At 43.0% G+C, this 125,591-nt stretch overlaps 12 protein-coding genes and 1 pseudogene across 12 annotated transcripts in view; 12 read left to right on the forward strand and 1 right to left on the reverse strand.

Annotated features, from left to right (window-relative positions):
• Positions 1 to 4,052, reverse strand: part of LOC107380601 (extracellular calcium-sensing receptor-like) — a 4,736-nt gene extending 684 nt beyond the window's left edge. Inside the window, exons 1-10 of the mRNA XM_070543253.1 lie at positions 3,915 to 4,052; positions 3,609 to 3,778; positions 3,229 to 3,523; positions 3,067 to 3,153; positions 2,691 to 2,960; positions 2,390 to 2,590; positions 2,013 to 2,285; positions 1,543 to 1,770; positions 1,329 to 1,452; positions 1 to 335 (exon numbers count right to left, since the gene is read on the reverse strand). The exon at positions 1 to 335 is cut by the window's left edge and continues 684 nt beyond it. Of these exons, the coding sequence (XP_070399354.1) occupies positions 1 to 335; positions 1,329 to 1,452; positions 1,543 to 1,770; positions 2,013 to 2,285; positions 2,390 to 2,590; positions 2,691 to 2,960; positions 3,067 to 3,153; positions 3,229 to 3,523; positions 3,609 to 3,778; positions 3,915 to 4,052 (2,121 nt within the window). The remainder of the gene's footprint in view (positions 336 to 1,328; positions 1,453 to 1,542; positions 1,771 to 2,012; positions 2,286 to 2,389; positions 2,591 to 2,690; positions 2,961 to 3,066; positions 3,154 to 3,228; positions 3,524 to 3,608; positions 3,779 to 3,914) is intronic.
• Positions 4,053 to 5,908: 1,856 nt separating this feature from the next.
• LOC107380600 (extracellular calcium-sensing receptor-like) lies at positions 5,909 to 9,453 on the forward strand. The gene is made up of 8 exons (XM_054742519.2): positions 5,909 to 6,054; positions 6,478 to 6,772; positions 6,856 to 7,145; positions 7,280 to 7,575; positions 7,728 to 7,933; positions 8,051 to 8,272; positions 8,368 to 8,491; positions 8,555 to 9,453. The coding sequence occupies exons 1-8, from the start codon at positions 5,948 to 5,950 to the stop codon at positions 9,451 to 9,453; spliced, it is 2,439 nt and encodes an 812-aa protein (XP_054598494.1). The 5' UTR covers positions 5,909 to 5,947.
• Positions 9,454 to 13,649: 4,196 nt separating this feature from the next.
• Positions 13,650 to 17,436, forward strand: LOC107380599 (extracellular calcium-sensing receptor-like). Its single transcript, XM_054742232.2, has 8 exons — positions 13,650 to 13,864; positions 14,214 to 14,508; positions 14,595 to 14,884; positions 15,085 to 15,386; positions 15,658 to 15,860; positions 15,920 to 16,141; positions 16,250 to 16,373; positions 16,441 to 17,436. The coding sequence occupies exons 1-8, from the start codon at positions 13,761 to 13,763 to the stop codon at positions 17,343 to 17,345; spliced, it is 2,445 nt and encodes an 814-aa protein (XP_054598207.2). The 5' UTR covers positions 13,650 to 13,760; the 3' UTR covers positions 17,346 to 17,436.
• Positions 17,437 to 30,216: 12,780 nt separating this feature from the next.
• LOC107380074 (extracellular calcium-sensing receptor-like) lies at positions 30,217 to 34,032 on the forward strand. Its single transcript, XM_070543254.1, has 8 exons — positions 30,217 to 30,470; positions 30,750 to 31,044; positions 31,174 to 31,476; positions 31,555 to 31,897; positions 32,150 to 32,355; positions 32,433 to 32,654; positions 32,756 to 32,879; positions 32,952 to 34,032. Exons 1-8 carry the CDS (start codon positions 30,217 to 30,219, stop codon positions 33,848 to 33,850), a joined length of 2,646 nt encoding a protein of 881 aa, XP_070399355.1. The 3' UTR covers positions 33,851 to 34,032.
• A 4,909-nt stretch (positions 34,033 to 38,941) lies between these two features.
• LOC107380598 (extracellular calcium-sensing receptor-like) lies at positions 38,942 to 42,636 on the forward strand. Its single transcript, XM_015951899.3, has 8 exons — positions 38,942 to 39,063; positions 39,470 to 39,764; positions 39,858 to 40,147; positions 40,282 to 40,577; positions 40,884 to 41,089; positions 41,193 to 41,414; positions 41,539 to 41,662; positions 41,738 to 42,636. Exons 1-8 carry the CDS (start codon positions 38,957 to 38,959, stop codon positions 42,634 to 42,636), a joined length of 2,439 nt encoding a protein of 812 aa, XP_015807385.2. The 5' UTR covers positions 38,942 to 38,956.
• Positions 42,637 to 44,397: 1,761 nt separating this feature from the next.
• On the forward strand, positions 44,398 to 48,260 carry LOC107380597 (extracellular calcium-sensing receptor-like). Its single transcript, XM_070543829.1, has 8 exons — positions 44,398 to 44,495; positions 44,856 to 45,150; positions 45,236 to 45,525; positions 45,801 to 46,087; positions 46,574 to 46,779; positions 46,858 to 47,079; positions 47,160 to 47,283; positions 47,362 to 48,260. The coding sequence occupies exons 1-8, from the start codon at positions 44,482 to 44,484 to the stop codon at positions 48,258 to 48,260; spliced, it is 2,337 nt and encodes a 778-aa protein (XP_070399930.1). The 5' UTR covers positions 44,398 to 44,481.
• Positions 48,261 to 52,253: 3,993 nt separating this feature from the next.
• Positions 52,254 to 58,868, forward strand: LOC129163798 (vomeronasal type-2 receptor 1-like). The gene is made up of 11 exons (XM_070543255.1): positions 52,254 to 52,390; positions 52,434 to 52,563; positions 52,640 to 52,960; positions 54,616 to 54,749; positions 55,228 to 55,522; positions 56,173 to 56,462; positions 56,558 to 56,853; positions 57,146 to 57,339; positions 57,466 to 57,687; positions 57,763 to 57,886; positions 57,964 to 58,868. The coding sequence occupies exons 1-11, from the start codon at positions 52,254 to 52,256 to the stop codon at positions 58,866 to 58,868; spliced, it is 3,048 nt and encodes a 1,015-aa protein (XP_070399356.1).
• Positions 58,869 to 61,749: 2,881 nt separating this feature from the next.
• LOC107380596 (extracellular calcium-sensing receptor-like) lies at positions 61,750 to 65,744 on the forward strand. The gene is made up of 8 exons (XM_054742231.1): positions 61,750 to 61,814; positions 62,037 to 62,331; positions 62,404 to 62,693; positions 63,370 to 63,662; positions 63,998 to 64,191; positions 64,306 to 64,527; positions 64,646 to 64,769; positions 64,846 to 65,744. Exons 1-8 carry the CDS (start codon positions 61,765 to 61,767, stop codon positions 65,742 to 65,744), a joined length of 2,367 nt encoding a protein of 788 aa, XP_054598206.1. The 5' UTR covers positions 61,750 to 61,764.
• Positions 65,745 to 74,884: 9,140 nt separating this feature from the next.
• LOC107380072 (extracellular calcium-sensing receptor-like) lies at positions 74,885 to 78,250 on the forward strand. The gene is made up of 7 exons (XM_015951101.3): positions 74,885 to 75,145; positions 75,269 to 75,558; positions 75,754 to 76,049; positions 76,401 to 76,606; positions 76,735 to 76,956; positions 77,054 to 77,177; positions 77,263 to 78,250. The coding sequence occupies exons 1-7, from the start codon at positions 74,885 to 74,887 to the stop codon at positions 78,159 to 78,161; spliced, it is 2,298 nt and encodes a 765-aa protein (XP_015806587.3). The 3' UTR covers positions 78,162 to 78,250.
• Positions 78,251 to 84,216: 5,966 nt separating this feature from the next.
• LOC107380595 (extracellular calcium-sensing receptor-like) lies at positions 84,217 to 90,352 on the forward strand. Its single transcript, XM_015951895.3, has 7 exons — positions 84,217 to 84,477; positions 84,557 to 84,846; positions 86,649 to 86,944; positions 87,084 to 87,289; positions 87,387 to 87,608; positions 87,696 to 87,819; positions 87,905 to 90,352. The coding sequence occupies exons 1-7, from the start codon at positions 84,217 to 84,219 to the stop codon at positions 88,801 to 88,803; spliced, it is 2,298 nt and encodes a 765-aa protein (XP_015807381.3). The 3' UTR covers positions 88,804 to 90,352.
• A 4,162-nt stretch (positions 90,353 to 94,514) lies between these two features.
• LOC107380071 (extracellular calcium-sensing receptor-like) lies at positions 94,515 to 98,313 on the forward strand. Its single transcript, XM_070543830.1, has 8 exons — positions 94,515 to 94,657; positions 94,903 to 95,197; positions 95,295 to 95,584; positions 95,667 to 95,962; positions 96,577 to 96,782; positions 96,899 to 97,120; positions 97,220 to 97,343; positions 97,415 to 98,313. The coding sequence occupies exons 2-8, from the start codon at positions 94,937 to 94,939 to the stop codon at positions 98,311 to 98,313; spliced, it is 2,298 nt and encodes a 765-aa protein (XP_070399931.1). The 5' UTR covers positions 94,515 to 94,657; positions 94,903 to 94,936.
• A 344-nt stretch (positions 98,314 to 98,657) lies between these two features.
• On the forward strand, positions 98,658 to 104,606 carry LOC129163938 (uncharacterized; annotated as a pseudogene).
• An 11,950-nt stretch (positions 104,607 to 116,556) lies between these two features.
• LOC107380594 (extracellular calcium-sensing receptor-like) lies at positions 116,557 to 120,134 on the forward strand. The gene is made up of 8 exons (XM_054743292.2): positions 116,557 to 116,852; positions 117,098 to 117,392; positions 117,489 to 117,778; positions 117,861 to 118,149; positions 118,401 to 118,613; positions 118,719 to 118,940; positions 119,041 to 119,164; positions 119,236 to 120,134. The coding sequence occupies exons 1-8, from the start codon at positions 116,557 to 116,559 to the stop codon at positions 120,132 to 120,134; spliced, it is 2,628 nt and encodes an 875-aa protein (XP_054599267.1).
• The last annotated feature ends 5,457 nt before the right edge of the window (positions 120,135 to 125,591 follow it).

Consider the following 125,591-nt stretch of genomic DNA (forward strand, 5'->3'; position numbering starts at 1 on the left):
AACAAAGCTGATCCCAAAGGCTACATGTCTCAGCTGGCATGTCCACAGTCTGGGTTGTCCAATGAACAGCAGCGAACACAGGAAACATAACTTCAGTGAAAATAAGAGGAGGAAACTCAGTTCTGAATTGTTGGCTTTCACCATGGGTGTTTGACGATGACAGGTGAAGATCGCTAAAACAACGGCGCAGCTAATTGTGCCGAGCACTGACGCTGTTGTCAAGCAAACACCCAGAGGCTCTTGATAGGAGAGGAACTCTGTTTTCTTGGGAACACACAGGTCACGCAGGGGACTAGACCAGAAGTCTTCTGGACAGCTGATGCACTCAGCAGAGCCTAAGAAATCAAAAGAAAACATATTTTAATTTATTTGGCTTTTTAAAATGTACTTTATCCTGTTGGTGTTCTTTGTCAGTTCTACCTAACAGTAAGGTGAAAAGGGTCCATAGAATATAGTTGTGTTTCCACTGGAACTTCAGTTTTTTTTTACCGTAACTTCCTGACATGCGCATGCTTCAACTTGAACGGGCCAGCTGTTTCCTGCGCCATTTTCAGGAACTTTCTGCTACCTGATCAGGGGTAGGTACTCGGGATGACCCGGTGGAGTTGCTGAGTCGAACGTTAGTTTAACTCGCGCTGATAGGTTGTACCTCAGTAGGAAATGACCTCCGCAGACGCTGTTCAACATAACCGACAGTAGTAAAATTAGAAGAGTTGCTGGTGAAGCAGAATAGATGCAAAAGAAGGTAAGCACCAACCGCGCTGTTTTAAATTAGCCTTACTAATCTCCCAACACCGGAAAACACGGCAGGATTTCCCCACAACAACGTAATTTGCAGGGCTTTGTGGTTTCACAAAGTGCCGTAAAAAAACAGAGCTTCCTCTGGTCATTGAACGCCACATTTTACATCACGCAGCTGCTCTCATCCTCTGAATACATTAAACATTGCTGGACTTTGAATAAAACTTTTAAAGTTATTGTGGACGCTTTTTGGCGCAGATCAGTGACATCTCTCACTGCTGGTGCAGTCGCGGTAGGCTGGCGTCTGTTCAAAGTCCTGAAAGGGCGGAGAGTACCGGGACATTGTGACTCCTGCTCAATTTCCCCCTCCTAGAATTTACCCTGAAGTTCCTGCAATGGAAACACGGCTCATGTCGTTCGCAGGTGTAGCTATTCCAATGATCTTTTAATTTGCATTTTTAAGAGTCATCAGGCTACGCGATGCAAATAAACCAAGACCACTTTATTTCATTCTATAATTAGTGTTTTTGTATCACTCCTCCAACAATATCTTGTACGTAAACCTGACAGCGAATCATGGCACAAACCTGTTGCATTGCTGAACTTTCCCTCAGAACATGGAATACAATCAAAGCAGCAGACAGGCTGTCCCTTCTGTCTAGCCATCCGAGTCCCTGGAGGACAATTCGTGCTGCACACCGACTCAGGAGGCTGTGGATGAAGCAATAATGTATACATTCTTATGATCAGTCCTTCATTTCACACAGAATACAACGTCCGACAGAGACGAATAAATGCAACCTGATTGTCGTTAAAGTTCCAGAATATTTTGTCCTCATCAAGTTTTAGTTCTTCATCATTGAAGGTTGACTTTTTAACAATTCCCACTTTTTGAACTTTGACACCTCCATCAGGAAGCCACTGCCAGTTCAGAATATCATATGTTGGTAATGCGTCACCGTTTTGGTCAAATGACACTTGATCACCAAATGGAACTGAGAAGTTGACTTTTTCTAAATAATGCATAAGCTGCAAATAAAAAGCATCAAATTCAACATTTAATATTTTGTATAATTTCGATTTTATTCGTTCTATGCTCAGCCTTTCATTCCCTTTTCTACTTTTTTCTTTTGGTTCCTTTCTTTTGCTGCTGTGACATAATGTTTTCCCTCAGTGGGACAATAAAGATATTTTATCTTCTCTTCTATTTTATTCCATTCTGTAAAATCTCAGGATGTAAACATGTAAATTGTTCTAAACAGATGCCACACCTGCCAAGGCTCCATCGTTTGCAGAAAAGCACAGCTGTTGTCGGTGAAAGGTCCCCGCCCTGGCTCACACTTCAACATATCATCGAGGGCATACGCCAGAGCATACACAGCCTTGTAAATATTGTACTCAGGCCGGAGGTTAGAAACATCCAAAAACTCCGTCTCCACACTCTGTAGGTCTTCTTCACCAGTGCAAAAGGCCCCCCCAGCTTCCACCCAACTTGTTGTAGGAGAGAATCTGCACTGAAATGTATGTTCCCAAAACTGCCTAATCTGAAAAAAAAGACAAAAACTAAAAAATACAGAATCTGTCTGAACAAAAACCACAATATTTTCAAAAGTGAAAACAGTTTGAAAGTCAATGTATCTAAATTTACCATGCTGTTTTCATTGTGATAGTTATCACCAGGACGCGTTTTTTGGAGAAAATGTTGAAGTCCCGGTATTTCTCCTCGACTAATTGCAATGCCAAGCGTGCCACCCAAATATGGCATGAGACGAGGCGTTTGGAGAACCACTGCAGTGGTCCAGGCTTCACTTGCCAACCACTGAAGGCCTGTCGCATTCTGTTTTAACACCTAAATATTACATTTGATCAAAAACAGACATGTTTAGTTAGAATATTGCTCTGAAAAAAGAATAAACATAACTTTACCCCCCGGATATCCTGGTAGATACCTCCTCCATCAGCTGAATCATGTGAATCTGGTGCGCAAATACAATTATTACACGAGCTACAGATTTTTTAATCACTTCCACAATTCTTCTGAGTTCAGTTGGGTTTTCGCCCCAGGGCAAAACCTCCAAGTACGCAAGACAACCTAATCCAGACTGAGTCAGCTCAGACTGAAACGACTGGGCGACGTGAAGCCCATAGTCATCATCACTGACCAACAATCCAACCCACGTCCAGTCAAAGTGTTTCAAGATCTGAATCATGGCATGCACCTATGTGGAGACAGAGATACGTGGTCATCCATCACTGCAATGCCTCTTGGGCTGGAGTGACTTCATGCTGATTTTCTGACTTTTTTATTTATTTTTTTAATCTCACCTGAAAAGCATCGTTTGGGATTGTTCTAAAGAACGATGGAAACCTGCGGCGATCGCTTAGGCAGGAACATGTGGCAAAGTAACTCACCTGTAAAAAACAACAACAAGCTTTTAGAGTATTGTTTTGTTTTTCGTCATCTTAAACTGGGAGAATAAAACTCACGATGGGTAATCTGAATAAACCCAATACATCAGAGGTGGCTATAGAAAATGTGGAGAAGGAATCACCAACAATCCCCAGGACTGGAGGACTCCCGAAGCATCCTGTCTGTGGCACAAACTGTTCCTCTTGACCACTGGCTAGTGATATAGCAGCGCTGAACCCAATTACTAATGTAGCACAGTTATCATATAAACTGTATCCCAGAGTCACATCAGGAAGCAGATTTGGGTTCTCATTGATCTCTTCAATAGCAAACGCCATGGTCAAGGCGTGCCTAAACCCTGGAGGGTCAAAGCTTGAACATAAAAAAGGTACAAATAACACAAAAAGGAGCCAACATGTACATTTATTCAGACGTGTCATCATACAAGACCACTCACCCTTGACAGACGTGCTTATTTGGTTCTGAGGTAAACGTCAGCTCGGGGAAAACAGAGGTGTAGTGGACTTCAAACAGTCCTCCTAGAATCACATCACCGGACCTGTGTAACCCGTTAAGATGAAACGGTCTGATCAGTTTGCACGGTGAGAAAACAGAAGAGAAGGAAAACTCGGCGAGACAATAAACAAAAATCCAGATGTAAAAAGAAACCAGCGTCTGGTGAGATGCCTCCATAACTAAACGTCCTCCTTCCACAATTACACTAAATGCTCATCAGTGGTCATTTTAAATATGTTGCTCTCGCCTTTAATGGGCTTCGTCGCAGCTGGGGGAGGGAATAGTCGTGTGGGTAAGTGGCATACGATGGCTTAGAAACGGAGATAAGTGGTTTATGATAATTTTGTAGCAGCAGTAGCTCAGGTGGTAGAGTGGGTTGCCTCATGATCGGAGGGTCATGGGTTCGATTCCAGCTCCCGCCAGGGGTATCCTGCTGCTGTGTCCTTGGGCAAGACACTTCACCCAACTCGCCTGTGTTAGTGGTGGTCAGAGGGGCCGACGGCGCCAAATGGCAGCCTCGCCTCTGTCAGACCTCCCCAGGGCGGCTGTGGCTACAAGTAGCTTACCATCACTAGCAGTGTGTGAACGTGAGAGTGTGTGAAAGCGTCTTTGCGTGTCTAGAAAAGCGCTATATAAGTTCTATCAATTATTATTATTATTATTATTATTATTATTATTATTATTGTATATCTGCATATGCATAACAATAATCACAGTTGTTCTTGAACAAATATGAAATGTCTGATTGAGCTGGTTAGTTTCAACGCTTAGTCACTTAACTCTTCTGTTTTAAGGGAGCACATTTATTCAACTGGTGTTTGCTCCTTTTATGTAAATATTATTCTATTAAAAATGAATTTTGTTAAAGGTTGTCGGAGATTTACTAAAGAAAGTGGAGGCCGTCAGCCTTAACACCAAAGTCTGTTTTATTGGGTGTTTCGATGTTAATCATCGTGATGAGGAGGAGGAATTCGAATCTTCGTGAACCTCTAGCAGCATAACTAATGGCACACGACATCCTTCACTGTCACAGCTTGACCTCGGGTAGAGGTCAGGAGTTGCTTTATTCAGTTCACTTCAGAACATCTCTGAAGGCTACATTTCCTAAGGACGACTTCTCTGGTTCCAGAACATAAGCAAACGTCTGGAAGTGTAACCTGGAAGTTGAATGATTACCAGGACAAGGGTTCCCTGAGCCCATGTAAAAAAATAAATAAAAGGACATTGTTCTTGTTGTTATATTTTTCCAGTTGTTGACTTTTGTTCATTAACTTAGTTTCTACACTGCTGCTGCTTGCTCAAATATTCATTGTTCTAATTTATAAAGTCGTTTTTGATCCATAAAAATGTCACAATTGCATGGAAGCAAGTCATCCAGACTTTCAGCCTCACTTTCTGAGAGGACATGCTTGAAATGTAATATTATCTCCAATCCACTTCATGTCATTTTAACACCCCTTAATCCGAACGCATGCCCTTCTAATTTCCTTCTAATCAGGTTCCAAGCCTTTGTAAAGCCTGTTTTTAGCACTGAACTCCAGACTCTGGTCACCTGATATCAGATTCTCTCTCCGCTGTGGACTCATCTACAAGTAACACTCTGTGCTCAGCTTGCTCTTGTTGCAACGTAACGCAAGGAAACAAAATCATGTCAGTTCAGCAAAAACCCGGGTATCCAATTTTGAACAATCAATTTAAAAGTCTATGGTCCCAGGTAATAGTTCAGCTGATATAAAGTCATATCTGTAACGTCCTCCAGTTTCTGGATTACCCTACACTGTCCACTAGATGGCGGTATTACAATAGGGTTGAACATTTATGTCTGTGAGTTCTCATTTGTAATTTGAAACTGGAATTTTTGAAAATTGTTACGTTTACTTCATGTGGTGACCAGGAAAAGTTAAACCAGTGTGGTGATGTTACAGGTAACAGAAGAAAAGAGACAGAATCATGTCATGGAAATTGGTGATACGGCATAACACAAATATGACAAAATCTCCGTCAGTATGTTTCACACACTGAGGTTGTTTGGAAAGCTATATAAACCTATGAACACACAACAAGAACAGACTTGAGGGGATGGACATCTCAGTTCTTCTTGTCGGCCTGAGACTGGCTCTTGGCTTGTTTGATGGTAACCCAGGCGTTGCTGTGGGTGGGTCTGTGTGTGGTCTTCAAAAACGGGCCGGGCTTACAGAAGCAGCGACTGACGTGGTCACAACTGGGTCTTTGCCTTTGAAATGCAACCTTGAGGGTACCATTCGTCTACCTGCTTTTTCAATGGATGGAGACTTTATTATTGGGGGTGCATTTTCCATCAATTACAAAGAGAACACCAAGATTTACAATTACACCTCTATGCCTCAGCCTCCCAGCTGCACGAGGAGGTTAGTGTGGAGCAGAAGTGAAAACACAAAGGAAATAATATAATGACTAAATTAAAGTATTTATATGTATAATCAAAAGGTAAAAGTGGATTCCAAGGTATTTTTCTGCTTTAAAAAAGATAAATGTGGATTTTTACATGAGAAATGTCAGGATAATACAGGTTAAATTAATTTATTTCTTCACTGCAAGTTTAAGTGATTATTATGAACATATAGATGATTACATTAGGTCAGCATTTATTCAATGGAAAACATGTTTAAGAGAAGTTTGGCAACATGTTTGTACATGAGATGTGGAACGGTTTTTACCCTACACCTATTGATTTGCAGCTCTTTTTGCTTACAAATTAATATTTTAGTACAAATGAGGGTGACAATATGTTATGAATCCTTCATACATTGTAAATATATGTGTGTGTACAGCATTAACAGTCGTGAACTGCAATTCTCGCGCGCAATGGTTTTTGCCATCGAGGAGATAAACAGCAACACAGAGCTGCTGCCAGGCATCAAACTCGGATATCAGATCTTTGACACGTGCGCCTCTGTGCCGGTGGCTGTGCATGTGATGTTCCAACTAGCAAACGGCCGGGACCCGGTGTTTTACAAAGGCAGCAATTGTTCACAATCGGGTGTGGTGATGGCTGTTGTCGGGGAGTCTGGATCAACACCATCCATCAGCATGTCGCGCATCATCGGGTCCTTCGACGTCCCTCTGGTGAGTAGACTGAATCAGTTACAAGCAGCAAAGTCAAGAACTGAAATGGTGTGTTTACCTTAAAAGTTTAATTTTTCTTTAAGGTCAGCCACTTTGCCACTTGTGCCTGTCTGTCAGATAAGCAGCAGTTCCCAACTTTCTTCAGAACAATTCCCAGTGACCAGTTCCAGGCTGATGCACTGGCCAAGCTGGTGAAACACTTTGGCTGGACTTGGATAGGAGCTGTCCGCTCTGACTCAGATTATGGGAATAACGGCATGGCGTCTTTTCTTGACGCAGCACAGAGAGAGGGAATCTGTGTGGAGTACTCCGTATCCTTTTATCGAACGGACACTCGCAGCAAGATCCAGAGAGTAGCCGATGTTATTCGCAGGTTTCTATATCAGTAATTTTGAATTATTTCTTTACGTTAATCTACTAAACGCTGAAAAAAATATTCTTTTAAATTATTAATTAAAACTGAACTGTAAAAAAAAATGGTTTGTGTCATTCAAAACTTCTGTTTAGGTCAACTGCAACAGCCATTGTAGCATTTGTAGCATCTGGAGACATGAAGTTTCTGTTAGAGGAGCTGGCCCGGGACCCCCCACCGCCTCGTCAGTGGATAGGAAGTGAGTCTTGGGTGACTGAACCAGGCTATTTAGGCTACAGTTTCTGTGCAGGAGCCATTGGAGTTGGAATTCAACAATCTGTCATCCCAGGTCTGAGAGAATTCCTACTGGATCTTTCTCCCAGTAAAGTAGCCTCCTCCTCAGTGCTGACTGAGTTCTGGGAGGATGCATTCAACTGCACGCTGACTAAAAGTGAGGATATCAAATAAATTAAACAGAAAGTACAATATGTATTTATTCACCTATGTTTAACACCAGATGTGCTTTTATTTGATTAAATATCATGTTTTTTGAATTTTTTACTTTAAAGGTTATGAATTTTTTTTAAAAATTCTGTCTTGTAGGTGTTGAATCATCAAAAAAATTGTGTGAAGGAAATGAAGATATAAAGACACTCAAAATCCCGTACACGGAAACGTCTAAATTTAGAGTCACTAACATGGTGTACAAGGCTGTGTATGCCATAGCTCATGCCATTCACAATGCAGCATGTCAAAAAACTAATGTCACCACTCAGTGTAAGACAGAAACCAGCCTAAAGTTGGAGCAGGTTAGTGGAAAAGCTACACATATAAAATGTTTTTATTTACATTGTCAACCTTCAGATAACTGCATTATTATTAGTAACCAATATTTCTTTTTTCCCTATTTTTTAAAATCTTTTCAGGTTGTTGCAAAACTTAGAGAAGTCAACATTTCCCAAAATAATTATTCTGTTTCATTTGATGCTAACGGAGATCCTGTAGCTTTTTATGAGCTGGTCAACTGGCAGAAGAGTGAGAGTGGAGTTATTGAGCTGGTAACAGTAGGGTACTATGATGCATCACTGCCTAAAGGACAGGAGTTTCACATCAACAGGAGAATAACCTGGATGGGGGGTGGAAAAGAAGTTAGGAGCCTCTTGAGAATGATTCAACCTATGAAACATATATGATGGGTTACAACTACTGCCGTGAAAAACACTGATATGTATCTTTCCAACAGGTCCCAGTATCAGTGTGCTCTGACAGTTGTCCTCCAGGAACTCTAAAAGTCCTGCAGAAAGGAAAACCCATCTGCTGCTATGATTGTATACCATGTCCTGAAGGAGAGATTAGTAACACAACAGGTGAGACCAAATGTATTCACAGATTTGAGCATATTTGAGCTCTAATTTCATTTTTTTTAATAGATTCCCTCGATTGCGTCCCGTGTCCCACTGACTTTTGGCCTAACATTGAAAGAGACGCTTGCTTCCCCAAACCTGTGGAGTTTCTTTCCTATGATGAAGTCCTGGCAATCATCCTGGCTGCATTCTCTGTTAGTGGGGCCTGTCTGGCCATCATAACAGCAGCTATTTTCTTTCATCACAGAACAACTCCAATTGTCAGAGCCAACAACTCTGAGCTGAGCTTCCTGCTGCTCTTCTCTCTGACTCTGTGTTTCTTATGTTCATTAACTTTCATCGGAGCTCCCTCTGATTGGTCCTGCATGCTGCGACACACAGCGTTTGGCATCACCTTTGTTCTCTGTATCTCCTGTGTTCTTGGCAAAACTGTAGTGGTTTTAATGGCCTTTAAAGCTACACTTCCAGGTAGTAATGTCATGAAATGGTTTGGGCCTCCACAGCAAAGAATGACTGTGGTGTTTTTCACATTTATTCAAATTATAATCTGTACTGTGTGGTTGTTACTCAGCCCTCCATTCCCAATGAAGAATCTGAGCACATACAAGGAGAAGATCATCCTGGAATGTGCATTAGGTTCTGCTGTTGGGTTCTGGGCTGTGCTCGGGTACATTGGCCTGCTGGCTGTTTTCTGCTTTGTGTTAGCTGTTCTAGCTCGGAAACTACCTGATAATTTTAATGAAGCCAAGCTGATAACCTTCAGCATGCTGATATTCTGTGCAGTGTGGCTCACCTTCATCCCAGCATATGTCAGCTCTCCTGGAAAATTTACTGTAGCTGTGGAGATATTTGCTATTCTGGCCTCCAGTTTTGGACTGATTCTGTGTATATTTGCTCCAAAGTGTTTCATCATCTTATTTCAACCTGAGAAGAACTCTAAGAAATATGTAATGAACAAAAAGTAAAAGTAACATAAGTTTCAAAATTAGATGAACCTGCCGTAGACCATACTATTATCATTAATTGATTAACGTTCTGTAACACCCCAAATGTTAACAATAAAAAAATATTTTTAGGAAACATTTCATACATGTTATTCAAAATGCATTAAACCAGTAATGTTTTAATCTTCTCATGCTTTATTTGATAAATTATTAAAGGGACACAGAAAATAAAAGTTTTTCAAAAAACTAAATTGTGTACTTCTGATTTCTTAAATCCCCAAACACTAATACCAGCCTGATTGTGAAATGACATGATGAAAAAGGAAACGCTAAATTGATTGGGCAGTAGATCTCCAGGTGTTCCACAGGGATGCAGATGCAAAATTAACCTTAAAATGTAAAAATTGAGCTAAATCGTAAAGCAAACCTCTTGTTTAGCAGTAGATCCATTCTCACAATAATCACTGAAACAAGATTACAAATAAGCAGTGGCAGAAGAAGAAACCACAGGCACTTTTGAGGATTCGTTGATGGAGACAAAATCAGCAAATAGAATGACTCACTTTTACTACTATGTGTAAATAAATAAGAATTAATTTTCCTTGCACTTTGCATTTTGGTGGTAGGGGTGTAAATGGTTACAACTTTATAATTTTATCAGGTTTTTGAGCCTAATCAGATGTGCGTGTAGTAAAGTGAACAGACAATTCTGACATTATGATCCCACAATGTGAAAATTTAAAAAGAGACAGATTGTCTTCATGGAATGATTAAAGGTGAAGGCCCATCAAAGTCATCCAGGTCAGTGTTACCTCCCAGCTGGCCAGGAGAACAAAAGAGAGTAGCCTGTTACATCCCCTCTGGCATCTAGGGGTGGTGAAGGGAGAACACAGAGACAAACAAAATAATGTAAAACAAAATGGATGAATACAGAGGGATGGTGTCTGGTTGTGATAGTAGGGAATGAATGGAAGGAGGTTAACGAATGGCAGTTCAAAAAGGTTTAGTAACAAAGGTTGGATCAAGGGTATATGAGTAAATTAAATAAACTCCCTCTGCTAAAACAGGGAGCAAGCGAACATAATAATCAACTTAAAGTGACTCTCTCTGGATTAACCAGAGAGAGGAGACCACAAAGGGAAACACTTATTCTAAACCAAACCAACCACAAAAGAACTAAAAGAATAAACCTAATCATTTATCAAAACCAAAAGACCCACAATTATCAAAACTAGAACTCTCCACAACTAAAAATCCTCCAAGGCAAAACACAAAGAAAAACTAAACTGAGGATTTGGAGATTCACAAAACGGGTTGCAAAATGCACAATTTAACCTTAGTTTAACTGGGGCACTAAACATTTAATCATAAACCCCAGTATCGGAGATCACAGTCCGATACTAGAAACGGGGTCTCTAATGGGCCATTCCCATCTGTACCGGGTAGCCCCCGTCGGCCCCAGCCTGGCCCGGTTGATTCCACACATCCTTGCCTTAAGCACATGTGGGCTGATTCTACCCACCAATCAGAGGCTTGCTCTAATCGAAGGTGTGAATTTGCTGTCAGCAGTGGGTGTGTTGGCCCTGGTTGGCCTGAAGCAGACCCCCTCGAGAAGAGGGCTGAGAATGAGCCTTGGTTGGCCCGGAAAAATACCAGGCCACCCCGATATGTAAACAACCTACGCTACCCGGCCCGGGCCGACCCGGTACAGATGGGAATGGCCCATTAAGCCCCATTCCCATCTGTACCGGGTCGGCCCGGGCCGGGTAGCCCCAGTCGGCCCCAGTCTGGCCCGGTTGTTTCCACACATCCTTGTCTTAAGCCCATGTGGGCTGATTCTACCCACCAATCAGAGGCTTGCTCTAATGGAAGGTGTAAATGGGCTGACTCTACCCACCAATCAGAGGCTTGCTCTAATGGAAGGTGTGAATTTCTTGTCAGCAGTGGGTGTGTTGGCCCTGGTCGGCCTGAAGCAGTACCCCTCGGGAAGAGGGCCGAGAATGAGCCTTGGTTGGCCCGGGAAAATTCCAGGCCACCCAGATATGTAAACAACCTACGCTACCCGGCCCGGGCCGACCCGGTACAGGTGGGAATGGGGCTATAGAGATCACAGGCAGCACCAAAGCCGTGTCTCCTCTGTCACTGTGTCTCCTAGAATAGTAGAGTGGGGAGGCTTAAAAGGCTTCAGGAGCAGCTGATTGTTCATTTGTTGCAGCTGCTCCACATCACTCTGCTGGGCTCTGGTGCTGGATGGCAGGACTGCAGGAACTGAGGCCTGCAGCAGGAGGTCACCGGGTGGAGAGCAGGGCGCAGAAACCTCAGGGTTTGTAACATAACCCAAAAAAGGTTGTGCTAGAAAATAGTTTCACATAATAAAAATATTTATTAAAATAACATTTGTTTAAGCAAGAAGATACACTGCAACATAACACATAAGAATACTCCCTTTTCTATATTTAAGTAACCCAGAAATAGCCCACTGAGAATGACACCAAGTCATCTAAGTAACTAAACATAAAACACTGGATTAAAAGCTCACAGTGAATTACTTACAAACAAAACAGGGATAATCTCACTAAAAGTGCTCTTCTTATTTGAAACAAGGGAGAATGCACAAATTAAGACAAGATAAAAATCCGAAGCTTAAAGATTTTGACAAGACACTGAGTCAAACACAAAAGAGAAAAGATTTTAACAAACTGGTAATTAACTCAACAAATCATCTGTATGACCAAACAAAGAATAAACTCAAACTAACCAGATTCTGAAGAGTTTTCTTTCAAACAAGTTCTAAAAACACACAAGATTACAAAACAAGGTATTTTCAGAACATACAAAGCCACAAACAGGGGACTAACAGCACAAATCTGTGACTCCTGAATGACTTAAAGGTTAAGACTGTCCAAATGCTGGTTAATTTCAGCAACGTGCCTCTCTCCAAGGTACTGAACTGGAAAAGCAGGAAAACAGAGTTGGAGCAGAAGGGTAACAGCTGTCCAAGGTGCTGATCTCAGATGAAATTACAGGGGGCATAACACTCAGCATTGTGAAATTACACTAAAAAACTAGCATTGCTGCACTGGTCATCAGCGTGCCTCTCTCCACGGTGCTGAATTTGTGAACTAGGAAAATAGATTGCACAGAAGAAGAAGAAGAAAACACTATTTTATATAGCACCTCTCAAGATAAAAATCACGAGGCGCTTCACAAAAATAAACCAAAAGATATTAAAGTATAAAAAGATTTTAAAAATGATTAAAAATATGTTTAAAAGGAGAAAAGAACAAAAAAAAAGGGATAGAGAAAATGAATAGGAAAGACGGAAATCAATGGATCCCGGGAAAGGCGGAATAAGAGCAGAGTAAGGAGAGGGTGGCGATGAAGGTCACGCAAAAGCCAGCTTAAACAGAGGAGTTCTCAGCTGCTTTTTGAAGGAGACCACTGAGTCCACTGACCTCAGGCTCAGGGGAAGACAGTTCCAGAGTCTGGGGGCCACAGTAGCAAATGATCTTGGATTTGGTCAGAAGCCGAGCACAGGCATTCTGAACCACCTGCAGACGGTTCAGGGAGGTTCTGCTCAGACACGTGAAAAGCAAGTTGCAGTAGTCCAAGTGTGAGGAGATGACGGTGTGGAGAACAGTCTCAAGTTCAGAGGAGGATACAGGAGAGTGACAGCTTGCGCGGGCGCTGTCTAGGATGCAGATCTCAAATGAAATTATGGGGGCTGTAAAAGTCAGCATTCTGACATTACACTAATAACCTAACACTGCTTTTACTTTGAAATATACTTTATTTTTGCAGAAACATCAGGCATGTCAGTCTAACTCAAACTAAAATTCATTGAAAGTGTTACAATTTATTACTGCTGGTGACATTTATGCTTGTAAATATTAGTGGATATTTTACTACAAAAATTTGAATCAAACTTTTATAAGTGAGGATACGTACTTGCAAGGCTCTTAATGCTCCATTTTTTTTCAAAAGTTTAGAAAATTACAAACACATTCATAATAAGCCAATAAAGACGCAGTGATTATTTTTTTGGGGAGGTCTTCTTTATGATGGACAACAGAAAAGGTTTATAAACCATTAGAAACACATGTTCGAATACAGATGCTGGAGGAATGGAGGTCAGAGGCTTCTTTATCAGAAAGAGATTGGCTGTGAGTTTGTTGAAGGGAATGTTGTTTGTGGTTTTGGGTTGGTCTCTAGACGGTCTGAAACAAACGGCTGATCCAATAGAGGACCTGAGTGCTGCTGGTGTCACTGTTGAAGATTCATCAACTAACTGTACCTTACAGGGGGCTCCTTGTGTGCCTGTATTCTCAATGGATGGTGACTTTATTGTTGGAGGCGTTTTCTCTTTACATTACAAAGTGAAAACAGTGATGCACAATTACACCACCAAACCTGAGCCTGCAACATGCACAAGGTTAGTAAGATGAGGAAATGAAATGAAATGGTTTGTTTTAACATTTGCAGTGATTGTAAAGAGTTACAAATTTGTGTAGTCAGTAAAAATCCTATTTACATGTAAAATTAGAGATTTTATCTTCTTGTACTTAATAATGTATTCAAATTTTGAATAATGATTTCGTTTAATTGTTTTATATACATTCTGTTTGTAAAGACACATTTTATTAAAGGTTGACACAAATTTACATTAAACCAAATCTGTGTATTGTCTCAACTGGAGGTCATTTGTGTACGCTTTTTGTTTCTCATCCCTGCATAATTGTGCTTTTTAAAGTAAACATCAACTCTCATCTGATTCTGTGCAGCTTTTTTGCTCGGGTTCTGCCTTCATCTCGCACAATGATCTTTGCAATCAAAGAGATAAACAACAGCACAGAGCTGCTGCCAGGCATCACTCTTGGCTATCGGATCTATGACTCTTGTGCTTCGGTGCCGCTGGCTATGCAGGTGGCGTTTCAACTATTAAACAGTCAGGACCCTGTGTTTAACAAAGACAGCAACTGCTCTCATGCTGGTAAAGTGCTGGCTGTTGTCGGAGAGTCTGGATCGACACTGTCCATCAGCATGTCACGCATTATTCGGTCCTTTCAAATTCCTCAAGCAAGTTTATCTGAAATTGTTTATTTAGAAGTCAAAAATAAATCTGCTCTGCATGTAGAAGAAAAAAAATTGTCCTTTTTATTTAGGTAAGCCCGTCTGCCACGTGTGCCTGCCTGTCAGATAAGCAGCAGTTCCCTAACTTTTTCAGAACAATTCCCAGTGACCAGTTCCAGGCCGACGCACTGGCCAAGCTGGTGAAACACTTCGGCTGGACTTGGATAGGAGCTGTCCGCTCAGACTCCGATTATGGAAATAACGGCATGAAGTCTTTTCTTGATGTGGCTCAGAATGAAGGAATCTGTGTGGAGTACTCTGAATCTTTTTATCGGACCGACCCACGCAGCAAGATCCAAAGAGTGGCTGATGTTATCCGCAGGTTTGAAAAAATAAAAATAAAAATTGGTAGAAATGTGTTCATTAAAAGTTATTTTTATTGTCTGAGAATATTTATCATATTTATTTTATTTTTGCACAGTTATTATGCAACATAAAGCATTAAATACATTTTAAATATGTACAGATCTGGGCTAAATAGAACATGTAAAAATGCTGAAACAAGCACACTTGTCTTTACAGGTCAACGGCAAAGGTTGTTGTGGCATTCATAGATTCTGCCGATATTAAGATTCTGTTGGAGGAACTGGCTCTGGACCCTCCACCACCTCGTCAGTGGATAGTTAGTGAGACCTGGATAACTGATCTGCAGTTGATGAGCTTCAGTTTCTGCACAGGAGCCATCGGAGTTTCAATTCAGCAGTCCGTTATCCCAGGTCTGAGAGAATTCCTGCTGGATCTTTCTCCATCTGAAATAGCTGCCTCCCCAGTGCTGACTGAGTTCTGGGAGGATGCATTCAACTGCAGCCTGAAAGACAGTGAGTGTCGTGTAAAAGTTGATTTTTTTTTATAATCCAATTTTTTATGATATCTATAATGGCATATGTTGCATTGCTTTTTTTTTATCCAGCAACAGTCATTTTATGACCTGAAATGAATTCTATTAACAACTAAAGAAATCCAGAATGCTTTAAACATTTATGTGAATGATCATAATTAGCTTTATTGTGATATATGAAAACTGTATTTACATGCTTTCAAAGACTTTTTTAAATTTGAAAAAAATATTCTACATTTATCTTTGCATGCATTTAGTGACTGATCCAATGAAAAGAGTGTGTGACGGAGCGGAAGACATAAAAAACCTCAAAAACCCATACATTGACACATCCCAGAGAGTTGTTAGCATGGTGTACAAGGCTGTGTATGCAATAGCTCATGCTATTCACAATGCAGTGTGTCAGGAAAGTAACTTTACCACTCAGTGTGACAAAAACATCAGACTGGACCCTGAACAGGTACGTAGAAATTAAATGTGACTTCTACAAACTTTGGTTTTCACTGTCCTTTATTTCAGGTTCTGTCAAAGTTGAGAAAAGTCAACTTTTCCCACAACGGTTATCCTGTGTCATTTGATGTAAATGGGGATCCTGTGGCCTTTTATGAGCTGGTCAACTGGCAGAAGAGGGAGAATGGAGTAATTGAGCCGGTAACAGTAGGGTACTATGATGCATCACTGCCAAAAGGCCAGGAGTTTCGTATCATTGGAAACCCAACCTGGGTAGAGAGCAGCACACAAGTAAAGATTCAAATAATGAAGGTTTCAATTTTGAGGGAAGCTTAGAACTAGTTTGCTTCAGCTGATGAGAGAAAAATGATCAAATGAAATACTGTATCTCCTCAACAGGTCCCAGTATCAGTGTGCTCTGAGAGTTGTCCCAGAGGAAGTCATAAAGTCCTGCAAAAAGGAAAACCCATCTGCTGCTATGATTGTATACCATGTCCTGAAGGAGAGATTAGTAACATGACAGGTAAAGTAAAATGTTTCTTTTATCCCTAAATTAACATGTACCAGTGCTAACAGGTCTGTCCTTTCAGATTCTCCAGACTGTTCCCCGTGTCCCAGTGAATTGTGGCCTAATGTACAAAGAGACGCTTGTTTCCCCAAACCTGTGGAGTTTCTTTCCTATGATGAAGTCCTGGCAATCATCCTGGCTGCATTCTCTGTTAGTGGGGCCTGTCTGGCCATCATAACAGCAGCTATTTTCTTTCATCACAGAACAACTCCAATTGTCAGAGCCAACAACTCTGAGCTGAGCTTCCTGCTGCTCTTCTCTCTGACTCTGTGTTTCTTATGTTCATTAACTTTCATCGGAGCTCCCTCTGATTGGTCCTGCATGCTGCGACACACAGCGTTTGGTATCACCTTTGTTCTCTGTATCTCCTGTGTTCTTGGGAAAACTGTAATGGTTTTAATGGCCTTTAAAGCTACACTTCCAGGTAGTAATGTCATGAAATGGTTTGGGCCTCCACAGCAAAGATTGACTGTTTTGTCTCTTACTTTCATTCAAGTTCTTATCTGTACTGTGTGGTTGTTACTCAGCCCTCCATTCCCAATGAAGAATCTGAGCACATACAAGGAGAAGATCATCCTGGAATGTGCATTAGGTTCTGCTGTTGGGTTCTGGGCTGTGCTCGGGTACATTGGCCTGCTGGCTGTTTTCTGCTTTGTGTTAGCTGTTCTAGCTCGGAAACTACCTGATAATTTTAATGAAGCCAAGCTGATAACCTTCAGCATGCTGATATTCTGTGCAGTGTGGCTCACCTTCATCCCAGCATATGTCAGCTCTCCTGGAAAATTTACAGTAGCTGTGGAGATATTTGCTATTCTGGCCTCCAGTTTTGGACTGATTCTGTGTATATTTGCTCCAAAGTGTTTCATCATCTTATTTCAACCAATAAAAAACTCTAAGAATTTTTTAATGAATAAAAACGTATTGTAAGATTTTACAGGGAATTGAGAGAAAACTCTTGAAAACAATGAACTCCAAACCATAGATTTTTAAAGGGGTAAGTTTGCCAGTCTAACATTTTAGATAAATAAAAATAGAATTAGAAATTAGAAAATGTAACAAATACACCCCATTTGACAGCAATTATTTGAATGCCACCATTGTCTGTTTATGTTACAAATGAATGGTTTTCTTTTTGAAGGAATATGTTCAACGTGCCAAGAAAAATAAAACAATAATATAAAGCTACGTTATGTTTTGTTTTTTTATAAATATTTTTTTACTTACTACTTCATCAGTAACACATTTAGGTAAAATATAAAATCACAAAGAAAGAAAAAGGAACATTTATCTCACCATTGAATACAGTGAAATATGGGAGACAAATAATGTCATAAAGCTTCATATTTTTATACCTATTGTTACTGGTCTGATTAAAGCAGCAGTTCGGAGTGTGATGTCATCAAAGAGAGGAGGATGGATTGGGCGGTAGGTGTGTGTGTGTGTGTGTGTGTGTGTGTGTGTGTGTGTGTGTGTGTGTGTGTGTGTGTGTGTGTGTGTGTGTGTGTGTGTGTGTGTGTGTGTGTGTGTGTGTGTGTGTGTGTGTGTGTGTGTGTGTGTTGTTCAGTGTTTGGGGCATGTCCTAGGAGTGGGTTGATTGGGGGATCTGGTGATAGGGGGCTGCTCCTCCGGCATGTGGTGCTTTGGTGACCTGGGGGGGTTTCTATCTTGTGTGTGGGCTCTCTGAAATCTGAATCTGATACGGTTGTCATGGTCACTGCCTGATAGCTGTATCACTCCTGCATGGGTATGGGTGAGGGTCTGGTGGCTTGACTATAGGGTTGATCATCCCTGGAAGGGGGTCTGAGCTGGGCCTAGGGGGATTGGGTTCTTGCTTAATAACTGCTGGTGGCATGGGTGGGTGCATGCAGCGGTACTTGACCCTGGCTTGGGGGCCTTAAATTGCAGGAGAAGTTCTGCTTTCCTTCATGGGGCATATCAGGGAGGGGGAGCATCCAACTTACATAGTCTATAAATTGATCAAATGCAAGGGTTGGAGTTGACGTAATGGGGCTGGGGCTGAATGGATGGCCTCGGGCTCCATGGGGCTCTATGATGCTGCTGCTCTGGGCTCTTGACAGATAGGTTGGGGTCTCTCTGTCGAGTGAGTTTTGGGAGCAGGGGTGCCTACTGGGGCCAGTGGGGGAGCTGGCTCCATGGGAGGGATTAGGCCCCCCAGTCTATCCTCCCCCTTCTCAAACATTTCCATCCTCCTGCTCCATCACATCACCACACACACACATGTACACAGGGCATTGAGTTGTGGGTAAGTTCAGGGAGTGAAGGATGGTTCCCATCTTTGTAGTCCTGTGGCAGCCTGTGCCCCAATTTAATTTAAACACTTCCACCAACAATATCCAAAGCAACACACACTCAGGAGCTTGGGGGTAAGCACACTTGATGGCTCCTGGAGGGAGGGGGGATTTGTTCACTCAGCCTTGCCTCTGGTGCCGGTGCCCACTTCCAATTTGAAGCTTACACTGCAGCAGCCAAAGGGACCTTGGGATGTCTGTGGTTTGGATTTCCCTAATCTTCCTTGGGTCATTGAGGGCAGGTCTGTGGTCTCTCAGACTCACTATTTGGCACTCTTAGACTTTACATGCACAACGTATACCCAGGTGGTCACATAGCGTTCTCACAAGTATGGACTCCAGTGTTTTGACATTACTTTGGGCTGCGGTTGGCACTAAATGCACCATAAATAAATTATTACCGTGTAGAAGAGGTTTGGACCCAAAATGCTGGAACACAGGATGACACAGAAAGTGAAATGTTGTCAAAAATGAATAATCCTTTATGAAAGGAGTCACAGCAAAATCCAAAAGAGGCACAAGAAACAAAGTCACAGGAACCACACTCAAAAAGTTCATGAGCACAGGAGGCAACAACAAATGCTGACAAATGACAATGATCCAACAAACACAGAGAAACACTACAGGGTTTTGTACACAGAGAGGAGCAAACAGGGAAAACAGGGAGCAGGTGTAAACAATTAACAGAGAAGGGAGGAAACACAATAAACCAGAGAAGTAGACCAACTATACCTAAAACACAAAACTAAAGATGAAACTAGACGGGAAAACTTAACAGCTGACTAGAAACTGTACAACGGAAATAGCAGGGAATAATGCAATTAAGAGAAAATTTGTTGAAAAAAGTACAGATGACTACTGAACATAAAACTAAACAAAACACTATAAGACTGAAGACACCGGAGAACTTGTTTTCTAGCAAGAATTAAAAAGCAAAACTTAACAAATCCAGACATCAGTCGTCAGTTTGGGACTAAGTAACATTGACCTGGTAGATTGTCTGTGTGCCTTCTTTGTGGTTGTCATGAAATGGAATTGTAGTTAGGACCCAAAATGCAGGTGATAGCAGGCACAGGATGCAGGTTGTAGATAAAAATAACTGATTTGTTTGAATAATGACAGGTAGGATGATGTGACAGGAAGACAAGGACACAGACCAGCAAAAACAAAAGGTTTAAATACACGAGGGTAATCAGGGAAACAGGTGGGTAAGATAACAACAGGCAGGTGAGTTCAATCAACACAAACAAGGGAAATGAGACACCAGAGACACAGGAGGCTACAGGAGCAGATCCTGACAGCGGCTGTCTACAAGCTTTGGTTCTCCCCCACCTCTATCACCCATGGTGTGCCACAAGGTTCTGTGTTGGGGGTCTCTGTTATCTGCTCCCTCTCAGCACATACTGAGCTCTTTTAAAATAACTTCCTACCATCTAGATACAGATGACATCCAACTGTACATTTCCTTCCAACATGATTGATCCCAAAGCCTGAGACTCTCTTGGTCAGCTTGCTTCTCACACCAAACCCTCTGTCGAAAATGTTGGTGCAACTTTTGATTTGGCTTTGACTCAGGATTCTCATGTCAGTTTTCTTGTTTGCTCTACCTTCAATCATCTCATGAACATTGCAATGCTGAGTCCTATTCTGTAAGGTGATACAGAATGCCTGTGCTCAGCTTCTGGCCAAGTCGTCCAAATACACCCTAGCCACCGCCTCCTCTTCCTTCTGGTTCTCGTTATTAGGGCCTTACATGGCCAAGCACCATCATCTTCTTAAGCCTAATTTATATTTCTCAAGATGGTCGCACACAACGCCAATATCTGTCCTTTCAAGGGCTCTCCGACAGGCTCGTAAGGACGGATTGAGTCAAGCTTTCTTTTCTAAACATCCTTCCAAAGAGACGGAGAATGCAAGCTTGTGACCCCCAACAGATTCCCGAGTTCCAGTAATTAAAGCTGATTGTGCAGCGCACCACACTGAAGATCAAAGGTGACAGATCATTTGCTGGTGTAGCACCCAGACTCTGGAGCTCTTTACCCCTGGGCCTGAGATCAGTGGACTCAGTGCTCATTTACTGCCAGCCATTTTCTGATCAGAAAAGCCCTCGCCCTCGACTACCAATGATTTTGAGCGTTTTTTTAAGCGTCACAGAACATTGTGCTCTACAATCATGTAAACATCAAAACTACAAAAAGAAAGAGTACACTCACTTATTACATCAAGAAGAATGAATGTGTTTCTAACTTTATCCGTTCTTTCACAAGCTATTGTCTAAGTGTGAGCAGCAGACACTTTTGTGGTTAGTGCCTCACTTTTTTCACAGTAGTGTCTCAAAACAATCTCCTAACTCATGGATTGTCTGCTTTCTGATCACATGATGTGTGACACACGTGGGTGATGTTCAGCTTTAGAGCTGTGATGTTTACTCTTGCAATGCAGGGGCGTTCCGATGCCCACCCTATTGAAAAATGCAATTGATAACTTCAGTCATAATGGCTGCAAGCAGTTGAATTTAAAATGACGACTTTAGTCATCAATGACAGAGTTAAAAAGCAGCTGAAAATAGGGATGTCCCGATCTGATCACATGATCGGAAATCGGCCCCGATCACGTGGTTTCAGACTGATCGGGATTCGGGCTTTACTTCCCGATCCAGACTCGGATACTGGGTTCAAATTACAGGAGAGCAATTTGGTTCTCCTAAAGGTTGTCAGGCTCCCCTGATGCCTTTAACTTACACACCCAGAAGGAGCTAAAAAAAAGATCCAGTTTCTACCTATATTATATTATTTATATGGACTCAGATTAGCGGGGATTCTTTTGAGCAGAGATGCAGAGCGGCAGGCAGACCGCTGATTATTCATGAACTCCAGCTGCGTTCTGCACACGGCCACAGTAACATTTTCTAAGTTTCCAAGTAGCGTCACCAAAAATATATATAATTAACACACAGTCATTCATGTCTGTTAATTTTCACTCTGGTAAATTCTGTCTGTATTTGAGCATGACGTGTGGATGCGCTGCAGCGCTCGTCACTGGCACAGCCGGGCAGCACGGCGCGCATTCCGCTTTTTTTGCGGCCAATAGATCAATTTGATCTGCTAGTTAAAAAGTTACTTTTCTTTTCACTGTGAATGAAAAAGAAGGAAGCAGGCAGGAGTTTTTCTGGAGGACTGGGAGATGATGGAAGATCAGAGACAGACTGGACAGCGGGCTCATGGTGGCGCAGTTTTTAGCACTGTTGCCTCGCAGCACGAAGGTTGCAGGTTCAAAACTCAGCTGTGGCATTTCTGCGTGGAGTTGCGTGTTCTCCCGATGCATGCGTGGGTTTCCTCCGGGTACTCCGGTTTCTCCCACAGATCACAACATGCCCTATAGGTTATAAATTGTAAGTCGCTTTGGATAAAAGCATCTGCCAAATAAATAAACATAAACAATGGCCACTGAGTTTTGTTCAGTGTTTGGGTTGGTGGGGCAGGGGCAAACTGCTGGGCCTAGTAGCACTGAGGAGCTTACTGCACATTTTAACGCAACATGCTCGAAGGTCTTAGATATTGTAGCACCTGTGCAGGCTAAGAAACATAAATGTAAAAAGGAGCCATGGCTAAATATGACAACACAGGACTTAAAAAGGAAATGTAGGAAGGCAGAGCGTAGGTGGAAGCGGGATGGGCTTCAGATCTCCCTTGACCTACTGAGAGATAGCTGGGCAGCCTACCAAAAAGCTGCGAAACAGGCGATAATTCAGTTCTTTGCTGACATTATTTCCTCTAACTCACAGAATCCTCTTAGCTAAGGTCTTAGAAAAACTTGTGTATGCACAAATGATATCCTTTCTACATGAAAATGAGATGCTAGAGATTTTTCAGTCTGGGTTAAAGTCTCTCCATAGTACAGAATCAGCCCTGTTTTGAATGATATCATGATGGCAAACGATTCTGGGGAGGCTATGGTTTTAGTGCTCTTGGACTTGACTGCGGCATTTGACACCACAGACCACAATATCCTGATTGGTCGACTGGAGCACTGGGTGGGAATATCAAGCTTAGCACTCCAGTGGATAAAATCTTACCTCTCAGGGACGAATTTTTGTGTAAGACTGGGGGACTGTTCGTCTGATACTGCTGATTTGCAGTGTGGAGTGCCTCAGGGATCAGTCCTGGCACCTCTCCTCTTTTCCCTCTATCTGCTGCCGCTGGGTGACTTGTTTTGTCGGCACAACGTCAGGTTTCACCTATATGCGGATGACTGTAAAGTCTATTTGCCTGTATCATGCAATAACTCAAGTTCTTTTAAACCACTCTTGGACTGCTAAGAGAAGGTCAAGGATGGCTCAAAATGTATTGTTCTTCAACCAGAATAAAACTGAGACTATCCTGTTCTGCCCGAAATACAAGCATGGATGTGCCCAAGGGATTGACTCTCCTTCATTAGCACCTTTTGAGAAGGCTGTGGTCACCAACCTGGGGGTGAAGTTGGATATGGAGATCACACTGGACACCCAGGTCAATGGAACAATCAGATCCTGCTATTTCCATCTCAGGAGAATAGCTAGGATTAAGCCGCTGCTATTACGTAAACATCTGGAAAATGTCATCGACGCCTTCATTACCGCCAGACTGGACTACTGTAAATCACTTTATGCAGGCATCAAGCAGGCCTCCATAGCGAAACTACAGAAGGTCCAAAACGCGGCAGCCAGGTTACTGACTGGTACCAGGAGATCTGAACACATCACGCCTGTCTTGGCATCCCTACACTGGCTTCCAGTCTCTTTTAGAATTTTGTTTAAAGTTCTGGTGTTTGTTTTTAAATGTTTAAATGAGTTGCCTCCACATTATCTGGTGGATCTGATCCATCCTTATGTTCCCGCAAGGAACCTTCGGTCAGCACAACAAGGACTGTTGGTTGTTCCTAAACACAGACAACAATCTCGAGGGGGTCGTGCTTTCTCGGTGCTGGGGCCGAGGCTCTGGAATGAGCTACCTACATGTGTTAAACAGGTCACCACGCTCGGCAAGTTTAAGAGCCAGCTGAAAACACACTTTTAGTCTTTAGCTTTTATTCAAGAAGAGTCCCGTTAACGGATGGCTTTGCACTTTTTGCTGCCCAAACCTAGATTTTATCTGCATGTTTTTGTTGGTTTTTAAATGGTTTTATAATTTTTTCTTTTTTTTTCTGCTGTGCAGCGCTTTGTTTGGTCCTTGGGCCATGTGAAGGCACTATATAAATAAAGTTTTTGGTAGTTAGTTAGCTAGTTAGATAAACATAAACATAGGATAGGAAGTTAGGAAAATAAAAACCAAGAAAACAAAACAAAGTTCTTAAAAAATAAAATGAAGGTGTCAGAACCCAAGTCCCCAAACCAGCCTCTCCCAGCTTGCCGATCTCCACCATGGACCACAACTCCCAACATGCTCCTCGTGGGGATTCCCTCCACGTAACACCTACGTCACTAACCGCGACTATACACGGAAGTCGCCTCCCCAGCTCACCACTCAGTCAATCTTTCTTCAGATCAATGATCAGAGCTTCCAATCAACGATCCATCTTACAAACTATCTGCTCACAGTAAGTGCTCTTACTTCTGGAAAACCCAGCATCTCTGTGTCACTTCAGTGACGCTTGAACGTTCGGGGATTCCTAGATTAAACCGTGAGCCGGCGTTTCACGAACGCTATCACTTCTGCGTCTGTGAAACCACGCTCTCTACAAGCTCAACTCCCATATCCAGCTGACCAGTCTTACAGGATGACTGAGTCTATTAACCCAGCGGAGTTTGAGCAAATGAAGAATAAGATTGTTCAGCTCCACGCCTTGGTCGATCGGCTCAACACCAAGGTGAACTCCCTGACCGACCTCACCTTTCAATTATCCACATCCCTCAATGCTCTCCAGCAGCAAGCCCTCGCTCCACCTAAGGAGGAGCCGCAGTTCAGCCTACCGGAGAGGTGGAATGGAGAGATTGGGAGCCCAGATGGTCTGCTCGCCTCCGTCGACATGCAATTCGAGTGCCAACCAGGACGCTTCCCCACTGCCCGCTCTCAGGTGGCGCACCTCACCTCCCTGCCTTCTGGACGTGCTCAGGAGTAGGCCGCTGCTCTTTATAATTCTAAATCCCCTGCCTGCAATGACTATGCTGCTTTTGTGGCCGCCCTCAGGAAGACCTTTGTTCCACCCAGTAGTGAAGTGGAGGCTGAGGCATGTCTCCTAAAGCTCCGCCAATGGAAACACTCGGTGTGCGCCTATGCGTCAGAGTTTCGCACCATCGCTGCCAAACTGCAATGGGATGACTCTGCCCTTCGGGCTGTCTTCTTAGAGGGGTTGGCGCCCTACGTCCAAGACAAGATGGCGGGAAAAGAACTGCCCCAGACCCTGGATGAAGTTGCCGACTTGGTGCTGCGCATCGGCCAGCGGGTTCTGGTTCGACCCAGGTCCTCCACTCTACCCACTCAGAGCTCCTGGACCTCTTCCTCGTTCACCAATGCCAGCCCCCAGACCCACTTCAACTGAGGAGCCTATGCAGCTAGGCCACCTCCCCCCAGAGGAGAGACAGCGACGGTGGCGCGAGGGTCTCTGTGCCTATTGTGGCTCTCCCGACCACCGGCGCCTGGACTGCCCATTACAGCCGGGAAACGAAGGAACCCACTGAGTATCGGGGTAGCTCAGCCCGGGTCACCCTCTGCCCCTGTCTCTTCCCACCGACTCCTCCTTCCTGTCACCCTCTTTCATGGTGAGACCTCACATCAGATGCATGCTCTGGTGGACTCGGGGGCCGCCGACAGCTTCATGGATGTGGATCTGGCTAAATGCCTACGGATCCCTCTGACTCCCCTGGAACAGGTTGTTCCGGTGGCCTCGGTGGACGACAGACCTCTCCACCCCTATCCTGTCCAAGACCGAACCCAATCACTCCAGATTATCCTCCAAGGCCAACGGGAAACCCTCCATTTCCTTATCATCTCCGCTCCCTCCTCTCCTCTCCTCTAATCCTGGGGTTCCCCTGGCTCCGTCTCCACGCCCCCCAGATTTCCTGGTCCCAGAACCGCCTTTTAGGCTGGGGGACCCAGTGCCAGGCCCACCTCTCTCCTCCTCCACCCATGGCAGACCGCCCGGCTGGTGGTCTCGGACCTCCACCGCCCAATCTGCCACTGCCCTATCGGGACCTTGCCGCAGTCTTCGACAATTGACGCACCACCACACTGCAGCCTCACCGCCCATATGACATGGAGATCAAGCTGCAACCAGGAACCAGTCCTCCCTGTGGGCGCCTTTTCTCTCTCTCTCCCTCCGAATCCAGAGTTATGGAGGAATATATCAACCAGGCCCTCCAGCAGGGTTTCTTCCGACCCTCCACTTCCCCGGGCGCTGCAGGCTTCTTCTTTGTGAAGAAGGGAAGGTGACCTTCGTCCCTGTATAGACTACCGGGGTCTAAACAAAATCACTGTCAGGGACCGTCATCTCCTGCCACTCCTCACGACTGCTCTGGACTCCATCTCCCAGGCACAGATCTTCACAAAACTGGATCTCCGGAGTGCCTACAATCTGGTCCGCATCAAAGCTGGGGATGAGTAGAAGACCGCATTCATCACACCCACCGGTCATTGGGAGTACCAGGTCATGCCCTTCGGGTTGTGCAACAGCCCAAACGTATTTCAACGCCTCATTAATGATGTCCTCCGCGACATGCTGGGCCGGTGGGTGTTTGCCTACCTGGATGATATCCTAATTTATTCCAAGTCTGAGGCCGAACACCTCCACCAAGTTCGCGCTGTCCTGACCCGGCTCCTGAACAATAACCTATACTGCAAGCCCGAGAAATGCTCTTTCCACCAGCTGACCATCTCATTCCTGGGCTTCATGATTTCGGATCAGGGCATAACCATGGACCCTCAGAAGGTCCAGGCGGTCGATGACTGGCCCCTTTCACAAGCAGCTACATATACTTTTCTGGGCTTCTGCATCTTTTACCGCCGTTTTATTAAGAACATCAGCACCATTGTGATACCTCTCACCTCCCTCACCCGACCAAGCCCACCCGGCAAACCGTTCCGTCTAACTCCAGATGCCATTCGGGCCTTCCCCCACCTGGTCACCCGGTTCACGTCGGCCCCTATCCTCCGCCATCCAGATACTACGGTGCCCTTTGTGGCCGAAGTCGATGCCTCGGCCGTCGGTGCCGGTGCCATCCTGTCCCAAGGCGGGCCCGACGACAGACTCCATCCCTGCGCCTACTTCTCTAGGAAGTTTTCCACCACCCAGCAGAAGTATGGCATGGGTGATCGTGAACTGCTGACCATAAAATGGGCGCTGGAGGAATGGAGACAGTGGCTTCTAGGCACCACCCAGCCTTTCACTATCTGGACGGACCACCAGAATCTGACTCACATCCGATCCACCAAGCAGCACAATCCTTACCAGGCCCGCTGGGCCCTCTTCTTCGAGACCTATGAGTTCCATCTCACCTACCGCCCTGGAACAAAGAACCAGAAGGCTGATGCCCTCTCCCGCCAGTTCACACACTCAACGCCGACATCCGAGCCCGCACCAATTCTCCCAGAGCACCGTTTCCTGGCCCACCTGAGCCGGCCATTGGAGGAGGCTATCCAGAACGCCCTCCAGGACGACCCCACACCTCCAGAGACCCCCGCAGGTCGTCTCCATGTCCCTACATCCTGTCGCAGCGAGGAACTCTCCTGGGCCCACTTGTCACGCCTGTCTGGCCACGCGGGGTTCTCTCGAACTCTGAAGTTCCTCCAACGAGCACTCTGGTGGCCATGCATGGCAAGGGATGTTAAGGAATACACTAGCGCCTGTGACATCTGCACCCACTCCAAGACACCCAGCCAGGCCCCTGTTGGTGTCCTCAGACCTCTTCTGGTGCCCAGCCGTCCCTGGTCCCACGTGGGCCTGGATTTCGTCACAGGACTCCCGCCGGTCAAGAACCTCAAAACAGTTCTCACGGTCACAGACCGGTTTTCTAAAGCTGTCCACTTCATCGCCCTTCCGGGTCTCCCTTCGGCCCGATGCACGGCAGAACTGTTCCTGGAGAACGTGGTGCGCCTCCACGGCTTCCCTGTCGATGTGGTCTCCGAACGGGGTCCCCAGTTTACGGCCCGATTCTGGAAAGCTTTTTGCCACCTGATGGGAGCATCGGTCAGCCTATCCTCAGGCTCTCACCCGCAGACCAATGGTCAGAGGAGCGGGTTAACCAACAGCTGGGTCGGTACCTCCGGTGCTTTGTCTCGGCCCAACCCTTGCAATGGCCTAAATACCTCCTCTGGGCAGAGTTGCCCCAAAATCTTCACACCTCCTCAACCACACAAATGTCCCCTTTTGAGGTCTGCTATGGCTACCAGCCCCCGGTCGTTGCCCACCAGGAGTCCGAAGTCGCTGTACCTGCAGCGCAATCCCTAGTGAGGCGCTGCAAGAACGCCTGGATCAAAGCACAAGGTTCCATCACCCAAGCTAACGCCCGTTACGCTCACTAACATCTCAGCCGACACCATCCTGGTCCCTCCTATGTTCCTGGGGATAAGGTCTGGGTGTCCACCACGGACCTCCGCTTCTGTGCCGGATCCAAGAAGCTCGCTCCCCAGTTCCTCGGGCCTTACAATATACAGAAGGTCATCAACCCAGTCTCGTACCGGCTGCAGATGCTGGTGAGTCTCCGCATTCATCCCACCTTCCACACCTCCCGGCTCAAGCCCTATGTGGAATCCTCCCTCCTTCCGCCTCCGGCTCCGGCACCTCCGCCTGCCCGCTTCGTCGATGGTGAGCCCATCTACACCGTCCGACGCGTCCTGTACGCTCGTCGCAGAGGTTGGGGATGGCAGTACCTCGTAGACTGGGCGGACTACGGCCCTGAGGAACGCTCCTGGGAACTGGCCCACACCATCTTGGACCCTACCCTCATCTCTGACTTCTGGGACCGCCGGGGCCACCCTGGGACTTCAGGAGCCATCCCTGGATGGGGGGGTCCTGTCAGAACCCAAGTCCCCAAACCAGCCTCTCCCAGCTTGCCAATCTCCACCATGGACCACAAGTCGCAGCATGCTCCTCGCGGGGATTCCCTCCACGTCACACCTACATCACTAACCGCGACTATACACGGAAGTCGCCTCCCCAGCTCACCACTCAGTCATCGTTTCTTCAGATCGATGATCAGAGTTTCCAATCAACCGATCCATCTTACGAACTATCTGCTCACAGTAAGTGCTCTTACTTACTTCTGGAAAACCCAGCATCTCCGTGTCACTTCATTGACGCATCTAGCGCTCGGGGATTCCTAGATTAAACCGTGAGCTGGCGTTTCACCGACGCTATCACTTCCGCATCTGTGAAACTACGCTCTCTACAAGCTCAACTCCCATATCCAGCCGGCCAGTCTGACAGTAGGTAGATTTATCCCACTACACGTTTGTACCTGTATAAAGCAATCATTTATCAGCATGTAGTATTTACATTGTTAATACAATTCAGATCATCTTCAAAACTCCGTCCCATGCCCACGGACATATCTAAGCATTTTGGGGGCCAAGGCAAAATAGACCCCTGCCAGGTATTTAAGTTGAAGTACTATCTGTTTTCATATTAGACTTTTTATATTTGCAATAAAGTCCAAAAGTGAAGAATTTATGTTATTTATTGATTGTTCAAGCTACCTCACAGAAGTGATCTGTTGTTAAAAATTAAAAGTCAAAATAAGGAACATTCTGGAACTGTTTCTTCCTTTTCTTTCTTTTGTTTTTTAATGTATTGAAAGTATCGGATCGGGACTCGGTATCGGCTGATTCTCAAAATCAAATGACTCGGACTCGGAATCGAGGGCAAACAACCTGATCGGGACATCCCTAGCTGAAAACTTGTTCAAGCAGGCTTTTTTGAACTCCTGTTCATCCACCGTTTCCTCTCATGCAGATTTTTGTATAATTTATATATATATCCTTTTATTTAACTATTGTTTATTCATGAATTTTTTTCTCCTTTTAATTTTTTGATAGTGCTCATGAAGCGGCTTGAATTTTTTTTATCTTAAGATGCGTTGTTCAAAAACACCTTCTCACCCCTGTTCTAAAAATGGTCATATGTTGTTGGTATTTTTTGTAGTGTTTTCTTTTTCCCCTATTACTGAGGGAAAGTACAACGGTCCAATAATATTACTAACTGAAAAAATGACCAAATGGTAACTGGGAAAATTGCAAAACCCAAACCTTAATGTGGAGAGTAGTCAAGGCAAAAATAAAACTTTTCAAACACGCTTTTGGTTGTCTGTCTTTGTTAAATTGTCAGGAAACAGGCAAAAACATGCAACAGAAATGAAGAATCAATAAACAATGAATCACCATATAGTTAGGCCTTCTTCCTGATGGGCAACAGAAGGTATATAAACCAATAAAAACCCACACACCAATCTACACTCTTGAGGAATGGAGGTCAGAACTGCTCGCATTTGTCTGAGATTAGCTGTGAGTTTGTTGATACTGATGCCAATTTTTGCTGTGGGTTGGTCTCTGGATGGTTTGAAAAAAAACACCGAACCTACGGAGGCACTGAGTAGAGCTGGTGTCAGTGTGGAGGCTTCATTGTCTAACAAATGTGCTTTACAAGCTGTCCCTCGACTGCCTAAATTCTCATCAGATGGGGACTTTGTTATTGGAGGCATTATCTCTTTCCATTACAAACTGCAGACAGCTGAATTTTCTTATATGAACAAACCGGAGTCGGCGAGATGTGAGAGGTGAGCAACAGAAACACATGGAAAAGATTTGTTCAACAGAAAAATGACAATTTACTGTACCGTAAATGTTGTGATGGTAAAATAAATAAATAAATAAATCATACAAAAAAATGTATTTTTAAAGACATGAGATGTTCATGTATTTTTTAACCATGTTTAAATGTTAAGGTCAGTTGCTAACTTCCTCACGAGCAGATATGTTTGCAACATTTTTTGTTTTTGATTTATTAGTAGCTCTTTTTTAAATATAAATTTTAATATTTCACCGATTTTGTTCAGCCTGCTTCCCAGAGAACTGCGCTTCTCTCGTGGAATGATATTTGCCGTCAAGGAGATAAACAACAGCACAGAGCTGCTGCCAGGCATCAAACTTGGATATCAGATTTATGATTCATGTGGTTCTGTACCTGGAGCCATGCAAGCTGCATTTCAGCTATCAAATGGTCAGGACCCGGTGTTTTACAAAGGCAGCAATTGTTTACAATCTGGGGCGGTGGTGGCTGTTGTTGGAGAGTCTGGATCCACACCTTCGATCAGCATTTCACGCATCATCGGGTCCTTAAATATTCCTCAAGTAAATTTTTAAGACGAAAATGATTTTTTTCACATTTTAAATTTGTGTAAATTCTAAACAATTCCTTGTCAATTTTCAGTTCTACTTTTTTATCATCAAAAGTTCTTTGTGCTATATTTCTTTTTCTAGATCAGCTTCTTTGCCACCTGTTCCTGTCTGTCAGACAAGCAGCAGTTCCCGACCTTTTTCAGAACAGCTCCCAGTGACCAGTTCCAGGCTGATGCACTGGCCAAACTGGTGAAACACTTTGGATGGACTTGGATAGGTGCTGTCCGCTCAGACTCAGATTATGGGAATTATGGGATGGCATCTTTTCTTGCTGCAGCACAGAGAGAGGGAATCTGTGTGGAATATTCTGTATCCTTATTGAGGATTGACTCACATAGCAAGATCCAGAGAGTTGCTGATGTTATTCGCAGGTTTGAATCAACCTAATGATCTTCATTTTTTTATGATTTTTTTTGTGTGTAAATTGCAAAACAAATTTTTGAGATTTGAAACACTCTTTTGATTTTCATGTTCTTTCAATGTTACTCCACTTTTTACTGTGTCTCCAGATCAACAGCGATAGTTATTGTTGCATTTATAGACTCTACAGATATGACTGTTCTGTTAAAAGAGCTGGCTCTGGACCCCCCGCCACCTCGCCAGTGGATAGGAAGTGAGTCCTGGATATCTGACCCTTACTTGATGGGCTTCAGTTTTTGTGCAGGAGCCATCGGAGTTGCCATTCAGAAATCTGTCATCCCAGGTTTTAGAGATTTCCTACTGGACCTATCCTTCTCCGAAGTAGCATCCTCCGATGTACTTACTGAACTATGGGAGGACGCATTCAACTGCACACTGACAAAAAGTAGGAGGATCTGATGCATGTTTGCATTGTTTGTAAGGTTGTTGCCTTCGCTATAACATGATCCATTTGCTCTTGAAATAAATAAAACATAAAAACATTAAAAAATGCTCGATACTCATTTTGATAACTCAGCTTGGGTTTCCACACAGTGTTGTGACACAGATGAAAAAAATAATTGCACATTTTGTTAAAATGGTATGAAGCTCCAGCAATTTGTAATTAACACTAACATCCCCATGTGTCTGCTTTAAGGTCCAGAATCAAATAAGAGAGTGTGTGATGGAACTGAAAACATAAAAACTCTGAAAAATCCGTACACTGAAACATCTCAACTAAGAGGTACGAACATGATATACAAAGCTGTTTATGCAATAGCTCATGCTATTCACAATGCAGTCTGCAAAGAAACAAACTTCACCACAAAGTGTGACAAAAACTTCCCTCTAGAGCCAAAACAGGTAATTCCAATTAGAAAATAAACCTTAAGGTACTCAAAGTCTTTTTGAATGTGAACATTTTCCTGCCTTTTTTTCAGGTTTTATCCAAGTTAAAGACAGTCAACTTTACCCGGAATGGTTATCCTGTGTCATTTGATGCTAACGGGGATTCTGTAGCTTTTTATGAGCTGGTCAACTGGCAGAAGAGTGAGAGTGGAGCTATTGAACCGGTTACAGTAGGGTACTATGATGCATCACTGCCTAAAGGACAGGAGTTTCATATCAACAGGAACATAACCTGGATTAAGGATGGGACACAAGTAAAAAGTTACAATCATGAAATTTTGCATGTGTAACGTGTAGCATATGCTATGAAAAAATAAAATGATTCATTTGGTTACTTTTTGTGTCTCTTTGATAGGTCCCAGTATCAGTGTGTTCTGAGAGTTGTCCTCCAGGAACTCATAAAGTCCTGCAGAAAGGAAAACCCATCTGCTGCTATGATTGTATACCATGTCCTGAAGGAGAGATTAGTAACACAACAGGTACATTTACATTTTCAATGCAGTTTTATATTTTTTTTCGCTACTAATGAGTTGCTTTGATAAATCTTGCAGATTCTCCAGACTGTTTCCCGTGTCCCAGTGAATTGTGGCCTAATGCACAAAGAGACGCTTGTTTCCACAAACCTGTGGAGTTTCTTTCCTATGATGAAGTCCTGGCAATCATCCTGGCTGCATTCTCTGTTAGTGGGGCCTGTCTGGCCATCATAACAGCAGCTATTTTCTTTCATCACAGAACAACTCCAATTGTCAGAGCAAACAACTCTGAGCTGAGCTTCCTGCTGCTCTTCTCTCTGACTCTGTGTTTCTTATGTTCATTAACTTTCATCGGAGCTCCCTCTGATTGGTCCTGCATGCTGCGACACACAGCGTTTGGCATCATCTTTGTTCTCTGTATCTCCTGTGTTCTTGGCAAAACTGTAGTGGTTTTAATGGCCTTTAAAGCTACACTTCCAGGTAGTAATGTCATGAAATGGTTTGGGCCTCCACAACAAAGAATGACTGTGGTCTGTTTTACAATTGTTCAAGTACTGATATGTACAATTTGGTTGTTACTCAGCCCTCCATACCCAATGAAGAATCTGAGCACATACAAGGAGAAGATCATCCTGGAATGTGCATTAGGTTCTGCTGTTGGGTTCTGGGCTGTGCTCGGGTACATTGGCCTGCTGGCTGTTTTCTGCTTTGTGTTAGCTGTTCTAGCTCGGAAACTACCTGATAATTTTAATGAAGCCAAGCTGATAACCTTCAGCATGCTGATATTCTGTGCAGTGTGGCTCACCTTCATCCCAGCATATGTCAGCTCTCCTGGAAAATTTACTGTAGCTGTGGAGATATTTGCTATTCTGGCCTCCAGTTTTGGACTGATTCTGTGTATATTTGCTCCAAAGTGTTTCATCATCTTGTTTCAACCAGAAAGGAATTCCAAGAAAATTTTAATGAAGAAAAATTGAATGGATAATATCTTAAACTGAGCAAAACAATGGTAGCAACATTTTTCTTTTGTCTTAAATCTGAATTTATAACACAAATTTTTTTATATCAATTGTCTCATCTCTATACATTATTGCACACTTGCAATACAATGATTTTTTCCCTTATCAATGGGTGACTTTAATGAGTATTTGCTTTTACCTAATGGTAAGAAATAAAAATGTTGAATAAGTGCAGAGTATTTTCATTTTAGATACCATTCCATAGCATGTTTATTTATATAGCACATAAAACATCATGACAGCTGAGCAAAGTGCTTCACAAAAGAACAAGGATGCTCCATAAGGACTGACAACAATATCCATCATGATGACAACCTCTTCTTCTCTTGGCACTCACAAAGCACAATCGCTTCTGCTTTGCTCCCTTATCTTTTTTTCCCAAGGCTCTTTTGTCCTGTCTGCCTACAGAGCGCTTCTCTGCATTTCTTCTGGAAATCACTATTTCAGAAATGGATTTTATTAATTGGTCATTCAACGCGATTGATAAGATTTTTTCTACGATGAGAATGGAGGAGGGGGCTCCCACTTGCTCTCATGGGACACACGCAGTGGGATATATGCTCGATTCCTGGAAGGAGTGGAAGGTCGTCTGTCTCTCTCAGCTGTCCATTGAGGACGTCGAAGATATGTGGATATTTGGCCTGATGATCACTGGATTTCTTCTGATTGGAGTGGGAGGATATCTGGTTTTCCGGAAAATTGGGAAGACGGGAGCGATTGGAGGGTGACCCGCACCCAGGGAAAGCACCGTCCGGGCGGATACCTCACAGACTGGGATGTTACTCGAGGTGAATCGTAAGCTGGACAATGTCTTGGCTGCGTTACCGGTGTTAGTGCGCAAAATGGATGTCATCCCGGAGAGGGTGACCGGACGGTTTGGAGATGTTTAATAACCCGAATTGGCTTCACTGAAGGACTGGAAAGACCAGTTACAGACTGAAGGCAGAGGGGAAAATTATCTCTGCTTGACCCAAACACAGTCTTGTTATCCTAATCTGACGCCAAGGCAGCCTTGAAGCTGCTACCAACAACCCCCACGAAGGAAGGAATGCAGACAGATGCTGCAGACCCCCCCCCCCCCCCCCCCCCGCGCCCTTCCTACCGGAGTCTCATGTTGTGAATGTTAATGTTCGTGCTTATAGGTTGGGGTGGTTTTTTTTTGCATAGTACAGCTACGCCCTGTCGAGAGTAACTCTGGTATGCCTTTTTTCTCCCTCCCCCCAAACTTATCCTCATGCAATTCCTCTTTCATCTATTAAGGTAGCGCGACTCGTGTTGCGAATGACCGCAGTAACCAATTCTTGTCACGTGTCTTGCCCATGTATGTCTGATCTCTGAATTGTGTGTACTGAAACTCAATTTAATTTCTCTGTCTGTCTTGCACATGTGGTAGAACTGACAATAAAACGACTTTGACTTTGAACTTGATATGTTAAAAGAAACAGATCAAAGAAGAATATCTAAAACAACTAATAAGAAGGTTAAAAGTCGATAATGATAAGATGCCTAGTAAGGTGATTGTGCAGCAAAGCATAAACAAATAAAACACACAAATGGGACAGATCATAAAAGATGAAAAATTACAAGCTAAATTATAATTTATGATCAACTCAACAAAAATTTATATAGCACCTTACGGATATAGAATGTGCCACCTATATAGACATAAACAAATAAAAACAAACATAAAAGACACACACAAGAACACAAATAGTCAAGTCAATAAGAGCAGATAAAAGCTAACACACAAAGTTAAAACCCCTCATAGAAGTTGGTCTTGAGCCTTGTTTTAAAAACGGCCATGTAGGTAGAATCAACAGAAGCATGTTCCATAGCTTTGGTCTGGCCACCAAGAAAGTCCGACCCCCCCCCCCTTATCTTTAAATGAGATGTTGGGACTGAGAGCAGCAAATGGTTCTCTGAGCAGAGCATCCGAGCCAGGACTTATGGGCTCGACACATGGGAGGCGACATCGTTTCTCCTCCATTCATTTTCAATGAGACATGCGCGACAAAGCGATAATCGCGGGTCTCTCTCCTACTAAGCGAAACGCGAAAAACGTGAGTGTGAAATTTTGCACTTGTGCACGTGCTGTGCACGGACGACCCAGCGACGCAATCCCAGAAAGTTGAAACATTTTCAACTTTTCGTCGCTCGGACGAGGACCAATCAACGGAGGTTTCAGTCACTGACCAATGAGCGGACATAATGCTCCGCACATCTCCGAGCAAACATGGAGGAGAAGTTGATAATTATTATGTTTTATATAGTAAAATCAGAAGTAAGATTTCACATAACTCTAGCAGCACCTTGTGAAACATCATATCTACCGCATTATTAACTCTGAACCGCTTAAATAACCTTAATTCCCTCCAACGTGACACAGCCAAACAAAACAATGGAAGTTTCGATTTCGCCATGCAACAGAACACGTAGACGGCTTTGCCGCTGGCCGCTGCCGCGGATCGCCTCCCGTGTGACAGGTAATAAAAGCGACAGCGACAAATTTCGCTGATCGCGGTCATCTGTCGCCTCCCGTGTGTCGAGCCCATAACGGCTGTAATAAAGACGCCAAACAAGGCGGGGCCAACTCATTCAAAGTTTTAAAATCTAATGCTATTTTTTTAAAGAAATTCTAATGGTAGCCAATGTAGAGCTGCCAGAATCAGTGTCACATGCTCAAACATTCGCTTGCCCTCCAGCAATCTAGTGGCAGCATTTTGAACAAGTTGCAATCAAGCTAAAGTACCCTGACCTGCACCAAAAAGGATGGAGTTACAAAATTCCAGGCGTGCAGTAACAAATGCATGGATTACAGTGTCAAGATCACTTCTTGACTGGGATGGTTTTAGCTTGGACAAGCTTTGAAAATGATAGAACAACACACAATTCCATTTACGTGACTGTGAAAGCAAAGGGCATTATCAATCCTCACCCAAAGATATACTCAAGTGGGAACTGAAATCACTACAGTCCATCGTAGAGGCATCAGTGCAACCATATGGGCCAAACAACACTGCCTCCATTTTACTCTGGTTTAGACACAAAAAGTGGGCTTTGAGAACATACTTTAAACAGCTATTCACAGGGCCTGCTGCACATGTAAAGGGGAGTGAATTCCAGAGCTTGGGATCAGCAAATGAGAAAGCCTGCTCTCCACAAAATTTGTAATGCATTTTAACCCTCTGGAGGCAGGCGTTGCAGATTTGCAACGTTAAAACCTGCCTACCTGATTACGTGTTTCATGAGCATTTTTTAACTCAGAAGTATTCCTGAAGGGCTTAGTTGTTCGTTCTTTTACCAAAACAGATCCCCTCAACAGCTTGGTTGTGCCTAGAAATCCTATCCATAAAAGTCAGGAACAGAAGAAGTGATAAAGGGCAGCCTTGGCAGTGCCCAACTCTCACTGGAAACAAGCCCAACTTACTGGCGGCAATGCGGATGAACCGGCCATACAGGGAACTAACGGTGCTTTCACATCTGGGTCAGCATGGACCGGACTGGGTAGCTTTTACGTTGTTCACATCTAGGTGGTTGGTTGTTCAGTCCACAAACCAAGGCGGTCTGCTTCAGGCTGAACAGGTCCAACACACCCAATGCCAGCCAATTGGCCTGCTCCAATACACGCCTACCGTTAGGGGGAGCTTCCAATTGGTGGATAGAATCAACCAGCATGCACGGCTCTTTATCATTCTGGGTACTGTGAAGTAAACGTTGCCTCTGACTGAAGCTGCGGCAGCTCTCCGTCTCTCCTCACACACACACAAACACAAACACACACACACACACACACACACACACACACACACACACACACACACACACACACACACACACACACAGTGCTGTCATGCCCCGAGTTGCACGGCCATCATTTAAGGGAGACACCACGGATTTTCCACGTGCCTTTTGCACCGTCCACATGCTTGGAGATTTCCCCGTTGTGGAAAATTGTGTATGAACAAACCCTACCAGTATGGGACTGGGACCGATGCCACCCAGCCCGGTCCGTGCTGGCCCAGATGTGAAACTGCCATAACAGTCCCTCTTAAAGGGCCAGGGAACCCCATATTCTCGGAGTACCCCCACAGGGCCCACCAAGGGACAAGGTCGATCGCTTTCTCCAAATCCACAAAACACAAAATATTTGGCCAAATGTATTTGTTCCTCAGGTTCCAGACCAAGAAGCAGATTTTTGTTCATGTGCACAGCTGCAGCTGCTCTGACTTTACCTTCCCAAATCTCCATTGAAAAAGTGTCTGTTTTTCCACAGTTCAGAGCCCATAAGGACAGCTGTAGCTCAGGAGGTAGAGCCGGTTCTCCAGTAATCAAAAGGTTGCAGGTTCCATCCCGGCTCTGACCAGAGAATGCTGCTGTTGTGTCCTTAACCCGTCTTGCCTGCTGGTGGTGGTCAGAGGGACCGGTGGTGCCAGTGTTCAGCAGCCCAGGCCCCTTTGTCAGTGCTCTCCACGGCAGCTGTGGCTACATCGTAGCTCACCCCACCAGCTCGTGAATATGTGGGTGCACAGGTGAATGGCTGATTGAGTTGTGAAGCACTTTGGGGCGTTGTAGAACCTCAAGAAGACACTAGACAATAAAGGCCATTTACCATCTATAAAGCAGATCAAAATCAGTAAATTACAGAGAAAAATACTTTATCAAAAATACTAATTAGATGTTAGTTTTATAATGTAAAATCTCTCTTGTCTTTGCTGGTTAATGATTTACATAAAACTATAATACAATCAAAAATCCCTGGGTGAGGGTGTGTTTTTACTGGCAAATGATCATGTGATGTTTACCAGTGGAATACATAAACCAGCAAAAACACGCCTACATCCAGATATCAGCTGTTATAGAATGGAGGTCAGATCTGTCTTTGTTGGCTTGAAATTAGTAGTGAATTTATTGGAGGTGATCATGGTTGTTGTCTTGGGTGGATCTCTAGATATCCACAGACAAAGGATTCAGTACATAGAAGTTCTGACTGGTTCTGGAATCAGTACTGATACTTCATCAATCAAATGTAGCCTACAGGGTACCCCTCGTTTACCAGCATTTTTTATGGATGGAGATTTTTCTTTTGGAGGTGTTTTCTCTTTACATTACAAGATGCGCACAGTCGTTTATGACTACACCAGCAGGCCCGAGTCCCCAGTGTGCACAGGGAGGTAAATGGGAAAGGAGAAGTATAAATGGTTGGGATGTCATCCGTAAAAGTTCTTACTCATATTTTTTTTATTAGTAGGATTTTAATGGATTTATTTTCTAATTTTCTATTTGTTAACTACAAAGAATTTGTTTTATGTCTTGTGATGTATTGATGACTAATTTTGTGTTTAAACCAAAAACTTGTAAATGAATCACTTTTCATGTTTGACCTCTCATTTGAGGTCTCCAGTCGGTAATTAGATGTCCTTTTTAATGGGAACGTTTGGTTGAATGATGATTTAAGAAACAACATAGTTTGCTGCTCGGTTCTTTTCCCTTTTTACCTCATTTTTCATTATGTAATTGTTTAGATTTTTCTCTTCAATTTAAAGTAAGCGGGGCACTCACCGGATTATTTCTGTGCAGCTTTAACGCCCGGGGTTTGCGCTTCTCTCGTGCCATGGTCTTTGCCGTTGAAGAGATCAACAACAGCTCAGATCTGCTGCCAGGAATCAAACTTGGATATCAGATCTTTGACTCATGCGTGGCAGTGCCTGTGTCCACACACGTGGCCTTTCAGCTATCCAACGGTCAGGATCCTGTGTTTTACAAAGGAAGAAATTGCTCTCAATCTGGTATGTTGATGGCTGTTGTTGGAGACTCTGGATCCACACCATCCATCGGCCTGTCACGGATCATTGGGTCCTTCAACATTCCTCTTGTAAGCCGTCTGAATTGATTGCAAAATCTTGATTAAAGTAGTTGATTACTGTTCTTAACTATGTAAACGATATGTTTTATTATTTACTTACAGATCAGCTACTTTGCCACCTGTGCCTGCCTGTCAGATAAGCAGCAGTACCCAACTTTTTTCCGAACCATTCCCAGTGACCAGTTCCAGGCTGATGCACTGGCCAAGCTGGTGAAACACTTTGGCTGGACTTGGATAGGCGCTGTCCGCTCTGACTCAGATTATGGAAACTACGGCATGGCGACATTTCTTGCTGCTGCCCAGAGAGAGGGAATCTGTGTGGAATATTCTGAATCATTCTTCCGGACTGACACACGTAGCAAAATTCAGAAAATAGCTAATGTTATCCGCAGGTTACTGAAAAAATTTTTTTACACATTGTGGCAATTTTATAAGTTATGATATTTGCATACAATATAGATTTATTAATAAGAACAAATGAAAGTTTATTTGAACTATAAAGATTCACGGATGACTGTTTTTCCAGATCGACAGCTGTTGTTGTTGTGGCATTCACATCCTCTGGAGACATGAGTATTCTGTTGGAGGAGCTGGCTCAGGAGCCTCCACCACCCCGCCAGTGGATAGGAAGTGAGGCCTGGGTTACTGACCCATTTCTGATGAGCTACAGTTTCTGTGCAGGAGCCATCGGATTTGCCATTCAGAAAGCCGTCATCCCAGGTCTGAGAGAGTTCCTACTGGATCTCTCTCCCAGTAAAGTTGCCTCCTCCTCGGTGCTGACTGAGTTCTGGGAGGACACATTTAACTGTACATTAACAAAAAGTAAGAATCTTATTAAATAAAATATGAACATTTGTAATACAAAATAAATACTCATATTATTACCCACAATTCAGTGCAGCCACTAGCTACTGTGATTAAGTTAAACCCAAAAATTTACTCAGAGCATCAGGTTGATTTTTGTTAAAAGTGTCTGTGATTTTAGAATAATTATTATTTTAGTTTCCTATGTTATACTATACATGTAAATGTGTTATTCAGGCATTAATCTGCATTGACAGAAAGCTACTTGTTGATTGTGCAGCTAACATTTATTTTTCTCATTTGTTTTTTTTATCTTTCTTTTAGATAAGGATCCTAATAGGAGAGTGTGTGATGGCAATGAAAACTTAAAAACACTTCAAAACCCGTACTCTGACACATCTCAGTTAAGAGTCACTAACATGGTGTACAAGGCTGTTTATGCAGTAGCTCATGCTGTTCACAATGCTGTGTGCCAGGAAACTAATTTCACTGTTCAGTGTGACAAAAATATCAGACTGGAGTCCAAACAGGTCAGTGCAGACAAAAGCAAATCCCAGAGATTATGTAACACATTCAGTGAACTAAATCAGTGTTTACTGATCATTGTTTATTCTTCCACTTTTTTTCTTTTAGGTTTTCTCTGAAATGCAAAAAGTCAACTTTTCCCGTAACGGTTACCCTGTTTCATTTGATGCTAACGGAGATCCTGTAGCTTTTTATGAGCTGGTCAACTGGCAGAAGAGTGAGAGTGGAGTTATTGAGCTGGCAACAGTAGGGTACTATGATGCATCACTGCCTAAGGAGCAGCAGTTTCATATCATTAGGAACATACACTGGATGGATGGTGGTACACAAGTAATAAGCAATGGCTGAATTTTACTTTGATTATCCGTATTTTATTAGTTGCTGCAAAAAAGATTCAGCAAACAGGAAAATAAACAAATATGATTTACACATTTTCCTTATTTCTTTTTAACAGGTCCCAGCGTCAGTGTGCTCTGACAGTTGTCCCAGAGGAACTCATAAAGTGTTGCAGAAAGGAAAACCCATCTGCTGCTATGATTGTATACCATGTCCTGAAGGAGAGATTAGTAACACGACAGGTAAAATCCAGCATCTGGGATTATTTTTCAGTCAGTGTTATTTGTATAATAACTACTTTTGTCATTTATTTTCAGATTCTCCAGACTGTTTCCTGTGTCCCAGTGAATTGTGGCCTAATGCACAAAGAGACGCTTGTTTCCCCAAACCTGTGGAGTTTCTTTCCTATGATGAAGTCCTGGCAATCATCCTGGCTGCATTCTCTGTTAGTGGGGCCTGTCTGGCCATCATAACAGCAGCTATTTTCTTTCATCACAGAACAACTCCAATTGTCAGAGCCAACAACTCTGAGCTGAGCTTCCTGCTGCTCTTCTCTCTGACTCTGTGTTTCTTATGTTCATTAACTTTCATCGGAGCTCCCTCTGATTGGTCCTGCATGCTGCGACACACAGCGTTTGGTATCACCTTTGTTCTCTGTATCTCCTGTGTTCTTGGCAAAACTGTAGTGGTTTTAATGGCCTTTAAAGCTACACTTCCAGGTAGTAATGTCATGAAATGGTTTGGGCCTCCACAACAAAGATTGACTGTTTTGTCTCTTACTTTTATTCAAGTTCTTATCTGTACTGTGTGGTTGTTACTCAGCCCTCCATTCCCAGTGAAGAATCTGAGCACATACAAGGAGAAGATCATCCTGGAATGTGCATTAGGTTCTGCTGTTGGGTTCTGGGCTGTGCTCGGGTACATTGGCCTGCTGGCTGTTTTCTGCTTTGTGTTAGCTGTTCTAGCTCGGAAACTACCTGATAATTTTAATGAAGCCAAGCTGATAACCTTCAGCATGCTGATATTCTGTGCAGTGTGGCTCACCTTCATCCCAGCATATGTCAGCTCTCCTGGAAAATTTACTGTAGCTGTGGAGATATTTGCTATTCTGGCCTCCAGTTTTGGACTGATTCTGTGTATATTTGCTCCAAAGTGTTTCATCATCTTATTTCAGCCTGAGAAGAACTCCAAAAAACATTTGATGAACAAAAATTAACTCCAAATTCTCAGAGGTTGGAAAACAAGATGGCAGGGTGACCATAACACCATGTCAATTGATTTTAATTATATCACACATGTTTGTGGCAATTTTGTAATCCTCATAAACCAAATAAATAATTATAGCCAGCCATTTACAAATATTAAAGAGTGTATTCTTGATTTGTGTAATTTTAGAGTTTTTTATTTGAACATAATAAATTAATTGAGAGGGGACACTACAATGAATAGTGCTGAGTTATTTCTTGACATGTAAAATAATTCTATTTTCATAAGAGTTTTCTCTAATAGCACTTTGGGAAACTGAGAACGTAACCAGAAGCTCTCCAATACAGATTTGAATCTTCAAAGCCTTGATTCAAAACCAAATGATGATTTTATTTCCAGAATCCAGCCCTCCTCGAGTCTTATTTGAAATGTCATTCACAGTTTAAAAAAAAAAAAAAAAAAAGGTGAGGGATCAGACAAAGAGCAGCCCAAAGACCCCCATGTGAAAATCACGCTGTCAAATCAGACCGCTTTTCATCATCCCAGAGCTCATAGGGTTTAAATGACTTCAGTTTTGTCTTCAATAGATTTTAAGCTTCTCTCTAAACATCCTCCTGTAGACGTTAAAGTGTTTAAATATTGGGGATTTTGCCCGTAAAGCCTTGTGAAAGTGTCTGTTGTGGTTTGATAAAAGGACATATTTGTTTTGTTACACAGCCACTCGTGCATTCACACAAAGTTGAAAATAGATGTCAACAAAGATCCTCCTGTAGCTACACCTAACTGTGGCGTTTAGTGTGTTCATTTAAACTTCCCGTAGAGGGGATCAGTAAATACGTTTTTCCGCATAGGCTCCTGTAGAAGGAAACACGGCGACTAATACTGCGTCCCCCAGAAACGTAGACCCGCCATCACGCAAACCTGATTGTTATGATTATGTTACAAAGCTGCTAATATTTTCCAACTCCTGGGCATCGTTTTATTAATTCTCAACAACATTTTGATGGAGGTTTCCACATGGGAAAAACTGAACTTTTACTCTTTAAAGGTGCATTATGTAGAAATGAAAAAATAAATAAATAAATAAATAAAATTGAAATCCTGTGGTAAAGGTTGGTTACTGCAACCACTTTAGAAAACTCTGGAGCTTTTTGCCGGCCGTCGTCAAATTACAATAGCCGGCGCTGCAGTATTAGCTCACAGAAGACATGGCAACCCCACACTCACTGGTGGTAAACAGTAGTTACGTCCCTCCTTCTTTTGTTTTGAAAGAAGAAAAACTGACAGTCCCCACAGCCAGCTGGATATGAAATAGGTTTCAGTATAACCTTCTTTCCAAAATGACTGAAACATTAGAGTCTTTAGGGATTCTCTCACTGTAAAATTCTCATTGTATTTTTACATGCTACACCTTTAATCTAATAAAAATCAAATGGAAGGGAAAAAAAGATGATATTAAATATGGAGACCTTTAGAAAGCCAATAAATTATGTCATCAATACTTTGGTGTGGGCGTGTTTTTTCGATGAATGATCACATGATGTATGACAGGTAAGTTTTATAAACTGATTAAGCCTCACTCACATTCAGTCAAACAATGGAAGTGAGATCTGACTTAATTTGCTTGAAATTAGCTCTGAGTGTGTTAGGGCTGTTGACCGCTGTTTTAAGTGGTGCTTTTGGTTTGAATCAAAGGCTGGAGCCTACAGAGAATCCAACAAAATGTCGCCTGCAGGGTTCTCCTCGATTACCTGCGTTCTCAAAGGACGGAGACTTAATCATCGGAGGCGTTTTCGCTTTCCACCACAAACCATACACAGTGATTTATAACTACACCGCTGGGCCTGAGTCACCGATGTGCTCAGGGAGGTTAGTAGGAAGGGGGGGACTGGTTGAATCAAATTGTAGATGTATTTGATTGGAAATCGTGTCATACATTGATGTTGGCTGGGACTTAGAAAAAAATCTTGAATTACATGAAGAGTTTTTACAAAAGGGAGACATAGTTAAACACACATTTAATACACTGTTATTTCGCTTAAGAGAGAATAAAATGTGCTTTTATATGTAAAATAGCTAAATTGTACTTTGAAATGTTTGAGTTGTGGTGTGATTTCCAATTTAAATATATATTTTTTGCATCCACTTAATGTACAATTCATATTCTTGTTTTGCTTTTATTCATCTGTACTTAACTTTGTATTTGGCATTCTCTTTGATTCTGGGCAGCATTGTTAGTCGAGAACTTCGCTTCTCTCGCTCAATGGTCTTTGCTGTTGAGGAGATCAACAACAACTCAGAGCTGCTGCCTGGCATCAGACTTGGGTATCAGATCTATGACTCATGTGTCTCAGTGCCTGTGGTGACACACATTGCATTTCAACTGTCAAATGGACAGGACCCAGTCTTTTACAAAGGAAGCAATTGTTCCCAGTCTGGTGTGGTGCTGGCTGCTGTTGGTGATTCATCATCCACAACATCTATCTGCATGTCACGCATCATGGGGCCCTTCAACATCCCCTTGGTAAGTAGTCTAAAAGTGATCCTGACAATGATATTCCAAATATATTCCTACATATTTTTGTTTCCTTGTTTTCTTTATCATTTAGGTCAGCCACCTTGCCACATGTGCCTGTCTGTCAGACAAGCAGCAGCATCCTACTTTCTTCAGAACCATTCCCAGTGACCAGTTCCAGGCTGATGCACTGGCCAAGCTGGTGAAACACTTTGGCTGGACTTGGATAGGTGCTGTCCGCTCTGACTCAGATTATGGAAATTATGGGATGAAGTCTTTTCTGGCTGCAGCACAGAGAGAGGGAATCTGTGTGGAATATTCGGTCTCCTTCTATCGGACCGACCCCCGCAGCAAGATGCAGAGAGTAGCTGATGTCATCCGCAGGTTTATGCATCACTGATTTTAGTTGTACATCTTACAATGTGAATGTGAATTTGTGAAAATGTTCTGTAACGTGTTCAGGTAAAAGCAAGAATTCAGCTTTTGAACAAGATTTTTTATTGGCCAGGTAAATAATAAAAGAGTAAACAAATTTAAAAAACCAGCATTGATTCTAAGTACATTGAAAATCCTAATAAAAAGGGGAAAAAACTATTTAGAATACCAAAATGTGTTTTAAATAAAATAAATAAAGTTAAATAACTGCTTTGTTTGTACAGGTCAACAGCGATGGTTGTTGTGGCTTTTACATCCTCTGCAGACATAAGTATTCTGTTAGAAGAATTGGCTCTGCAGCCTCCACCACCTCGTCAGTGGATAGGAAGTGAGGGCTGGATTACTGACCCACAATTTAGTTCCTGCACAGGAGCCTTTGGAGTCTCTATTCAACAGTCTGTAATCCCAGGTCTACGAGAATTCCTACTGGATCTTTCTCCCTCTGAAGTAGCCGTCTCTTCAGTGCTTACTGAGTTCTGGGAGGATGCGTTCAACTGCACCTTGACAAAAGGTGAGAATGTGTCCACATTTAAATATTAAGTCAAACAAACCAATCTTGGTTCAGTGTTGCAATAAAATGACAGGTCGTATAGGTAAATGTGGAGTTTTGAGGAAATGCCAAATACAAGTGATGTTTCTCCAGCTGTAAATGGCTACATCTAGGAGCTAAAGGGTCGTAACAAAGGAGCTGGTTGCAACGTCTCTTCAAATTATCTCCATTCCTAAGCATTTTATTGTACTTTATTCCGAATCTTACCTAAAAGAAATTGCCATGATTTGAAATGTAAATAATGACCTTTTCCAAAGTACTACATGCAACACATAACACGATATTTTCACAGAAACTGTATTAACTGAAAACCTAATTTTAAAATGTATTTTTGTTTGCAATCAAATGACTTCAAAGTACTTGTGATCCTGATATATGAAACCAACACAGAGAAAAATATGTTTGACCGATAGATTATTCTGTTTCTGTCTTTTAATTCATCTTTAGTTGCTGATCCAAAAAAGAGAGCATGTGATGGAACTGAAGACATATATTCTCTCCAAAACCCGTACACCGACACGTCTCAGTTAAGAATCACTAACATGGTGTACAAGGCTGTTTATGCTATAGCTCATGCTATTCACAAAGCTGCGTGTCAGGAAACCAACCTCACCACTCAGTGTGACAGAAACATTCGACTAGACTCCAAGCAGGTCTGTCTGCAGGAACGTGATTTCAATACAACTTTCTAAACATTTGGTCTTGAGTTGGCTATTGCTTCTTTTCATTAGGTACTATCTAAGCTGATGAAAGTAAACTTCTCCCGTAATGGTTATCCTGTGTCATTTGATGCTAATGGAGATCCTGTAGCTTTTTATGAGCTGGTCAACTGGCAGAAGAGTGAGAGTGGAGTTATTGAGCTGGTAACAGTAGGGTACTATGATGCATCACTGCCTAAAGGACAGGAGTTTCACATCAACAGGAACATAACCTGGATGGATGGTAGCACACAGGTAAGTAGCCTGGTGTTGTGTATAAAAAAGATTTGATGAACAATTTAATAAAAAAAAATTGATTTTCATCCATCTAACAGGTCCCAGTATCAGTGTGCTCTGTGAGTTGTCCTCCAGGAACTCATAAAGTCCTGCAGAAAGGAAAACCCATCTGCTGCTATGATTGTATACCATGTCCTGAAGGAGAGATTAGTAACACAACAGGTAAAACGGAAATTTTTGGGTATTTTCAAAATGTTTTATCTCAGAGTTTAAATGTCTTTATGAATCTTTTATTTTCAGATTCTCCAGACTGTTTTCTGTGTCCCAGTGAATTGTGGCCTAATGCACAAAGAGACGCTTGTTTCCCCAAACCTGTGGAGTTTCTTTCCTATGATGAAGTCCTGGCAATCATCCTGGCTGCATTCTCTGTTAGTGGGGCCTGTCTGGCCATCATAACAGCAGCTATTTTCTTTCATCACAGGACAACTCCAATTGTCAGAGCCAACAACTCTGAGCTGAGCTTCCTGCTGCTCTTCTCTCTGACTCTGTGTTTCTTATGTTCATTAACTTTCATCGGAGCTCCCTCTGATTGGTCCTGCATGCTGCGACACACAGCGTTTGGTATCACCTTTGTTCTCTGTATCTCCTGTGTTCTTGGCAAAACTGTAGTGGTTTTAATGGCCTTTAAAGCTACACTTCCAGGTAGTAATGTCATGAAATGGTTTGGGCCTCTACAACAAAGACTGACTGTAGTGCTATTTACATTCATACAGGTAGGAATCTGTACTGTGTGGTTGTTACTCAGCCCTCCCTACCCAATGAAGAATGTGAGCACATACAAGGAGAAGATCATCCTGGAATGTGCATTAGGTTCTGCTGTTGGGTTCTGGGCTGTGCTCGGGTACATTGGCCTGCTGGCTGTTTTCTGCTTTGTGTTAGCTGTTCTAGCTCGGAAACTACCTGATAATTTTAATGAAGCCAAGCTGATAACCTTCAGCATGCTGATATTCTGTGCAGTGTGGCTCACCTTCATCCCAGCATATGTCAGCTCTCCTGGAAAATTGACTGTAGCTGTGGAGATATTTGCTATTCTGGCCTCCAGTTTTGGACTGATTCTGTGTATATTTGCTCCAAAGTGTTTCATCATCTTATTTCAGCCTGAGAAGAACTCTAAAAAACATTTGATGAACAAAAATTAACTGCAAATCTCAGAGGTTGGAAAACAAGATGGCAGGGTGACCATAACACCATGTCAATTGATTTTAATTATATCACACATGTTTGTGGCAATTTTGTAATCCTCATAAACCAAATAAATAATTATAGACAGCCATTTACAAATATTAAAGAATGTATTCTTGATTTGTGTCATTTTAGAGCTTTTGATTTGAACATAATAAAATTAATTGAGAGGGGACACTACAATGAATAGCGCTGAGTTATTTCTTGACATGTAAAATTATTCTATATTCATGAGAGTTTTCTCTAATAGCACTTTGGGAAACTGAGAATGTAATCAGAAGCTCTCCAATACAGATTTGAATCTTCAAAGCCTTGATTCAAAACCAAATGATGATTTTATTTCCAGAATCCAGCCCTCCTCGAGTCTTATTTGAAATGTCAATCACAGTAAAAAAAATAAATAAATAAAAAATAAAACAGCTGAGGGATCAGACTTAGGGGCCATTCCCATCTGTACCAGGTCGGCCCGGGCCGGGCAGCGTAGGTTGTTTACATATCTGGGTGGCCTGGTATTTTTCCGGGCCAACCAAGGCTCATTCTCAGCCCTCTTCTCGAGGGGGTCTGCTTCAGGCCGACCAGGGCCAACACACCCACTGCTGACAGCAAATACACACCTTCCATTAGAGCAAGCCTCTGATTGGTGGGTAGAATCAGCCCACATGGACTTAAGACAAGGATGTGTGGAATCAACCGGGCCAGGCTGGGGCCGACCCGGTACAGATGGGAATGGCCCAAAAGAGCAGCCCAAAGACCCCCATGTGAAAATCACACTGTCAAATCAGACCGCTTTTCATCATCCCAGAGCTCATATAGGATTTAAACAACTTCAGTTTTGTCTTCAATAGATTTTAAGCTTCTCTCTAAACATCCTCCTGTAGACGTTAAAGTGTTTATATATTGGGGATTTTGCCCGTAAAGCCTTGTGAAAGTGTCCGTTGTGTATTGATAAAAGGACATATTTGTTTTGTTACACAGCCACTCGTGCATTCACACAAAGTTGAAAATAGATGTCAACAAAGATCCTCCTGTAGCTACACCTAACCGTGGCGTTTAGTGTGTTCATTTAAACTTCCCGTAGAGGGGATCAGTAAATACGTTTTTCCGCATAGGCTCCTGTAGAAGGAAACACGGCGACTAATACTGCGTCCCCCAGAAACGTAGACCTGCCATCACGCAAACCTGATTATGATTATGTTACAAAGCTGCTAATATTTTCCAACTCCTGGGCATCGTTTTATTAATTTTCAACAACATTTTGATGGATGTTTCCACACGGGAAAAACTGAACTTTGTCTCTTTAAAAGGTGCATTATGTCTTACATACTTTAGACAGTAATTTGGGGATTTGAGATTATAGAAGTCAAATACCCTTGGTGGTGTTTGTAATTCTATTTTATTGAGCTTAAATTTTTGTTTGACCACAGATTTAATTTGGTGGTATTCTAAAAAGCTATTCTTATCCATTCCAAATTGGGAGACTATTCGGTTAGATGGGATGAAGTCCAATCCTTCATATATGTGTTCCAGGTATAGGATTCCTTTATTTTTCCAGTCTGGAAGGTTCATCATTTGGTTATTTTGCAAAATGTCAGGATTATTCCAGATAGGTGCGCGTCTGCATGGTACTAGTGAAGACTCTGTCATTTTTAGAAACTCCCACCATGCTGTCAGAGAGGTGCTGGTACTTTTGAAGCTTTCATGTTTTCTTATGCTTGAGTTAATAAATGGTAAGTCTGAAAGCTCTATCGTATTGCAAAGTGTCTGTTCTATATCTAACCAGGACTCATCTAGTGGGTTATCTTGCAACCATTTTGGTATATATTGCAGCCTGTTGGCTAAGAAATAATAATAAAAGTTGGGTAAATCCAGTCCTCCTCTGTCTTTGGTCTTTTGAAGCGATTTTAAGCTAATTCGTGGAGGTTTATCCTGCCAAAGGAATTTAGTAATTGAGGAGTCCAGAGATTTAAACCAGTCAGCTGATGGTTTGTTTGGGATCATCGAGAATAAGTAATTTACTCTGGGTAATACCATCATTTTAATTGTAGCAACTCTCCCATGAGTGATATCGGTAAGGATTTCCATCTTGCAAGATCATCTTCCACTTTCTTTAAAAGTGGGATGTAGTTTAGTTTGGTTAGATCTGCCAGCTTGGGAGAGACATTAATTCCCAGGGATGTGATATTCCCTGATTCCAAATGTGTATTAAGCAAATTGACAAAAGAGAAATTAATTGGTAGAACAGTGGATTTTAACCAGTTTATAGAGTAATCTGAAACTCTTGAAAAGTGTACCAGTTCTATTGAATGGGAGAGAGAGGTTAGAGAATTCTGGAGAAAGAGTAAAACATCATCTGCATAAAGACTGATCTTATGTTGTATTTTCTTACACTCTATCCCTTTAATATCTGTTGTTTGCCTAATTGCTGCCACTAGTGGTTCGATAAAAATAGCAAACAGTGAGGGGAGAGTGGGCATCCCTGCCTGGTCCCCCTCTGAAGACAGAAGCTAGCTGATATTTGGTCGTTCGTCCTGACACGTGCTGTTGGTGAACTGTATAATGTTTGTAGGCAGTTTATGAAGAAGTTCCCAAAACCAAATTTATGTAAAGTTGCAAATAAAAACTTCCAGTTAACTCTATCAAAAGCCTTTTCTGCATCTAGAGATAATATACTAGTTTCTATGTTTGTACTGTAAGAGAAATCTATCAAATTAAGTAATCTACGTGAGTTAGTGGATGACTTTCTACTCTTGATGAAACCAGTTTGTCATGGTCTGCGTCTGTGTCTCCTCTCATGTGTCTCCTTGTGTCCCTTATGATCTGGCAGTCTTAAGCCTATGGTGGGCACTTAATGCACTGTGATTTATTATCGTGTGATTGTTCAGTTAAACAATGTTGATTGTAGTCTAATGAGCTTTGAAAGAAAAGCGTCTGGACTTCTTTGAGTTGCTTGAAGACGTTTCACCTCTCATCCAAGAGGCTTCTTCAGTTCTAAGGTCAAATGGTGGAGAGTCTCAGATTTAAACCCCAGTGGGAGTTTCCCCTTGGAGAGAGAACAAAAGACCCCCTGATGACCTTTAAATACTTTACTTTAAGTAAATACTTAGCTGTGGAGATATTTGCTATTCTGGCCTCCAGGTTTGGACTGATTCTGTGTATATTTGCTCCAAAGTGTTTCATCATCTTATTTCAGCCTAGGAAGAACTCCAAGAAATATGTAATGACCAAAAATTAGCTGTAAAATAGCATATTTCTTACAATGTTTATATAAAACTGTTTAGATGTGTCACCATTATTTTCACAGAATAAATATTTTACCTGACATTTGTTTTTACTCTTTTTTTCTGTTGTCAAATGTATGGGCTTGTATTGAATTGAAATAAATCTAATAAAGTATTGAAATCCAACCCAGTAGAATGTAAAAAAACAAAGAAAGTCTCATCAACATGTAAGATACATTAGTACATCAAGGACAAGGCCCCAACAGATGATGAGCTCAGTGAATGTCTCAGATGATGGCGAACAGAGAAGGAGATGCTGGAGATGCAGTGCCTGCACCACGCTCAGGACAATCCAGACTCTTCTCATGCATCCTTCCACAAATGTGGAATGACCTACCAAGCACTACCAGAACAGGGGCTTCCTTGTCGATTTTCAAGAAACTCCTGAAGACCCTGCTCTTCAGAGAGCATCTTCTAAACTAGCACCCTCCCTGCACCCGTCCCCCTTTCTGCTGTCCACTACGTGTTCCTTCCTCTCCAGGATTCATCATGCTGCCTCACTGCCACCTACGATTGACTGAAATGTGTTTGTTGTTGTTGTCGTTAGCCTCAAGGGCAACATGCCGATTATCACTTGTAAGTCGCTTTGGTCAAAAGCGTCTACTAAATACAAAAACATAATACATAAATACCATTGTGGGAGGACAAACCCCTACATGGGATGTACCACATATGAAGAAATCCTACCAATGGCTAGAAAGAGCTGGTCTGAAGAACAGCACAGAGGCTCTCATCATGGCTGCACAGGAACAGGCCCTGAACACCAGAGCAACAGAGGCCAAGATCTACCACACCAGACAAGACCCAAGGTGTAGGCTATTGTCCCTGAGACAATCCACCACATGACTGCAGGGTGTACGATGCTGGCAGGGAAAGTGGCTGGTATCGTGTACAGAACCATCTGGGTAGAGTATGGACTGGAAGCCCCAAGATGAAAGTGGGTAATACCACTAAGGTGGTTGAGAAAGAGAGCCAAGCTCTTGTGGGACTTCCAGATCCAGACTGACAAAACGGTAATGGTGAACCATTCAAACATTGTGGTGGTGGACAAACAATAGAGAACAGCCGTTGTGGTTGATGTGGCAATACCAAGTGATGGCAGCATCAGGAAAAAGGAACACGAGAAACTAGAGAAGCACCAGGGCCTCAAAGAAGAACTTGAGAAAGCCTGGCGAGTGGAAACATCGGTGGTACCCGTGGTCATTGAGGCAGTAACCCCCAAACGGGAGGAGTGGGTAAAGCAGATCCCAGGAAGAACATCAGACATCTCAGTCCAGAAAAGTGCAGTTCTCGGAACAGCTAAGATACTGCAGAACCCTCAAGCTCCCAGGCCTCTGGTAGAGGACCTGAGCTTGGAAGGACGAGACCTCCCATGGAGGGTGAGATGGGAATTTTATATATATATATATATATATATATATATATATATATATATAACTCAAATGTTCAAAAAGTTAAATTGATAACTTGAACTATCTGAAAACAAACATGTATACATTTAAAAAATCCATTCACTGAAAAACTGTATTTAATTCAGCGCCCCACAAATTGAGAAATTCAGTATAGCTCAATTCAGTGGGGCGCGCCCCCTTGGTGGGGGTGGGGGTGGGGGGTAATCTGGGGGGCGCGAGATGCAGGAGAATTTTTTTAGCATAATTTGTTCAAAATGGAATGCTAAACCACCCCCAGTCACTAGGTGGCAGCAGCACTCTAACTTATCAATACGCTGCCCTTTTACCCCGCAGAAAAAGATCGACCACACACACACACACACAGGCACACGCACACACACACACACACACACACAGGCACACGCACACACACACACACACACACACACACACACACACACACACACACACACACACACACACACACACACACACACACACACAGGTGCCCCAGTATGCAGAGTGAGGGCACCGATGGACGAGTAGAGATGGACAAGTTTATGATGGCGAAAAGAAAATCAGCGGAGATGGAAGAGGCAAGTGGTGAAAGTAGCCGGCAAGAAAAGACCAGAAAATTTGACGAAGCCTACGTAGCGTTTAGATTTACCGTGAACACGGTCGTAAATGAAGAAAGACACATTTGTGTTTTCTGCCTAAAAACTTTGGCAGCCGACAGTATGAAACCGAACAAGTTAAAGCGGCACCTGGAGACCTTACACCCCAACTATATTAACAAGGCCCTGGACTTTTCCACCAGCTAAACTAAATGTTTTCATACAAAACAGAAAAACATGCAATGAACTACGTTTTTGAAGGATAGGGTTTCATGTGGTCAAGCTGATGTGACAGTTAGAAAAGTTTCAGAGTTCAAGGCTTTTTGAACTCAAAATCTTAAGAAAAAGTCCATGTGAATGTTATGCACTTTTCAGCTCTAGTTATAAGTTAAAATATCATTGCTATTGTTTAATGTTGGCAGAGAAAATGTTAAATGTAAAAAAGTTGTATGAGGTTTTGAAAAATAATTAGATGTTTTAGTGGACAGCTAATGTTTACAGTTAACAAAAAGGTTTTGAATGACTTAGAAAACTGAACTTTGAAATAGCTTGAAGTTGTTGTAATTTTTTTATTTCAATAAACGGGGGGCACAACAGAAATGTATTGATAACCACTGGGTTAATTAAAGATGGATTTATGTACTTCTGGTAAGTTTTAATAATTAAAAAGGAAAGAAAATATCAGAGAAGAGTAATAAAAACTTTATTTAACATTATATCATCATAGTTTTTGGAAAGAATACAGATCATTGGGTGAGAGCTTCTATTTTTGATGAGTGACAAGTTGATGTAAAACAGAGGCGGTACATAAACAAATAAAAAACACCCTTAAATCATAACGGAGACACTTGACAAATGGAGATCAGGTCCGTCTTTGCTGACTTGAACTTAGCAGTGAGTTTGTTGGAGCTGATGTCAGTGGTATTTGGTGGCTCTGTGAATTTTCCAAAACAAAAACTTGAGCCTACAGAGAATGTGAGTGGCTCTAGGATCAGTGCAGATCATTTATCAGCTAAATGTGTCCTGCAGGGTAGCACTCGTTTAGCAGAATTTTCAAAGGATGGGGATTTGGTTGTTGGAGGTGTTTTCTCTATTCACTACAATCTGCATAAAGTGATTAATTACTACACAAACAAACCTGAACCTTCCAGATGCACAGGGAGGTTAGTAAAAATCAGATGCTTGAGTTTTTTTTTTATATTTTATTTTTACATATGTAATGTGAAATTGCCTCGTGTATGAATGAAATAATGTTGTTTTTTGCAAGACTTGCTGGGATGTTGGGCAAGAAATGACAGTATTTCACATTTTCTTTTCATATAAATGAAAGGTATTGAACTAAAACAATTGTTCAAGTTAGCTAAAGTAAAATAAAAACATTTATGTGTTTTGGTTTTATATTTTCAAAGAACCAATGTGTTAGTGAATCATTGCTTGAAAGAGCAACCGCTGACCTGCATGCAGCCTTTACAGATGCAAGTCATCTAAAATTTGAACAGCTGAGCTTTTTTGATTTTTGTGAAGGTTTATGTCTGAGAGTCTATTAGTTGTTATGATTAAGCTTTATTTCTTGTCATATTTTTATTGATTTTTATCATCTACTTGGTGTAAAAATACCACTCAAATACATTTTTTTTACAGCATTAGTGCTCGAGAGCTGCGGTTTTCTCAAGCAATGATCTTTGCGATTGAGGAGATCAACAACAGCACAGAGCTGCTGCCGGGCATCAAACTGGGACATCAGATCTATGACTCATGCGCCTCTGTGCCTGCAGCTGTCCATACTGCATTTCAAATTTCAAATGGTCAGGACCCTGTGTTCTACACGGACAGCAAATGTTCTCAGTCTGGTATGGTGGTGGCTGTTGTTGGAGAGTCTGAATCCACACCGTCTATCAGCATGTCACGCATCATCGGACCCTTCAACATCCCTATGGTAAGCAGTCTGATTTTGTTGTAAATGAGTTTAAAAGATGCTTCTAATTAGGGATGTAAGAAAATATCGATATGGCAATATATTGTGATATTTTTTCCAGCAATATTATATTGATATTCAAAAGCCGTGGATCGGAAATATCGATATGGCAATATATCATGATTTTTTCCTGTGATTATTACATCGATATTCAAAAGCCGTGCATCTAATTCTTGAAAGAATTTACATGCACACATTTATGTAATTTCTTTTCGTTTTGTGCAATTCAATCGCCACCCGCTAGTTGGCAGCAGTGTGCAACGAGTTTTGTTTCCACCATTGAAATGTAAATCCCTCCCTCACGGTTCAGATACCTCATGTTAAACATGTTACGTATCAGTTTGGACTGTTAACTGAACATTCTTACAATAAATTCAGTAAAATAAATTGCTTGTAACGTCTGACTGAATGCATCGCAATATATTGTGACGTATCGTATCGTCTCCCCTGTATCGTGATGTGTATCGTATCACCAGAATTTCAAAAATACACATCCCTGCTTCTAATAATTGAGGGATTTTTTTTCACCTTCCACTGTTAAATAATCTGATGTGAATATTTGTCCATTTTCTGTTAAAATATGAAAACCACAATAAATTGTTTTTCTTTAGGTCAGCCACTTTGCCACCTGTGCCTGTCTGTCAGACAAGCAGCAGTACCCAACATTTTTCAGAACCATTCCCAGTGACCAGTTCCAGGCTGATGCACTGGCCAAGCTGGTGAAACACTTTGGCTGGACTTGGATAGGTGCGGTCCGCTCTGACTCAGATTATGGAAATTATGGGATGGCATCTTTTCTTGCTGCAGCACAGAGAGAAGGAATCTGTGTGGAGTACTCCGTATCCTTCTATCGAACCAACCCACAGAGCAAGATCCAGAGAGTCGCTGAAGTCATTCGCAGGTGTCTATGCTGATATTGTAATGATGACCACTCCACACTGAGTTGATAAAAACTGAAAAAATATTATAAACTCAGTACATTTAATGTTCTTGCAGATCAACAGCAATGGTTGTTGTGGCATTTGCATCTTCTGGAGAAATGAGTGTGTTGCTTGAGGAGCTGACTCGGGAACCGTCAGCTCCTCGTCAGTGGATCGGAAGTGAGTCCTGGGTAACTGACCTAGACCTGATGAGCTACAGTTTCTGTGCAGGAGCCATCGGAGTTGCCATTCAGAAATCTGTCATCCCAGGTCTGAGAGAATTCCTACTGGATGTTTCTCCCACGGAAGTAGCTGCCTCTTCTGTGCTTACAGAGTTCTGGGAGGATGCGTTTAACTGCAGCTTAAAAAAAAGTGAGAATATTTTAGTGATAGTACACCATCAATGACCCAAACCATTTCTTGTTACGTTGTCTGGATGTCAAATTTGGAGAATTTATATTTTATGATGAAACACATTTATAGATCTTAAGAACTACCAAGCATTATGCTAGGCTGAAATCTCACTGGCAACTAGGTTTAACACCAAAACAGTTTGAATTGCATCATGAAACAATATTTTGAAACAGAATTTTTTGGTACAAATTTAACAAATATTTGTTTAATAAACAGTATTTTATTCACTTGTGTTCAGGGGTGGAATCAGACAAAAGAGTGTGTGATGGAACTGAAGACATAAAGGCACTGAAAAGCCCGTACACCGATACTTCTCAGCTAAGAATCACTAACATGGTATACAAGGCTGTATATGCTATAGCTCATGCTATTCACAATTCTCTATGTGGGAAAACAAATGTCACCACTAAGTGTCAAAAAGACATTAAATTGGAGCCCAAACAGGTAATTCCAAATGTAAAGTGAATGTCTGGGTTTGTAAAATAATCTTTACTGTTTTTTTATTCTATTGCTGTACTTAAGGTCTATAAGTCTTAATTAATTACTCCCTTTGTCTCACTGACTTCACAGTTTATTTCGGTGCTGAAGAAAATAAACATATCACCAAATGGTTACCCAGTGTCATTTGATGTGAACGGAGATCCCGTAGCTTTCTATGAGCTGGTCAACTGGCAAAAGAGTGACAAGTCAGTAATAGAGTTGGTAACAGTAGGGTACTATGATGCATCACTGCCCAACGGCCAAGAATTTAATATCAAAAAGAAGATAACTTGGGTAGATGGTGGCACACAAGTAAGAAGCTTTGTGTTCACTAGTTTACAACAGGGTCAGCTGCAAAACAAAAACAGTCCATTGTGTCTCATACAGGTCCCAGCATCAGTGTGCTCTGAGAGTTGTCCTCCAGGAAGTCACAAAGTCCTGCAGAAAGGAAAACCCATCTGCTGCTATGATTGTATACCATGTCCTGAAGGAGAGATTAGTAACACGACAGGTAAAATCATTGTGTTACTTTTAAATAATCTTTCTGAACTCTCTGAATGTTAAAGCTCTTCCTAATTCATATTTCAGATTCTCCAGACTGTTTCCCGTGTCCCAGTGAATCGTGGCCTAATGCACAAAGAGACGCTTGTTTCCCCAAACCTGTGGAGTTTCTTTCCTATGATGAAGTCCTGGCAATCATCCTGGCTGCATTCTCTGTTAGTGGGGCCTGTCTGGCCATCATAACAGCAGCTATTTTCTTTCATCACAGAACAACTCCAATTGTCAGAGCCAACAACTCTGAGCTGAGCTTCCTGCTGCTCTTCTCTCTGACTCTGTGTTTCTTATGTTCATTAACTTTCATCGGAGCTCCCTCTGATTGGTCCTGCATGCTGCGACACACAGCGTTTGGTATCACCTTTGTTCTCTGTATCTCCTGTGTTCTTGGCAAAACTGTAGTGGTTTTAATGGCCTTTAAAGCTACACTTCCAGGTAGTAATGTCATGAAATGGTTTGGGCCTCTACAACAAAGAATGACTGTTGTGTTTTTTACATTTGTTCAAATTATAATCTGTACTCTGTGGCTGTTACTCAGCCCTCCATTCCCAATGAAGAATCTGAGCACATACAAGGAGAAGATCATCCTGGAATGTGCATTAGGTTCTGCTGTTGGGTTCTGGGCTGTGCTCGGGTACATTGGCCTGCTGGCTGTTTTCTGCTTTGTGTTAGCTGTTCTAGCTCGGAAACTACCTGATAATTTTAATGAAGCCAAGCTGATAACCTTCAGCATGCTGATATTCTGTGCAGTGTGGCTCACCTTCATCCCAGCATATGTCAGCTCTCCTGGAAAATTGACTGTAGCTGTGGAGATATTTGCTATTCTGGCCTCCAGTTTTGGACTGATTCTGTGTATATTTGCTCCAAAGTGTTTCATCATCTTATTTCAGCCTGAGAAGAACTCTAAGAAGTCTTTAATGAATGCAAATAAAATGTAAAATATCAGCATGATAATATTGAATAATCATGCCAATAAGATTATAGCCTTTATTGCCAATTCTTATTTCACATTATTATGTAATAAATTTATAATCATAAATTAATTTCCAGAAGAAATGATTTGATATGACTTTATTTTCTCGTCATTACTGTTGTGTTATATTTGACAAACAATTTTCAGTGTTTAAAAAGTAATTTATTATTTATTGTAATATTTAAAGGTTTTAAGTTATTTCTCAACATTTGTAATACATATAGCAATTGTGTATGGAGGAGAAACAACCTTCAAAGACAAGATTTGGAGTCTCATTTCCTGACATTTGCACATCTTGCTTCTGATTGGCTAAAATCAACCTGACTCTACCACTCCTTTGCTGTCCAATGTAGAAGTTTGATCCCCACAAATAACACAAGCCAGGGAGGGATCTGCTGCGCTGTGGAATTACTAATGTTAACAATTAGCTTCTACTAGTTGAGAAGTTCCCCGCTGTTTCTTTGACTCTAAACCAACAACACCCTTTCGTAATGCAAGCCAAATTGGGTCAGTCTACCCGAGAGCTTGACATAGATTCATTAGGCTTTTTAAATCCTAGCCTTTCATCGTCTACTTTCTATCAGACGCTAATACAGGAGATCGGTGTAGGTCACTATATTTAATCAATCAATCAATCAATCAATCAATCAATCAATCAATCAATCAGTCAATCAATCAATTGATCAATCAATCGATCAATCAATCAATCAATACTTTATTAATCCCAGAGGGAAATTAGAGTTTCAGTACACACAATTCAGAGATCAGACATACATGGGCAAGACACATGACAAGAATTGTTGACTGTGGTGATTCGCAAACCGAGTCGAGCTACCTTAATGGAGATAAGAGGGTTACATGAGGATTGGTTCAGGTGGAGGGAAAAAAGGCACTTCAGAGTTACCCTCCAGCAGGAGGGCAGCTTTGCTCTGCAAAAAAAAAAAACCCCACCTGAACAGATATGCAACAGACTTCAGACAACACAACATAACATGTGACTCCAATAGGAAGGCGGGGGGGGGGGGGGGGGGGGGGGGGGGCTGTTTCCCCCAGCGAGAGCAGCCATCTACGGCACTCATCTACTGTACAGTCACAGGTGGGAGGGAGATCTTGGGAGAAGCAAAGAGTACGTTGACTCCTACAGATTGATGACCTCGCCAGGCTGAATTCCACCAATCCGTAGGCGGGGGGGTGTGGGTCGGGTTTTCACAGCATCTGTCTGCATTCCTTCGTGGGGGTTTTATTTGCTCACCGCTCAAGGCTACCAGGGCATCAGATTCAGATAACAAGAATTTGTTTGGGTCAGGCTGAGATAATTTTCCTCTCTGCCTTCAGTCTTTAAACTAATCATTCCAGTCCTTCAGTGAAGCCAATTTTGGGTTTTAAACTTAAACTTGTCCATACCGTCCGGTGACTCTTTTCGAGATGACATCAATTTTGCGCACTAATACCGGTATTGCAGCTAGAACATTGTCCAGCTTACGATTCACCTCGAGTAACGTCCCAGTCTGAGAAGTCTCCACACGGACGGTGCTTTCTGTGGGTGCGGGTCGCCCTCCAATCGCTCCAGTCTTCCCAAATTTCCAGAAAACCAGATATCCTCCCACTCCAATCAGGAGAAATCCAGTGATCATCAGGCCGAATATCCACACGTCTTCGATATCCTCAATGGACAGCTGGCTGAGGAATATGATCTTCCACTCCTTCCAGGAATCCAACATATATCCCACCGGGTGTGTCCCCTGTGGACATGTGGGAGCCCCCTGCTCCGTTCTCATTGTTGAAAAAATCTTCATCGATCGCATTGAATGACCAGTTTATCAAATCCATGGTTAGTAAAAAATAGAGTTTTTCAGAAGAGATGCAGAGAAGTGCTCTGTGGGAAGACAGGACAAAGAGCCTTGGGAAAAAAGAGATAATGGAGCGAAAGAGAGAAGCGTCTGTACTCCTCGAGTGCCTTGAAGAAAAAAATAAAAAAATAAAGTCAAAAAAATATATATATTTACGTTCAGCCTACACAATAAACTCGGAGTGAATGAACATTTTCAAAAATGTGAAAAGAAATAATTTGTCACAAACTTCAGGATTGATATAAACTCCAGTCTAGAGCCAAATGTGCTTTCAGTGTTTCCTTTTGTTGTCATCAAAAACACTATCACAAATCTATACAACTAAAACTAAATAATGTCAAGTCAGAAAAGGCATTCATCATCCTACGGGATGTTCTAGGATTCTCCAGAACTCACAAATGTCCGGTCTGCCTCTGTCCTAAATCGAAGGACAGGTGAACATTTAGCTTGTTTTTAAAACAAACCCCAAAAAAGAAGGTGGACAAGTAAATATACTGTATGTTCATGGCCTTACTTTATTTATTTTTATATAACCTTTATTTATCCAGAAGAACAGTTTGAGATCCACTTCTCATTTATAAACATGGTCTAACTGGTACTGGGTCAAGAAAGAGAACCATGCAAATCATGAAAAAAATGAGCAAAGATCCCTGAGAGGGATCATTTTGTTTGTGATAAACATGACATCTAATAAAGGAAGTGGATGAAACAATAAAAGCACACTTCTATTTAAACACAAGCAGGCGAGGAATGGGGACCAGGTTAGTCCTTATAGGCCTGAACTTATTGGTGTGCTTGTTGGAGCTGATGTCTGTTGTTGTATTGGGTGCAGTTCTGAATGGTTTTAAACAAATAGTTGAACCTTTAGAGGATCAGACCATTGCTGATGTCAGTACTGGGGCTTCATCAAACCAATGCAGCCTGCAGAAAAGCCCGATCTTACCTGCGTTCTCAGTGGATGGAGACTTTATTGTTGGCGGTGTTTTCTTTTTGCACTACAAACTGCACACAATGACTAACGACTACAGCACCAAGCCCGAGTCTCTAAGATGCGAAGGGAGGTTAGTATGATGATGAAATCATTGTTAGGAACATTGAGTTCGTATTAATGATAATCAGCCCTTTTGCTAAATAACAAAGTACACTTTTACTAATAATTTAAAAATATGTTGTTACTCTGTGCATTTAGATTTTGGTACTTAAAATTCATGTAATGTAACTTTTGTTTCCTTATACTTTTATTTTTTGGTAAATGTCAGCATTAATATTTTGATTCTTTGTAGCCTTATTGCCCGAGAACTGCGTTTCTCTCGAGCGATGATCTTTGCCATCGAGGAGATCAACAACAGCACCGAGCTGCTGCCAGGCATCAGACTTGGATATCAGCTCTATGATTCATGTGCATCCGTCCTCATGGCTTCACATATTTCATTTCAAATTTTAAATGGTCAGGACCCTGTGTTTGACAGAAACAGCAACTGTTCCCACTCTGGTGAGGTGGTGGCTGTTGTTGGAGACTCTGGATCCACACCTTCCATCAGCATATCTCGCATCATCGGATCTTTTAACATCCCGCTGGTAGGACCTCCGACTTACACTTTATTCTGGTTTACTAAAAGATTTGTAAGATTATCAACTTTGTTCCTTAAGGTCAGTTACTTTGCCACCTGTGCCTGTCTGTCAGATAAGCAGCAGTTCCCAGCGTTTCTCAGAACAATTCCCAGTGACCAGTTCCAGGCTGATGCACTGGCCAAGCTGGTGAAACACTTTGGCTGGACTTGGATAGGTGCTGTGCACTCTGACTCAGATTATGGAAATTATGGGATGACATCTTTTCTTGCTGCAGTACAGAGAGAGGGAATCTGTGTGGAGTACTCTGTATCCTTCTATCGGACTGACCCGCGCAGCAAGATCCAGAGAGTAGCCGATGTCATCCGCAGGTAACTATAGCAGAAATCTTGACTGTGCTTCTAGTAAACCCTCAGAGAAATGAGATTGAATTAGTATCTGTGCAAGAAGCTTTACTCATAATTTCACAGTGGAATGACTGTTGACTAAAAGTAACATTAACACTGTTGCTGGGTAAAAAAAAAAGAAGATATTTTTTATTATTTTATTCCTATGTTCATATAATGACTCTCTTCCATCTCCTCCCATCTGGCAGACGCTATAGATCACTGTACACAAAAACTACCAGACACAAGAACAGTTTCTTTCCTTCAGCCATTTCTCTCCTGAATCTGTAGATTATTTTGCCATCCTTGTATTATAGTTTTTAATACTTATTCAGTATGCTTATGGATATGTGTGTGTGTGTGTGTGTGTGTGTGTGTGTGTGTGTGTGTGTGTGTGTGTGTGTGTGTGTGTGTGTGTGTGTGTGTGTGTGTGTGTGTATGTATATATGTATATATGCGTGTGTGTGTGTGTAAATGAACATGTGTGTGGGTATACGTGTTATGAGTTTTTAGGTATTTTTATTCTCATTTATTGTGGCTGTTGTATGTTTTAGAGAGCGCACATCTAACGAAGACAAATTCCTTGTAAATGTACTTTTACTTGGCCAATAAATCTGAAATCTGAATCTGAATCTGAAGATGTGTTTTCTTGTCCCTGCAGGTCAACAGCACGGATTATTGTTGCATTCATGGAGTCTGGAGATTTGACTGTTCTTTTAGAAGAGCTGGCCCAGGAGCCTCCACCACCTCGTCAGTGGATCGGAAGTGAGGGCTGGATCACTGACCCTCAACTGATGGCGTACAGTTTCTGTGCAGGAGCCATCGGCTTTGCTATCCAGCAATCCGTCATCCCAGGTCTGAGAGAGTTCCTGCTGGATCTTTCTCCCTCTGAAGCAGCTGCCTCCTCTGTGCTGACTGAGTTCTGGGAGGATGCGTTCAACTGCAGCTTGACAAGTGAGAGGATTTATAATGTCCACAATAAATCATTTGTTTTATTTTGTGATGTATAGCGGTTGCATGCAGTTTAAAACTACTCTGTTGACATCTGCCATTGTGGTACAAGGGAAAATGCAAAAAGCGAATGCATTCATGGTAAACCGAACTTTTCGTTGTCTCATTTGAGGTCTCACTTCTTGGAGTGGCAGTTTTATGTTTATTTTGGCAGGAAAATGTGTATTTATATTTTGCATTTCACAAGGAGGCGTGTGCTTACACCAAAGGTGTGGGTATATGTGAAAAGATAATATGGTTAATTGAATTTCTTTTCTTGTTTTTAGTAAGGGAATCAGACAAAAGAGTGTGTGATGGAACTGAAGACATAAAAATACTGAAAAACCCGTACACTGATACATCTCAGTTAAGAATTACCAACATGGTGTACAAGGCTGTTTATGCTATAGCTCATGCTATTCACAATGCTGTGTGTCAAAAAACTAATGCCACGACTAAGTGTGAAAAAGATATTAGATTGAAGCCTAAACAGGTAATTACAGCAGCATTGTAAATTCAAGAGATTTGGGGTTCTCATAAAACCCTTTTAGGATTGATGAAATATTCATTACTGCTCTTTTCTTTTATTCTCCTGTTGTCATTGCAGTTCATTTCTATGTTAAAGAAAATCAACATTTTACAAAATGGTTATCCTGTGTCATTTGATGCTAACAGAGATCCTGTAGCTTTTTATGAGCTGGTCAACTGGCAGAAGAGTGAGAGTGGAGTTATTGAGCTGGCAACAGTAGGGTACTATGATGCATCACTGCCTAAAGGACAGGAGTTTCATATCAGCAGGAACATAACCTGGATGGATGGTGGCACACATGTAAGCTGTTTTATGTTCGGAGTTTTTCAAATGAAGGTGTGATAACTTCAACACAAACAGTAGTTCAAAAACTTTATATATATGTATAATTTATTTTTTTTGCATGTTTCTACAAAAGCTCCCAGCATCAGTGTGCACTGAGAGTTGTCCTCCAGGAACTCGTAAAGTCCTGCAGAAAGGAAAACCCATCTGCTGCTATGATTGTATACCATGTCCTGATGGAGAGATTAGTAACACAACAGGTGAGATCATTTTGTTTTACCTGTCAATCAGTAGTACATGCTCATTTTTGATGTATTTCTGTAAATGATTTAGCAGATTCTCCAGACTGTTCCCCGTGTCCCAGTGAATTGTGGCCTAATGCACAAAGAGACGCTTGTTTCCCCAAACCTGTGGAGTTTCTTTCCTATGATGAAGTCCTGGCAATCATCCTGGCTGCATTCTCTGTTAGTGGGGCCTGTCTGGCCATCATAACAGCAGCTATTTTCTTTCATCACAGAACAACTCCAATTGTCAGAGCCAACAACTCTGAGCTGAGCTTCCTGCTGCTCTTCTCTCTGACTCTGTGTTTCTTATGTTCATTAACTTTCATCGGAGCTCCCTCTGATTGGTCCTGCATGCTGCGACACACAGCGTTTGGTATCACCTTTGTTCTCTGTATCTCCTGTGTTCTTGGCAAAACTGTAGTGGTTTTAATGGCCTTTAAAGCTACACTTCCAGGTAGTAATGTCATGAAATGGTTTGGGCCTCCACAGCAAAGAATGGCTGTGGTGTTTCTCACATTTATTCAAGTTTTGATGTGTACAATTTGGCTGTTACTCAGCCCTCCATACCCAATGAAGAATCTGAGCACATACAAGGAGAAGATCATCCTGGAATGTGCATTAGGTTCTGCTGTTGGGTTCTGGGCTGTGCTCGGGTACATTGGCCTGCTGGCTGTTTTCTGCTTTGTGTTAGCTGTTCTAGCTCGGAAACTACCTGATAATTTTAATGAAGCCAAGCTGATAACCTTCAGCATGCTGATATTCTGTGCAGTGTGGCTCACCTTCATCCCAGCATATGTCAGCTCTCCTGGAAAATTTACTGTAGCTGTGGAGATATTTGCTATTCTGGCCTCCAGTTTTGGACTGATTCTGTGTATATTTGCTCCAAAGTGTTTCATCATCTTATTTCAGCCACAGAAGAACTCTAAAAAGTCTTTAATGAATATAAATTAAATGTAAAACATCATCAATTTAAAACATATGTGATATGAACCCAATGTTTTTATATTACCAACACTTTTTAAATAATTGTTCTGTAATCACTAGTAAAATCACAAAGAGCACCTATAGAAAATACCATTATGTCAATAATACCTCATTACTGTAGTGTTTGTTCTATTCTCAAATGAAATAAAATATTTATGGCATTTTATTTATCATCTTACCTTCATACCATATGGGTGAAAGAATAACTGGGATTCAATCTCTTTTGGAACTGCATGAGAACAATACAGAGAAACAAAAATCTGTTACCAAAACTAACCCCATCTCCTACCATGCAGCATCAGTAGAAAAAAAACTTTATGTTTTGTATTAGGTTCCAAGTATTATTTAAGAGAAAAACCAAGGTCATCATTAATGGTGGATATCTCGAATATAAGCCAAGTCAAGGATGTTAATTTATTCAGGGTTATAGTAGATATTACAGAAAATGGTTTTAAGTAGACACTGTAGGAAGTCTATGCCTAATATCTACTTAACCCTCCCACTGTCTTTATGGGTGACCCCACGAGGAAAGTTGACCATGGAGCAGGATTGATGGTTTATCCCTTGAGGTCCACGTGGCAGGGGTGAGGTGGTGCTCACATCAAAGCACACTATGGCTAGAATACAGTGAGCAAAGAAAAATATCAGCTCACCTGGTTGTGCAATGTTCATAGTGCACAAGTAAACAGTCAGGCACAAACTTATTTAGTCAGATTCAGAATCAAGATTAGAAGGGTTTTTGCCATATGCCTGAGAAATCACAACATTAGGAAATTGCTGCATTACTTGGTGCAAAAATGAAAAAGAGAGAAGCAAAAATAACAAATAAGCACATTAAAATATTATTATAGGGAGGCAATAATTAGAGAAACGGCTAATATACTTAAGACAGATCAGAGCGAACAGTTCAGTTGCAAATACAATAAATGGTCAGGTGACTGGAACAAAGCGACTGGTGTGGGCAGTCCTAGGACTGTCATTCACGAGTCGGACGGCAGAATGGTAAATGGTAAATGGCCTGTATTTGATATAGCACCTTCTAGAGTCCTGGAACCCCTCAAGGCGCTTTACAACACCATCAGTCATTCACACATTCACACCCTGGTGTGGATGAGCTACGATGTAGCCACAGCTGCCCTGGGGTTCACTGACACTGCCTCGGCCGGAGAGAAGAAGCAGTTTTTGCGGTGAGAGGTTCTAGTCTGAAAGGATCGGAGCCTCCTGCCAGATGGGAGTGAGGCTGTTTTTCCTGAAGTCCACGACAACCTCCGCTGTCTTCTAGGCGTTTAGCACCAGTATGTTGTTGCTGTACCAGGACACCAGTCGTTTGACTTCCATTCTGTAGGCAGACTCATCCACGTCCAAGATGTGTCCGATGACGGTGGCGTCATCTGCAAACTTAATTAGCTCGACGGACTCGAGGTTGGAAGTGCAGCCATTGGTTTACAGCAGTGATCAGCAATTGGTGGCCCGCGGGCCACGTCCAGCCCGTGAACCCTCTCTTTGTGGCCCCCAAACCCCGCGCGGACGCCCCACCCCCCACGGCCGACCGGGAGGTGTAGGATGGAGCTGAGGAAAATAATCAAATAATCAATGCATGAGATGCGGGCATAAACGATTCTGCATCATAGAAGAGTAACATAATCAAATATAGTGGAATGTAGTTTTGTTGTAGCATCCACATCTGTCAGAGCGGTGTTCTCCACATTTACCGGGTAGGAAACTTTGGTCTGCCTTTATGTTGTACTGCAGGGCTGAGCGCTGGAGTTGTAACCTGAGACCGAACCTGAACCGAATCAGCACGACCGGTTCTGTTGGATTTGGGCCATGAATTATGTTAATTGAGCGGGTTGTCATGCGGCACGTTCCGATCGCTCGATCAGAGAGAGAGAGAGAGAGAGAGAGAGAGAGAGAGAGAGAGAGAGAGAGAGAGAGAGAGAGAGAGAGAGAGAGAGAGAGAGAGAGAGAGAGAGAGAGAGAGAGAGAGAGAGAGAGAGAGAGAGAGAGAGAGAGAGAGAGAGAGAGAGAGAGAGAGAGAGTGTGAGAGAGAGAGAGAGAGCGAGATTGCCTGCTCACACAAGAGAGTGTTGGATAAATTATGAATACATTGTGTGTGATTTTAAACGAAAGTTACATCCAGCCCATTTTTCCCTGGCAAGAGACAGGCGATTGACCTTGCATCTTCCCAGTCCTGGCTTATCAGTAAGAACGCCCTGTGCCAGCGCATGCTTGTTTCCCTAAATGTGTGTGCGTTTTGTCATTTTTGTGTGTCTTTTAATAAATACTCTTGAGAGGGCTTTTGTCCGACGAGAGCAAAGAGACCACCGACTCGTGTGTATCATTTTATCTCTCACTCTCTCTCTCTCCAATTTGCAAAGTCTAAATGGTTTATTGTTAAGATTAGTATGAATTAAATTGATAGCTTGTTAATAAAACCCCTGAGTGGTGAGCTTTCCCTTCAGGTAACCCTGGATGGGAAAATGAAAATACCTAACAGAGAGGATCGGAGGACGCTCCTCCAAACACACGTTATTATTTTCATAATTTCATTATTTTTGTCTTGGAAGCGTTCAGTCAGACTGAGTGTTGTGATGTCGGGAGATCCGGTCTTGGAGAGGGAGCGGGGTCAGTGACGGCAAGCTTGTGTGTTATGTGCATTACAGCTAGCGATCGAAACAGCAGCAGTGATGTTTGTAATCAACCTAAATGTGAATCCACCCCATAAGGAGTCAGAGATTAGTAAATAAAAACAAAAATGGAATTTGGATAAACATAACAGTTTGTGGAATACTCCCTTTAACTGTTAAGACTTAACCATTACAGAACTCCAGGAACCCACAGCATGCCCATATCAAGTCACCCAAGTCTGCACGTCATGTATAGACAGAAAGTACAACCATGCACACACACACAAACACAAACAAACTTGAGTAACTCGAAACAGAGAACTGTTAGAGGGGCGACCCTGGAAAACTGAGATCACCCCCCTTTTGAAGTTGAAGGTCTAACCAGAGGCACAGGAGGTGCAGGCGGGGGTACAGGAGCGACCGGCGCAGGTGGAGGTACAGGACCAGCTGGCGCAGGCGGAGGCACCTGGGAAGCCGGGGCTTCACGAACTACTGGCACGAGAGCTCGAGAGAGGCGGCCTCCGACGTTGCAGACTGAGTCCACTAGAGAGGTCAACCGTGTGTAGAAGTGACGGAACAGGAACCGCGACAACCCCAAAGACAAACAAAGGTTTAAGCATGCAGTGAATAGCACGACAGAATCAGCAGAGGACCAGGAGTAAGACACTGGCTGAAACCTGAGACCAGAATCTGCCTACAACTCACGCAGCACCCTGTTTACCGCACCAACCCGAACAGTTGTCGGACCGTTGAATGTGACACGATCCACCCTAGCTGGAGAAAGAACAAAGGAGATGTTATCATAAAAAGGAGAAAACTCCACAACAGACTTATGCTCACCAGGATCCAAGTAATATAGAGAGACCTCACCTACGTGGGCCACAGCACCACGTGGAACTGTCACCCATAGGGTTTGGGACGGAAGCACAACACGCATGGACACGCCATGACGCTCATAGAAAACATCCGCCTCAAGAGCAGGAGTATTAACCAACCAACATCCACCAACAACAACAGCCGTAGTTTGAACAACATGCGAACGTGGAGTCACAGTCATAGGACATTTAGAATCTCCCAACAACTCATCTATGCTGCTTCTTGTCTGTCAGTGAGACCTGCAGATGGGGTCAGGTATGTTCATCTGGAGCAATTTGTCTTGGAGGATGACTGGGAGGATTGCATAGAAGGCAGAGAAATGTCCACAAACAGGATCATGGCATAGGTACCCGGTGAGTTATGATGCTGCAGGATGAAGTGTAGAGCCATACTGATGGCATCACCTACAGACCTGCTTGCTCTGTAAGCAAATTGCAGGAGGGGTGCTCTGAAGGGTCTTGAGGTGGGGGAGAACCAGGTGCTCAAATTACTTTGTGCAGCTTCCAATTGAGGCATGTACTCACGATTTAAAATATGAGAGGCCTGTAATTTTCATGTATACCTCAACTATGAGACAAAATGAGAAAAAAAATCACATTGTTTGATTTTTTTCAATAATGTTGTTCAATCATCCTATTTTCAGCTGAGAAATCTTTACAAGGTGAAGTCTTTTTTGCATAAGAACGATTTGGAGACACGTATACATGCATTTATAACTTCTCACTTAGACTATTGCAATAGTCTTTACCACATTATTAATCAAAGGTGAATTGTTAGGTTGCAGCTAGTTCACAATGCTGCAGCCCGTCTTTTGACCAGCACTTGTAGATTTGATCGCATCAGTCCAGTTATTTCGTCTCTGCATTGGGTTCCGGTTTGGTTCTGTGTGCAACTGGAGGTTTTGGTTTTGGTTTATACGTATGTTTAAATGGCCTTGCAGCTGTCTATCTATCTGAGCTTCTCGTGCATTATGTTCCATCTTGTGGACTGAGGTCAGCTGACCAACTTGGATTGAATGTGCCTTGGGCTGGGCTACAGAGAAGAGGTTTTAGGTCTTTCTCAGTGGTGGCACCTACTCTTTGGAACATGTTACCAGTCACCAGGCAGGCATCTGTTGCTATTTTTAAAAAAGTTACTGAAAACTTATTTTTACTCCAAAGCTTTTAACACCTTGGGCTGACAGGGTGGTCCTGTTTTTAGGACTTGTTGTGTTTCGTTTATTTTTGTGCTTGTTTTATGTATTTTTATTGACTGTTTAAATTTTTTATGTTAACCACTTTGGGCAACATTGTTGCATTGAAAGTGTTATATGAATAAACTTTGATTTATTGATTGATTGATTTTTAGTGAATTTTTTTGCAAATTATGGTGGAAAATAAGTAGTTGGTCTCCTACAAACAAGCAATATTTATTTCTGCTCCATAAGTAACACCATTAAACATAATATATATATTTTTAACTAGTGACAATTGTGGCAATATGGTATAAAACTACCCTGAAATGTATATACTGCTCATTAGCACCAGGAAACTATACACTGCCACTTTGGGCCTCATACTGAAGTAAGGTGCTGCTCCTGCTACTGTTAGGCTGACAGAAGGTCAAGACAGAGCCACTCATGATGACAGCATAAGAGGATTCTAGACCGTGTTCTATCTCCGTCGTCGTCGTCTTCCTTCGCTTATCCGGGTCTGAGTCTCGGGGGCAGCATCCCAACTAGGGAGCTCCAGACCGTCTTCTCTCCGGCCACCTCCACCAGCTCCTCCGGCAGGACCCCAAGGCGTTCCCGGACCAGATTGGAGATGTAACCTCTCCAACATGTCCTGGGTCGACCCGGGGGCCTCCTGCCGGCAGGACATGCTCGGAACACCTCCCCAGGGAGGCGGCCAGGAGGCATTCTGACCAGATGCCCAAACCACCTCAACTGACTCCTTTCGATCCGGAGGAGCAGCGGTTCTACTCCTAGTCCCTCCCGAATGTCCAAGTTCCTCACCCTATCTCCAAGGCTGAGCCCGGCCACCCTACGGAGGAAACTCATTTCGGCCGCTTGTATCCGCAATCTCGTTCTTTCGGTCATTACCCAAAGCTCATGACCATAGGTGAGGATTGGGACATAGATCGACCGGTAAATCGAGAGCCTGGCTTTCTGGCTCAGCTCCCTCTTCACCACGACAGATCGGCTCCACGTTCACATCACTGCAGACGCCGAACCAATCCGCCTGTCGATCTCCCGATCCCTCCTACCCTCACTCGTGAACAAGACCCCGAGATACTTAAACTCCTCCACTTGAGGTAGGACCTCTCCCCCGACCCGGAGTTGGCAAGCCACCCTTTTCCAGTCGAGAACCATGGTCTCAGATTTGGAGGTGCTGATCCTCATCCCAGCCGCTTCACACTCTGCCGTGAACCTACCCAGCAAGAGCTGAAGGTCAGAGCTGGATGAAGCTAGGAGGACCTCATCATCCGCAAAAAGCAGAGACGAGATTCTCCTGCCACCAAACTCGACACACTCCACACCACGGCTGCGCCTAGAAATTCTGTCCATAAACCAAACCCAAGATGTAGACTTAGCAAAAATGCCACTGAGAAAGTTCAGCAGGTAATAGTGAGAGTTTAAATACGGACAGAGTGTACATCTAGAGTGGCCTTTTATTACGGTCAGTCTTAAAAGGAACTCCAGCTATGAGGACATGTATGCCCTGATAAGCCACACATTTTCTGTAGTCCCAAAATATGTTGTTAGAAACACAAAATATTGCTGTTTATTTGTAAATCTTTACTATTTAGTGCATTTTTTGACATACGTAGGACGCCATGTTTTCCGCACACAATGCATTCTGGGGGTAATGACGTATATTGGTTGCTCTTGGAAGAATAGCTATTGATGCTAGTGTTTGTTTATGTGCTCACCGTGTTAATAATGAAGTAAAATGCAGCACTGTGCTGCTTTTGGATGCGATTTCCAGTCAGAGGGCAACATGGAGAGCGATGTGAGTTTACAGAGCTTTCCCACTGGCAAGAAGAGGAGAAAGCAGTGGGAAGATGCCTGTGAACGGACACAACTTCCCAAAGGTCCCAGCATTTTTCTCCTGATGCATTTGAGGCTTATAGTTGACCACAGCAACTTAAAGAGCTCACCGGAGCAGCTGGGTATGAGAAGGCGGAAACTAAATGCTTTACCGACCATTTTCTCACACAAGGAGCCTAAACGAACTCGGAGAGACAAGAGACGCTGGACGCTCTCCTGAGCCGACAACCTGCTCCTGCAGCTGGCTCTTCTGTCACATTCAGCGATCCATCGGACACGCCACTCATCACGGATGAAGCTGAACATTCACCTCTCCCGTCAGTGAAACAAGCAGTAAGTGTAGCAACACAGTGTTCTCCAAGTATATAATATCTGCAAAGTGATTAAAGTCATTTCACTGAATATCCTAATCATCTATAAAGCACACGACAGCTCTGGATGCTAAAAATCTCCAAAATCATTCATAATTGAATACGTTTGATCACACGATAGCTTACCGTTAACTTCTGCTGACAAAAGTGTGAGCACTCTCCCTTTCGGTTACCACGGAGATGCATTTGCCACCGGTTTTGTCCTGCTCTCGCTTCATCCCGCCCTTCTTGCTCTTCATTTTGATGCTTGTTTTGTGAAACATGGTCAGTGATGTCCTCATTAGCGTTTTGCTCTGGTTCAAATTGAAAAGGCCGAACAGATGACATGTTGATGTCGCTGAACAGTCACTATAGGGTCGCAAAGCCGGCTGGTGCAACCAAGATACAACCATATGACGCCATTACCCAGAGTGACGCTAACAACAATGGCGACCTACGAGTTAAACAATTTTTTACAAATTATATTAAAATGAAGACATTAGGAAGGTTTTTAAGACAACTTTTGTATAACTGATACCAACATTTATCTTTTAAGAACCACAAGGTTTTGTAACCTGGGTTCCTTTTACCACAGGGGCCCTAAAACAGTGGTCGCTCGGGCTCAACGAGCCATAAATTAGGGGTCCATGAGACCTGTATTGTGGACTGAGACTATGCACTACTCAACTCCAACGGTCAAGCAAATTTGCTCAAAGTACACAATTTTAAGTCCGACCACCTCATCAAGTTGTCAGGCTGCTCAACTTGGCACATCATGGTGAGCGGTGAGGAGAGCTGTGGCATGTGACAAGACCCAAATGTGGGAGTGCTTGCGATGGAAGATGTCTGGCACTCAGTTAATCTAGAAACATCGGCGCAGTCCTCGTAGGGAAACATGTGGCGGTGTTCAAGAAAGTTAAAGAAATGGCTTACTGTTGAGGTGCAGCTTGATGAGATGGGCACAGGAGCCCTCAGTTGTTAGGCATGGAACTGGGAGCTGGACAGGAATGGATGTCAGCTGTGACCACCTTGCGTGAATCACGAGGCACGGCAGCCAGGAAGCCACTGAGCAAGGTGAGCGCAGACGCTTTTGGCGCTCGATGTGACCCATCAAGCTGATGCTCTGGAGAAGTAAATGCATGGAAGGAAAATAAAAAAGCTACTAATCGACGCGCCGTTCGATCTGACACGAAACTGGAAACGCCAAGGCCACAGAGGACGCTGACTGAGCCATGATTGTTGTGGTGGACTTCTTCATACGGCGTGAGTGTGATGACAGAAAGGTGAATATCGGTGCAAGGAATGCTGGATCTGGTTTAAAGTGGATGGCTGAAGGGCTGGAATCGTGACACAAGTGATGCAGAGGCCAAACCAGCTGAAGTTAGAAGTTTGACCGCAGTTCATCAGATCAAGAATAATGATGGAAGATCAAAATGTGTAGCAACTGAAGTGAAGTCAAACTGGATCAACATTAGGTTTAGAATAAAACACAATATTTTGTTCCAGTGAAAGCGTAACAATCACATGCTCAGGAAAACAATAAAAACAGTGAACCTAGTTCAAACGTATAAGGGCATCCTTGGGGAACATTGCCCCACTAGGAGGTCCTTTGCCCCCATGTAACTCAGTAAAGGAGTGACAGTAAGATCATCTTGTTTGTGATAAACTGTGACGTATGACACAGGAAGTAGATGAAACAATAAAAGCACCTCTGCATTTAAATACAAGCAGGTGAGAAATGGAGACTGGGTTTGTCTTTACTGCCCTCAACTTAATATTGTGCTTGTTGGAGCTGACGTCTGTTGTTGTGCTGGGTGCAGTTCGGAATGGTGTAAAACAAAATAGTGAACAGCTAAAGGATCAGACGGATGCTGATGTCAATACCGGGACTTTCTCAAACAAATGTAGCCTGCAGCATAGCCCTATCTCACCCGCATTCTCACTGGATGGAGACTTTGTTATTGGAGGCGTTTTCTTTTTTCACTTCAAACTGCACACAGGGGTTAAAGACTACAGCACCAAGCCTGAGTCTCTGAGATGCACAGGGAGGTTAGTGAGAGATTTTCACCAAAAGAGCAACATCATACACTCTTGCTATTAATTTATTCAGATTTTGTAATTAAAACTTCATATAATACCACTTTTTATGTCATTATTTATAAGATGGAACCAATCTCTGTGATTCTTTGCAGCCTTATTGCCCGAGAACTGCGTTTCTCTCGAGCGATGATCTTTGCCATCGAGGAGATCAACAACAGCACCGAGCTGCTGCCAGGCATCAGACTTGGATATCAGCTCTATGATTCATGTGCATCCGTCCTCATGGCTTCACATATTTCATTTCAAATTTTAAATGGTCAGGACCCTGTGTTTGACAGTAACAGCAACTGTTCCCACTCTGGTGAGGTGGTTGCTGTTGTTGGAGACTCTGGATCCACACCTTCCATCAGCATTTCTCGCATCATTGGATCTTTCAACATACCAATGGTAGAATTTCTGAATCTCCAATTAGGTTATTTAAAAAAAAATAAAATAAAATGTATATTTATGTTTTTTTTTTTCAGATTTACTACTACATAAATAATAAAATTATTATCTTTGTTCATTAAGGTCAGCCACTTTGCCACCTGTGCCTGTCTGTCAAATAAGCAGCAGTTCCCAACGTTTTTCAGAACAATTCCCAGTGACCAGTTCCAGGCTGATGCACTGGCCAAGCTGGTGAAACACTTTGGATGGACTTGGATAGGTGCTGTCCGCTCAGACTCAGATTATGGAAATTATGGGATGAAGTCTTTTCTGGCTGCAGCACAGAGAGAAGGAATCTGTGTGGAATATTCTGAGTCTTTGTATCGCACCGACTCACAGAACAAGATCCAGAGAGTAGCTGATGTCATCCGCAGGTAAATACAATAGACATTTTAATTGTGCTTTTAATGTTGAAGTGGACATAAATACAGGTGAAACATCAGTTTCTCAGCAACAAATATTTTCTTTTGTTCCACAGTGATTATTTGTCAAATTAATAAATGTAACATAAACTTTTTTAATTTTATGTTCATATAATTACGTTAAGATGTGTTTTGTTGTCCCTGCAGGTCAACAGCACGGATTATTGTTGCATTCATGGAGTCTGGAGATTTGACTGTTCTTTTAGAAGAGCTGGCCCAGGAGCCTCCACCACCTCGTCAGTGGATCGGAAGTGAGGGCTGGATCACTGACCCTCAACTGATGGCGTACAGTCTCTGTGCAGGAGCCATCGGGTTTGCTATCCAGCGATCCGTCATCCCAGGTCTGAGAGAGTTCCTGCTGGATCTTTCTCCCTCTGAAGCAGCTGCCTCCTCTGTGCTGACTGAGTTCTGGGAGGATGCGTTCAACTGCAGCTTGGCAGAAAGTGAGAGGATTTTTGTTATGATTGACTACAAATAAAGATGTCCTCAACAAAGCATTTTTAGTTTTTGTTTGTTTGATTGTCTAGCAGTTTGATGCAGTTAAAATTAGTTTATTATATGATCAGAAACAGTTTTTGATGTCAAATACTATTTATTTTATATTTAGCATTTTGTCATCAGTAAAAAAAAACAAAGACCAAATGAACATAATGTACAGTTAAACATTTTCATCGTCTCAGACTGAGATAACACATTTATATTTTACATTTCCGGAGGAAACATGCTTACACTAGAACATGTGCAAAGTCTCATAAGTTAAGTGGATGACAGATTGTCTTTACTTGTATTTTCAGTAACGAAATCAGACAAAAGAGTGTGTGATGGAACCGAAGACATAAAGACACTGAACAGCCCGTACACTGATACATCTCAGTTGAGAATCACTAACATGGTGTACAAGGCTGTTTATGCTATAGCCCATGCTATTCACAATGCTGTGTGTCACGAAACAAGTTTCACAACTAAGTGTGAAAAATTTATTAGAGTTGAGCTTAAACAGGTAAATATAACTACGTAGTGCATTCAGGAGACTTCTTGTTCTCATCAAACCTTTTCTAGGTTTGCTGAAATACTAATTACTGGCCTTTAGTTTTTATTTTGTTGTCCTACTGTTTCTTCTTTTCCAAGTTTATTTCTGTTATGAAGAAAATCAACATTTCCCATAACGGCTATCCTGTATCATTTGATGCTAATGGGGATCCTGTAGCTTTTTATGAGCTGGTCAACTGGCAGAAGAGTGAGAGTGGAGTTATTGATCTGGTAACAGTAGGGTACTATGATGCATCACTGCCTAAAGGACAGGAGTTTCAGATCAACAGGAACATAACCTGGGTGGATGGTGGCACACAAGTAAGGTTTATGTTCAAATTTGTTCAAATTAAGATGTCTTAACTTCATTAGTGACGGTAGATTAGAAAACATATTTTTTGCCTGTGTTTCTAAAAAGCTCCCAGTATCGGTGTGTTCTGAGAGTTGTCCTCCAGGAACTCATAAAGTCCTGCAGAAAGGAAAACCCATCTGCTGCTATGATTGTATACCATGTCCTGAAGGAGAGATTAGTAACACGACAGGTACAATCAATGACGTTGCACATAAATAAATATATTAGTGAATCAGTGTGATTTATGTTTAAACAATTTTTTAAAATTTATTCAGATTCTCCAGACTGTTCCCCGTGTCCCAGTGAATTGTGGCCTAATGCACAAAGAGACGCTTGTTTCCCCAAACCTGTGGAGTTTCTTTCCTATGATGAAGTCCTGGCAATCATCCTGGCTGCATTCTCTGTTAGTGGGGCCTGTCTGGCCATCATAACAGCAGCTATTTTCTTTCATCACAGAACAACTCCAATTGTCAGAGCCAACAACTCTGAGCTGAGCTTCCTGCTGCTCTTCTCTCTGACTCTGTGTTTCTTATGTTCATTAACTTTCATCGGAGCTCCCTCTGATTGGTCCTGCATGCTGCGACACACAGCGTTTGGTATCACCTTTGTTCTCTGTATCTCCTGTGTTCTTGGCAAAACTGTAGTGGTTTTAATGGCCTTTAAAGCTACACTTCCAGGTAGTAATGTCATGAAATGGTTTGGGCCTCCACAGCAAAGAATGACTGTTGTGTTTTTTACTTTAATTCAAATCATAATCTGTACGGTGTGGTTGTTACTCAGCCCTCCATTCCCAATGAAGAATCTGAGCACATACAAGGAGAAGATCATCCTGGAATGTGCATTAGGTTCTGCTGTTGGGTTCTGGGCTGTGCTCGGGTACATTGGCCTGCTGGCTGTTTTCTGCTTTGTGTTAGCTGTTCTAGCTCGGAAACTACCTGATAATTTTAATGAAGCCAAGCTGATAACCTTCAGCATGCTGATATTCTGTGCAGTGTGGCTCACCTTCATCCCAGCATATGTCAGCTCTCCTGGGAAATTTACTGTAGCTGTGGAGATATTTGCTATTCTGGCCTCCAGTTTTGGGCTGATTCTGTGTATATTTGCTCCAAAGTGTTTCATCATCTTATTTCAGCCTGAGAAGAACTCTAAGAAATCATTCATGAGTAAAAAATAAAGATATACATGTACTGGTCATAAAATTAGAATATCATGACAAATTTGATTTAATACAACAATCCCATTTAAAAAGTGAAATTTAAATTTCAAATGAATTCGTTACACACAAATCCATTCTTCTTTCAATGTTTATAATTATAACTAAGAATGAATGAAAATTCTGTATTTTAGAATATTTGATTATCAATTAAAACTAATCCAAAAAAGGAGTTTTAGAAATGTTGGCCAACTGAAAAATATTAACACGTGCAGCACTTAATATTTAGTTTGGGTTCCTTTGGCCTGGATCACTGCAGCAATGGGGCATGGCACACATTTGATCAGTCTGTGGTACTTCTCAGGTGTTATGTAAATCCAAATTGCTCTGATAGTGGCCTTCAGCTCTTCTGAATAGTTGGTTCTTGCATATTGCATCTTCCTCTTCTCAATATCCAATATTTTTATGGGGTTAAGGTCAGACGGGTTGGCTGGCCAGTCAAAAAAAGGGATACCATGGTCCTTACACCAGGTACTGGTAGCTTTAGCACTGTGTGCAGGTTCCAAGTCCTGTTGGAAAATGAAATCTGCATCTCCATAAAGTTGGTCAGCAGCAGGAAGCATGAAATGTTCTAAAACTTCCTGGTAGACGGCTGTGTTGACCTTGGACCCCAGAAAACACAATGGACCAACACCAGCAGAGGACATTGCACCCCAAACCATCACTGACTGTGGAAATTTTTCACTGGACCTCAAACAGCATAGATTATGTGCCTCTCCTCTCTTCCTCCAGACTCTGGGACTTTGATTTCTAAAGACAATGCAAAATTTACTTTCATCGGAGAATGCTGGTGAAGGTTAAAATCATGGTAATCCAACAGAGTTCAAATGAATTCAACTGGACTTCTTTGGTATCATTTTGCTTCTTATTCAAGGAGCTTTGTCAATTCTGATTGGGATATGGTAGAGTCAAGCTTATAAGCTGTAGCGGTCTATTGTTATTCAACAAGCAGAAACTACTCTGAATACCCATCCTCTCTACCCCCGATGAGCTGTTAGCCTCTGTTGAGAGAGAGTTGTGTTGGTTGGATGCAGGAAGGTGTGTTCTAGACTGAAACTGCTTAGAGATGAGATTCAAAGCTGCATTAAAGGTACTGGAAAGGTGAAACCCAAGCCCCCCACCCCTATTTAAAGTGGGGTTTTTCACGTTTGACATAGATTGGTTCCTTTACTCCTCTCTCAAACCATCCATCTTATCTGTCCAGAATGTGTACTTTGTCATGTTCAAAAGTGTGTCCCTTGTCCTTCAGGTGTAAGAGAGAAAAGCTGAAAAAGCTACCACTGGATTGAAAGCACCACCAACATTCAAAGTGACCTTAATATCAGCCAGAAAGCATTGGAACTGAGAATTGGTCTGTGGTCACCACCTACAGAACCACTCCTTTGTTGGGGATGCCTTGCTAGCTGCCTTTAATTTCCACCTGCTATTTGGTTTTTTTTTTGTGCAGTGTACATTCAGAAAATCTAATTCAACACCTATCCTAAATCTAATAGCTAACTGGTGGTCTTGAATGCACCGACACACAAGGGAATTGATGAGATGCCTGGGGGAATTTCCATGACTAAGCAACCAGGATGCCTACTAATCAGATCCCCAAACCACCTCAGCTGACTTATTTTGATGGAGAGGACTCTGAGCTCCCCCTGGATGATGAAGCTTCTCACCCTATCTCTATGCCTGAGCACTGCTACTCTACAGGGTGGCACCTAAGCCACAGTGTGTTATAATTTTACTAGTTTACTATCAAATTTTTTGTAGCCGTTCACAAACTTGTCCTTTTACTGTAATATTTCACTAATGTAGATTCTAAATATTCCCATTAGCTTGAAACTTTTAAAATAAAGTGGGGAAATTTTGATTTTCTTTAGAACTCTGACAATGTGATGTTCTGAATTGTATTATTTTGTTTCTCATAGTCGAGGTATGCCTATGATGAAAATTACAGGTCTCTCATCTTTTTAAGTGGGAAAACTTGCACAATTGTGGGCTGACTAAACTTTTTCGCCCCGCTGTACATATACTGTGGTCGACACTCCATAATCATGCGCCATCTTGAAATACCGTAACTGTTTAAGGATGTACAAGATAAAACTCCTGTCATGGTCTGAGTCTGCGTCTCCCTCATGTGTCTCCTTGTGTGCTCCATCCCCCTCTAAGGATCCCCTTTTGTATCTCTTTAGCCCTTTTCAGATAGACATTCTGGAATATGTGTGGACAATTCAGTCCGGTTTTTAACCGTAAATGTGTTTTCAGACACACCATTTTTGTACCGGAACTTGTCCTTTCGGCTGCCTTCACACAGCAGGGAAAGGTTCCAGATGTCCGGGGGGGGGGGAGATCGGACTTATGTTAAGCATAATTCTGCGCACACGAAGACGCATAAGACCTGGATGATGAAGCTCAATGGTTAAAGGAATCGTGGAAGACGGTACCGTAGGAGGCGAGATGCCATGGTTTGCCGCATGCTACAGGAGCGAGCTATCTAGGAGCGCACAGTGTCCCCCCGGTCCCCTCCTCCTCCCTGTCCGGAATTCGACCTCACCAGTCTGAAGCAGCCACCTTGTCCGTAACAAGTCCGGTCCTGTTACTAGGGGCATCGTCCACTTTAATTACGGAAAACGTTATCCAGATGTTTGTATTCAGACACAAAGGTCTTGCGGACAGAGTCCTGAACATTTCTGTTTTTCATGGCCTGTCTGAAGGGGGCTTTTGTGTCTCCTGGTTTGCAGCCCTCCAGATTATCCCTCCCAGATCCTGTGTTCCTTCGTTTTCCCCCAGTCACCTCTCTGCAGTTTTTCTAGGTTCAGCTTTTCATTTTATTAGTCTCTTTAGTATGTTTCCCCACAGGTTTTTGTAGTTTTCTTCCCCCTTAGAATATTAGTTATTTTTGCTGGCTTTTCTTGTCTTTAGGTTTTACTCTTAGGTCATGTTAGTTTCCTCCCTGATTAGTTAATTGCTTTCACTTGGTTTCTCTCCCCACACACCTGCAGCCTATCTGCCTCCCATCATGCCTTAGTGTGTATAACCCTGTCTGCGTCTCTATCTGTTGTTGGGTCATTGTCGTTGTCACCTTTGTCTTGCTCCCCTCTCTAGATTTGGATCTTCGTTTTTTGGATATTCCAGGTTTTGTTATTTGGGACTTTAGAATGTTGTTTTTTGGCTCCCTGCCTTTTTTGGATTTATTCTTAATAAAAGCATTTTACGTTATCGCTCCACTCGTTGTCATCTGGTTCTCTGCATCTTTGGGTCCTAACCTCCTCTTGGCTCCCCATCGTGACAGCTCCGTGTTTCATGTTGGCACTTTAACATGAAAGTTCTTCTTCTCCCTTTAAACATTGTGCAGGGGTTGGCGCCATTTCTCGTTGGGGCAGCCTTGCTGGTTTAAGGAAATTCTGCTCCTTCCCCTTGGATTGGTTGTCGTGCTCTAACTTCATGTGATCACTGGAATGAAATCGGGGGGTTGTTTAAATGTGATGGTGCGCACACGGCTGCAGAGGAGAGAGACACGAGTGACGCAACAGACGTGGTGTAGCGACATTGCGTGAGCCAGAAGACAAAGCTGCTGAAACTGACCAATCAGGCCCATTCTACATACATTCACAGGATACGGACGGACTGCTCTCGATTCCCTGATAGCAACAATTACTGCAGGAATCAGCAGAGCAAGAGAAACAGTAAATACAAATAGCAGATGGATGAAAGTTGGTGTGTGGTGCTTTCTTTGTGTGACACCAGAAGTAGCTGTCAGTGCTACGATGTCTCCCACTTCCCTACCACCGTGTGTGCACTGCCACCATGACACACTGCCTTTGATGTGTGTGGGCAACCGTAGCTGCAATAGCTTCTCTGAATGGTGCTAAGGAGTCCAAAGTTTGTTCACATTGTCTTTCAAACACATTATAAATAATTGCATTTTTTACTACTCCACTCATGAAAACAGTATTTAACAAAAATACAGACAAATATTGTTTGTTTATTAGAACTTTTCCAAAAGAACTGAATGATTGAAAATCTAAAATATTTAATCACAACAAAGCCAAATCATAAAGGGTACAATATTATACTGAAAGCTAGGACAGGTAAAGCTTGGTTTATGCTTGACGCATCCGCGAGGTTCGCACGGCTCCGCCCGGCAAAATTGCGTCATTTTAACAACCACGCCCCTCCACCACGCCTCCCCACGGCCCAAACTTTCCGCACCGCGCACTTAAGCTTGGTTTATGCTTGACGCATTCACTTTCCGCTTGGTGATGCGGCTCGCGGCTGGAATGCGCTTCACAACTCGCAGCGTTTATGGTTCATGCAGCTTGTCTGTGCGGTGAGCCAATATTCTCTCAAACTGTAGGGGACAGCATGGAGCTCTACGGCATGCATCCATCACTAAACCGTAGTAGAAGTAAAAATTACTGTTGTTGGCATTCCAGCCTTTTTTAACAGTGTCCTCGTCTTTTCCGACAGTGCGAGCTATTTCTCTCCAAGAATTATTAACAACATGTTGATCACGGCGATCTTTGAGAGCTGAATCATACATATGTCTGTATTTACGAACCTCTGCCATATTAGTTCTTGCCGGTCCGCCATGTTTTTCCGTGTCCAACCGTCCGCTTGGTTAGAAAATTTCCTAGGTGCGCGTTGTGGAAATTTTGGGCCGTGCGGAGGTGTAGTGGAGGGGCGTGGTTGTTAAAATGACTCAACTTTTCCGTGCGGACCTCGCGGACGCGTCAAGCATAAACCAACCTTTAGGAAATTTTCTAACCACGCAGACGGACGGACGCAGAAAAACATGGCGGACCGGCAAGAACTAGTGTGGCAGAGGTTCGTAAATACAGACATTTGTATGATTCAGCTCTCAAAGATCACCGTGATCAACATGTTGTTAATAATTCTTGGAGAGAAATAGCTAGCAGTGTCGGAAAAGACGAGGACGCTGTTAAAAATGCTGGAATGCCATGTTGTAAACAACAGTCTTTACTTCTACTATGGTGTAGTGTTGGATGCATGCCGTAGAGCTCCATGCTGCCCCCTACAGTTTGGGAGAATATTGGCTCACCGCAGAGACAAGTTGCATGAACCATAAATGCTGCAAGTTGTGAAGCGCATTCCAGCCGTGAGCCGCATCACCAAGCGGAAAGTAAATGCATTAAGCATAAACCAAGCTTAAACAGGTATAACTTGTTTTGTATACTAACTTCAACAAAGAAAAGGAAAAATAGAAACATTTTTACTATACAAAATGGATTGAGACAAGAAAAAACATCCTTGAAACTAAAATATGTCATTCAATAATGCATTTATAGATCCATAGGTGGCAGCATCTTGTTTCTGATTAGCATCCTGACGTATAATAAAGGGTGTGCACATAATAAAAAGCATGCATAAACTGAAATGCAGTCAGGTGAGGAATGGAGACCAGATTTGTTTTTATTGGCTTGAATTTAACAGTGTGCTTGTTAGAGCTGACGTCTGTTGCTGTGTTAGCCGTGCCTCTGGATGGTGTGAGACAAACGATTGAACTTTCAGTGAATCAGACTTTAGCAGATGTCAGTACTGACGATTCAGCTGAATGCAGCTTGCTGAATCCCCCCATCTTACCTGCATTCTCAGTAGATGGGGACTTTGTTATCGGAGGTGTTTTCATTTTACACGACAAACTACACATAAAGATTAATGACTACAGCACCAAGCCTGAGCCTCTAAGATGCACAGGGAGGTCAGTGAGAGTATGATCAGGTTGAAAAGAATGTGCATAAAAATGATGGGATTTCCATAAAATGTTGCTTTGCTGTTGAAAAACTTTGTCATTTGAACTTTTTATCAGGCTTTTTGCTACATTTTAGTTAGAAATGTACACAATCTTTGTGTTACTAATATAGTTATTCTGTGAATGAAATGTTTTCAGATTTTTTATTACTACATGTTATTCTGTCACTTTTACTTCTGTTTTATTTTCATGTAAGCACTAACCGCTTTGATTCTGTACAGTCTTATTGCCGCAGAACTTACTTTCTCATCTGCAATGATCTTTGCCATCGAGGAGATCAACAACAGCACCGAGCTGCTGCCAGGCATCAAACTCGGATATCAGATCTATGATTCTTGTGCATCGGTCCTCATGGCTTCACATATTTCATTTCAAATGTTAAATGGTCAGGACGCTGCGTTTTACAAAAGCAGAAATTGTTCCCAGTCTGGTGAGATGATGGCTGTTGTTGGAGACTCTGGCTCTACGACATCCATCAGCATCTCTCGCATCATCGGGTCCTTTAACATCCCACTGGTAGGATTTCAGAATTTACTTTTGGCTGCAAATTTAATATATATATGCTTATTTGTAAATGCTTTTCTTATTCTTATAGGTCAGTTACTTTGCCACATGTTCCTGTCTGTCAGACAAGCAGCAGTTCCCAACTTTTTTCAGAACAATTCCCAGTGACCAGTTCCAGGCTGATGCACTGGCCAAGCTGGTGAAACACTTTGGCTGGACTTGGATAGGAGCTGTCCACTCTGATACAGATTATGGAAACTATGGCATGGCGTCTTTTCTTGCTGCAGCACAGAGAGAGGGAATCTGTGTGGAATACTCAGAATCCTTCTATCGGACCGACCCACACAGGAAGATCCAGAGGGTAGCTGATGTCATCCGCAGGTTTTCACAATAATTTGTATTTGTATTTATTTTTCTGTCATAACGATACATATAAAACACATGAAAAGGAAATTATCTAATAAAGATCATAATAATAATAATCATTATCACAAGCACAACTTCCTCTTATAAATTAAACAGTTTCTTTAGATATAATTTATGAACGAAAAGGTATAGGCTGAAGTTAAACTTATTTAAGCCTACCCATTAATTCATTACAAAAAATCAACAGTGCCATGAATATCAAAAGTAAATAAACATGTAAACAATACAGTTATTACATGCATCATCCTAATTTCAACAAAATCAATCAAGAGGTATAAACGTCAGACGAAACTAATTTTGGTGTACTTGGTAATTGTGTAAGGCGTTATTTTTAAAACTCTTTTTGAATATTTACAACGAGCATGAATCTTTTAATCTATCCTCGAGGCTATTCCATAAACTCACTCCTCTTACTGGGATAAATCTTTTTTTTTATTGGTTGTAATATTCTTTATTATTATTATTTTTTTTGAAAATCCCAGTTCCTCTTAGACTATATCCTCCTTCCTTTGGAGATAAGGTGGAAGATGAGCCTGATATGCTACGGCCAGTGTATGCAAGTCAATAATTTCATGAAATTTTAGAATTTTTAAATGGATAAAGATAGGGTTTGTTGGTGCATAATAGCTAGCATGGGAAATTATTCAAACTACCATTTTTTGAAGTAAATATATGGGATAATTATTTGCTCTGTAATTATTTCCCAATATTTCAACACCATAGCTCAGATATGGTAAAATAAATTAGTTATAGAGTATCTGAAGGGATTTAATATCTAAAACAAATCTCATTCTACTCACAAGTCCTATATATATATATATATTTTTTTTTGATATTTTTAACTTTATATCATCTATATGAGGCTTCCAACTCAGTTTTCCATCTATGGTAATTCCTAAAAATTTATATGTGTGCACTTGTTCAATTTCAATACCATTATGTTGATTGTGTTCCTGGTGTTTACATGAAGGCTCGTAGAAATATAAAATACTATAAATTAACATCTGATAGCACACTCTGTTCAGATTCTGCTTGAGTTCTAACAGTAGGTCAGGAGGTAGAGCGGGTTGCCTCATGATCGGAGGGCCATGGGCTCGTTTCCAGCTCCTGCCAGAGGTATTCTGCTGCTGTGTCCTTGGGCAAGACACTTCACCTTCACCTTGCCTATGTTGGTGGTGGTCAGAGGGGCCGATGGTGTGAAATGGCAGCCTCGCCTCTGTCAGACCACCCCAGGGCGTGTGTGACTATATAGTAGCTTACCATCATCGGCAGTGTGTGAGTGCAAGAATTATGGAAAGAACTTTGGATGCCTTGAAACGTTCTATATGAATCAAATCCATTATTATTAGTAGTATATTATTATATTATATTATTATTATTATTATTATTATTATTAATAACCATTCCCTCATCAAGCCTCAGTTCCATGGGTGCTCGAGCTTCCAGCTGCTCAGCACCAATGGAACTCCCTCTCCCCACACATAACACACTTGAGCACCATGTTTAAATCCAAACTCAAATGGTTAAACGTGAATTCTAACTCACCAGAAAGTGTGCACCATGCCTGTTATTAAGTTTACATGATGAGTTTTACCATTGTGCATGATGTAACTTCTAGTTTATTTTAATTTTATTTATCTGTAATTGCTGAGTCTTCTTTTTATCATCCTTCAGGTGAATTTGCAAATAAAATGCAGCATTTTCTTTAATATTTTGAATTATATTAATTAAGACAAAGCATTTTGTTTTCCCTGCAGGTCAACAGCACGGATTATTGTTGCATTCATGGAGTCTGGAGATTTGACTGTTCTTTTAGAAGAGCTGGCCCAGGAGCCTCCACAACCTCGCCAGTGGATCGGAAGTGAGGACTGGATCACTGACCCTCAACTGATGGCTTACAGTTTCTGTGCAGGAGCCATCGGGTTTGCTATCCAGCAATCCGTCATCCCAGGTCTGAGAGAGTTCCTGCTGGATCTTTCTCCCTCTGAAGCAGCTGCCTCCTCTGTGTTTACTGAGTTCTGGGAGGATGCGTTCAACTGCAGCTTGGCAGAAAGTGAGAGGGTGATTGTGATAATGTCCTACCACTAACTTTATATTGGCAGGACAGTTACATTTTGATCATCCACATTAAATTTAAGTATAATTTAAGATATAATTTGGTTCATAAACAATCTTTTGTCTTAATTTTTTAGGAGTGGAATCAGACAAAAGAGTGTGTGATGGAACTGAAGACATGGAGACACTGAACAGCCCGTACACTGATACATCTCAGATAAGGATCACTAACATGGTGTACAAGGCTGTTTATGCTATAGCTCATGCTATTCACAATGCAGTGTGCCAGGAAACAAACTTTACCACTCAGTGTGAAAAAGATGTTAGTATAAATTACAAACAGGTGATTGCAAATACAAAAACATCCTCATTAAAAAACTACTTTTAGGTTTGATTAGTCATTTCTGGACTTTGTTCTACTTGTACTATTGTTTTTACAGTTTCTATCTGTAATGAAGAAAATCAACATTTCAAAAAATGGTTATCCTGTGTCATTTGATGCTAACGGAGATCCTGTAGCTTTTTATGAGCTGGTCAACTGGCAGAAGAGTGAGAGTGGAGTTATTGAGCTGGTAACAGTAGGGTACTATGATGCATCACTGCCTAAAGGACAGGAGTTTCAGATCAAGAGAAAAATAACCTGGATGGATGGTGGCACACAAGTAAGGAGCAGAATTCTGAAAGTTATGCCTGTAATTGTTTCATGACTTCTAGCAAAAGTTTAAAAGATATTCACATCTCTGCATCAGGTCCCAGTATCAGTGTGCTCTGAGAGTTGTCCTCCAGGAACTCATAAAGTCCTGCAGAAAGGAAAACCCATCTGCTGCTATGATTGTATACCATGTCCTGAAGGAGAGATTAGTAACACGACAGGTACAATCAATAACGTTGCACATAAATAAATATATTTGTGAATCAGTGTGATTTATGTTTAAACAATTTTTTAAAATTTATTCAGATTCTCCAGACTGTTTCCCGTGTCCCAGTGAATCGTGGCCTAATGCACAAAGAGACGCTTGTTTCCCCAAACCTGTGGAGTTTCTTTCCTATGATGAAGTCCTGGCAATCATCCTGGCTGCATTCTCTGTTAGTGGGGCCTGTCTGGCCATCATAACAGCAGCTATTTTCTTTCATCACAGAACAACTCCAATTGTCAGAGCCAACAACTCTGAGCTGAGCTTCCTGCTGCTCTTCTCTCTGACTCTGTGTTTCTTATGTTCATTAACTTTCATCGGAGCTCCCTCTGATTGGTCCTGCATGCTGCGACACACAGCGTTTGGTATCACCTTTGTTCTCTGTATCTCCTGTGTTCTTGGCAAAACTGTAGTGGTTTTAATGGCCTTTAAAGCTACACTTCCAGGTAGTAATGCCATGAAATGGTTTGGGCCTCCACAGCAAAGAATGACTGTTGTTTTTGTTACTTTTATTCAAGTTCTTATCTGTACTGTGTGGTTGTTACTCAGCCCTCCATTCCCAATGAAGAATCTGAGCACATACAAGGAGAAGATCATCCTGGAATGTGCATTAGGTTCTGCTGTTGGGTTCTGGGCTGTGCTCGGGTACATTGGCCTGCTGGCTGTTTTCTGCTTTGTGTTAGCTGTTCTAGCTCGGAAACTACCTGATAATTTTAATGAAGCCAAGCTGATAACCTTCAGCATGCTGATATTCTGTGCAGTGTGGCTCACCTTCATCCCAGCATATGTCAGCTCTCCTGGAAAATTTACTGTAGCTGTGGAGATATTTGCTATTCTGGCCTCCAGTTTTGGACTGATTCTGTGTATTTTTGCTCCAAAGTGTTTCATCATCTTATTTCAGCCTGAGAAGAACTCTAAGAAATATTTAATGAACAAAAACTAAATGTGTTATGTTGGAAGTTTGAAATATTAGATAATGAAATTGTCCCAATAAAAGTAAACACTCCTTGTAAATATTTTAGAAAGCTCTGTAATCCTATTTTTACCATAAAAATAAATCTTTGAACATCTCAAAAACGGTTCTAATAATTTTGCTTTAGTGGTTTTCTTTTTGTCACATATTTTGCCACCCGAAATAAAATGTTTGTGTAACATTAAAAGTGTGTAAATTTGACCTATTTTCCAGCCATAGCAATACACATGTTTGTAGATGATATTTTAAAATTATATTTAGCTATTATCTCTCATTTCATTTCTACAGTTGTCATAAGTTCTTATGTTTTTTGATTAATTATTTTATAAACGCTTCTTTTACTTTCAGTTGCAAATATTATGTACAGCAATTTTTGAAAATAGCATCTCCAGTTTAATTCTGACATTTTCAAGTTATGTAACTGGTAAAGGGAAACAGAAAACAAATTGTGTCAAGACTTGGTTGTTGGAATCAGACCCAAATGCAGCCAGGTGAATAAGTTATAAATCGTTTAATGGAGGAACATGGGGAGCATGGGGAGCTGTTATGATTCACCCCTTTTTGTTTGGTTTAGTGATTGTTTTACCCCTGTTATTTTGTTTCAGGTCAGCTGCAGCTCCTCTCAGGAGCCCTCCCCTTCCTGGTGAACCTCCTGGAGTTTTTGCAGCTGAACCAAATGACCCAGCTTGTTCTCACCCTATTTCAGGCCACTGCTGCCAGTCCTCAGCGTGGCGTTGTGTTGACTGTTTGTCGAGTTTGTGGAACTGGTGTTCATGCAAGCCATGTTTCCTGTTTTTGATTCCCACAGTCAGTGGAGGAATTTTTGTTATTAAACTCTTTGAACTCAGGTACAGGACTATTATTCTTGCGATTGGGTTATAGCCTGAACCCCACCATGACAGGAGCATGGGGAGCATAGTAAAAATGCAGCACACAGAACCAACAGAGAACAATGAAGAGAGCAGGCTTAAATACACTGAGGATGCTAGTCAAGACAAGGCACAGGTGTGATGAATATTGATGATGATGATGGGCAGGTGTAAGTAATTAGCTCTGGGGGTAGAGAGGTAAAATCCAATCCAATCCAATCCAATTTTATTTATAAAGCGCATTCACAAGGCATTACAACCAAACAAGGCGGTGTACACAAAAAATGTTAGTTAATTAAACAGGCGGTATACAAACATGTCAAACACAGATAAAACATAAAAAGGAAAATACAACAAAATTCCCAAAAACTAACAGCTAAAACTCAATAAGACACAGGGAGAATAAAAAATTAGAAAAACATTTTAAAAAAGAACCTCAAAGACAACAACTGGTGAATAAATGAATATACCGGTAACCAAATAACAATAGCTAAAGATTAAGCATAACAGAACTAAACACAATAACCCAAAAGTAGAAACTCAAAGGCTGGAAGAAAAATATAATAAAACAGGAAGGATGGCTAGTGAGGATAACAGAATCTATAACAGTGGGAGAGCTACTCTGGGGAAATAGGAACAGAACATGTCGGAGGGACTATGGGTGTTTCTCAATGCCAAGGAACCTTGCCATGATGTCTTGGCCCCACCCCGGTTGCCTTGGAAATACATCATCGGGAGGCACCAAGACATGTTCCAATGTTCATATTCTACTGAGGCGTGTGTTCTCCGTTTGTTAGCCGTTTAGCTAGTTGAGTGAGGATACATGGGAGGTGACTTGTAGCCTAGCCTTGGTCAAAAATTACCCAGAATACACCACTGTATTTTAAAAAGGACGGCAGATCAGAAGCCAGCAGCTACTTTGAGTACAATTTTCGAATTTAAAAGTAAGTCAACTAATTTAAAATGTTTTTTTTAGATCCAAAGAAGTTATCTATTGTTGGTTAGTTGCTTAGTAGTTGTCCAGTAGTCAGTTTTGGTGGCTAGCAGATAGTAACTCACTTATATTTTTAATTTAATAAACATAAACACAATTTAAAAAGTAAAAGCTCATTATATATTTATATTGACACTAATACGTATAAAATATGACGTTGTCTCTCATGTCACGTGACATTACGTGACCGCCATGGAAGCCACGGTCACGTGATGCAAGTCTGTTCCATTTAACCATTTTCTTTGTCCAAGGAAGGACAGTATACTCGTAAGCAAGGTGCCTGGCCTTGCAAGACATCGCCTTGCAAGGCCAGGCACCTTGACATTGAGAAACACCCTATGTCTCTGGCCTGGCCAGGGAACATCTTGGACTTCCCCTGAAAAGCTGGCCCAAGTGGCTGGAGAGAAGGAAGTCTGGGCCTCTCCACTTAGTCTGTTGCCCCCACATCCCAACTCTGGATATGCGGAAGAGAATGGATGAATACCAAGAATGCTAGAACTATAAACCAAAATGGCTGAACTGGGAACTGAATATATGAGGGCAAAATGAAACTTTAGGGGGCAGGAAATACAAGGACACCTATGAAGAGGAAGAAAACATGGAATGCACAAGGAGACAGGACACAGGACATGACTCTTCTTCCGACTCTTGGCGGGTGCAGACACTTTTTTCCTCCTCTCCTCCATATCTTATCCTCTAGGCCTTTGTCTGTCTCTGTGTGCTGGGTGCACGGCTGCTTCTGCATTTTTCTGTAAACTGGAAAACTGAAATTCACTCAAATGGATCTCGTCAGCTGGTCTCTCAACGTGATTGATACATTTTTTTCAACGATGAGAACGGGAGAAGGGGCTCCCGGATGCCCCGCAGGAACAGACCCAGTTGGACACATCATGGACTCCTAGAAACAGTGGAACTTGATCTGTCTTTCTCAGCTGTCTGTGGAGGACTCTGAAGACGTGTGGATATTCATGGTGTCTGTGTCAGGTTTCCTGCTCATTGGCATTGGAGGCTACCTGGCTTACCGGAACATGAACGAGCTGTCGAGGAATATTGGCCTGATCCCGGAGCTCAGAGATGGTTTGCACCACGCTGTGAATTCACAGACTCAAATAATTGTCGAGATGAATCATAAGCTTGGGACTTAGGCCGAGATTCATTATTGGCACAAAAGATGGATGCCATCAAAGAGAGAGAGGACAAATCAGCACAGATTGGGATAGTTTAATGACCATTATTGGGATTCTGAGAGGTTGAGGACCAACAAACTGTAAGACAGAGAGGAAATTATCTCTGTCTGGCCCCAAAACAATTTCTAATCGGAATCTTGCGCCCTTGGGCCTGCAAGGCTCCAAAGACCCCCCCGAAGATATGTGGAATGTGCCGTCGGTATGGCAACTCAACACTGTCTCCTTTCCCAGCCTGGACGGGACTGCGGGAAGCCCGCTGAAGCATCCAGGGTCACTGCAACCCTACAACCCTCAATGCTCCTCCCCTATCCACACTGAGGTGACAGGCACTGCTTCATCGTGGCTGCAGGAACTGAAGTTGGGATAGTCCCAACCCACCACCCCTCCTAGTGGACACTTATGTTGTGTTGTCTGAAGTCTGTTGCATATCTGTCTGAGGTGTTTTTTTGCAGAGCAAAGCTGCCCTCCTGGTGGGAGGTAGGGGTTGCATGACTTAATTTTTTTTAAAGTCGACAGTCAAGTAGGAGTTTTTAACAATTAAAATTGCGCCCACATTTTCTAAGTTAACACATCTCTTTTAACAATGGTAGTTTCTGCTTCAGCCCTCTCCCCCCTCCCCCTGCGCAGCGACCGCAAATTCACTGATGCGCCTGCAGCCTCTCAGAGTTCCTGCTGTTCTAGACATTAAAATAATTATTTCCTTTTATGTTCCTCACTTCTGATTACCTTCAATGGTGTCTGTTTGTTGCATCCACCAGGTACAAAAACTAACTTGTTTTTGACTATTTTTCTGTCCTGCCTGTTTATTATCTTCCTGCATCTCCTCTCAGTCCTAAAGAAAAACTGCTACCTGGGTTCATTTATTTTCACCTTATGAGTTACCTTTGAACTGCAGTTCTAAAAGATCTACCGACCTCAAAAACAGCGGAGTGCCGCTGCTCGCCCTGACTACAACAGGACTATTTTTGCTGTGGAGTTCGTGCCGGAGCGGAGCAGAGATAGTGGAATTTTGGCGGTGCGTCACCGGAGAACAAAATAGGTGATGTGCCTCGCTCCGCAGCAGTGAAACGCATCAGGCACAAATAACAGACTGAAAACATGAAAGGAAATGAGCCGACATGAACAATCGCTTGTTTAATTTGATTTTGAGGTGGTGACACCTGATTTGTCGGTGCTCAGGACGCAGATGTCTGGAGCACATCAACGATCAGAGCTTTGCATGTGCAAACTGGTTAAGATTAGGATGGGGTGAGGGGAAGGTAAAATTGCAAGAGGGAAAAGGTCACAGTTTGGTCAAATGTCGGTTTTACTGCCGGTGTCAGTACCGACGCTATGGCGCAGCGCGTCGCCTCCGCCTCCCGACGCAGGGGCTCATCACCTGCTGTCTTTTCCGAGGACTGCATCTTGTCAGTCATTATCACGTGACAGCGACTAGTCAATGACAGGCATAAAAAGTCACTACAGATCCGTGAAGTCGACTAGTCGACTAGTTCATACAACCCCTAGTGGGAGGGTAACTCTGAAGTGCCTTTTTTTCCCTCCACCTGAACCAATCCTCATGTAACCCTCTCATCTCTATTAAGGTAGCGCGACTCAGGGTTGCGAATGACCACAGTCACCAATTCTTGTCCAGTGTCTTGCCCATGTATGTCTGTTCTCTGAATTGTGTGTACTGAAACTCTAATTTCCCTCTGGGGTTAATAAAGTATCTTTGATTTGATTTGAAACTGTATATTTTGGCATGGCTTTTTAGAAGTTAAAATACATTAAAGTGACAATGTGTAGTTTCACCTTTAATCTCAGGAAAAATCCACCTAAATGTTGTTGAAAATGAATAAAAAGATGTCCAGTTGTTGAAAAATATTGGTGGCAAACATTGTTATTTTGGAAGTTGACAAAATAAGCAGGGGTCTCTTCCTTGACTATATATACATTTATTAAATTAGTTATATTTTCATTTAGATTACTTGAATGATTTCTGTCTGTTTCATATACTGAACAAATATGAGGCCTTTTAGAAGAGGTAAGACGTTCAGATATCAGGAGATAAGACTCTAGATCCTGCTGTCTGAAGCTACTTTTTCCTCTGGCTGAATTATCCGTGCTGAAACAGGCACACTAGATCTTTTTTTCCCCCACAGTAAAGAAAAAACATTTATTTCTACTAAAGACCACTTCAAATAATGAGTGAATGACCTCTTTATGGATTATTTCAAAATTCAGTATTGAAAATTGCATTTAACCAAAATGCAGACCAAAAATATCCATTTAAAACAAACGTTCAAATCAGTAACACTCAATTTCATCTTAGTAATTAAGCTATTAAAAAACGGACAACTGAAATTCACAGAAGTCATTAAAAGATACAAATATAGGTGGGTGGGAGCATCTTGGTTCAGATAAACATGACGACATATAATCGAAGGTGCAGATCAAACAATAAGAGCACACTTCAGCTGTAATACAGTCAGGTGTAGAATGGAGACCAGACTTGTCTTTATTGGCCTTCACTTGCTGGAGCTGACATCTGTTGTATTTGCTGTGTCTCTGAATGATACAAAACAAAAGATTGAACCTTCAGAGAATCAAACTGCTGCTGGTGTCAGTATCGAGGCTTCTTCAAACAAGTGCATCCTGCAGAATAGCCCTCTTTTACCTGCATTCGCAGCAGATGGAGACTTTGTTATTGGAGGTGTTTTCTTTTTACACTACAAACTGCACACAGTGGTTAATGACTACAGCACCAAGCCCGAGTCTCTAAGATGCACAGGGAGGTTAGTGAGAGGAAGAAGTGGCTGAAGAAAAGTCAGATTTCTATGACAGTTGTGTGATCTCCTCATCTACTTTATTTTAACTACATTTTAATTGAACTTTGATGTATTCTTGTTATACTCACAGAATGCTACATCACTTATTTATTTAGCTTTGTGGTTGTTATGTTGGTGATTTGCCTGCCTTCTCCTATTTTTCCATCCTTTATTACGTAAATTTCTGCACTAACCATTCAGATTTTCTGCAGCCTTATTTCCAGACAACTGCGCTTTTCTCGAACAATGATCTTTGCCATCAATGAGATAAACAACAGCACAGAGCTGCTGCCAGGCATCAAACTTGGATATCAGATATATGACTCCTGCGCCTCGGTACCAGTTGCAGTCCACTCTGCATTCCAGCTGTTAAATGGTTGGGACTCTGCGATTGACAAGGACAGCAGTTGTTCACAGTCTGGTGGGGTGGTGGCTGTTGTTGGAGACTCTGGATCTACTCCATCCATCAGCATGTCTCGCATCATCGGGTCATTTAACATCCCGCTGGTAGCAGTTCTGAATTTTCATTAGATAAATTACAAAAGTATACTTGGTGATTTGTTAATAGTTCTTTTTTCTACCAAAATATTTTTTTTTCTTGTAGGTCAGTTACTTTGCCACGTGTGCCTGTCTGTCAGATAAGCAGCAGTACCCAACTTTTTTCAGAACAATTCCCAGTGACCAGTTCCAGGCTGATGCACTGGCCAAGCTGGTGAAACACTTTGGATGGACTTGGATAGGTGTTGTACGCTCGGATACAGATTATGGGAATTATGGTGTGGCATCTTTTCTCAATGCAGCACAGAAAGTGGGAATCTGTGTGGAATACTCTGAATCCTTCCTACGAACCGATGCACAGAGCAAGATCCAGAGAGTAGCTGATGTCATCCGCAGGTTTAAGCACAAGTTGAGATTGAACACATACATCTGTGACAGACATTTCTTGTCATAAAAATACATTTTGTTGTCTCTGCAGGTCAACAGCATTGATTGTTGTTGCATTTATTGACTCTGGGGATTTGCCAGTTCTTTTAGATGAGCTGGCTCTGGAGCCTCCACCACCTCGTCAGTGGATAATAAGTGAGGGCTGGATAACTGACCCTTACTTGATGACCTACAGTTTCTGTGAAGGAGCCATTGGGTTTGCAATTCAGAAATCCATCATCCCAGGTCTCAAAGAGTTCCTACTGGATCTTTCTCCCACCGAAGTAGCCTCCTCCTCAGTGCTGACTGAGTTCTGGGAGGATGCATTCAACTGCAGCTTGAAAACAAGTGAGAATGTTTAAAATAAGCTTAATGCGTGAAACAATAATTGTATTGCCCATTTTATTTTTTGTTAAGTAGTCAAACTTTGTCATTTCTTTAGATTGTAAAATACTTCTGATACATTGCGAAAAGTTACCACATACAGGTGCTGGTCATACAATTAGAATATCATGACAGAGAATTAAATGGTGCACATGTTAAATATTTTTCAGTTGGCCAACATTTCAAAAAAATTTTTTTTTTGCATTGGTCTTAATTGATATAATAATTTTCTGAAATACTGAATTTGGGACTTTCATTAGTTGTCAGTTATATTCATCAATATTTTAAAACATAAACATTTTAAATATAAAAGTCTTGGTGTAATAAATTAAACTAATAGAAATTTGTCACTTTTTGAATGGAATTACTGAAATAAATCTACTTTGCGATATTCTAATATTCTAATTTTATGACCAGTATCTGTATTATGGCAGTTAAAAGGGAATGAGTTAAATATTCACTCTTTACTATTTCTTCTTCAAGTAATGCTTACAGCAGAGTTTATCTAAAACTGAAAGAAAATATTTCCTATATTGTTTAATAAGTGGAGTTTGTTTCTCATTTCTAATGTGTTATAGTAAATAAAACAGACAAACGATTGTGTGATGGCAATGAAGATTTAAAAATGTTAAAAAACTCATACACTGATACATCTCAGTTAAGAATCTCTAACATGGTGTACAAGGCTGTTTATGCTATAGCTCATGCTATTCACAATGCTGTGTGTCGGGAAACAGTTGTCTCCACTAAGTGTGACGAAGATTTAAGATCAGACTCTGAACAGGTTAGTAAAAAAATAAATAAATATAAAAAAATCAAGAATTCCTTAATGTTTCTGTCAAGTAAACCAAAGTTTAACTTTATAGTTTTTTTTCTTCTCCATCATTTAATACTTGACAGATTTTTAAAAAACTGCAAAAAGTCTACTTTTTCCGCAATGGTTACCCTGTATCATTTGATGCTAATGGAGATCCTGTAGCTTTTTATGAGCTGGTCAACTGGCAGAAGAGTGAGAGTGGAGTTTTTGAACTGGTAACAGTAGGGTACTATGATGCATCACTGCCTAAAGGACAGGAGTTTCATGTCAACAACAACATATCATGGCTGAAGGGTAGCACGCAAGTAAAGATCTCAATGACTGCAATTTTTTAAACAATAATAAATTAGTGATATAAATATCTAAATTTGTTTCGTATTGTAAATTTGTCTATTTTGTAACAGGTCCCAGTATCAGTGTGCTCTGAGAGATGTCCTCCAGGAACTCGTAAAGTCCTGCAGAAAGGAAAACCCATCTGCTGCTATGATTGTATACCATGTCCTGAAGGAGAGATTAGTAACACAACAGGTATGCTAACGTTTTCTGTTCACTTTCAAATGTATTTCAATGATAATAAGTTGTTTTATTAAATCTTTCAGATTCTTCAGACTGTTCCCCGTGTCCCAGTGAATTGTGGCCTAATGCACAAAGAGACGCTTGTTTCCCCAAACCTGTGGAGTTTCTTTCCTATGATGAAGTCCTGGCAATCATCCTGGCTGCATTCTCTGTTAGTGGGGCCTGTCTGGCCATCATAACAGCAGCTATTTTCTTTCATCACAGAACAACTCCAATTGTCAGAGCCAACAACTCTGAGCTGAGCTTCCTGCTGCTCTTCTCTCTGACTCTGTGTTTCTTATGTTCATTAACTTTCATCGGAGCTCCCTCTGATTGGTCCTGCATGCTGCGACACACAGCGTTTGGTATCACCTTTGTTCTCTGTATCTCCTGTGTTCTTGGCAAAACTGTAGTGGTTTTAATGGCCTTTAAAGCTACACTTCCAGGTAGTAATGTCATGAAATGGTTTGGGCCTCCACAGCAAAGAATGACTATAGTTATTTTTACATTTGTTCAAGTCATAATATGCACTGTGTGGCTGTTACTCAGCCCTCCATTCCCAATGAAGAATCTGAGCACATACAAGGAGAAGATCATCCTGGAATGTGCATTAGGTTCTGCTGTTGGGTTCTGGGCTGTGCTCGGGTACATTGGCCTGCTGGCTGTTTTCTGCTTTGTGTTAGCAGTTCTAGCTCGGAAACTACCTGATAATTTTAATGAAGCCAAGCTGATAACCTTCAGCATGCTGATATTCTGTGCAGTGTGGCTCACCTTCATCCCAGCATATGTCAGCTCTCCTGGAAAATTGACTGTAGCTGTGGAGATATTTGCTATTCTGGCCTCCAGTTTTGGGCTGATTCTGTGTATATTTGCTCCAAAGTGTTTCATCATCTTATTTCAGCCTGAGAAGAACTCTAAAAAATATTTGATGAACAAAAGTTAAATGTGTAATATCAGAAGTTCAAAACTATTAAAAGGAAAATATATGGGAATGGTCCTAAATAAACTAACGCATACTCCATGTAAAAATTTCAGAAAGTTACGTATCATTTTTGTATCATATAAAATAATCTTTGAACAAGGAAAAATAATCTCATAATTTTCCTATTGTGTTTATTTGACACATAATTGTTTATGTTTTCGCGCCATAATACAATTTTAGTGTTACATTTAAAGAGTGTAATTTAGAGTAATTAGTCATCAATAGAAATACACTTTATTTTGTGGTAATTCAGAAATTATTCTTTTCAAGTTCTATTTACCTTGTATTGTACTTGCTTCATCTATATGGCACTTGTAATAAGATCAAATCTTGATCTTTTTTATACTTTAAACAATTATTGTTCAATGACTTTTTTTATTTTTTACAGCTCAACAATATACAGTGTATTTTACTTTCCTGTAAAGGTCACACAAATGAACTGCTGAGACATATTGCCGTACATTTTGGGAGGAACACCCTTCAACTGGTGCGGGAATATGAAAGAGAATCTAGAAAACTAGCGGATTACAGGAACCACCTCCATTTCAACCTGAGATGCAGACAAAGCAGAGTTGTTCCTAAGAGCCTACGCCTAGGATCCACTGTCAGAGGGCACAGAGTGGACTTAATTCTACGAAGAGCACAAAATCAGCTTCTTAGTGAAAGGATAAGACAGGCCCATTTCACCATAGATGCCCTCCAAAGCAAGATTAGCCAGACTCTGCAATAACTGGAAACCCTTCTACCCTCTCCAAACTTAGAAGAGGTTTACAAGTTTGTGGAGAAGGCTCAGCGGGCCCAACACTCCAAAGGAAAAGAAAGACAACGCAGGAAATTCCATACCCTGCTTTCAAGAACACTCACTCCTCAGTCTGAATCTACACAACACAGAGAAGAACTTACACCGGAGGACAGTCGAAAAAAAATGGGTGAAGAACTTTTCAGACCGGAACCTCACTGAACCTGAAATGAACGTATTAGCCAAATGTCACGAGAGTGTGGCGAGGTGAGCTGAGGTGAGGCAAGGATCCACACGCGGGGAGGAAAACAGGCAGGCAGGTGAGGACTTCTAACATCGATTTATTGGAAACACACGCTGGAACACTGAAACAATGACACGACCGGGAACACAGAACAGAAGGGGTTTAAATACAAGAGGAGCGGGAGCTATGGTGATTGGGAAACAAGAGGCAGGTGGGAGCAATTAACGGAGAACAGACAAAACCTAAGAGTAGACAGGACAGGGCGTGACAGTACCCCCCCCCCCCCCCCCTCAAAGGGCGGATCCCAGACGCCCACAGGAACAAGGAGCAGGGCGGGAGGAGGGGGACCCGGAGGGAGGGCCCAGAGGAACCGAGGGACCACAGGAGAGGCGGCAGGGATCAGCAGAGTCAGGAGGCCTGCGCCTGCTGCAGATGAGGAGGCGACGGGCCCTTGGAGGTCGGCGCCTGCTGCAGATGAGGAGGCGACGGGCCCTTGGAGGCCGGCGCCTGGGGCAGATGAGGAGATGGGGACGGACCCTTGGGGGCCTGTGCCTGGGGCAGAAGAGGAGGCGACGGGCCCTGGGAGGATGGCGCCTGCGGTAGAGGAGCCCTGCAGGCTGGGCCGGGGACACAGGCAGGACCGGCGACAAAGTCCCTGCAGGCTGGACCAGAGCGACCTTCAGAGTCACCATCAGAACCGGACACGGAGGAGACGTCAGACCAGACGCGACGTCATCGGACGAGCCGACTTCAGGAGTGGAGGCGGCGACGTCATCGGACGAGCCGACTTCAGGAGTGGAGGCGGCGACGTCATCGGACGAGCCAACTTCAGGAGTGGAGGCGGCGACGTCATCGGACGAGCCAACTTCAGGAGTGGAGGCGGCGACGTCATCGGACGAGCCAACTTCAGGAGTGGAGGCGGCGACGTCATCGGACGAGCCAACTTCAGGAGTGGAGGCGGCGACGTCATCAGACGAGCCAACTTCAGGAGTGGAGGCGGCGACATCATCAGACGAGCCAACTTCAGGAGTGGAGGCGGCGACGTCATCAGACGAGCCAACTTCAGGAGTGGAGGCGGCGACGTCATCAGACGAGCCAACTTCAGGAGTGGAGGCGTCGACCCTTGGATTGGAGGCGTCGACCCTTGGATTGGAGGCGTCGACCCTTGGATTGGAGGCGTCGACCCTTGGATTGGAGGCGTCGACCCTTGGAATGGAGGCGTCGACCCTTGGAATGGAGACGTCGACCCTTGGAATGGAGGCGTCGACCCTTGGAATGGAGGCGTCGACCCTTGGAATGGAGGCGTCGACCCTTGGAATGGAGGCGTCGACCCTTGGAATGGAGGCGGTGTTGACTTTCATCCGCTTCTGGTCCTCTGGCTTCTGGACCGCCGGTCCCCGAACCGCTGACCTCTGGGCTGGTAACGTCTGCTTCTGGGCCTGCACCAGACCCATCTGCTTCTGGGCTGGTACCGTCTGCTTCTGGGCCCGCATTGTCTGCTTCTGGGCCGGAACCGGAACCGTCTGCTTCTGGGCCTGCACCGTCTGCTTCTGGACCCCCCCTGGAACAGGCCTTGAGTGAACGAGCAGTGCTAGTGCTGAAGACAGGGAGCGCAGAGCGTCGAGTCGGAGCTGATTAGAATGGGCGCTCTGTTGAAGCCGGACCAGCTCAGCCCGCTGACTGGCCAGTTCAGTTGGCTGGACTGTGGGTGTGGCTCCACCTCCCACAGATGACAGAGGAGCCGAGTGGACCGGAGGTGGGACAGCTGGTTCAGCCGGAACCGCGAACAGTTCGTCCAGCTGGAGCTCAGCGAGCAGGTGGTCCAGCTGGAGCTCAGCGAGCAGATCGTCCAGCTGGAGCCCGCGGAGTTCAGCGAGCAGATCATCTAGCTGGAGGACTTGGAGTTCGATGGTCTGACGAACCTGGGCTGTTTCAACCTGTAGACTGACGTGCTCCGCCCACAGGGCTGCGAGCGCAGCTCCTCCTCCTGCAGACACCGATTCGGCCGTAGACGGGACAGCTGGTCTGACCGGGGGCGTGTCCGAACTGGCTCGCCGAGCACGGCCAGCGGTGGGCTTGCAGCTCCGTCCTGAAGCGCAGGGCTGCGGTGGATTCCGGCGTCTCTCCCCACGCCGTGGACCAACCCCGGGGGAGCAGAAAGCCAGCCTCGTGCCCTCGAAGCTGGAGCGATCCCGGAGCATCTCTCCCTCCAACGTCCCGTCCGGTTCCGGAAGGGCGGCGAGGAACGCCGAGGCAGAAGGTCGGGGATGCCGTCTGCGGCGAGGCGGAGCTGGAGCTGGGGAAGGAGAAGCCGGTCGATAGTCGGCGGAGAAGAACTGGAATAAATACTTCCATGGGAGGATCTCCCCGCTGGACCCTTCAGGGGGTCGTGTCATTCTGTCACGAGCGTGTGGCGAGGTGAGCTGAGGTGAGGCAAGGATCCACACGCGGGGAGGAAAACAGGCAGGCAGGTGAGGACTTCTAACATCGATTTATTGGAAATACACGCTGGAACACTGAAACAATGACACGACCGGGAACACAGAACAGAAGGGGTTTAAATACAAGAGGAGCGGGAGCTATGGTGATTGGGAAACAAGAGGCAGGTGGGAGCAATTAACGGAGAACAGACAAAACCTAAGAGTAGATAGGACAGGGCGTGACACCAAAGGACTCAATTTTGCCATTGCTCCGCAACAGTTGCTCATAGTGGACCTCATCACAGCCACTGAAACTGCCATACGGACCAACAAATTATCTCATACAGAAGCAGAACAGATCAGGATGAAAGTCTCAGCTACCCTCTCCAGTGCCAAAGTCCCTCCGCCTAACCTCACGCTACAAGAAAAGAAGGCAGTCACACACAAAGTCACAGCAAAGACCACACCATCACTATATTGCGAGCTGATAAGGGAAGGTGCACCGTGGTCCTAAACACAACGGATTACCACGCAAAGATCACTACTCTCCTCAGTGACAACAACACCTATGAAGCCTTAAAGCGAGACCCCACAAGCAGCTACAAAAAGAAAGTTATAGCTTGCCTTCAAGGCCTTGAAAGGGACAAAACCATCAACCGCCTGACATATCACCACCTTTATCCAGGAAATGCCATACCCTGCATCTACGGACTTCCCATGATCCACAAGGAAGGTATCCCTCTCAGACCCATTGTCAGTAGCATAAATTCAGTCACCTACAACATCGCGAAAGACCTTGCTACTATCCTTGCACCTCTGGTGGGGAACACCCCACACCACATCAAGAACTCCACCGACTTCACTGACAAGGTCCAGAAACTTACCCTGGATCCAGATGAAACCATGTTGTCCTTTGACATAGTCTCCCTCTTCACTTGCATACCCACTACGGAGGCAGTGGAGACGGTCAGAAAACAACTACAAGAAGACAGCACCTTGGAGGACAGGACCAACTTCACACCCGATCAGATTTGCACACTGTTAGACCTCTGCCTCACCACTACATATTTCAAATACAATGAAGGTTTTTACAGACAAAAGCATGGCTGTGCCATGGGCACCCCCGTGTCACCTATTGAAGCCAACCTTTGCATGGAGGAAGTGGAAAGAAAGGCTCTTGGCTCATTTTAAAGGGAGAGCACCCAGCAACTGGTACAGATATGTGGCTGACACCTGGGTCAAAATCAAAACACAAGAAGTGGAATCCATCACTATGCACATCGATGCCGTGGACAAAAACATCAAGTTCACCAGGGAAAACATAAAGGACAACTGCTTGCCTTTCCTGGACTGCGCTGTACACCTTGAAGAAAATGGCAACCTCAACATTGAAGTGTACCGGAAGCCCACACACACGGACCAGTACCTCCTCTTCGACTCACATCACCCTCTGGAACTCAAACTTGGCAGAACATGTTCCCTCTAAGCCGGAAGGGAAAAAGAAGGAACACACACATATAAAGGAATCACTTAAAACATGTGGCTATCCTAATTGGGCGTTTATAAAGTCAGCAAAGATGCACAGAAAAGAAGACCAGACACCAGCGAGGGAGAAAAAGAAAGACAGATGCAACAACCTTGTCATCCCCTATGTAGCCGGTGTATCAGAGAAATTCAGGAGGGTTTTCTCCAAACACAACATACCAGTGTACTTCAGGCCCAGCAACACACTCAGACAGAAACTGGTTCACCCGAAAGACAAAACTCCTAAACACAAACTGAACAATGTGGTGTATGCTGTACAGTGCAGCGAGGGATGCCCAGACCTCTACATCGGAGAAACAGCCACTTCACAAGCGCGTGGCACAACATAGAAGAGCCACCTCCACGGGCGGGGGGGGGGGGGGGGGGGGGGGGGGGGACTCCCACTGGGTTTTAATCTGGGACTCTCCACCATTTGACCTTAGAACTGAAGAAGCCTCTCGGATGAGAGGTGAAACGTCTTCAAGCAACTCAAAGAAGTCCTGACGCTTTTCTTTCAAAGCTCATTAGACTACAATGACCTGGATGACTGAGAACCTTCACAGACATATTCCCTATGTCCTTTTACTTTATTTATTATGACTCAGCTTGTATACTTCAGATTTCCAAGTCCAATTAGTAATCACTCACTGCTAAAATTCATCACAGCATTTAAACCATCCCCATGGGGAGCAGTGAGCTGTTGTTGTGGCTGTGCTCAGAAACCCCAATCCAACCCTTTAAAGCTGTGTGTCAAGCAGTGTGGCATTGGGTCCCAATTTGGTGTGACCCAAGCAGGATTTGAACTCTGATCTTCCAGTCCCGGAGCATACCCGCACCCCCTGACTTGTCCAGCCCCCAAGGTCCTATGTGCATGTTTGTGTGATGATATGAGGGAGCAGGAGGAGAAAAATGTATGAGGATGGGAGGAATGGCTGGTTGGCCTAACCCCTCAAGACAGCCAGCTCCCCCACTGGCCCCAATAGGCACCTCTGCTCCCAAAATGCTACCCAGGGCCCCCAGCCCCCATCCAGATGCACTCAGGGGTAAGGCAGCCACCAGGCACCAACACATGGCCACTGCCAAGACCCCACAAGGGACCCCACTCTCAACCACAAGTAGTCCACCCCCCAAGGCAACCCAAACACCTCCAGGGCAGGGCAGCAGCCCCCCAGCCCCAGACCCCCCAGTGAACTCAACCCCAGGGAACGTCTGGATATTCCAAACTCAGACCCTCCACCCCATCACCCACATCATCCTGCAGGACAATATCAATGGCCCCTTTCATCGCTATGTGATGGAACCGATCAAAGTAGCCCAGAAAGTTTGATTTGAAGTGGAAGTAGAGGCTGTGTCAAGTGTAATATGATCTAACAAAATATTTCTGTACTGGTTAATGAAAATAATATCTCCATTTTTCCAATTTATGAGGATAGTGTTCTTAGCGATGCATATGGCAGTCAGAACCACGTGAACCAAAGGTGTTTCAATCAAGACATCATCTAGATTTCCCAGCAAACAAAAAGAGGGGGGAGTTGGGATATGACATTTCAGCAGTGTTGCCAGATCCAAAATCCCACAATATCGTACAGAGAGGCTTAAATTATCGTTTTTCAGTACAAATTATCGTACATTATAAATTTGATAATAACGTTCTATAAACGACTTCTCACTCCAATATAATGTAACAAAGAAGGTGTTTTATATTGCCCAGTTTAAATAAACATCTTTAAAACCAGTAATATAATGCTTATAAACGTGCAGAGTGTGTCGGCACCACTCCGACCTCCACTCATTGACACAGTATGCACATTTGTGCAGTCCTATTTATTTCATTTCTACACAGGTTAAAAGCACGCAACAAAACATCACAGCAGTGGAAAAACTGACCCAATAAATGACAAAGAAGCCTACTCAGTTGCTGATCTCGATCTCCTCATCTGATTCACTGTCTGTCATAGCAGAATGCCTTTAATCACCTGCACTAAGTGGTCTGTGCTTCTCATTGCAATGTTGTGCTGGGCTAAAAAGCCACATAGCTTGATTTCAGCATTTTTCCCATCATTTTTAAATTTCTCTTTTTCATTAGTTTGTAGGAGACATTTATAAACCTGTAAGCACTGAGGTGAAATCTGACTTCAGAACAGTTTAAAATTATGTAATTGACTTGGGAAAGCCACAGCAAAAGATGGTGTTACTAGATGCAATGTGAAATTATCGTACATTTGAGGATTTTTGAAACTATTGATCGTACATCGTACAGAGCCCAAAATTATGGTACGAATACGATAATTATTGTACATCTGGCAACACTGCATTTCAGACACTTTGACAGGTCCTCGCATACCCTACCCTGAAATTCTTGAACAGGTGGGCAGGACCACAGTGTATGGATGTAATCATTGGCGGATTTAGCAATTTGGGGGCCCAAGGCGAACACAGACATGGGGCCCCTTACACTAAATTTTTGACAATCTTACCTTTAACTGGATTTCCGAAAAACTCCCCTCTTCTGACATGAGTTATTTTCCCTTTTTATTAGTCCTCCTCTTTTTTTCCTGTACTTCCTTCCCTTTGAGTGCTTTCAATATTTGCTGTGCTTTATTTTTCCTGTCAGTGCTCCTGTGCTTTTGCCTTTTTTTTTCTATTTTCCATTTTGGTATATGTTTTCTTCTCTTTAAACGTTTTCCATTGTCTTTCCTTTCTGCTTCCTTTTGATGTTTACATCAAAAAATGACATCACTTTCAGAAGCTCCTCCTTGAACCGTCACCTTATTTTGGTGGAGGAGTTTGAGTGCCCTAATGATCCTAGGAGCTATGTTGTCTGGGGCACTTTGTGCCCCTGGAATGGGATCCCCATGACAAATTGGTCTTAGGTGAAGAGTGAGACAAAGAACTGTTCAGAGGATCTTTCATTGATGTAAATCAGAGAGTCGGAGTACCCGGCCCGGAGGGTTACCGGGGTCCCACCCTAGAGCCAGGCCTGGGGTTGGGGCCCGTTAGCGAGTGCCTGGTGGCCGGGTTATTGCCCATGGGGGCCGGCCGGGCCCAGCTTGAACGGATACATGGGCTCATCCAACTGTGGACCCACCACCCGCGGGAGGAACATGAAGGGTCCGGTGCAGTGTGGATCGGGTGGCAGACCGAGGCGGGAGCCTTGGCGGTCCGATCCCCAGACAAGGAAACTGGTTTTTGGGACATGGAACATTACCTCGCTAGCGGGGAAGGAGCAGGAGCTTGTGGCAGAGGTTGAGCGGTACCGGCTAGATATAGTCGGACTCACCTCGACACATAGCATTGGCTCTGGAATCCAAGTCCTTGATAGGGGGTGGTCACTCTCCTTTGCTGGAGTTGCTATGGGTGAGAGGCAGAGGGCTGGAATTGGCTTTTTGTTAGCCCCAAGACTCTCTGCCTGTGTGTAGGGGTTTACCCCGGGCGACGAGAGGGTAGCTTCCCTGTGCCTTCGGGTCGGTGAACGGGTCCTGTCTGTTGTTTGTGCTTGTGGGCCAAATATCAGTTCAGAGTACCCACACTTTTTGGAGTCCCTGGGATGAGTGCTAGATAGTGCTCCATCAGGGGACTCCATTGTCCTGCTGGGGGACTTCAATGCTCATGTGGGCAATGACAGCTTGACCTGGAGGGGTGTGATTGGAAGGAACGGCCCGCCTGATCTGAACTCAAGTGGTGTTTCGTTATTGGACTTCTGTGCAAGCCACAGTTTGGCCATAACGAACACCATGTTCGAACATAAGGATGCCCATCTGTACACTTGGTACCAGGGCAGCCTAGGTTGCAGGTCGATGATAGACTTTGTTGTCGTATCATCTGACCTGCGGCCGTATGTTTTGGACACCAGAGTGAAGAGAGGAGCAGAGCTGTCAACTGATCACCACCTAGTGGTGAGTTGGATCAGATGGCAGGGGAAGAGGCTACGTAGACCTGGCAGACCTAAACGCATAGTGAGGGTCTGCTGGGAATGCCTGGCAGAAGAACATGTCGAGACGGTCTTCAACTCCCACCTCCGGCAGAGCTTTGACCGTGTCCCGAGAGCAGTGGGGGACATTGACTCCGAGTGGGCCTTGTTCCACTCTGCGATTGTTGAGGCGGCTGTTGCTAGCTGTAGTCGCAAGGTTGCCGGTGCCAGTCGTGGTGGCAACCCCCGTACCCGCTGGTGGACACCAGAGGTTTGGGGAGCCGTCAGGCTGAAGAAGGAGGCCTACAGGGCGTGGCTGGTCTATGGGTCTCCGGAGGCAGCAGACAGGTACCGGATAGCCAAGCGGGGTGCAGCAGTGGCAGTTACAGAGGCAAAATCTCGGGCGTGGGAGGAGTTTGGTGAGGCCATGGAGAAAGACTATGGATCGGCTCCAAAGAGGTTCTGGCAAACTGTCCGGCACCTCAGGAGAGGAAGGCAGCAACTCGCTCACACTGTTTACAGTGAGGATGGGGAGCTGTTGACGTCAACTGGGGCTATAGTCGGATGGTGGAAGGAATACTTTGAGGAGCTCCTCAATCCCACCTATGCGCATTCCGAGGAGGAACCAGAGCCGGGAGACCTGGGGATGGACTGTCCAATCTCGGGGGCAGAAGCTGCTGAGGTAGTCAAACAACTACACAGAGGCGGAGCCCCGGGGGCAGATGACATTCGTCCTGGGTATCTCAAGGCTATGGATGCTGAAGGACTGTTGTGGTTGACACGTCTCTGCAACATCGCATGATCATTGGGGGCAGTTCCTGTGGAGTGGCAGACCGGGGTGGTGGTCCCCATCTTTAAGAAGGGTGACCTGAGGGTGTGTTCCAACTATAGGGGATCACACTCCTCAGCCTCCCTGGAAAGGTATACTCCAAGGTAATGGAGAGGAGGGTCCGATTGATAGCTGAATCTCAGATTGAGGAGGAGCAATGTGGTTTTCGTCCTGGCCGTGGAACTGTGGACCAGCTCTATACCCTTGCAAGGGTGATGGAGGGGGCATGGGAGTTTGCCCAACCAATCCACATGTGTTGTGTGGATTTGGAGAAGGCTTATGACCGTGTCCCCAGGGGCACCCTGTGGGGGAAGCTCCAGGAGTATGCACTCAAAAAAAGGAAATCTCACTGTCATTGGCAATAAGACATATTATCATGTTAGAAGTAATCAAAAACTATGTATTTTTTACATTTACTTATGTTATTTGTTTTATTTGAAAGCAAATAATTGCAATGTCGGATGTACTTAACTGTGTAAGTAACACCAACTCAAGTTTGTAATGTAAATATTAAGTCTAACAAAAGGCACTTTGTAAATCGGTGTAGTTTGTCCCTTGGAAGACTCCGTATGTACTGGCTAATTTATTTTCATTGCGGAGGGAGCCACATGTCTATGGAGAGAGTTACATGCAGTGGAAAGAGCCAAATTCACCTTTCAATACGGGTAAGTGAAAGTCTTTCTTACTGATTTACGAAACTATTCTGTGTGAAACTGTTAAATTACTGACAAAAATTGGTTAAGTATATTGGCAAACATTGTTCCATTAAGTCCTGTTAGCTTAGCTGGTGTGGTTAGCTCCATTAACTAAGTGAAAGTCTTTCTTACTGATTTATGAAACTATTCTGTGTAAAGCTGTTAAATTACTGACAAGAATTCGGTAAATATGTCGGGGAACAATGATTCCATTAGTCCTGTTAGCTTAGTTTGTATGGTTAGCTCCGCTAGCATGCTAGCTCCGTTATCACAGCTACAACCGAACCCCAGCAGTGTGGCCGCCCGCCACGGCTGAAATCCCACCGCCACGCCTACAAGATCCCAAGTTTTTTTTTTTTTTTTGGCGCTAGCTGTTTCCCGAAGAAGCAGCGGGAACTACTGTGTTGTCGCTTGTGATCACAGCAGGCGGGCAGCAAGGAGGAGCAGGCGGGGCACGGTGAAGTTACAGCATGAGTTACTGAGTTTAAAATTAGAAAGGTAGCAGTGGATATATTGCGTTTTGGTTTTCATGTTTCAATAGCATTAAGATAAACGAGTGTTGACGATCTTGACAGGGTTTCCTCCAGTGCTTATTAGGCCAGGTTTTCCTCCCCCCACCAGGCTAAGCATAACTTATTCATGTAAAATGTATTTATTTTTTCATGTCTGACTTTAACCGCATCTAATACTGTATTACGGCATGAGCGCAACAGCGACAACTTAATATCAATGTGTGAGCAGCGTGAGAGGTCGGGTGTTTTCATCTGAACCCTTAAAACCTCCAGCAGGCTACGTTGCACTATTGACGTGTTAGCACGCGGCACTAACAACTTAGCGACGTGACATGTCTTGGAGAAAGCGTAAAAACATGTTGGACGCTTCTTCTGAAGCGGGAAAATAACACCTCTTCTTAAGCAGAGCACGACGTTGCCTCAGTTCATTCACGGCCGAGCCGGACTGAGCTCGATAACATTGACCCAGCACAGCCACTGGGTCGTTGGAGCTGACCCATGACTGCCTGATGGAAAACTAGCAGGTTCATCAGACTTGTAAAGTTTTTTGTTTTTGCAGGGGACCCCCTGTATTTTACCGCTCCCTCCTGCAGTCTTTCCCTGTTAAAATGTAAAATGATTCTGTAAATTATGTGTATCAATAGAAAAAATCTCTGCCTCTGCCAGCTGCAGTAAATGTAGTTTCCAAATAATAAATAAGAGGTGCATTCATCTATGTATCTCCTTTGATCCGCATTAGTGATATTCTCAGCACCAGAACAGTGAAGCAAAGAAATAGATTCCTGAGTTTGTTAGTAATTCTATTTGTTAAGTGCATCTAACTTTTTCTATTTTTCTCTGAAATGAGATCAAAGCAATGCTTCTATGGGTTGGCTCCACTCTGCACTAGAAAATTTTACTTTATTTTGAAACGTGTCATAATTTCGTTCAGAACCACAGGTCAAGCATTTTATTTACCTTTACATGTTTCGATGGAGTCTGCTTTATTTGCACTTATGCACATACTTTAGTTTGTTATAATAATTTAGTGTTAGCCTGTGCAGGTGCTATGTATGTTGATGAGGCACTGTTTCATTGTTTTATATAAATACAATATGTTATGCAAATTTACAAAATGTAAATACAAAGGATATTTCCCTCATTCCAGTGTCATGTATTATTTTTTCAATTGAAGTAATAGTCTTCAGTAGGGACACCAGGTCCATAGAAAGCATAAATATGTTAACAAATATTTAATTTAGCATAATTAGTCTTCACTTTAGAAAGAGTCTCAAAATAGGCTTAATTAGCTATTAGCTATCCACTTAATTAATAATGCTTAAATGGATTAATAAGAACTTTGTTCATGGTTTGTTAAGTAAGAATAAGCCATAAAAAACAGCTTTTACATGAAACTAGTCATTAGAAGTTAAGCATTAATTAATGTGTTTGTCAGTTGCTTAAAAGTACTTTGTTAATGGTTTGTTACTTATGAATAAGAAATGAGAAAACAGCTTTTAGGGACTAATCATTAAAAACAAAGCATTAATTAATGCATTGGTTAATTGTTTATTAAGTAAGAGTCATTGTTAATTAATTATTTGTTAGTAGTTACTTACATGTTTGTTCATGTGTAATTAAGGCTAAATAAGATGTAGTTATTATAAAGTGTTACTTAAAATGGTAATAAAAAGTGCAAAGTGTGTGTAACTCCTCCTTTTTTCAGAACAACCTCAGCTTTCAGTGTCTGGTTTGTATTTAGAATTTATTTCTATTAAAGCCTTTAAAAAATCAGCTTAAAAGTGATAAAAGCAAAAAAAACGGATTTGATTGTTTTACATTTATTACTGAACAGGAACTTCTAAATTACTGGGCAAACAATTTGGAATGAACAATTTAAACTTTGAACTGTAATGCATCTATTCTTAAAAAAGTGTGAACCTTGGTATCTTTTTTAGCAGTTTTTAAGACCATTTATTTTTGTAAACTTTCAGACGTTTTTATTTGATGTGGTAGACCTTGAAGCAGTTTCTCTCCAGCTGCAGGCAGAGTCCTGCACACCTCACACTGCCATGGGGTGCTTCTCTTGCACACCGTGCACTGCTATACCAAAAACTTTTGTTTTAGCAAAAATAATTATTTATTGTGAACAGATAAATAATGCTGGAATGAAGCTGAATCTTACAAATAGCAAATAGTTGAAGGATGTTCAAATAAAAATTTAAAAAGTAAATACTGAGCAAACATTCATACCTGTCCTTCTTCGTGGTCACTGTCTTCAGATATAAGCCTTCTGGGACACCTAATAGATTGTGTTGATTTTCTTTGAGGCATTTCCATAATTTCATGCCGGCTTTTTATGCTAATTAGCTTCCCCGTTCCGTTATCCGCTTTCACCAAGGCGCTGCACTCCGTTTCAGTCAGGCTGTACAGCAGGATGTCCCCTCATAGCCAGTGGCGGCTGGTGAAAAATATTTTTGGTGGGGCTGTGCTATTTTTTATTTTTAAACAAACTTGTGCTTTCTGAGCTTTGTGCACAACTTCACTATTTCCTGAATTAAGCACAGCTCTTTTATTTCCTGTCTTACATCATTGGACAAACTGATTAATCCAGGTGTGTCTGACTATTGGCACGCTGCCTTGCAGACCAAGGTTGAAAAATACTGCATTAAATTGCACATAAAATAACGTGACCATAAATGGTAAATAGGCAATGCAAGAGGCAAGTAACAAAAACATTTTGTTTAATTTCAACATTTGAGTGAACACGAAAAATTATAAGCAGGCCACTGTTACAGTAATGGTAGTAAACACTACTTAGACAAAATGCCAGAAATTTACACTGTTACATATTTCTGGAGTGTTGTGCTAAGGTCAACTTTATACAAAGATCAAGTGGATGCATTTGTGTTTGTGTGATACCTCATTTGTACAGAAATTTTGCCCTTCTGAGTGGCAAAGCTCTCGATTAGCTTTTTATTGAAGTCAGGAATGTTTGTGACAAGCTTTTTTTCCATGGAGAGCATGGCAAGAGCATTCAGCCCATCCTGTGTCATGGTGTTCCTCAAGGAAAGTCTTAACCCTCTTTAAAGTAGATAAATAAAAAAACAACAGATAAGTACATAGGAAACACTTTCATAGGAAATAATGTCATCAGTATCCTCTTACAAATGTCATATTTCCCAGTTTTTGGGACAATAAAACATTTCTGATTCTCAATCAGATGTTTATACATTTGAGGTAAAAACATCTAATTGAGAATCAGAAATGTTTTATTGTCCCAAAAGCTGGGGAATTTGTTTGCTGCAGCAGAAGTGTAACAAGTAAAATGGAATCAGATTGATGTATGTACAAATTTACATGAAATACACATTTACGTGATTAAATATGTATAATAAGTATGTGTGTTGAAATTAGTTTTTACAGTTATTGCACATTAAACATGTTATTTAACAAATGTCCCGGTTTGTGGGACAACCAAAGATTTCTGATTCTGATTGTGTTGTTCACAGAAATATAATGTACAGCTTACCTCTGCACCCAGCTGCTGTCCAAACGTCCTCCGTTTCCCTCGTCGAGCTGCATGGCAATGATAGCTCTGCCTAGGGTGGCTAGCTTCACCGTGTTGTTCTCCATGTGTGACCGGGATGACTCGTGTTTCTTCACCTTCTCAGAAAAATGTTTCTTGTCTGTGACTCCTGACTCAATCCATGCCTTATCTGTCCCAGCCGTTTTGAATAACAAACACGGAAAGCAAAATAACGCATTAGCGTGATTGCATCCAGCTAGCCTAGCCTTCCTGGTGTACCAATTTCGGGAGAAGCCTCGTGTGTACAGTTTACCTCTCTCCTTCTCCTGCTGGCTTATCTTTACGTCGGGCTGATCTGGTCCAAGCTCTTTGACATTAAGTTTTTCCACCATAGTTCTCCTCTCGAACGGATACTGGAGAAGAGACCGAACTGAATTCAGTGGCTGCTGAGATCCGGTATCCATGCTGGTTGTAGTCACTGGCGGCGTTCATGTTACATTTGCGTCACGACCAAAAACGATTCTGCCGAGTTCTACCGAACACCAACGAAACCTTTGGCGGTAGCTCTATCGCCCATCATGCTTCTGAAACAACGTCGACGCTGACTGGATACATTCCCATTCCTACCCTTTGATTTTCTTGTCAGCAATTGGACGGCTGGTCCCGTCCTGTTTGGGCGCTTCAAAAACAGCCTCCAATGCTCGGCAGAGACCGGCAGAGACCAATATATATATATGTATATATATATATATATATATATATATATATATATATATATATATATATATATATGATTTATTTTTGTTACAAAACACACAATTAACTTAGAATATGTGATTATTGTTAATTTTATTTATTTATTTTTTTAAATAAAAATTTAAAACACTGGGGAAAACTGGGAGGGCAGCGCCCTATCGCCCTCTACTGGCCAGCCGCCACTGCTCATAGCGATATTTTCCATAACTCTGATTGCTTCATGCTATATATCGTTGGAAAGCTGCTTTTATGTACTTTTAGGAACCGTTCGAGTTATTTGAATCTGATTAGCCATTCAAAAGTTATAAAACAGAGCATTTTGGATGACAAACTAAGCACTTCTCTGAATGTGTGTTGTGATTCGTTGCGCTCAAGACAGAAAATCTCGGGGGCTACCCTGATGTATTTTATATGAACGAAAAGCCCCATTTTTAATCTTTTCAGCACTTTTGGAATTTTAATGATATCTTGAATGGTTCAGGAATTATGTTAATGAGAAGTGCGCATGTCCAATCCCGTCTGCAGTGACAGGTTGGTAATAAGAATATTGTGGCATTAACAGAGGGGTGCCGGCGATCAGGGCTAGGGGGCCCCCCAACACAAGGGGGCCTCAGGCGACCTATGCCTAATGGTAAAACCACCACTGGATGTAATTATCAGGAATGTTGTTTGTGCAGCGTGGGCAGGTGTCAGACGACACAAACCCAATCCTGAATATCTGATGACCCCGGCAGACTACTATTAGGCCACTGAGAGGATTTGGTGCTGTAGTCATTAACCACTCTTTGTGAGAATTCAATATTTGGCTTGATGGCAACATCTGGTGCAAATTTTGTCTCAATAACTGACTTAAAAATGTCCTTACTGAAAAAAATACTGATGTGTTAAATACTTATTTTCCCTGCTGTTTTTTTTAAATATTCTTTTTGTCATTTCTTAAACAATATGAATGAAAATACAAAAACATTTTTCCCACTTATGGTTAGAGATGTTCTGAAGCCATTTATTGTGAAAAAAATGTGTAAACTTATTTCTGATGGAAATAATAATCCTGAAATTAAATTTAGGTGAGACTTGTAGCTTTTGTACAGAAATGTAGAAAGAAGGAGGTAAAAAGTACATGGTTTCACTTTCTAAAACAGTCATAAGACAAAAACAACAACAACAACAACAACTGAAATTCACAGAAGTCATTCTGTGAATTCTAATCGGAATCTGGCGCCCTTGAGCCTGAAAGGCTCCAATGAAAACTCCCCCCTCAGAAGATATGTGGAATGTGCCGTCGCTATGGCAACTCAACTCTGTCTCCTTTCCCAGCTTGGGCGGGACTGCGGGAAGGCCGCTGAAGCGTCCAGGGTCACTGCAACCCTCCAACCCTCAATGCTCCTCCCCTATCCACACTGAGGTGACATGCGCTGCTTCATCGTGGCTGCAGGAACTGAAGTTGGGATAGTCCCAACCCACCACCCCTCCTAGTGGACACTTATGTTGTGTTGTCTGAAGTCTGTTGCATATCTGTCTGAGGTGTTTTTTTGCAGAGCAAAGCTGCCCTCCTGGTGGGAGGGTAACTCTGAAGTGCCTTTTCTTCCCTCCACCTGAACCAATCCTCATGTAACCCTTTCATCTCTATTAAGGTAGCGCGACTCAGGGTTGCGAATGACCACAGTCACCAATTATTGTCAAGTGTCTTGCCCATGTATGTCTGATCTCTGAATTGTGTGTACTGAAACTCTAATTTCCCTCTGGGATTAAAGTATCTTTGATTTGATTTGATTTGAAATTGTATATTTTGGCATGACTTTTTAGAAGTTAAAATACATTAAAGTGACAATTGTGTATTTTCACCTTTAATCTCAGGAACAATTCATCTAAATCAGGGGTGTCAACCTCATTTTAGCTCAGGGGCCACAATGAGGGAAATCTAGTCCCAAGTGGGCCGGACGGGTAAATAAAAAAAAAAAACTTCAGAGTGTTTTCTTTGTTTTAATACAATCAATATAAAACAAGACTGGAGCCTAAGGACAGTGTAGTACAAGTACAACACCTGAAGTGTACTTGAAAATTTGAAAAAATAAAAAATCAATCAATAAAAAAAACATTCCTCAGTGATTCAAAGAGCTTACAGATCACATGGCTAGATCAGTTTCATGCAGCACTTAAAGTATATTTGACTCATTTTACTTAACATCTTTTAGCTTTCTCCAGTCACATCCTGAGTGGCGGCCATCTTCAGGATGTGATTCAAGTTCTTGTGTGAGCCTTGAGCGCAGCTTTGTTTTATTTATACTCATTACAGAGAAAACTTGCTCACAAAGATAAGTTTATTTTCACTCTACATTGTAAAGTATGAAAATAAAGTTTAGACAACCATCTCGCTGGCCGGATTTAACCCGCTTGTGGGCCGGATCCGGCCCGCGGGCCGCATGTTTGACACCCCTGGTCTAAATGTTGTTGAAAATGAAAAAAAAGATGTCCAGTTGTTGAAAAATATTGGTGGCAAACATTGTTATTTTGGAAGTTGACAAAATAAGCAGGGGTCTCTTCCTTGACTATATATACATTTATTAAATTAGTTGTATTTTCATATAGATTACTTGAATTATTTCTGTCTGTTTCATATACTGAACAAATATGAGGCCTTTTAGAAGAGGTAAGACGTTCAGATATCAGGAGATAAGACTCTAGATCCTGTATCTAGATCCACAGTAAAGAATAAAATGTATTTATTTCTACTAAAGACCACTGCAAATGTATTCAAATAATGAGTGAAGGACCTCTTTATGGATTATTTCAAAATTCAGTACTGAAAATTGCATTTAACCAAAATACAGACCAAAAATATCAATTTAAAACAAACGTTCAAATCAATTACTCATACACTCAATTTCATCTTAGTAATTAAACTATTAAAAAAACGGACAACTGAAATCCACAGAAGTCATTAAAAGATACAAGCACAGATGGGTGGGTGGGAGCATCTTGGTTCAGATAAACATGACGACATATAATCGAAGGTGCAGATCAAACAATAAGAGCACACTTCAGCTGTAATACAGTCAGGTGTAGAATGGAGACCAGACTTGTCTTTATTGGCCTTCACTTGCTGGAGCTGACATCTGTTGTATTTGCTGTGTCTCTGAATGATACAAAACAAAAGATTGAACCTTCAGAGAATCAAACTGCTGCCGGTGTCAGTATCGAGGCTTCTTCAAACAAGTGCATCCTGCAGAATAGCCCTCTTTTACCTGCATTCGCAGCGGATGGAGACTTTGTTATTGGAGGTGTTTTCTTTTTACACTACAAACTGCACACAGTGGTTAATGACTACAGCACCAAGCCCGAGTCTCTAAGATGCACAGGGAGGTTAGTGAGAGGATGAAGTGGCTGAAGAAAAGTCAGATTTCTATGACAGTTGTGTGATCTCCTCATCTACTTTATTTTAACTACATTTTAATTGAACTTTGATGTATTCTTGTTATACTCACAGAATGCTACATCACTTATTTATTTAGCTTTGTGGTTGTTATGTTGGTAATTTGCCTGCCTTCTCCTATTTTTCCATCCTTTATTACGTAAATTTCTGCACTAACCATTCAGATTTTCTGCAGCCTTATTTCCAGACAACTGCGCTTTTCTCGAACAATGATCTTTGCCATCAATGAGATAAACAACAGCACAGAGCTGCTGCCAGGTATCAAACTTGGATATCAGATATATGACTCCTGCGCCTCGGTACCAGTTGCAGTCCACTCTGCATTCCAGCTGTTAAATGGTTGGGACTCTGCGATTGACAAGGACAGCAGTTGTTCACAGTCTGGTGGGGTGGTGGCTGTTGTTGGAGACTCTGGATCTACTCCATCCATCAGCATGTCTCGCATCATCGGGTCATTTAACATCCCGCTGGTAGCAGTTCTGAATTTTCATTAGATAAATTACAAAAGTATACTTGGTGATTTGTTAATAGTTCTTTTTTCTACCAAAATATTTTTTTTCTTGTAGGTCAGTTACTTTGCCACGTGTGCCTGTCTGTCAGATAAGCAGCAGTACCCAACTTTTTTCAGAACAATTCCCAGTGACCAGTTCCAGGCTGATGCACTGGCCAAGCTGGTGAAACACTTTGGATGGACCTGGATAGGTGTTGTACGCTCGGATACAGATTATGGGAATTATGGTGTGGCATCTTTTCTCAATGCAGCACAGAAAGTGGGAATCTGTGTGGAATACTCTGAATCCTTCCTACGAACCGATTCACAGAGCAAGATCCAGAGAGTAGCTGATGTCATCCGCAGGTTTAAGCACAAGTTGAGATTGAACACATACATCTGTGACAGACATTTCTTGTCATAAAAATACATTTTGTTGTCTCTGCAGGTCAACAGCATTGATTGTTGTTACATTTATTGACTCTGGGGATTTGATCGTGCTTTTAGATGAGCTGGCTCTGGAGCCTCCACCACCTCGTCAGTGGATAATGAGTGACCGCTGGGTAGCTGACCCATACTTGATGACCTACAGTTTCTGTGAAGGAGCCATTGGGTTTGCAATTCAGCAATCTATCATCCCAGGTCTCAAAGAGTTCCTACTGGATCTTTCTCCCACCGAAGTAGCCTCCTCCTCAGTGCTGACTGAGTTCTGGGAGGATGCATTCAACTGCAGCTTGAACAAAAGTGAGAATGTTTAAAATAAGCTTAATGCATGCAGTAATGATTTACTTGCTCATTTTATTTTCTTGACTGATCTTAATTCTTCAAAAATTGTAATTTCTTTAGACTGTAAAAGACTTTTGATGCATTGTGAACAGGTACCACATATTATTGCAGTGAAAAGGGGGGAAAAAAACACAGAACCACTGAACACAATAATTGTTCCAATACTTTATAACAAGTGGAGTTTGTTTCTCATTTCTATTGTGGTATAGGAACTAAAACAGACAAACAATTGTGTGATGGTACTGAAGATTTAAAAACGTTAAAAAACTCATACACAGATACAACTCAGTTAAGAATTACTGCCATGGTGCACAAGGCTGTTTATGCTATAGCTCATGCTATTCACAATGCTGTGTGTTGGGAAGCAGTTGTCTCCACTAAGTGTGAAAAACATTTAAGATCAGATTCTAATCAGGTGAGTGCAAATAAAACTATTCAAATGGTGTCCTTAACTTTTCTGTCTGGTAAACCCAAGTTTAACATTCTATATTTTCCCCCTCCGTTCTTTAATACTTGACAGATTTTTGAAAAACTGCAAAATGTCAACTTTTCCCGCAACACTTATTCTGTATCATTTGATGCTAATGGGGACTCTTTGGCTTTTTATGAGCTGGTCAACTGGCAGAAGAGAGAGAGTGGAGTTATTGAGCTGGTAACAGTAGGGTACTATGATGCATCACTGCCTAAAGGACAGGAGTTTCATGTCAACAACAACATATCATGGCTGAAGGGTAGCACGCAAGTAAAAATCTTAATGATCACAATTTTTGAACAACACAAATTAGTTTAATACATATCTAAACCTACTCCTTCAATACTGTAATTTTGACCCTTTTTAACAGGTCCCAGTATCAGTGTGCTCTGAGAGTTGTCGTCCAGGAACTCGTAAAGTCCTGCAGAAAGGAAAACCCATCTGCTGCTACGATTGTATACCATGTCCTGAAGGAGAGATTAGTAACACGACAGGTATGTTTCCTTTTTCTGTGCACTCTTATATATTTCCCAGTGCTAATGACTTGTTTTGATAAATCTTGCAGATTCTCCAGACTGTTTCCCGTGTCCCAGTGAATCGTGGCCTAATGCACAAAGAGACGCTTGTTTCCCCAAACCTGTGGAGTTTCTTTCCTATGATGAAGTCCTGGCAATCATCCTGGCTGCATTCTCTGTTAGTGGGGCCTGTCTGGCCATCATAACAGCAGCTATTTTCTTTCATCACAGAACAACTCCAATTGTCAGAGCCAACAACTCTGAGCTGAGCTTCCTGCTGCTCTTCTCTCTGACTCTGTGTTTCTTATGTTCATTAACTTTCATCGGAGCTCCCTCTGATTGGTCCTGCATGCTGCGACACACAGCGTTTGGTATCACCTTTGTTCTCTGTATCTCCTGTGTTCTTGGCAAAACTGTAGTGGTTTTAATGGCCTTTAAAGCCACACTTCCAGGTAGTAATGTCATGAAATGGTTTGGGCCTCCACAGCAAAGAATGGCTGTTGTGTTTCTCACATTTATTCAAGTTTTGATGTGTACAATTTGGTTGTTACTCAGCCCTCCATTCCCAGTGAAGAATCTGAGCACATACAAGGAGAAGATCATCCTGGAATGTGCATTAGGTTCTGCTGTTGGGTTCTGGGCTGTGCTCGGGTACATTGGCCTGCTGGCTGTTTTCTGCTTTGTGTTAGCTGTTCTAGCTCGGAAACTACCTGATAATTTTAATGAAGCCAAGCTGATAACCTTCAGCATGCTGATATTCTGTGCAGTGTGGCTCACCTTCATCCCAGCATATGTCAGCTCTCCTGGAAAATTTACTGTAGCTGTGGAGATATTTGCTATTCTGGCCTCCAGTTTTGGACTGATTCTGTGTATATTTGCTCCAAAGTGTTTCATCATCTTATTTCAGCCTGAGAAGAATTCCAAGAAACACGTAATGATTAATACTTAACTGGGGTGCTCTAGAATGTAGGAAATACAATTGCTACAGCTATTTATATTATTTATTTTTATGGATACATCTTCCACCAATGTATGTACAGTTAAATGTGATTGAGTTGAAAACGTTTCTCCTGAAATGTACACAGTTCAATAAAAATTGTTTGGCTTACTTCGAAGTTTTTTTTCAACAAAATCCTCATGAAATAGTCAAGCACAAGCAGCTAGACACAACACATAAAGTGTACCGGTAAGGGTAATATTAAAATATAGAATACTTTATGATCATTATAAAAACTTCAACGCCTTTTTCAGTAGAGTTGATAGTAAACAACACATTTAAAGAAACATTTATTTTTAGTTGTGGTAAAAAAAAAAATTCACATCTTAGATATGAGATCATGAACAATTAATATTTTGCTCTGTTTAAAAACATTGGTAACACCTTATAATGGGGGTATTCAATTCCGGGCCTTGAGGGCTGGTATCTAGCATGTTTTAATGGTTTTTCTGGTCAAACACACTTGATTCAGTGGATCAATCCCCTAGCAGCTCAACAGGCTCTACAGTAGCCTGTTAATCACCTGTGTTAAAGCTGAGTGTCACGACGTGCTGCGGAGTGGAGCGAAGCTGGGGTGAGGATCCAGACGCGGGAGGAAGACAGGCAGACAGGTAGGAACGTGTAAAACAATATTTTATTAAGGAGCACGCTAGACAACTGAAACAATGAACCGACACAAGACACAAAACACAAGGGGTTTAAATACAGGAGGACCGGGAGCTAAGGTGATTGGGAAAACAAGAGGCAGGTGGGAGTAATTAACGAGACACAAAGCTGAACCAAACAGGGAGACAGGACAGGGTGTGACAGTACCCCCCCCCCCCCCCCCCCAAAAGGGCGGATCCCAGACGCCCACAGGAACAAGGAGCAGGGCGGGAGGAGGGGGACCCAGAGGGAGAGCCCAGAGGAACCGAGGGACAGATGGAGAGGCAGCAGGGACCAGCAGAGTCCGGGGGCCTGCGTCTGGGACAGAGGAGGAGACGACGGGCCCTTGGGGGCCGGCGCCTGCGGCAGTAGAGGAGGCGGCGGGCCCTTGGAGGCCGGCGCCTGCGGCAGATGAGGAGGCGGCGGGCCCTTGGAGGCCGGCGCCTGCGGGAGAGGAGAAGGCGACGGGCCCTTGGAGGCCGGCGCCTGCGGCAGAGGAGCTCTGCAGGCTGGGCCGGGGACATAGTCTCTGCAGGCTGGGCCAGGGACATAGTCTCTGCGACAGGCTGGATCGGAGCGACCTTCAGAACCACCATTGGAACCGGAGACGGTGGAGACGTCAGACCAGAGGGAATTCGACCTCTGGAGTGGAGAGAGCGTCGACCTCTAGAGTGGAACGAGCATCGACCTCTAGAGTGGAGAGAGTGTCGACCTCTAGAGTGGAGAGAGCGTCGACCTCTAGAGTGGAGAGAGCGTCGACCTCTAGATTGGATAAGGCGACTTCAGACGAGGCGACTTCAGAGGTGACTTCAGACCAGACGACTTCAGAGGCGACGACTTCAGAGATGACTTCAGAGACGACTTAAGAGACGACTTCAGAAGTGACTTTAGAGGCGACTTCCGAGGGGACTTCAGAGGCGGCCACTTCAGAGGCAGCAACTTCAGAGGCGACTTCAGAGGCGACGACTTCAGAGGTGACGACTTCAGAGACGACGACTTCAGAGGCGGCGACTTCAGTGGCAACGACTTCAGAGGTGACCTCAGACGAGACGACCTCAGACGAGACAACCTCAGATGAGCCGACTTCAGACGAGACGACTTCAGACGAGACGACTTCAGAACACGAGGAGGGGTCGACTTCAGAACACGAGGAGGCGTCGAGTTGAGAGCACGAGGAGGCGTCAACTTCAGAGCACGAGGAGGCTTCGACTTCAGAACACGTGGAGGCGTCGACTTCAGAACTGGAAGGGGCGTCGACAGCAGAACAGGAAGGGGCGTCAACTTCAGAACAGGAAGGGGCGTCGACTTCAGAACAGGAAGGGACGTCGACTTCAGAACAGGAAGGGGCGTAGACTTCAGAACAGGAAGGGGGTGTCGACCACACGACAGGACCGGGCGTCGACCACCATCGACTTCTGGTCGGGGACGTCGGCTTCTGATCTGGGGGCGTCGACATCTGGTCCTTCGATTTCTGGACCGCCGGCCTCTGGACCGGAACCGAAACCGTCTGCTTTCGGTCCGGGGGCGTCTGCTTCTGGCCCGGGGGAGTCGGCCTCTGGTCCGGGGGCGTCGGCTTCTTATCCGGGGGCGTCAACTTTTGGTCCTTCGATTTCTGTACCGTCGACCTCTGGGCCGCCGGCCTCTGGACCGGAACCGGAACCATCTGCTTCTGGCCCGGGGGCGTCTGCTTCTGGTCCGGGGCATCTGCTTCTGGCCCGGGGGAGTCGGCCTCTGGTCCAGGGGTGTCGGCTTCTGGTCCGTCGACTTCTGGACCGTCGACTTTTGGACCGCCGACTTTTGGACCGTCGACTTTTGGACCGTCGGCCTCTGGACCGGAATCGTCTGCTTCTGGTCCGGGGGAGTCGGCTTCTGGTCATTCGACTGCCGGACCCTCAACTTCTGGACCGCCGACTTTTGGACCGGATCCGGTACCGTCTGCTTCTGGGCCGGCCCCTTCTGCTTCTGGGCCCAATCCGCCAGCTTCTGGGCCGGTTTCGTCAGCCTCTGGGCCGGTTCCGTCAGCCTCTGGGCCGGAGGCAGAGCCGCTGTGGGAGGAGCTGCCTGGACATGCTGGACTGGATGCGGTGCGACCTCCGGGACCACCACTGGAACTGGAGGCGGTGCGTCCACCGGGGCCACTGCTGGAACAGGCTGTGTGCGAACTGGTGGTGCTGGAAACGAAGAGAGCAGGGAGGACAGACCGTCCAGCTGATGCTCCTGGAGGCTGAGGGTCCGGTGGAGCTGGGCCAGCTCAGCCCGGAGACCGGAGAGCTCCGCTGGGTGGACCCCGGGCTCGCTCTTCTGGCTCCAAGATGAAGGAGCTGCCGGGTGGACGGAGGCCCTCTCCTGGCGGTCCGAGGATGAAAGAGTGTCCAGGTGAGACTCCTGATGGCTGACAAGCTGGCGGATCCCGCCAAGCTCCGTCTGAAGCTCTCTCAGCTGGGCTGCGGGTGCTGCTCCTCCACCTGCAGACGACGGGGGCGCTGATGGGACCGGTGACGGGACTGCTGGCCTGGCCGGGGGCGGGTCCAAGGCGCTATGTCAGGCAGGGGCAGCGGCGGAGCTTGGCATTCTTCTCCACGTCGTGGACCATTTCTGGGGGAACAGACCGCCAGGCTCGTGCCCACGAAACCGGAGCGATCTGGCAGCGGCTCCCGGTCCAAACATGCCTCCGGTTCCGGGAGGACAGGGAGGAACGCCGCGGCCGAAGGTCGGTGATGGCGTCTTCGGCGAGGCGAAGTAGGAGGGGGGGAGGCCGGCCGGTGATCAGACGAGAGGAACCGGAGCAGGCACTCCCAAGGCAGAATCTCCTGGCTGGATCCATCAACGGGATTGGGTCGGTTCATTCTGTCACAACGTGCTGCGGAGTGGAGCGAAGCTGGGGTGAGGATCCAGACGCTGGAGGAAGACAGGAAGACAGGTAGGAACGTGTAAAACAATCTTTTATTCAGGAACATGCAAGACAACTGAAACAATGAACCGACACAAGACACAGAGCAGAAGGGGTTTAAATACAGGAGGACCGGGAGCTAAGGTGATTGGGAAAACACGAGGCAGGTGGGAGTAATTAACGAGACACAAAGCTGAACCAAACAGGGAGACAGGACAGGATGTGACACTGAGTTACAACCGAAATATGCAGCCATCCAGGCCCAGAACTGAATAGCCCTGCTTTATAAGGGCCTCTTTAATAACATTGCTTAGTGCATTAATCAGTTATTAAAAGAGTTGTAGAATCTAAACCAATATTTTCCTTGTTGTTGAATGTAGGCAGCTTGGGTGGTAAAAAGAAGCATTCAATAAGGTCAAAACCTTATGGCATATAATGCATGTAAGGTCAAAGCCGTGTCTCCTTGTTCATCTGCAACCCTTAGACAAGCAGCCATCTTATCCACACACACATTCTTCCTTTGAGTGGGGAATTTTTTTATTTATTGAACAAGAACCACAAAATCACAAAATGCATACAAAATTTAAAACAGAACCAATGTTGCCAACTTTAGAAGTTTTCCATGCGTGATGGGGTGGGAGGTATGGTTCGCATCAACTTTTTCTAGTAATTTGAGAACGCAAAATCAATTCTCAGTTGTGTTACTAAACTAGACCAACAAGACACGTGTTTTTAACAAATTTTATGCAATCTGATCTTTTTATTAAGTGATTTTTTAAAATGGTAAATGGCTTTTTATTTGATATAGCGCCTTCTAGAGTCATTGAAACCCCCCAAGGCGCTTTACAACACAATCAGTCATTCACCCATTCACACACACATTCACAAGCTGGTGGGGATGAGCTACAATGTAGCCACAGCTGCCCTGGGGCGCACTGACAGAGGCGAGGCTGCCGAGCACTGGTGCCACCGGTCCCTCCGACCACCAGCAGGCAACGTGGGTTAAGTGTCTTGCCCAAGGACACAACGACAGCAACAGACTGAGCGGGGCTCGAACCTGCAACCTTCCGATTACGGGGCAAGCACTTAACTCCTGTTCCACCATCACCCCAGCAATGAACTCTAATTATCTGATCATGAGGTAAGGGCAAAACAAATCGAGTCTGCCCCATCATGTATTTGTCATGTCAATAGATTGTCCTGTTCTGGTTTTTATATTGCTGCCGTCTCCAATGAATGACTAAAGCCGGGCGAACACTGTGCGACTTTTTCACTTTTTTGAGCCGATTTTCCACTCGTGCGAGAATCCACAAGATCAGGGCGAGTTTTGCGCTGAGCGTCGTGTAGTATACAGGGGGTTACGAGAGGCGATTAACACCACGTGACCAACTACTGATCAGCAATCGTGAGCTCACACAGATTTCTGGAGTGTTTGATATTTTGCTCATTCCTCGTGAGGGTTGAAGCGGCGCAGTGAGCGGCTGCAACCCAATAAGTACCAGAACCGCTCACGGCGCATGCACAATCATGCATCAACACAGTTCGCCCGCTATTTCCCTAATAACACACGTTGTTTTTATTTCTACATGTTTTTTTTTACTGACAGTGATTGTCAAGAAAGCGTGTTTGTCGTGTTCATATCAAATTAAACTGATCACAAAACACAGATTTACTTTCTTTATTTTGTTTTCCTCATCCAATCCCCATAAATCCCTGTGTGTCCCCCTGCAGCACTCCCGAAGGACAACAGGCAAAACAAGACAAAAAAGTCTGACGTGTTGTGTAAAAACTGCTATTTTCAGCATGTATTTTTAGGTCCGACGTGTTGCTACCAGACGTACAGTGTGAGCAGTCAGGTCGCATCAGATTACTGG

The sequence above is a fragment of the Nothobranchius furzeri genome, chromosome 13, assembly GCF_043380555.1.
Source record: "Nothobranchius furzeri strain GRZ-AD chromosome 13, NfurGRZ-RIMD1, whole genome shotgun sequence".
Taxonomy (NCBI): Eukaryota; Metazoa; Chordata; class Actinopteri; order Cyprinodontiformes; family Nothobranchiidae; genus Nothobranchius; species Nothobranchius furzeri.

What these genes read in the sequence shown, in the direction of transcription:
- LOC107380598 (XM_015951899.3), top strand. Translation starts at nt 38,957, where the DNA reads ATGGATGGAGATTTTTCTTTTGGAGGTGTTTTCTCTTTACATTACAAG. An exon ending in TCCCCAGTGTGCACAGGGAG is followed by an intron (nt 39,064 to 39,469) that starts GTAAATGGGAAA and finishes ATTTCTGTGCAG; the next exon opens with CTTTAACGCCCGGGGTTTGC. An exon ending in AGAGATTAGTAACACGACAG is followed by an intron (nt 41,663 to 41,737) that starts GTAAAATCCAGC and finishes ATTTATTTTCAG; the next exon opens with ATTCTCCAGACTGTTTCCTG.
- LOC107380072 (XM_015951101.3), top strand. Translation starts at nt 74,885, where the DNA reads ATGATCTTTGCCATCGAGGAGATCAACAACAGCACCGAGCTGCTGCCA. An exon ending in GGGTGGATGGTGGCACACAA is followed by an intron (nt 76,957 to 77,053) that starts GTAAGGTTTATG and finishes GTTTCTAAAAAG; the next exon opens with CTCCCAGTATCGGTGTGTTC. An exon ending in AGAGATTAGTAACACGACAG is followed by an intron (nt 77,178 to 77,262) that starts GTACAATCAATG and finishes AAATTTATTCAG; the next exon opens with ATTCTCCAGACTGTTCCCCG.
- LOC107380594 (XM_054743292.2), top strand. Translation starts at nt 116,557, where the DNA reads ATGGAGACCAGACTTGTCTTTATTGGCCTTCACTTGCTGGAGCTGACA. An exon ending in GGCTGAAGGGTAGCACGCAA is followed by an intron (nt 118,941 to 119,040) that starts GTAAAAATCTTA and finishes CCTTTTTAACAG; the next exon opens with GTCCCAGTATCAGTGTGCTC. An exon ending in AGAGATTAGTAACACGACAG is followed by an intron (nt 119,165 to 119,235) that starts GTATGTTTCCTT and finishes TAAATCTTGCAG; the next exon opens with ATTCTCCAGACTGTTTCCCG.
- LOC107380071 (XM_070543830.1), top strand. Translation starts at nt 94,937, where the DNA reads ATGATCTTTGCCATCAATGAGATAAACAACAGCACAGAGCTGCTGCCA. An exon ending in GGTCATTTAACATCCCGCTG is followed by an intron (nt 95,198 to 95,294) that starts GTAGCAGTTCTG and finishes TTTTTCTTGTAG; the next exon opens with GTCAGTTACTTTGCCACGTG. An exon ending in AGAGATTAGTAACACAACAG is followed by an intron (nt 97,344 to 97,414) that starts GTATGCTAACGT and finishes TAAATCTTTCAG; the next exon opens with ATTCTTCAGACTGTTCCCCG.
- LOC107380600 (XM_054742519.2), top strand. Translation starts at nt 5,948, where the DNA reads ATGGATGGAGACTTTATTATTGGGGGTGCATTTTCCATCAATTACAAA. An exon ending in GGTCCTTCGACGTCCCTCTG is followed by an intron (nt 6,773 to 6,855) that starts GTGAGTAGACTG and finishes TTTTTCTTTAAG; the next exon opens with GTCAGCCACTTTGCCACTTG. An exon ending in CCAGCCTAAAGTTGGAGCAG is followed by an intron (nt 7,934 to 8,050) that starts GTTAGTGGAAAA and finishes AAATCTTTTCAG; the next exon opens with GTTGTTGCAAAACTTAGAGA.
- LOC107380597 (XM_070543829.1), top strand. An exon ending in GTAGCTGATGTCATCCGCAG is followed by an intron (nt 45,526 to 45,800) that starts GTTTATGCATCA and finishes TTGTTTGTACAG; the next exon opens with GTCAACAGCGATGGTTGTTG. An exon ending in AGAGATTAGTAACACAACAG is followed by an intron (nt 47,284 to 47,361) that starts GTAAAACGGAAA and finishes TTTTATTTTCAG; the next exon opens with ATTCTCCAGACTGTTTTCTG.
- LOC107380599 (XM_054742232.2), top strand. Translation starts at nt 13,761, where the DNA reads ATGGATGGTGACTTTATTGTTGGAGGCGTTTTCTCTTTACATTACAAA. An exon ending in TCAGACTGGACCCTGAACAG is followed by an intron (nt 15,861 to 15,919) that starts GTACGTAGAAAT and finishes CCTTTATTTCAG; the next exon opens with GTTCTGTCAAAGTTGAGAAA. An exon ending in GGGTAGAGAGCAGCACACAA is followed by an intron (nt 16,142 to 16,249) that starts GTAAAGATTCAA and finishes TCTCCTCAACAG; the next exon opens with GTCCCAGTATCAGTGTGCTC.
- LOC107380596 (XM_054742231.1), top strand. Translation starts at nt 61,765, where the DNA reads ATGACTAACGACTACAGCACCAAGCCCGAGTCTCTAAGATGCGAAGGG. An exon ending in GTAGCCGATGTCATCCGCAG is followed by an intron (nt 62,694 to 63,369) that starts GTAACTATAGCA and finishes TTGTCCCTGCAG; the next exon opens with GTCAACAGCACGGATTATTG. An exon ending in GGATGGATGGTGGCACACAT is followed by an intron (nt 64,528 to 64,645) that starts GTAAGCTGTTTT and finishes TTTCTACAAAAG; the next exon opens with CTCCCAGCATCAGTGTGCAC.
- LOC107380595 (XM_015951895.3), top strand. Translation starts at nt 84,217, where the DNA reads ATGATCTTTGCCATCGAGGAGATCAACAACAGCACCGAGCTGCTGCCA. An exon ending in GGTCCTTTAACATCCCACTG is followed by an intron (nt 84,478 to 84,556) that starts GTAGGATTTCAG and finishes TTATTCTTATAG; the next exon opens with GTCAGTTACTTTGCCACATG. An exon ending in AGAGATTAGTAACACGACAG is followed by an intron (nt 87,820 to 87,904) that starts GTACAATCAATA and finishes AAATTTATTCAG; the next exon opens with ATTCTCCAGACTGTTTCCCG.
- LOC129163798 (XM_070543255.1), top strand. Translation starts at nt 52,254, where the DNA reads ATGAAGAAATCCTACCAATGGCTAGAAAGAGCTGGTCTGAAGAACAGC. An exon ending in GACCCTTCAACATCCCTATG is followed by an intron (nt 55,523 to 56,172) that starts GTAAGCAGTCTG and finishes GTTTTTCTTTAG; the next exon opens with GTCAGCCACTTTGCCACCTG. An exon ending in GGGTAGATGGTGGCACACAA is followed by an intron (nt 57,688 to 57,762) that starts GTAAGAAGCTTT and finishes TGTCTCATACAG; the next exon opens with GTCCCAGCATCAGTGTGCTC.
- LOC107380074 (XM_070543254.1), top strand. Translation starts at nt 30,217, where the DNA reads ATGCCAATTTTTGCTGTGGGTTGGTCTCTGGATGGTTTGAAAAAAAAC. An exon ending in GAGTCGGCGAGATGTGAGAG is followed by an intron (nt 30,471 to 30,749) that starts GTGAGCAACAGA and finishes GATTTTGTTCAG; the next exon opens with CCTGCTTCCCAGAGAACTGC. An exon ending in GGATTAAGGATGGGACACAA is followed by an intron (nt 32,655 to 32,755) that starts GTAAAAAGTTAC and finishes TCTCTTTGATAG; the next exon opens with GTCCCAGTATCAGTGTGTTC.